The sequence below is a fragment of the Equus caballus genome, chromosome 31, assembly GCF_041296265.1.
Source record: "Equus caballus isolate H_3958 breed thoroughbred chromosome 31, TB-T2T, whole genome shotgun sequence".
NCBI lineage: Eukaryota > Metazoa > Chordata > Mammalia > Perissodactyla > Equidae > Equus > Equus caballus.
In genome coordinates, this window is record NC_091714.1 from 15,779,038 (window position 1) to 15,923,216 (window position 144,179).

The 144,179-nt window shown below is 43.7% G+C and overlaps 1 protein-coding gene across 5 annotated transcripts; it reads right to left on the reverse strand.

Moving 5' to 3' along the window:
- Positions 1–1,637: 1,637 nt before the first annotated feature.
- AKAP12 (A-kinase anchoring protein 12) lies at positions 1,638–88,966 on the reverse strand. Of its 5 annotated transcripts, none has more exons than XM_070256492.1 (5): positions 88,869–88,966; positions 88,165–88,492; positions 37,284–37,401; positions 3,395–8,351; positions 1,638–2,686 (listed from the first exon to the last, which is right to left on the reverse strand). In XM_070256492.1, the coding sequence occupies exons 2-4, from the start codon at positions 88,324–88,326 to the stop codon at positions 3,403–3,405; spliced, it is 5,229 nt and encodes a 1,742-aa protein (XP_070112593.1). In that variant the 5' UTR covers positions 88,327–88,492; positions 88,869–88,966; the 3' UTR covers positions 1,638–2,686; positions 3,395–3,402. The 5 variants fall into 5 exon arrangements, with proteins under 5 accessions (XP_070112593.1, XP_023488877.2, XP_005608237.3 ...); XM_023633109.2 differs by having other exon boundaries at positions 88,809–88,923; XM_005608180.4 differs by lacking the exons at positions 37,284–37,401; positions 88,165–88,492; positions 88,869–88,966 and adding an exon at positions 21,859–22,286.
- Between the last annotated feature and the right edge of the window lie 55,213 nt (positions 88,967–144,179).

Here is a 144,179-nt window from a genome sequence, read left to right on the forward strand (position 1 = left end):
GTCTTGCATTGTGTTCTATTGTACATGGCTCCATAGAAATGCTGAAAACAGCAAAATTGAGGCACTTGCTCCAACTTCGGCAGTATACATTGGATTATTACATACTTCATAAATTAACAGCAGCTTTAGAACTATAACACAGAATTGTCTTTCAGCTACTGTTAATAGCATTGCTCTTGCTAATAAAACAGTGTTGCTTAACGGACATAGGAATAGAGTTTGCACAGCAGGACTCCAGGGCAGATCCGGATATTGGTACCGAAAAGCACAGTCGTGAAGCAACTACCACCAGAAAACCAGCCGTGATGGCCAGAATGACCTGGCCACACATGGTATGAGAAGGCCAAATATGGATGGGGTGAAGTGGCAGGATGGAATTGAAACCAAAAAAAACCCAAAACACAAAACTACCCAAATCTTCAATCTGTTCAAAATAGCACAGTTTCTTCCTACCATAGAGAGGAAGTCAGTCAACATTTGAAACTACCATAAACTCCTTAACAAATTGCTGTCATCTCCAACACCTTTTAGTCAATCTTCAAAAACTGACACCAGCACGTGGATCTTTTTTTAAGTTCAAAGTTGGCTAAAGAAAGATATTTAGATCAAAGAGGTTTTTTAATTTGGAGTTTAAAAAATTTTAATCATTAAGCACAGGTGGCTAGTTTATATATATGAATAACTCCTAAAATGATATTACATGTTTTCCAACCACAAGGCCATACACTGTGATCAAGAGATGTTTGTTTTGTTTTGAGGAAGATTAGCCCTGAGCTCACATCTGCTACCAATCCTCCTTTTTGCTGAGGAAGACTGGCCCGGAGCTAACATCTGTGCCCATCTTCCTCCACTTTTTATGTGGGACGCCTGCCACAGCACGGCTTGCCAAGCAGTGCCATGTCCGCACCTAGGATCTGAACTGGCAAACACCGGCCCACCGAAGCGGAACGTGCGCACTTAACCACTGTGCCACCAGGCCAGCCTCACGAGATGTCTTTCTAATATGGCCAATTTTTTTTTATTGTAGTTGCGTTTGTTGGTGTAAGAGAAATTATTTTCCAGTTTTAACAGCAAATCTTCTTTCTGTTAAAAGACTATTCTAGTCTTTCTAGAATGTTATGCTTTAAAATCGTTAATGGGCCATCAAAATTTGAGTAAAATTAAAGCAGCATATATGCCAGGCTAGTTCCACATGCAAAAAAGTGGAACTTCAGGTGACTGCTCTTTGTGTGGCAATTGTCTGACAGAATCCTTTCTATATTAGCATGAATCATAAATCATTTGGACATTTAAAAAATTTGCCAAGATCATCTGTAAGGCAAGGCATTTTTACTATGAAGCCTTCTTAAAATTTCTTTCTAGAGACATTTGTCATTAACAAATATTAACACAGAAAATTGACCTTTTCAGAAAAGATGCCACCAGATGGTAGCATTGCATCAGTGCTGTCACTCTGAGAAGCTCTGGTTAATTTCAGCAGCTGCCTCTGCCATGACTTCCTCTGAACATCAGCTCAATGTGGTGTGAAGTGGTGACATCATCTAGCGACTACATTGGAAAGTTCTAGCTTATCTGCTTTTAGATTGCAGTAAACATACATCCCCAGGCTTCCTCATATCTAATAAAACCAGCAAATCTAAATGAAGCAAATATTTTATTTAAATCAGTTGTCAAATCACAATTTATCCAAATGAACAGACTGCAACATTGTTCTTAGAAGAGTGGGCACAAATATGGCACAGACAATCCAGCATCTAGCAAAATACCATCTGTGAAGAGCCTGACTTCTTTTATGCTGTGCGTGAACGGGGTCCAGCATGTGAGAGTAGAATCAAAAACTTAAAACAGTCAATTCTTTTGATAACATGAGAAACATTTCACCGCTCGGCCTCAGGACTAAGCACACTCACCTGTCCCAACAACCATGACAGTAGGAGAAAAGACTTAAAGTTAATCCATTACTGGAAAAAGCTTCCTTCCAACCTCCACTGGGCTAGAAAGGAAAATTTCACAGTAACAATGGAACATTCTGTGTGTTTCAAAAAAAAAAAAAAGCTTTTTATTTTTAGCACACTGTGCATAATAGAAAGTGACCAATTTCAGAGTAATACTAAACATGGACCTAGTCCTTAGTGAATTTTTAAAATAAGAATTGTAGCTTCTGGTCAGGAATGTTGTTTCTAGGAAGCTCTGTTTTCACAGGGTATAACTGAGGCTTAAGGCTTCCCCATGGCGGCACGCCCCATCATATAGTGTGTGATACAAAGGAAATGTATACTACACTGCACACTGCCTGAAACATTCAGAAAAAATATACAATAGATACAGAAGGAGGAGTACTTAAAACATACATATAAATACATAAAGAATGATGCTCCAGTTTGCGAAGTAGGACCAGGTGTTGCCACGTCCAGTTCCAGGTTAAGAATTTAGGATGTTAAATCAGAAACATTATATTGTATCAAGGGACATTAACAGGGTGGTCTTGAAAAGAGGAAATGCTAAATGGCTCTCGCTCCTGATGCAGCCTCAGGATTGTCGGGGGTTCGAGACACGAGATCAGCTGACGTGCCTGCTCTTCGGGTCTCCGAGTTCTGAAATCTCACGGTCTTCAGTCTTCTCAGCAGCATTCCTTTTTCTTCTACTACTTGTCTTCACATTCTGGTCTTGCAAATACACCATGTACCTATAAAAAGAAGCAAGAATCAAAAGTAAATAAAATCTCCCTTCCCTCCCTCATTTAGTTAACAGAATAGTTGAGAAAGTGAGCTGCAGTAACTGGAAACCGTTAAGAGCATAATTTAATTCCGTAAGAAAGCAAGCTGGTGGGGGTCCGGAAAACATCATGCTGCGTGGCCACAGAGCTGAGGGCTGTGGTTGCCCCACACCCACAGTTAGGCTGGTCCCAGGCACTGGAAAATTTTTTAAATGCTTGTTACTACTGCTGGAAAAAATCCATTTTTTCTAGAGAGCTATAAACTAAATTTCAAGCAGTATGACTGAAACTTCCTTTGGACTTTTAGTTATAAAAAATTCAATAAACTTGGTATGGTGCTCCGCGAGCACGACATACTGCTTATGTCTTTGAGCCAAACACACACACAAACGCACACTTGTGCACACACATTTCCCTTTATTTTCTTTGAAAGCAGTCACATTGGCGGTAAAATGAAGTTGTTATTTTCATGACACCAAGAAGACTGAATGGCATTTCAATGAGGAAAAAAAGGGAAACTAACCTAGACTCCTAGTCTAGTTGATGGCTATTTCCCCCAGTTGAAGGTTTTGCATAAATTCATAATTATTGGAACTCCTGCTTCCCTTGTAACAAATTGGCCATCAAATGGCATAAAAGAGGGAAAAATACTTTTAGAAGACCTGGAAGCTTACTTACATGATGTTTTAGGATTCTGTAAGTTCTGATTTTGCTGGTTCTCTCTCTTGTTTCTGTGTTTCCTCCTGTGTTTGTGTTTTGCTCTCTTTTTCTGAATCGCTGTGCACTTTTCCTTCCTGAAGTTCTCCTTCCCGGCCAGCTTCCTTCTCTTTTAGTTTTGGTCCATTTGCATCCGAGGACTCTCTGGTTAAGCCTCCTGAGGCCTCAGCATCTTCCAGGGCCGCGTTCTGGTCCTCAGGGTAATCAACAGCGCCACCCTTTCCATCTTCCTGGGATTCAAGCAGTGACTTCTCTGTTCTTTCTCCTAACCCGACACCATCATCTTCTTCCGGCACAGACTTTGTTCCAGTTGCTTCTCTGTCTCCCTCTGATGGGTCAGTTACCTCTTCAAGCTGCTGGTCATTTACCCTGGAGCTTTCTACTTCAAAGGTCGTGGTCTCTTCCGAAGCGTCCTTCCCATCTGTGGAAACATCTGAATGTGTGTGCTCCACAGTGGTGAGCACAGACTCCTCTTCGGCTGCCATGGTAGGTGTTTCCTCCTGCACAGAGGCCTGAAGTTCCCTCTCTCCTTCCTCAATTTTCTGCCCAGCTTCCTGGCTGTCAGCTATTACGGGTTGAGCCTGTGTCTGGAAGTCAGAGGCGGCTGCTTCTGCACTGGCTAACTGGTCAACGACCGTCTGAATTACATTTTGCACCAGTTTACCGCTCTCAGTCTCAAGTTTCGAAATCTCATTTTCAGCCTTTAAATCTGCCTCTCTTGTTTCCACCTTTCTGACTTCCAGACAGACAACCTGCTCACCATCTTCATCGAGCTTCTGTTTCTGCGACGTGGTTTTATCTTCTTCCAGGTCAGCATGGATGCCTCTCTCGGGGGTGGCAGATATTACTTCCGGTGTAGATTCTGCCTGAGTCTCAGTTCCTGTGGGTGCTGCCTCGTCCCCCGGCTGAGCACTCAAGTCTTCATCTTTCTCAGAGGATTTTTCTTCTGGTACTAAATGTGCGTCTGCAGATTCCAAAGTTTCAGCCTGTGCTAAAATCTTGACGGTTTCTCCTAAGACCTTCTCCTCCACTGCTGCCACTGTTAGAGCTAACGGTGCCTCAGAGCTCTGAACTTGAATTTCTGTGCATGCCACCTCCTCTTGAACTAGCAAAGACGAACTTTCTTCAAAACTGACAACTTCCTTTTCCCCATCTATGACGGTCACCTGAACTGTCTGAACTAGTTGCTCACTGAGCATTTCAGACATGGGAACAGCTGGTTTTTGCTCAAGTTTCTCTTCACTCATTTGGGTTGGCTTTGCTTCCATTTTCTCCTTTTCTTCTTGAACGACCATCTCACTCTCTACTGGGGTTGGAAGAGACTCAGCTTGACTCTGGATTTCAATATCATCCTTCTTTTGCAACTCAGCTTCTTCAGGAACTTCGTCTTTAAGGGTAACGTCAGTTATCTTTTTCTGACTGGTTGTTATTTCCGTGTCTGTAGACACCTCAAGTCCTTCGACAAATGGGACGTCTTTGGTTTCCTCATCAGCACCTCGGGCAGCCTCTTGAATCACCTCAGTCTTTGAAAGAACGGGTACAGTTTCTGCTGATAGCTCTTCATCCGTGTGTTCTAGAACGTCTTCCATTTTTGAATGTTCTTTATTTTCTTCCTGGGGCTGAAAAGTAGAAGGTACTGGAGATATCTCTTTCGGTTCAGGAACTGCCTCATCTTCTCCGACCTGTGATTGTGTACCAGATGCCACCTCCTTATCTTCATGGATTTCCATGACCTTGTCTTGCTGTGTTACACTTAGAGCTTCAAAATCTGCCACTGGGGTGCTTCCATTGGTCTCACTGTCTGTAAGGGTTTCAGCTGAGTCTGGAGCAACAGCCTGTTCTGGTATAATCTCTGATTTTACCCCAACCAAGGTTTCAGCTTGACACGTGGTTACGAGCTCACTGGACTCGACACTCCCCGTGACTTGAGGAACTTTTTCCAAGCTTTCTTGGATGGGCTGTGCAATCTCCTTATCTTGCATCAAAGTCTCAGTTTTAGTTTCTTGTAGGTGTTCTTTCAACACTACGTCCATCTCTTTCTTCACTTCTACTGCCTGAGAATCTTGTGCTTCTTCCACCTTCTCTGGTGTTTTTGACTCTTCCCTCTGCGTCGTCTCCATGGTGTCTTCTGGCCTTCGGGCGTCAGGCAGCTGAGATTCTTCTCTCACTTTTTCTGCGACGGCTTGCAGGACCTCCTGAGTTCGCCTCTCTTGGTCTTCTGCGTCTGGCATGCCGCCTTCCACCTCCTGAACTGGTGTCGCTTCCTCTGTGGTGTCTGGAGACTCAGTTAACTGGGAAACAGCCGAGACCATGTCCGTGGTCTCTTCGGCACCAGAAGCTTCTGTTGTTTCTTCAGCACAAAATGCCTCGGTAGCTGTCACAGCTTCAGAAGTGAACTCCACCTCACTGGCATCTTGGCCCTCAGGCAGAGTTTTGGGAACAATGGGTGCTTCCTCGGCAATGACTTCTCTTTCAAATACCTCCCCAGTTTGCGCTTCAGCATCATCTTCGGCTTGTTCAAGAGGTTCTGTCACAGAGGCAGATATCCAAGAAGGCGACCTTTCCTCAATACTGGTGACGGCCCTTGTCCCGTCGACGACAGCCACGGTCACCGCTTGAACCAGACTCTTACTGAGCTCCTCAGACACATGAACAGCCGCCTTTGGCTCAGGTGCCTCCTCTTTTTGGGCTTGCTGAGCTTCGATTTTTTCCCTTTCGACTGCATCGTACTCAGACAGAGGTACCACAGCCGGGACATCAGAATCATCTTCGTTGACCTCGGCTGGCCCCATATCTTCAGTCGTGGCTTGTTCTTGCTTCCCATCTGCCCTTTTCTTCCTTCGTCCAGGAATAAACTTCTTAATGGAAACCCAAGACTCTTCTTTTCCGGGTTCAACATCCGAGGCGGAATGTTCTAGACCAGACCCAGTTCCAGAGTCTTCACTTCTCTCTTCCAGTTTCGCCTTCGGTTTTTTCCTGGCGGTGACTAATCTCTTAAATGACTCCCAGGTGGAAACGCCCTCCCCTTCGGAGGGGCTCCCAGGCTGCTCAGGCGAGGAGCTTCCTGGCCCTTGATCGTGCTCCTGGGAACCAGCAGGCACAGTGTCTGCTCCTGTTTCTTCTGGCTTTTGGCTGTCTCCTCCCACTGTTTTTGGTCCTCCTTCCTCGTCGGAAGAGGATGCTTTTCTTGCTCTTTTCTTGGAAGATCCCACACAAATTAGAGCTTCCCAGGACACCGACGTGTCCACCTTGCGCTTTGGTTCTTCAGGCTTCTGCTCCTCTCCGTTGCCTTTGCCTTCCTCCTGCATCTCCGAGGCGGCGCTCTCAGTGGACGACAAGGTGGCACTCTTCATCTTCTCCAGTTCCTCCTCTTTATCACTTTCAGAAAGCCTCCGCACACGTTTCTTGGGCGTCACCATCTTTTTGAAGGATGCCCAGGGAGTAACACCCTCTCTCTTTTTTTCTCCGTCCGAAGTCGTTCCTTCTTCGACGTCGGCATCCTGGTGGACATCGGCGACGCCCTTCTCCAGACACGTGATCTCCTCGGGCTCTTCAGGGGACGAGGCAGAGCTCTCGCCCTTCTGCTCGTCTGTACTATCTGGAGAGTCTGCTGAACCTGGGTGTTCCCCTGACTCTTCATCTTCTCTTTTCCCTTTCTGTTTCTTTCCAGAAAGCTTTTTTAAGCCAGTGCTGGTAAACAGTTTCTTTAGAGGACTTCCTTGCACCTTTATTCTCTCTTGTGACGACAGCATTTCCGCCTCGCTTACAACGCCTTCGGGCTGTGTAGACACTGGTTTTTCATGAAGACTTAGTTCGCTGGGCTTGGTCTGTTCCCCTCCGGGGGCACACGTGTCCTCGGCCTTCAGATCCTCAGCAGGTTCAGCTGCCTCAAGTTCCACATCTGCTTCCACCAATTTCTCAGGCAGCAAAGACTCTCCTCTTTCCTCGGCCTCAGCTGTCTGCTCCTCTGTTTTCTTCTCTGTAGTGCTCACATGGACTTCTGCAACAATCTCTACTTTCTCATCAAAGATTTCTGTGGCTAAAGGGGCAGTTTTCTCTTCAGGAGGTCCCTGCACTTGATCGCCAGATGGCACCGCCGCTTTTTCATAGTCAGTTAACAATCCGGCGTCTTTAGGGCCCTCTGTGGGCTCCTGCAGGTGGGGTTGTTCAGAAGTAGCCAGTTTCTCCGAAGCATCTTCTGTCTTCCCATTCTCTTCTGTGTCTACTTTTTCTGCCTCTTGTTCCTTCTTCTTCTCTGACGCTTCCAGCTCCTCCTCCTTAGGCTTCCTGAAACTCGTCTTTTTTCGCCAGCCAGCCCACCCTTGAGTGAAGAATTTCTTGAAGGGGGATGCTGTTTCACTGGCCACCGGGCTGGTCGGGGACTCTGGAGATTTGGTGGGTTCTGTTTCTCGTTTCTCTTCTCCTTCCTCTTTGCCCTCCCCAGCTGCTGGACCAGACTCAGCCGGAAGAGGAATTTCCGGGCTGCTCTGCTCGTGTTTGAGAGTCTCTTCAGGCTTCTCCGTGGACTGTCTCAGTTCGCTTTCCTTCGGTGTTGCTTCTCCGGTCTCCCGGCTGGGCTCCGGGTGGTCACCAGCCCCATCCGATCCTCCGGCAGCTTCGCCTTCATCTTTTTTGACGGTGAGTAGCTGGACACTGTCAGACTTCTCGGCCTTATCCTTTTTCACAGTGAACTTGAAGCCGACAAACTTGAACACCTTCTTAAATCCAACATCATTAGCCTGGGACTCAGCAGCTTGTGTCAGCTCCCCCAGAGTACTCTCTGAAGAAGGAATCTGTTCCATCATTTCAGGCATTTCCTCCTGCCCATCCTTTGTGATGTCCTGGACAACCGCCGCGTTAGCAGCCATCTCTTTATCTGAGTCCCTTTCACTCACATCTTCAGATTCTCTCTGTCCAACTATTGACAGAAAAAAAGAGAGGGGAGGGGGACAAGGGAGAAAATGATTACAATTCAAGAAAAGTAAACATTTTTAAAACATGACCAAGGAATACTTTTTTTTTTTTTTTTTGAGGAAGATTAGCCCTGAGCTAACATCTGCTGCCAATCCTCCTCTTTTTGCTGAGGAAGACGGGCCCTGAGCTAACATCCATGCCTGTCTTCCTCTACTTTATAAGTGGGATGCCTGCCACAGCATGGCTTGCCAAGCAGTGCATAGGTCCACACCCAGGATCCAAACTGGTGATCTGGGCTGCTGAAGCAGAACGTGTGAACTTAACCACTGCACCACCGGGCCAGCCCCTGAATACTCTCTTTAATGTCAGGCAATTCCAGGATAGGGTAAGGGTCTTATCAGTATTTGTAAATCTCAATAGATTAGGCAGCATCTCCTTCTTTCAAATGACATTTAAAAATTCAGGTTCATTGGGCCGGCCCCATGGATGAGTGGTTAAGTTCGCACACTCCACTTTGGCAGCCCAGGGTTCATGGCTTGGGTCCTGGGCACAGACCTACACACCAGTCATCAAGCCATGATGAGGTGGGGTCGCACAGAGCAGAACTAGAAGGACTTACACTAGAATATGCAAACTACATACTGGGGCTTTGGGGAAGAAAAACTAAAAGAGGAAGATTGGCAACAGATGTTAGCTCAGGGCCACACAGAGGCAAACTGGCACGGATGTCAAATTCAGGGCTAATCTTCCTCAACAAAAAAAGAGGAAGATTGGCAGTGGATGTTAGCTCACGGCTAATCTTCCTCGCCAAAAAAAAAGAGACAGAGAGAGACAAATCAATGTGATTTAATAAAAGGAGGAGCACCATGCTAAATTAAGAAATTTAAGTAATATTAACCACCAGAGATGGCAGGCATGGTTCTGGATTGGATATTCGTTTGGGCAAACCAGCTAAAGGACACTTTTGGGTCCTCTTGGGAAAATGTAAATATAATTTGGGATTAGATGAGATAAATTTTTACTGAAATGAACGAGTAGAAATTTTGACTGAAGAAAAAGCAGGTTACCAAACAGTATATATAGTATGACCTCATTTTGCTTTAAAGAATCTGTCTCTTTCACATGCACACATCGCCATCACATACGATCTCCAGGGGGTGGGAATGTGACATATTTTAGTTTTGATTGTCTGAATTTTCTAATTTCCTACATAGGATATGTATTACTTTCTGCGGTAAACTAAAAGGTCAATTAAAATTGACACAAAGAAAGGTCTTAATAAACATATTCTAACAACATACTTAATGTTGCAGCACAAAATGAAGCTTAACAACTATAACTAGTCTCTATACCAATAGGGAACCATTAGAACACAGCAATTAATATTTGAAATACAATATTTGGAAATATAGAACCACACGCTTCCCAAAATCCATAAATTCCTTCAGTCTATAAAATCCTATTTCCCCACAGATAATTTTATTTACTTATATATTGTAAATATGTAAAACATATTTACAAATCTATGTTTACAAATTTCCATCGTACTATTTATTGGGTTTTCTCTGGAAACTGAAGCGTAGAAATTAACTAAAGAACTGTTGAAGGTGCTACACCAAGTTAAGACTAGAGCCCTGTTTCAGTGTGCCTTGGATGGTGCTGTAAGTTAACCGAATGTCCTTTTTTTCCCACTTGCTTTTTCTTTTCAAACATCACCAGATGTATGGATATTCATACATGAAAACGGTAGATTATCTGGGCCTGTTATTCCGCAGAGATTAAGGAAGTGTACTGAGGACAAGTGCTAATTCTCCCCAGAGCGGCTGTGGGGGGCGGGCCTTTGCCCTGGTGACAGGGCCACAGTCGTTTCTGTCAAGAGTTTTGGGAATGAGCCAATCCTCACTTATTAGAACTGATATCACCATCTAAGGGAGCCTTAAAAAAATAAAAATTTGAAAATACTGAGAACTGAACATTTCAGATACCAAAGGAAGTTGGAAGGAAAACCAAAAATCTCATTATATGGACCTGAAGTACCCTTCCTAAGAGATTTTCTTTTTTAAAAAAAATCACTATGGGGGCCAGCCCCATGACTGAGTGGTTAAGTTCGTGAGCTCCACTTTGGCAGCCTCGGGTTCACCAGTTCAGATCCTGGGCACAGACCTAGCACCACGCATCAAGCCATGCTGAGTCAGTGTCCCACATAGCACAACCAGAAGGACCCACAGCTAGAATATACAACTATGTACTGGAAGGCTTTGGGAAGAAGAAGAAAAACAAAAAGATGAAGATGAAGATGTCAGCTTAGGTGCCAATCTTAAAAAAGAAAAATCGCTATGGAATACACACGTTAGTGACCAACTTTAGATTTCATAAACAAGAAAGAAACAAAGATCATCCACATTAAACACGGAGGCAAATATTCTAAGAGAGAGAAAGAGCCAGACATCTATGTCCCACCCCCAACAGTGTTGTTTTTAGGTCAGAGTCTTCCAGGGAACATTATCTTTCCATTATTTTTTTTTAAACCATGTATAATCTTCAGAAATGAGAAGACAATGCTGTCAGTTTCCATTTTTTCCCATTATAGACCTCCTTGTAGTTAAATCTCAAGATTTCTTTAAGTGCATTTCAATGAACTACTTCTTACAAATTTCCCCAATTATTAAAGCATACCCACCACAGAACTTTCTACAAACACTTCTAATGCAACACAAGAGACGTGACAGTCTTTTTTAAAAGGTGGATGATATCATTGGAAATACACTAGAGAAAAAAGTCAAACCCCAATAATAAACTGTGTTCCAGTACAGTATTATTAGTAATGAACACAAACATAAGTTTCCTGCCACACGTACGAGTTAAAAACACTCATTAACTAACTTCTAGAATTCATTGGAAAAGGCAGACGTTTTGCTAACATACTGGGAGAAAACAGGTATTAAACACACCATATTCCCCCCAATTTTCCCTCCATGTTCCTAAATCTGTGTTTCCATTTGTAACACTTTTTTTAAAATTCTGGGATTGATTGGAATGTTTACAGTCAAATCTAAGGAAACAAGGACGAACAGCTGCCAACTGGCAAAACAAAACAGCTATTGATAGCCCTGGAACAGCTTAGCAATATTCAGATCTTCTCTTTAGATAGAATGTTCTACGAGCTGAACACATAAAAAAAGAAAAGTATAGAAAACATCACAGGAAAGTTTTAAATCCTAACTGGTCAACTGGTCTGTAGTCCCTTTTGACCTAAGTAATCCTGGGAGCTACTGTGGTCAGAGGAACCTTGCAGCCGGAGCCCCTGCTGGCCCAGATGACGCCTTTGTGCCTTGTGCACAGCGTGGGCAACCCAGCTCAGCCCTGATTGCAGCTGCCACTTGCGTTCTGCACAAGGCCAGGCCCCCGTAGAGACCTTACAGGGCCCAAGGCCGTTTAAATTAGGTTTCAACAGAAAAATCGAACTCTGATCGCACACTTGCACATCAGAGGTATGTATCCTGCCCCAAAACACGTGCGATCACGAGGCCAACCACTCGGAGGCTTGCAACCCGCAATGAAACCCACATCTTATTTTTCCTGTTACTCGCTACACATTCCCCAGGTTGCAGCCCCAGCAGCGAGGCCTGTCCATCCTGCCTCGCATCCCACATTTCGCTCGTTTCCAGACTCTCTAATGAAAGCAATTTCTGGCCTTTGTGATTTTTTGAGACCTCATCAAATTATCATTTGAAAATGATAATTTTCTACCTCTTCTCCTGCCCAAAGCCCTTCCCAGCTGACTCCAGCCCGCACAGTCTCTATTCCAACCCCGACACCCCTTCCAAATCAGTGTCTTCCAGGCTGCGCGCTCTTCCGGCAAGAAGCACCGAGCGGCCCGGGGCATCGCCTGCACTGCGGTCCTGTCCTCAAATCTCCGGGTTGGATGAAGGCTCCAAGGACGGAGGGTTTGGGCAAACCCTGCCGAGGGCAGGACAAGATCCGGGGCAGCAGGGTCTTGTGTTCGAGCCGGGAGGGTCTCTCCACAGCCCCGGGCATCGCCTGGTCCCCTCCCAACACCTGCCTGCGTGCGTCCAAGGATGGAAGCCCACAGGCCTGTCTTTGGCCGGTGCTAACGGACACCAGGCGTCCCGCCCGCCACGTCCCCGGGGCGAACCGCCGCGGGGGGACGCGCCACTCACAGCAAAGGTGACTCCACCAGGGCATGGCGCGCGCCCTACAGAGGCCCGGGAGACCCAGCCTTCCTCTCCCGGCTGCCCCATCGCTGGATGGACACTGGCGGCGGAGGGCAGGCCGGGCCGCTGACGAGGGCGTCCCCTGCGGGCCAGCGCGCGCGTCACAGAGGGCGCAGCCGCCTCGCGCCTGCCGTCCCCAACGCTTCAGGCCTCCCAACCTGCAAGGAAAAGCCCCCGGAGACCCCGTGCTTCCCCCCATTGGGGACTCTCATCAAATCCCAGCACACTCGAGGCCGAAAACCAGTCCTAAATGGTTAAATGACTGCCAACATGCCGCTCAACCTCACTGCTGTTGCCTTCCACTGCCGCTCTGTCATCCGCACTGCAATCCATCAAGTGGCACATTCCAAAAGCAGCACAGCACGGCAATGGCCGAGGGCACGCAGGGACCGGGGCATGGGGGTGCCTGGTTGCCACGGCTTTAATGTCTGGGGACCTCGCACATGTTCACATGACAAAGCATCATCTGGTGTCATAGAGAGCCCTAGAATTTGAAGCTAGAGGTCACCTGGTCCCTCCAAACCGGTTTACCGGGAAGGAAACTGACTTCAAAAAGGGTTATATGTGGGAAATGCAAAATAGAGCAGTCACTTCGGAAGACAGTCTGGCAGTTTCTTACAAAACCAAACACACTCAACATTGGATCCAGCCATCATGCTCCTTGGTATTTACCCAAGTGAGTTGAAAACAGGTCCATACAAAAAGCTGCGCATGGATGTTCACAGCAGCTTTATTCTTAATTGCAAAAACTCAGAAGCAAGCAAGATGTTCTTCATTAGGTGAATGGATAAATAAACTATGGTACGTCCAAACAATGGAATATTAGCGCTAAAAAGAAATGAGCTATCAAGTCATGAAGAGATATGGGGGAACCTTAAATGCATATTATTAAGTGAAAGAAGCTGATCCTAAAAGGCTACATACTGAAGGATTCCAACTATATGACATTCTGGAAAAGGCTAACGATGGAGACAGTGAAAAGATCAGTGTTGCCAGGGGTAGGGCGGGGGAGAGAGGGACCCACAGGCAGAGCAGAGGAAGTCAAGGGCCGTGAAACTACTCTGTATGATACTATAATGGTAAACGGATGTCATTATACACTTGGTCAAACCCATGCAATGACACCACCAAGAGTGAACCCTAATGTAAACTATGAGGTTGGGGTGATAATGATGTGTCACTGTAGGCTCATCAAATGTAACAAACGGACCGCTCTGGTGGGGATGTTGATAGAGACACTATGCATGTGTAGGGGCAGGGGGCATATAGGAATTCTCCATATTTTCCACTCATTTTTGCTGTGAACCTAAAACTGCTCTGAAAGATAAACTCTATTTGTTTAAACTGGTCATATGACTTGGCCAGTGTCATATAGTAGGTGTGTGGCATCTCTGGTGGGCCAAAGGCTGGCACCAGGGCACGTCGAGTCAATGCATTAAATAGGAGCAAAACACAAAGTTTGTCTTTTTAAAAGAACAATTAATTCTATATACTTTCAAAGCATTAAAATTCTTGTTTTCCGTAAATCGTTAAAACTTTTTAAAATTTGTAACTGTCACGTATGACAAGAAAAGGTATTTAGGCATGTCAACTCCCACATTTAGATGGAAAAATTGCTATATGTCTGGTGTGAACAGCAATTTAAATTCTATTTCAGCGTAAAAAGTGTTTTTTTCATGGTTACAGTCATGCTTTAAAAACAAGAAAGAATGGATATGCCCTACCCACCCACTCACGGACAGTGATTCAAATGATGACCTGACCATCCTTTTGCAGCCATCAAGGTAAAGACTGGATAAAGCCAAGAATCAGTGGGTTCTTAATTGGGGGAGTGGGCAGGATATTTACATGCTTGATAGTCAAAAGAGTGAGGAAACCCCACTTATGCAGTGGAGAAGTCCGGCAACAGCTTAACATCGACCCATGAGGGACAGCTGGACACTGTGTGCAATACCCTGAGAAGGACACAGTAGCATCTGTGGCTAAGAATGCACAACCCAAATTGAATTAGGAGAAAACAAACAAAAAATAAAGAATTCGGTGGAAATGGAGAGAGGAGAACTATATGCTTCGAACATGTCAGCGTCTACAAAGGCTACAGAAATGTTCCAGATTGAAAGAAAGTAAAGAATATGGCATGTAGGGGCCAGCCCTGGTGGCACAGTGGTTGAGTCTGGCGTGCTCTGCTTCGGCGTCCCAGGTTCAGTACGAAGGCACAGACATACACCACTCATCTATCAGTGGCCATGCTGCGATGGCAGCTCACATACAAAACAGAGGAAGACTGGCAACAGATGTTAGTTCAGGGTGAATCTTCCTCAGCAAAAAAATAAAATAAAATAAAATAAAATAAAGCCTCTTACCACCCCCCAAAAGCATATGGCATGTAATACCCAATCCAAAGATGGATCCTATAATGCAAGGGGAAAATGCTAAAGGAAATTATTAGATTAACTGATAAAACTGGAATAAGGATGGTGGATTAGTATAATAATAATGTAAACATATGGCATTGATAAGGGTACTAAGGTTATAAAGGGAATGCCTCTATTCTTAGGAAATACACAAGTATTTAGGAGTAAAGGAACATGCTGTATGTAACTTACCCTCAAATGGTTCAGAAACTTTTCTATCTCATGCCTACATAAGACACGACACAAACCTCCAAGCTGGTTTTTGTTTTCGTTTTGTTTTCCAACAGAAGAGATCAAATGAGGTAAAACGCTAACAGTGGGTAAATCTAGGTAAAGGGTGTATATATAAGGATGTTCTCTATACTATTTTTATTTTTGCAACTTTCTGTAAGCTTGAAGTTATTGTTTTAAAAAAATCACTCAGATGAATAAACAAGTGCGGATAACTAACAAAAATAGAGAAAACAGCAAAAATAGAAGAGAGTGAAGAGTCACCCTACCTGATTTTAGAGGAGGACACTGGATCTTTGCCTCACATCATATACCATAATAGAAATTTTATGCATGTATTAAATCATTGAAAAACTGCCTTCCTTCTCCCTCCAAAAAGAGAGAGAATTCAGATAGAGGGGAACAAGAATGAAGAGCATAAATTCTGGAGACAATCTGTTGTTCAAATTTCCGCGGCACCACTTAAGCACTGGGCCCTTGGGCAAATTTCCTGAAGCTTCTTAGTGACGTCACCTGTAACAGGTCACCTCCAGAACTTCCTGCAAAGGCTGGTTAGGCGGAGGAAGTCCCAGTTGGCCATCTTTAATGATAATAAAACAAAAACTCTAATGGTTCCTTTGTTTGCTTCTTGTTTTCTTCAGAACAGAACTACTTATTTTTTTTTTTTTTTTTTAAAGATTTTATTTTTTCCTTTTTCTCCCCAAAGCCCCCTGGTACATAGTTGTGTATTCTTCGTTGTGGGTTCTTCTAGTTGTGGCATGTGGGACGCTGCCTCAGCGTGGTCTGATGAGCAGTGCCATGTCCGCGCCCAGGATTCGAACCAACGAAACACTGGGCCGCCTGCAGCGGAGCGCACGAACTTAACCACTCGGCCACGGGGCCAGCCCCCAGAACTACTTATTTTTAATTACTTTTTACCGATTCCAAAAGTAATCAATATTAATTGTAGTAGACTTAAAAATATGGAAAATTGGGAATAACATCCATAAAGATAATGTCCAGAGATAATCACTATTAATATCTCTGAGTGTTTTCTTCTGGATTCAATAGTCTTCAAAACTACAACATAATGGCTGCATAATTAATTTTCACGTCTCCCTCATGTTAGACAATTTATGTTGGTCCAAGTCTTCACTATCGCACTACGTCACAAACATTCACGTGCACAAAATCACTGTCCAAACCCCAGAATGTGTCTCTGAACAGCAGAGGGCAGCATTGAGCAGCTTTCAGATCTTCCACGCTGGACCTCTTGAGACTTTCCCGGACCTTCAGGACCAGAAGATGCTGCAGAAATCCACCAATACATCAAGTGTAGGTGCCCTTTCAGATTCTGTAAAGTCAAACATCATATTGCACCTATTCTTACCTCTTTGACTTCCAACATAAACACTTCATAGGGAAAAAACAGGGCACAGACATCTTGAGTTAGCTCCCTGTCCTCTCTCTTTATTTGTGAAGATCTAGACCCTTTCCTCATTTTGGGCCAAGAGCAAGTCCAATGTGGCCACAGCCGTTCTTTCTGTGAACTCCCTTCCTCACTTTTCCTTCTCTCCCAAACCAAACCGTATACAGTTCATCAAAATCACCCCACATTTCCCAGGGTCTGGCTGAAGGAGGAGATCCCCAGGCAAGATCATCGTCATTCCCACTCGTGTTCTAGTTTGTGGTTAGTTTTTTAAAGGTATTTCTATGTGCTGTCTGCATATGGTTCTGAATGAGTGAAAGATCACAGGTTGGTGAGCAAAAGGGAGGCTGCTAAATGCATACAAGAACAGCCTAAAGGATGTGGTAGCACGGACGAGAGGACCAAGCCAGCAGGTTTGGCTGTTGGGAATGAAGGGAGTACGTGAGTGACAGGAGGCTGACATTAATATCTTCCAGGTATCTTAAAGATAGCCCAATGTTCACCTGTTCAGACTCAGCATAACAGAATCCATTCACAACCATACTCACAAACATTCATTAATAAATTTGCTCTTAAGCAAGAATCTCAAACGCCCATAAAGTCAAAATACGACGCTCACTTATTCACTGATGCCACCATTCAGCTAGAAACTCCACATTCTCCCCAGGCATCAAAAATGGCCCAAAGGTTTGGAAAGAGAGTCAATCCATGAGTCAACCAGAAATGCTGTAGGAGGCAGGATTGGCTGACACTTCCAGCTTCATACTGTCCTGCTAGTCCCTGGTCCTCTCTCCCCACCCTACAGACACTGAAAAGGGCAGAAAAGACTACAGACCTTGCAAAGGTCCACACATTCTTTGGCACCACCCAGCACAGTCTTGCCTGGTATACAGCTTGTGTCGACATGTTTTTCCACATCCACCATTAGTGGAAGCAGCATCATCCAAGTCTTGTTTCTTACATGAACCCTACCACAGAAACCATGTCTTTCTGGTCTCTTCTTCTGGGAGGAGATTCTAATCATATGCCTGTCTGAGTGTCCGTATCTTGAAAACATTACTTGGAAAAGAAAAGAATGACTTCAAAAGTGACCTAATTTTCTGAACATGCCCTCGCAGGAGGTTCCTTAGGATGAAGGTATGGCACAGAGATGCAGGAAGGGTACAGGCTGGACACGCACAAAGTCGCTAGTGCAGCTTCTCAGCAAGGCTTTGGTATGCTTTTTGTTTGTCTTCTGCTTTTCTAAGGGAGATGAAAGATATCCTCAAATAAACAGTGAAAGGGAGAAGAAAAACGACAACCAGCAGTGCACACTTTCTGGAGTGAACATCTGTCACTATATTTTCATCATTAGAAGTATGAACTACTGTCAATTACATTACAGGAAAACTTAGAACACAGCGTTAATAATGATCTCTTATGCATTTTTTAATATTTTGAACAGGTTTGTCATCGCAAGTCCCTTCCAGGCTTAAAAAAAACAACTCTGGACTGAGGAATATTCATGAAGTCGAATGAACGTGGTATTACATGAAAAGTTGTATCTTTAATGGTGTCTCAAGACATCAATGCTTGAAATCATTTCACGTACACAAACCCCACTTTGGCAGAACTGTTAAAGCTTTTCCCATTTAGGTGTTATCTTCTACTAAACTAAACTATGGTTATCTGTAGACAAATGTCCAGTGAATCTCAATGTATAAAATCAATCACAATGAATACAGGAAAATATACATTCTCCTTGTGAAAATATCATAATTCTCCTGCCTCCCCAGTCTCAAAGGGTCCATGATCCCAAAAAAGCAAAAGCTGCTTTCAGCATGGACACCCTGCCCTCAAGTTCTACAAAATGCAATAATCAGTTGTTCCAAAAGCTGCAAGATTGCCTTTCTTTTCCAAAAACTCAGAGATTAAGAGATGAAAGTATAACTTGTTTTCTTTTATTTTACAGGTATAAAAGAAAAAACAACACTTTGAAGGAAAATTTCCTATTCTGTATTACAAAATTTTAACTTTTTTTAATCCAAACTTAGCTATCATATTTCGATGAAACAACTATCATTTTTGTTAGAGAAAAAGTGCAATACCGCAAAAAGCTACAAGGCTGATTGTTTAAGTTTGGCGTAACCGAGTGTTCCCCACTCCCCACGCACATCGGGGCCGCTTGCTTCCACATCTGGAACTGGTTAGCTTTCCCCCACGATTTGCAGGGTTGTCCTGGAATTTTTCCAGGAATTCTCTGCATTCTAAATTCATCCCTTATATCCTACACACCCAGCGTTCCTTGTTCCAACCTTCATTAACCACAAAACCTCCAAGGGGAGATGTTTCACTGAGATTAAAACTCAGAGAAGCGAAACCCCATACAGGAGCTCACAGGAGATGGTCATCATCGGCCCTGGTCTTGACAGTGGTGTTCAGTGATCCCTTAGACATCTGGGCAGGCTTGTAAAAACGTGGGTACCACTAGCCAATATCAGCATCCTTCACACCACGAGAAAGATTCTCACCAAGGCGCTCTGCAGGGGTGCTTCTTGTAGCTGCGGAGGGAGCACCAAGAGAAACTTCGTTTTCATGATGAAAAGGGGGGTCTGCAACCACTTTTTGCAGGATTATCGTGGGGAACAATAATGACCACACAGAATGAGCACTCAGTAAGCAGGAGTCATTACTCAATACTCAGACAGTCTATTTGCATAGAAAAGTGAGTTATAAATAAACTAGAATGTTAGGGAAATCAAGAAAGATATTTTCCCAATTCAAAAAGCTTTTTTTTTTTTTTGCTGGCATGCCATGGATATATGGGTGGTGGAGGGGACGTGTCCATCATCATCGGGTCAAATTGCTTATTTCCTAGTCTGTAAACTAAGTTATTGCTACCATGATGTGAGGGAAAGGCTTCAGGGAAGGCAATACTATGGAATGTGAAAAATCAATCATTTCATAATTCATGTTCTGCTGCATCCCTGTCAGCGGTTTGTGTGTATGGGGTCCAGGGCGGGTGGGGGGGGAGTGGGGGGGGTGGGGAACGGTCAGTCTTAAGTGTCAGCTTTCCCCTCCTTTCGGAAATGAAAACTCGTTCCTAAGAAGCTCTACAAAAATATCATTAGTCTTGTTTCTTTCCCATTAATTACAAACTTTAAGCACACTCCTCAAAGAAGGTAACACTACAACAAGGACAAGAATAACTTTCTTCCACATTTTAAATCAGTAATCCCAAAAGTTAAAGAAATCCTTGATTTTTAATTAATCTTTAACGCCAATTTTAAAACCTTCACTGCTTTTCAAGATTCTAACCAACGATTTCAAGACTACTGACTATAAATCTTCTTTATCTGGTAACTTGTCAGAGGGGAAAAAAAAGCAGTTGAAAACTCTTTGATTTTTTACTTCTTCCACTAAGAAACGTTTGCTCTTAAATTTTTGGAGTTAAGATTTGCTGTGCGTTTTCTTATCACCAGGAAAAAGTACCAAAATTTTGCTACATCCCTCCATACCCACACTGTAATGAAAGTAAACCTCAGACAGCAACAGATCCAATTACATGAAATTGCCTTAAAAATTAGACAGTCTTTCCTACTGTTTCTGTTCATTAATCATTCCATTGGGATTATCTGAACCAATTTTTTAAAGCCCCAAGTACCCCAAGTTTAACTCTTACTTACTGTTAAAATGGACCACATTAGGGGCCAGCCGGGCGCAGCGGTTAAGTGCACATGTTCTGCTTCGGGGGCCCCGGGTTCCCTGGTTCGGATCCCGGGTGTGGACAAGGCACCGCTTGGCAAGCCGTGCTGTGCTAGGTGTCCCACATATAAAGTAGAGGAAGATGGGCACAGATGTTAGCTCAGGGCCAGTCTTCCTCAGTGAAAAGAGGAGGATTGAGCAGCTAGTTCAGGGCTAATCCTCCTCAAAAAAAAAAAAAAAAAAAAGGACCACCTTCCTTTCCCACAGGAAACTCACCCAGGAAAGAGCTGGGGTGGTAGAAGCCCCACCCCCTGTGACACCCCACAAACCACACTCCCAGGCAAACTTTCTCTGCATTGGGTGTTTCTATGTTTCATTCACAGAAAAATAGATAATCTGGAAAAATGGAGAATTTGGGTTTTTTATTTTATTTTGTAGAGTCTATTTAATAATAATTTCTAGGGATCATATGAACTTTCATACTGAGTAAATTGTAGAAAGGCTGGTGAAATTAACTTGGGAAAGGAATTTTAAGGAAATCTCAAAATAAACAAGCTAATCTATAGGAAGTGTGAGATATTTTTAGTTTTGCTAAACTTTCACATCATTTAAAATTCCAAAGAAGGACAAGGCTTTGCTGAAGCACTTATAGTGAGAAAAATTTTCAGTCCTAGAAATTCTATACTGTGCTTTTAAGAAAACGTAGATTTGGTGCATAATGATCTCAAATATTTAGAGAAGAACAGGTTTTATAAATCTAAACCAGCAAACGGAGGTTAATTTTTCTTGATGGGGGAAAGGCAGAGAGAGGAAGAGGAAACAGGCAGATTCTTAAAGAGTCAGGCCACGGCACGAAGTGCACAAAACAATCAAAGTTTTGTTTTGTTAACAGAACGGCAAGGGAATTCTGCAAGTTTGATATATGTAACTTATTTGCTAGAAGGAAGTATTAAACATTATACTTCATACAGCCACACTTGTAGAAAGCAAGCTTATGAGGAAACACACATTTTTGTTTATTCATTGCCTAAATGCTATTGCCTGCCAGCCACCAATTTTGCGGTAACTATGGCCTTCTTAAAACCATCATTTAGACCTGAGTTGAAAGTTGAGTCTCGTAAATCGCCAAGTGGCCCTTTACTGAAAGTTCCTAACAGGCAGGTCACAATGCCAAATATTGCAATTTCTCAAAAACAGGAACGTACTTTCTTTAGGACTACAGCAAATAGGCTGGCTTTCACAATCTATTTTCAAATTCATCCCAATTTAACATGGATCTCTTGGAAAAGTCATTCGAGGTTCCCCCAGGCACAGTGGAGAAGATTCCTTCACGGGTCGAAGGAAAACGTTAGGTTTCTCTGGTTCTTGCTAAGCCAGAGAGAAGGCTCTTCTGATGAGCACAGTGAGAGGAGCAAATGCCAACCGCGCGTCCAGCCCCTGGCCTGGAGGCCCCCATCCAAACGCAGGTCGGAGGGAGGGAAGCACTTCCTCCACCTGCCGCCGCCCAGGGAGAACCCAGCAGACTGCCTTCCGCCTTACCTGTGATAGCAATGATCCCCAGCATATTTACTAGCACGCCTGCAGATGAGCGGAACGGCCCTGCCCTCCTTCGGCAGGTGGCTGAAGCGGCACGGGGTCTCCCCAACCCCGCGCAATCTTGCTGTGATCAGAAAGAACGCCGCGCCAAGCCCCCTTCAAGGATTCCGGAGAACTGGAGGTGCCTTCGGAGCTGCAGCAAAAGGCGGACTGAGGATGCATTTCCCTGGCTAATTATAGGAGGACCCAGCCCCCCGGGGCCGGGCGGGGGTCCGGCCCCGCCCCCGCCGCGCTCCAGGACTTGGCAGAGCGCTCCGCAGTCATGTGTTTCATTTTAAAGGAGGGGAGCCCTCCTTGTAGCTGAGCTCTTCGTGGTCACTAGGGCTCGGCAGAGAGACCCAGGGAGGGTTTAAAAGTTGCTGGGATGAATAAGACCGGAGTCAGCAGCATTTTTATCTAAACCATTACTTCATTCCTGGCACCGATCTACTCCTGTATCTCAGCTTTTCATATTACTTAAAGGAAATAGCCGCACAGATATTAAATTCTACTGCCTTTTTTGCATACTGTCTTTTGTATCCTTATTTTGGTCTAAAGGCTGATGAGGCGCAAAACACAGTTTCCTTTTTAGCACCTATAGTATTTTATATTTTCACCATGTTTCACACACACGTTGCACTGATGTGAGGGGCTAGCAGCTAGCTCTCCGTTCCAGGACTCTTTGAGAAGGGCTGTCACGAGGGAACATTGTGTCTTTAACACTTGATCAAGGCAACTTGTAAAAGGTTCGAATATTTGAGCATTAAATCTCTTATTTTTGTTTTATGGCAGAAATTAGCTAAACTTTTAGACGAAACTATGCCATGTTCCAATACACAGACACGATCACACCTCTCATATCCAAGCACACGGCATGAAAACCCGTCAGAACCTAGTTTTTAAAATTCTGAAAATTTCAGGCAGCCCTAAATTCTTAAGTTCTTTTCACGGAAACTTCAGATTTGCTCTCTATGTTGATACACAGTGTGATAAACAAGTTGGTGTATTCCTACAATTTTGGCACACTCTTTGGTATGTCAATTTCCTGTTTCTTCCTTTTCCTATTTATCACTTCACTCTTTGCCTGTCTGACCCCATTAGCGCCAGCCCTTCCCCTACGCAAACAAAAGAACGGTTTTATTATTGCTCTTTCCTCCAGACGATGAGGATCTTACTCATTAATTCTTAGGGCCAGGGAGGAGGTGGGGGCCTGGGATGGCCCAGAGTGGGCACAGGAAAGAGAACGGTGGAGGAGAAGGGAGTTATCAAGAAAAAGCTGATAAGCGTGTAAATTTCAGGTGTACATCATTATATTTCAGCTTCTGTAGAGATCGCATCGTGTTCACCACCAACAGTCTAGTTTTTATCCGTCACCATATATATGTGCCCCTTTATCCATTTCTCACTCCCCCCGTCTTTTGTCATAAGCCACTATGACTTCAATAAAATAAGAAAAAAGGAAAGGAAAAAGCTGGGAACCGCGAGCGGGCGGGCTGGGGGCATGGCACGTAGTTGCTCCTTCCGGCCACTGGGGGGCGCGGCGCACCACATTCGGGCCCAGACAGAGCAGAGCTAAGGCGGTGTTGCCGGCAATCAGACCGTGTTATAAAAATCAGCTTCAGCCTCTGCACAGACCGGGCTTCCCCCTTATATTCCGGCAAACACCCAACCTGATCCAAAGTATACGTGGGAACAGGGACTGATGCGCCTTATCCTGATGCCTGGGACTGATTCCCAGAGCGAGCCAGTTAGCAGCTTCCTAACCTTTTATCTTCCTAGAGGAGTCTTGATTTTGGTTCACAAAGTGCTTCAATTATAATGAGATTCTGGAGTGTGTGAAATGCTGCTGGTGCTAATGGTGTCTCTGCAGTCAGTCCACACAGCTAAAGGGTCAGAGCAGCTCCACATTCCTCTCCTCCCCAACCCACGTCCCCAGGCCCGGCCCTGGGGCATCCTGGCTGTGCAGAGCCCCCTCTGGCTGCTGCGCTGGTGGTCTGCATTAAATGAGCAGTCTACAGTCTTTCCAAGCCTGATGATCAGCCCAGACACTATGCCCTCAGGTGAAGCCCAAGCCCCTTCTCTAGAGGTGTCCCCACACCTGGGGCTACCTTGGGGATCTGAGGTCTCAGTTCTGCATCATGTCTCAGCACCAGAAGCTGGGGACAGCACATGGCCATCCGCTGGTGCCACCTCTGAAATACACGTCCTCATCTTCTCTGAAATACACGTCCTCATCTTCTGGGTGCATCTGTTCATTCTGACCTTGCTTAGCTGTGGCACCACTCCTTTCCTTCCTATAAGTCGAAATTCTAAAAATAGGACAAGCAACAGCTGTTGCCCTGAGCTGGACAGGAAGAAACTTCACTAGTTATGAATTTAAGGCCCCAAACAACATTTTAAAAGGTATATATATTGCTGTTTGGTTTTGTCACAAACTTTTTATTTCCTTTTATGGTGTCGGTAAAGATGCTAACACAGCTTTGATATTCTCAAAGAAGTAGTTAAAGCCACGAGGCAGAGAGCAGATCATGTGGCAAGTTGCTGACCCTCAGCAGCCAGTTCTGCTTTGATCTCACCTCTAGGAGTGATCAAGGACAGGCGTGTAGCACAGCGGCCCCGTCAGCCTCTGCGTGTCTGGATTTACAAAGAAAAGTCATCAATCAGGAGAAAAGCAGGAGGAAAGATCAGTGTACAACGCAGGCATCTTTCTTTTGTTGTCACTTCTATTCCAACTTCGCTTGTTTTTGTTAAATCCGAATGTTTAGATGAAGGCCTCATCACCCAAAGCATAAATTATGGGGAAATGTTTACCATATCATAAATGAGTGCATGGCAAAAAAAAAAGTATTTTCCCAAATCTTCATAGTTCATTCACATTTACTGAGTTCTGGCTCCATGTTAATTGCACTAAGCACTCAGAGAGACAAGTGGATATGGTCCTTGGCCTCAGGGAGCTCAGTCTTGGGTTGCAGACCACCTGAGGGAGAAGTGGGCACACTCCACTGCAGCTTGCTTCAGTAAGGATGGGGGGCAGGTGGGGGACAACCCTACCTGGGCACAGAGGAAGGCAGAGGGACCAGCATGGGCAAAGGCATGAAGAACATGACATTTAGGGAATCATGAGTGAGTTTCTTACAGCCACAAGCTCAGAGTCTACAGGGGAGGGGAAGGGAGGCACACCAGGGATAACTAGAAATGAGATTAGAAATATTACGTGAGACCAGATTATAAAGGGTTTTGAAGGACATCTAACAAATAACCCAATTAAAAAAAGGGCCAAGGATCTGAGTAGACGTTTCATTAAAGCAGATACACAATGGCCAATGAGCACATGAAAAGATGCTCAACATCATAAGCCATTAGGAAAATGCAAATCAAAACCACAATGAGTTGCCAATTCACATTCACTAGGATGACTATAATCAAAAAGATGGACAATAGCAAGGAATGGAGACAGTGGAACCCTCATACGTTGCTGGTGGGAATGGAAAATGGTGCGCCTGCTTTGGGAAACAGTCTGGAAGCTCCTCGAAATCTTAAACATAGCTTTACAAGATGACTCAGCAACTCTACTCCTCGACATAGACCCAAGAGAAATGAAGACGACGTCCACACAAAAACTTGTACAGGAATATTGACAGCAGCATTATTCACAGTGGCCAAAAGGCAGAAGTGTATCTATACACTGGGATATTATTCAATAATAAAATGAAGCATTTATACATATATATAATATGGATAAATATTGAAAAATTTTGCTAAGGGAAGCAGCTAGTCACGAAAGAGCACATATTGACATACTGCTTAATCCTGTTTATATGAGATGCCCAGAATAGGCAAATCTATAAGACATAAAATAGATTACTGGTTACCTCCACCTGGGGAGTTGGGGGAAGAGAGGGAGTGACTGCTAACAGGTATGGGGGGGCGTTCTTTATGGGGGACGAAAATGTTCTAAAATTGATCGTGGTGATGGTGTATAACTCTGTGAATATACTAAAACCCAGTGAAATGCATACTTTCAATGGGCCAATTGCATGGTATGTGAATTACATCTCATTAAAGCTTTCGTTAAAGCTAATCTGATATTAGTTCTGAAGGCTGCATGGAACCACTGGAGGCTTTGGAGCAGAGTTAGTGGCACGTAACTCGAACTTGATTTAGAAAAAGATAGCTGGGCCATAATGACCAGGAGGAAGGTACTCCCGAAATAAAAGGGATAGAAACTGTGGTGATCAAGGTGAGGACGGAGTCAAAAGTGCCATCACCCACTAACTGAGAGATGCCTGTAGGGCCAGGGAAAGGCAGCTGAACGCACGCAAATCGATGAGATCACCTAAATGGAGTGATGCGTGTGAAATAACAAATACGACGCACACCTGAAATTTATGTTATCAGCTGACGTTAGCTCAAAAAAAGAGAGAGAAAAAGGGCTAGGACCCTGAGGAAGAGGAAGCTGAAAAAGGACTCTGACAACGGACAGAGATTAGAGGCGAGCAGGGAGGAGGTGGCATCGGAAGGCAAAGGCACAGAGGACTGCAAGATGGAAATGGTGGTCAACAGCCTGGTGACACAGGCAGAGAGCTGAAGAGGCCTCACGGTCTGAGGAGGCGGGACCAGGACACAAATAGCTGCCATAAAGACAGATCCTTTACTCTCTTTCCTGAAAGGGAGGGGACAAGAGCCAATACACCAGAATTAGCACCCACACTAGGTTCATTCATTTCCTCCAAGCTTGAGTGTTTGACCCAAATATGGGAACTGGCGAAACTAGAGAAATGGATTCACCCACCAAATCCAGCCCTCCCGTCACCTCTCCTTTCATTCTCTTTTCAACCTGGCATTATTATATACTTGGAGGGAAATAAACCAGAACCCAGTGAGGTCTCTTTTCCTCTGGCCACTGTTACTTCTTTAAAATGCTTCAAAGATAACCTAAGGTTGAGTCAAGAGCTGTGGCAGACTGGGTAACCGACAGAGGAGATGAATATAGACACTGAATCTACAGGACACTGGCAAGTTATACACAAGATGAGCAGATTCTCCTGGACTCGTGTGTTTTCACACAGGTCTCCGCCTCCTCTGATATGAACACAAGGACCGGCTGATTGAATGTTACGGTCCAGCTGAATTGGACATGTTTATATAGTCATGGTCAGTGCCATTCAAAATCCAACGCAAATAATCCGAAGGCTAGTTCCTCAAAGGGACTGTTCAAAAATAACAGCTAATGGAAAAGCTCAGGGGGATTTAAAAATCACTTAACAGGACAATTTACAAAGCAAAGGGAAATTAAAAAACCCAATCCAAATAATAAAAGTGATGTAAAAAGTATTATTTCTCCTCTTATTAAGTTCATGTATTTTTATATTCTTTGATTTGGCAATTCTACCGAATGAGAGGTATAGATTTATGTATGAAAATGTTTACTGCTTGAGATGTATAATATTTAGAAAGGAAAAAAATCCTGACATGTAAGATTCTACTTAGAGGAGGCACCTAGAGTTGTCAAATTCAGAGACAGAAAGTAGACGGGTGGCTGCAGTGGCTGGGGGAGGGGAAGGGAATTGCTATTTAATGAGTTTCAGTTTTGCAAGATGAAAGCGTTCTGGAGATGGATGGGGGTGACGATTGCACAATGTGACTGTACTTAATGGCACTGATCTGTGCGCTTAAAAATGGTTAAGATGGTAAGTTTTATGTTATGTGTATTTTGCCATAATTTTAAAAATTTTACTTTTTTAGGGGCTGGCCCCGTGGCCGAGTGGTTAAGTTCGCGCGCTCCGCTGCAGGCGGCCCAGTGTTTCGTTGGTTCGAATCCTGGGCGCGGACATGGCACTGCTCATCAGACCACACTGAGGCAGCGTCCCACATGCCACAACTAGAAGAACCCACAACGAAGAATATACAACTATGTACCGGGGGGCTTTGGGGAGAAAAAGGAAAAAAAAAAAATCTTTAAAAAAAAAATTTTTTTACTTTTTTAAGTCATCCCTCCCACATTGTATAGCCATGCGCTCTTCAGTCACCTGTCCCAGGATGTGATGGGAGGTTTATATTCTAAACAGGGTTAAACTGAGTCTCCAGGCGCGGGGAGTCGGGGGGGGGGGGGCAGGCACACCCAAGGACACCATCATGAAACGCCCCTTGAGTTTATGCATCCTACTCCCACGCTCCCCCCCACACTAGGCTCCAGAATGTCAGCAGTCAGGCATATGCATTCCAAGAAGAAAGAGTCTTCTTGGGGGAATTGGAGTAGCCAGAGAAGAGTTGTTGAAAACAATCAGATCAGCCTCCAGAATGTCTACCACTGCCCCAGTACACACGGCTTCCAGTCAACTTTTGAGTATGACAAATTAGCCCCAAATCAGACATGGAACGAAAACCCCAACTATGAAAGACAAAAAACGAAAAAAAAAAAAGCAATTTGGAAAAGACAGAGGCTATGCAGAGAAATAAACTTTTAAAGAAATCCTCAGAGAGATCAAAGATATTGCAGCCAAGAACAAACAGGATACTTCAAAACGGAGTCTTTAGACCAATAAGATCAGTTCTTAGAAATTAAAAATATAGTAATATGAAAGCTAGCCTTGAAAATGTTTTCCCAGAATCTAGAGCCAAATACTAAGAGATAGAAAACAAAGGAAAAAAGAAGAGTTTTAATTAGGACCATTCTAGAAGTTCTAAAATCTGAATAATAGTAATTCCAAAAAGAACAAAGAAAAAGAGGAAAACGGAAGAAATAATTTCCCAGAAATGAAGTGCGTGAGATTCTAGGCTGAACGAGGTCATGAGAACCCAGCCTGTTGAAGAAATGGATCCGCGTGGAGATGCACCATCATCAGATCTTCAGAAGACTGAGGACAAAAAGGACTCTGAGCTATACAAGCGATTAAGAATCAGATTCCAACAGAAATGCGTCTATCATGATGACACTGATGGAATCCGAATGTGTGTGAACGCTGAATGGAAATTAACCCAACTGGAGGACCGTTCAGGGCCAAGATTGACAAGCCTGAGGAAAACGTCGTACTTTTGTAAAAAGGTCATCACTGAGCTTACAAGGTTGAGGCCACAGACCTTGAGGTTAACCAGAGAGACTCTGCAGAGGATGCTGAGCCCCAAACCTGGCTCTGCCGAGGCCATTCCGCTGGAGAATGGATCTTCCACTTTATTTACAACTAACGATTATTTGGAAATTGGGAATTCTCTTAGTCTTATCTCTAGCTACTGTATCATGTAAGGCTGTATGTTTATGATCGTACTGAGTGAAGTACCAAGAGGGTGACATGATCCAGGGTAAGAAATACAAATCAACGTACATTACGTTTTTCTTTCTATCTCGCTTTAGAGCATTCAGCAACATCTTTCATTAAGGGACTCCTTTATATCCTTCTGTATCAATTTACTTATCTCCTCTAATCAGTTCTTTAGTACATAATACTTGGTTTAAAGCAAACTAAGTTATGTTTCAAAGAGTTTGAGAAATAAACTATTTTTTAAACGCGGGACTATCGAAATGGAAACCCAGTTGTGCTTGGCAAGCTTCCATCAAACACATTCATATCTGAAATATATATAGAAGCCCTGGCATTTTTCTTTTAATGTGAGACAGCTTGTTTTCCCTGGAGATGTTTTGCCTAGAGAAGAAGATGAAAGGAAAGACATGATAAATGTTTTCAAATACCTAGAGGGCTACAGTGTGGAAAAAGGAGGTGAGTCTGTCCTAGGTGATTCCAGAAGGCAGCGCTGGGAACAGAGGCGAGCAGTGGTATGGAGGCATACTTTTGCTCCAGTGGAATAACAGGCTTCCTTTTATGGAGAAACTCCCCAGACCTCCCAGAGCTTAAGCAGAAGAGCCTCCTGCATGGGGGCGGGACCCTGGTTTAGCCAGCCTCGAAGTTCCCTTCCACTGGGGCTTCTTGGTCTCAAACCTGACTTTCCATCTGGTCAATCATGAAGGTGGCAGGTGTGGTGGGCGGAACTGTGTGCTCCCCAAATCCAAATATTGAAGCCCCAAGCCCTGCACATCAGAATGTAACTGTATTTGCAGTGAGAGGTTTTGAAGAGGTGATGAAGCTAAAATGAGACCTTTAGGGTGGCCCGAATCCCATCTGACTGATGCCCTTATAAAAGGAGATGGGGACCCAAAGAGACACCAGGGATGTGTGCGTGGGGACACGGCAAGAAGGAAATCATCTGCGAGCCAAGGAGAGGCGTCGGAGAAACTAAACCTGATGACACCTTGATCTTGGACTTGCCAGCCTCCAGAACTGGTAAATTTCTGTTGTTTAAACCACCCTGTCTGTGATATTTTATTATGGCAGACCGAGCAGACTGATAGAGCAGGACAATGGCCTGGTGCTTGGTGGCAGTCGAAACATTGCATGTCCTGTTAAGACACATTAAAGCAACAGTCCGTTCAATTGATTAACTCTAGCATATGTCGCTTCTCACCAAAATAACTAATGAGTGTGCCATTAACACTGAGGGGTCTGGCGGACTACTTGATATCCAACTGTCCAGACACATCACTACAAAAGCAGTGTGTGAAAATTTGAAGTATGGCACTCAGGAACAGACTCAACTGAGAGGCTAAAAAGTGGCAGAATTGAAGCCCAGAGAATGTATCTTCCGGAAGTTATCAGAGCATCCTTTATCTCACATAGGGACATGTGCTCTAGAACACCCCATTGCCAGAACCATTTGGGGGATGCTATATTGGGTGAAACTGGATGTCTTTGAGAAAACACCTAAAGGATTTTCATAAATAAATAAAATGGCTGAAATAATTTAATGTTTCTGTTAGCAGCTTAGTCACAATTAGAGAACCGTTAGTGGTGGACCAGCCCAGTCCTGCAAGGGAAAGGGGATGGATCTTGGCATGTTACTCGGACAAGCCTATAGGCCATGTGATCTATGCTCCTCCTCCAGTGGGCCAGAACAGCAACCCTAGTCACAAACGGACTGCAGCACCCTCAGAACTACAGCCATTTATAGATAAGTCTTTGCAGTAATTTAAGATTGACTGACGGTCTTCAGTGCAAGTAGATAAGGCATTATTCAACATCTATGCGCCATCTTGTACCACAACCAATCCCTATGACAGAATTCAATCTTCTCCATCTAGGGAGAGAGAGGGTACCTTGTGGCACATTTATGAGGCAATTTCTCTTTCTTTCATACTTAAATGACTCTATATCGAGACATTCTTGAATAAATTTTCCCCTCTTGAACTTTTTGTTCATTAAACTAAAACTTCAAATCTAGAAGATGGCTTTTCAGATCAGACTAAAAGAAAAAGCATAAAAATGTTTTTATAAAAAGGCATAAGGAAATTGCCAAGTAGATGCCCGCCTGCCCAAGGTCACTTGGAGGTCCTCAATGGCCAATCCATCATTGGGTTTTTAATGCCTCTATTACTAGCAATACTGATATCACTCAGTCATAGAATTTCAGAGATGGAAGAGAAGGCTCATTTTACCGATGAAAACACGCTCGGTGAGATAAAGGAATGTATCCAAGGTCACACAGAAAAATAGCAATTAAAGCAGCCTTACACGTGTTTTAGTTCCCTGGAATGAACTGATTATAAAAGGGAGGGAAAAGGGATAGAAGTCTTGCTCCCCTCCCCCCCATTTTTCAAGTTCAAAGGAAAAAGAAAGGTTCGTTGCACAGTCAGACTTGAATACAGTTCAGAGGAAAAAGGTCTTCTCTATACAGCTTGGCTGTTAATTACTAAAAAATAAATCTGTGTTTCTTTAAAGACGAAAGCAGCGGAGTGTGTGGACCGGCCATTTGTCAATGATAAGTAATTTCAGAGAGGCACGCTAAAAATACTGCTGCGGAGCAGAGGAGGGAATTAAAAGCAATTCCCAGAAACTGGATACTATAGTCCTTTCGCCTAAGTTCAAGGCCTATTTTGTGAGTGTTCTCCCTAGTTTTCAAAACATTGCAAAACAGGATACAGCTTGAGAAAACGTCATGCAATAATATTGCATTCGAAATGCCAAACCGTTGCGGGGGTTGGGGACCCCTCTCTTTGTTGAGCACTCATGTTTAATAGCATTGCTAGGAGTCCTCACTTAATCACGAGCCGGCCAGGATCTGATTTCACATTTGCAGGCAACACTCAGATAACCAAGAGTGAGCACCCGTGAGAATCCAGCACAGTGGACTGAGAAGTACCTAGCTTTGTTGGTGCTGGTGCAACCAAGGAAAGGGAGCTGTGGATGAATCTGTAAAGCTGCGGTATTTAACTGTGCAGGAAATGAACTGATGTAACGTGAAAAGCCAACAGACCATCCTCTCCCGTATGAGTAAAAATGTAGTGTTGCTAACAAACTTAAAACTGGGACTTCATTTATTCGACTATTTGTTGAGTACTTCTTCTGTGTCAGACGCTGTTCTAGGCTTGGGGAATTCAGCACTGAACCAGTTAGACCCCGTCCGTCGTCCCAAGAAATCTCTGCCTTCACGGTTCTTCTATTTTGGCAGAGGTGGGGGTAAGAGAGGGGCATATTGAACGCCATATGTTGACAGCTGATGTGGAGAAAAATTAACCAGGAATAGAGGGTAGTAATTGGGGTGTCAGGCATGTCTTCACGAGAATACTAACAAGATACCTGTTACATCACAAATTGAAACAGAAAGGGGACTGAATCATGAAAATGTTTCTTCCCAATGGAGAAGGCAGCCTCTCACAGAAAAACAAGTATTTTGCAGGGGTCATCTTTTAAGAGAGACCTGGAACAGCTCAAGAAACTCGCCATCCAGATGAAGTTATTAAATGATCAAAAAGCAACGAAGAACTACTGGTAAGTCCAGAATGGATTTTCTCTAAGTTCCCAAGGCCCGCGAGGAATGGGGCTGTGATCGCGTGGCGGTAACCTCCAGGCCCATCCACATCCCAAAGGGTACACCAGGAGTGGCGGATTCAAACAGCAAATTTAATAAAAGCAAAGACAGTGACAGTAAGCACCATTAGAAAAATGAAATTCTCCAGTGTCGCAAATTAAGCTTCTAGATAAGTGATGCAGTTTTGTTACTGTATCTGGGGGGAAATATCCAGATGTAGAAAAAGTGGAATCCTGTGAGGTGTAAGAAACACTCTCTAAAAGACTTCTGCTTTAAGCAATAAGATTTTGGGGCTTTTTTGGGTTTTACTCTTCTTATGGGGATGAGGGGTTGTTTTCTGGGACTGCCTCCCCGATCAGAGGATACGAGCAGATATAACAGCAGTGGTCCACAAGCACGTAACCCTAAGTAGCTTCCTCCTCATTCTGACCACATGACGAAGCCTGTTTATCTGCTTAGCTGGCTAATACTTTTAATGCAGTTGGCCTCAAAGTGCCAAGGCCAAGCGCAGAGAACCAACTGATGCTCCATTGCTGCCGGTGTTATGTGTGAGTATGCAGAGAGGATAAAGCATAGGCGAACAAAAATTTAAAAACCAACAAGAGGACCGCCATTGTTTGTTTCCTCACACAAACAAGTGTGACCTGTAGAGGATGCAGAAAACATGGCATATTCATACGCTTTACGATGTTTGCTGGGACTACCCTGCAGAAAGGCAAATCTCCAAAAGAAAACAGAAATCACTGCCTTGTAAATGATAAATTCAAATGTATTAAGATCTGAGACATCCCTCGATTACCTGCATAAGGCAATGAGTTTTAGGAGGCACTTTATTTAACAAACAAATATGTTATTATCAAAATAAAGACGCTTTTGTTTTATAATATTGAATTTTTCCATCTGTTGGGAATGGTCTGCCTAACCAATACTAAGATTGAATTTAAAAAAAAAATCTAAGAGTTCTAATTTGCAAAAGTTTTAAATCTGAAATTGGACCTGGACCAAAATGTTTCTAAAATCATTCTTGTTCAGGCATTAACTCATGGAAACCCAAATAAGGCAAAGACTACAGAACAAATGACAATTTGGTTTGGGAGGGGTCTTTTAATTTTTTTTAAATCTTTTCAGCAGAACCAGACTTTGCACAAAATTAATGGCACTTGTGCAGCCCTTGTGAATGCTGCGTGGCATGGCATGACAGAATTTTCTAGAAGGAAAAGGGCTGCACTTCTATAAGCAGTTTTGATAAATGAGAAATCATCTAAAAAGAATTCAGAAGAAAGGGACTAAATGTCCAAAGCTAATTTTTTGTGAATTCTTTTTCTTTTTTTCATTTTAATAGCTATTTGTTTTCATGCCTGATTGTGTACCTGCTAAAAGCTGACTCCCAAAACTACATAATCTTCAAGTCCCCCCCAAAAAACATATATGTATGCTGCACAGCTTAGAAAATATTTAGTAGGCAGTTCCCTTTATCCATCATTTAAAGAAAGTTTTACAAGGAAACAGGATTCCATTTTCCTTATAGTGAAAGGATTGGTTCTGAATTACCAGTATTTCTGGTTTCAGAAAGCGAGCAAGCAAGTCAGGATGGGAAAATATTTTCACTTTTGACTTTGTCTACATATTGTCTATCATTTTAAATTAAAAACCCTCTGGCAGGACCACCTCCTGTTCATAGTTTTCGTCCATCCATTGATCAACGTGGCAGGACCAAATTCCACTGCTGGTTAATCCTCCCAGGGACCAAGATGGGTCAGATCGTCTTACTGAGGGGACAGTAGTAGAAACCAAGGTCCCAAGAATCCTACAATGGTTCCATACCAAAGTATGCCATAACCATAAAACCTAACCATCGATTTTAGGCTATCACTGATGTCAAAAGAAAAGCATGAAAAAATATTGTTTAATAACTTAGAATACAGACGCTGTATTTACATTGCCAGGCAGACAAAAATGGGGCAAGAAAAAACAGAACAAGTATTCCAGGCTGCCTCAGAGACCATGATAAGCCAAATGAATAAAAGTTCTGCCTAAAACAGTCTAAGTTCATCCCAAAGCCAGGGCCTCCGGAAATGCCTCTGGTGGTGGCCTCTGCGGCCCTGGCCCCAGGGGGTCCTTTCCTAGGCAAGAGGGCCTTTGTGGACCTTTTGCAGGACGAGCTATATTAATTACTGGTCTTCCTGCAGCAGACATTTGGTATTTGCTCAGCCCCCCAAGGCCATGTTCAGAAGCCTGAGTCGGCTCAGGGAGACAATGGAATAATCAGAGGGTGGGGACAGAATCACTTTCTATAAAAATCTGTGTTTTCCCACATGGTTGAAATGTGAAAGAAATCACATCTGGACGAAAGCAAGATAGCCAGCCAACCTCCAGTAAACACGCCACAGGTTAAAAAGGATTTCCACGAGGCCTGCCCAGTGGTGGAGCGGTTACGTTGAAGCGCTCCACTTCGGGGACCCAGGGTTCACAGGTTTGGATCCCAGGCACGAACCTACACACCACTTGTCAAGCCATGCTGTGGCGCCATCCCACATACAGAATAGAGGAAGACTGGTACAGATGGTGGCTAAGCAACAATCTTCCTCACCAAAAGAAATAAGTAAAAAAAAAAAAAAAAAAAATCAATCAATAAAAAGGATTTCCATGTTATCTGGTATTATATGGAAATTTGGGCATCTGCTAATGCCTGTCCTCACCTGTTCTCTCAGTCCTCTTATCAATCCTACACATCAGATAAGATGCTGGCCTCACCCTGGCACACCCTTGTGGCATATTTCAGTGACCCCACCTTGCCTACTACTTACTTTCTGAGCTCCATCCACTCTGCTTTCAGATCCCTATTACTCAGCCTGTTTTCCTTCCTGGGTTTTCATTGAACTCTCTGCTCAGACGACGCTGTTCCAATAGACAAGCCTGAGCATGCGCCCTGCACAGTAGCAGCGCAGCGGTGAAGAGCTCGTGCTTGGGAATCTGCTGGTCTGGGTTCGAATCTTGAGAACAACAGGGTAGCCAGCTGTAGCCAGTACAGGCCATGTGAACTAAAGGCACAATGCCGGGACCCATAATAATTAAAGATGGAGAAGTGTGGGCTGTTACTCTCCTCACTATGGCTGGTGTCCCTTGTCTCACGTCTCAACAAATCTAAATGCCATCTCCCCTCAGTCCTCAGATCTTACTCTGCCTCTCAGAGTTCAAAGGATTGCTACACCTGAACACTGAGCAGCTCTCATCTCTTGCAAAATTCATTAGATGACCACCACGTTGCCTTGTCTTAACCTTATTTCTATCTTCTGTATCCTTCCATAGACTAGCTTCTCGCCTCGTAAGTGATGGACCATTTCTTAGCTCTCTTTATCTTCTCTGCCCCCAGAGGCTTAACCACGGAAGGCTCAAAACTGCTGTGGTTTGATTGGATTCAAAAGTCACCACGGGAAGAACAAAGCGTGGGACTTGAGATTTTAGTTGGGGCCATTCCAATTATTTTGGTAGAAATTATTTGGAACTCTCACACTAGGTCATGAAAATCCTCTTCTGTGAAAACGTGTGTATTTCTGACTTTACATCGTGCCTGCGGTGCTATATAAAGATCAGTGTTCCCACCAACTTCAAAAGCAGCTCTCCGCTCGAAGCAGCTCCACGGGGGCCAGTGGACAAGAAGAGAAACAGGTTCCACATGTTGGAGGAATCTCATCTAACCGAGGCCACGGCCAGCCTCCTTTCGCAGGACTTTCCCCCTCATTTGTCTTATTCACGTTACCGAAGAGTCAGTTTGCCGTATGCCAGATCATCTTATATATCTTTCACAGTGCTTGTTAAATTATCCCTTTATGATCAAATGGAACGATGAGACAAGAACTCAAGAACAGAGGAAGGTTATTCTCCAACATGGGGCCCTTCACATGGAGCTTGATTCTGCCTCCACGGTGTGATTCCCCCGCCCCACGTGGGTTGAAATCAAAGCAGTGATAGTGTGCTGAAAGATTCGCTTGCCAATGCCCACGCCTCTAGGATCTCCAGGCTCAAGAGCTACAAAACATGCAGCATATCGTAGTTTCGGCAGAGAGAGGTGTGCATTTTGAAATGTGCACTACCAGAAAAATCCAGGCACCGTAGCAGGCTGCTCTCTAGAGTGAGAGAAAATGACTCTCAGAGCAAGCACAATTCCAGTGTTTCCAAAAAGAAGTCACATTCGACACCAGACAAGTAGTTGGGGCAAGACAATCATAATGAATAATAGTAATAAAGTTCCGAGTAAGGCTGTCTAAGAAAGAGAAAGCACGACTTTACTTTCTGTACCCAAGTATAGGTATAACTTCCTATACCTGAGTATAAGGGTTACTCCAATGATCAGATAAATACTTCCTTTTGTAACCAATGGATTGCTTTTGTTGTTAACATCATCCACCCCCAGCAGGGTGACAATACATATCCTGCCCAGGCCTGTGTTTACTGTTCTCCGAGGATTTGTTTCAAGTGCTACCCGCCCTCCGGCCCCTGATTCTGCACTGGAGCCTGGAACAGTGGCTTACCATCATCGGTGACAATGACTTCCTCCTCCTGGCCATTCAGGGCTCCCTCCTGGAGGCTGAGCTCTTCTTGCTCGGCTAAGCCGTTGACAGGGGACAGCTGACCATTCTTCTGGAGGAGCTGTGGGGAAGACAAAACCATGTCAACTTAATTTCAATCTTCACCGCCAAGTGAGAAGCAATACCATTTAAAGGAGAAATCCCAAGAAATGGAGGTTCGAGGACAATGAAGATTTGTCTTTTATTGTCCGAAGGCTCCCACCACCTTACCACATGTACCGGGAGCAATTACCAGGCAGACAGGGCTTTCCTTCTGGATAAATGTGCGCACCATTCGTTCATTTCAACACCATGCACGCTATCCACACCCACCATTCCAGGCCTACTTGAGATCTAACAATGAGTCAGTCAGGTGTGGTCCCCATCACATTGAGCTCACAAACTACTATGGAAGGCAAACTTTTAAAAAATATTTTTGAGGGGCCAGCTCCGTGGCCGAGTGGTTGAGTTTGCGCGCTCCGCTGCCGTGGCCCAGGGTTTGGATCCTGGGTGCGGACATGGCACCGCACGTCAGGCCACGTTGAGGCGGTGCCCCACATCCCAGAACTAGAAGGACGTGCAACTACGATATGCAACTGTTGTACACAGGGGGCGGTTTGGGGAGATAACGCAGAAAAAAAAAAAAAAAAAAGATTGGTAACAGTTGTTAGCCCAGGTGCCGATCTTTAAAATAAATAAATAAATAAATAAATAAAAATATTTTTGACTTAAAAGTTAAAAGAAACATTTCCTTGTGATTAGACGCAGGCCATGCCTATTTGACTCAAACATACAGAAATGACCATGTGTCCTTCTCAGGGTAGAGGGCAGACATTTAAACAAATAATTAAAATTGCAGCTATGGAAACAGTCCTGGGAGGAATGCACAGAGCAAACGACAATTAGCAGAGGGCCCTGACCCAGGCGGGGATGTCCAGAGGGCTTCTCCGAGGAAGTCAAGGTCGAACTGAGACCTAAGCTCCCAGGCAACGGGCATGTGAGAAAGGGGTGCAGGGGTGCAGAGAAGGGAGGCACATTAGAAGGCACCGTGGTTCCAAGGCCAGTGCATCCAGTGTGAACAAAGACGAGACACGTAACACACGTTTTCATGAGTCATTGTTTTTTTCCTTAAAAATATTACTAAAATGGTCATTTGCAATATTCCCCATAGAATGGCCTGTGCAATTGATGTCGTCAGTTCCAAAAACAGTAGACATATAGAGATGTCCCTATGTCATTTTTTTTTTAATCCTGAGACTATAGGTAAAAAATTTTAAGCCACATAAAAATAGCACAATGACCATTATGAGTCTAAAGATTTCAACAATGCTTTATAGGTCATAACATTGCTCATTTGTCTTAAAACCAACTTGGGCAGGTGCTACGGTTTCCATTTTATAGATGAGGACACTGAGACCCACAGTGATCACAGAGGGTAGGGTTGCTAGGCCACAGGTCCCACAGCTCAGCAATGGAGGCACCAGGGCTCAAAGGCCAGGACTCATCAACTACTTCCAGGGTTTTTCCACAACACGACGAACTGCTGAAGGACCTGTTACTACACACAATAATAAAATGCCTTCAAGAATATTCCACAGTGCCTCCCTACTCCCAGGTCTCAAAGCTCAACCCTCCATTTGGCATCATTCCATCCTGCTCATAGGCCAACGGAGCACGCTGGCCAAACCACTGACTTCCATCAGGGCCTTGAAAGGATGGCGGGTTCAAGACCATCAATCCCGAAGGCTGGAACAGTGCTAAATTGATTTCACCTGGCCGCTCCCTGCTCCCAGCAAAGCCGTCCTTCCACCGCACGAGCTGCCTCCTGAAATAATACCACAGTACTTGAATACTTACACTACAGATGGAATAGCTGGCTTCAAAATGCCCATGCTGAGTCCATTTATTAGAATACTCGGATCAGGTTTCCATTTACAGTCTTCTCTTACCAAAACATGAAAGATAGGAATTTTAAATGAAACCTAAAGACAAAAGCAGGGGGAGAGAGGGAAGGTCCTCACAGTGACCATCAGCAAAAATGCTGGCATTTAAGGGAATTTTAACTAAATATCACTAGTTACGTACGTAAGCTAGACTTAGAATTGATTGGTAACATGAAAAAGAGCCAGAGGAGGAAAGCAGGAAACATTATTGTGGGCTACACGGTAACCCAATGAATCTTACACCTAAAAAATGTGGACATACACACCACGATATGGCAAACTAGATGGGCAACACGACACGGCCGTTCTAATACCTGTTTCAATGCAGTAAACTTTTGGTCAAGTGTGTCCTTGCTTAGGAACAAGAACTCTGAAGTTCTATAGAGGTTAGAGTTCCACAGAGTTTCTACAATTCTTGAAAGAGTACTCCTAATTCTTTGTGAATTGTGAAATCCAAGAAATCGCTAACCGTAGCCAAACTGAGTATCTTTAAATGTGAAGGGTCCATAGGACACAGGCACAGACTTTTGTCTACTCTTGTAGAAACGTTACCCGTTTATAAAGAAGTACATTAGATGATAGAAAATGGGTCTGGAGAACTGCCGTCACCTGCCAAGCCTCCGTCTATCTTAAGTGTGACAGGTAAATTACGGATTAGTCATTCCCAGTGACCACAGGGCAACTGTCTCTACTTCAGAGAGGCACTTGATAAATTATTAACTTTGGTGACAATTTGGGACAGTGACATTATGGAAACTGAGTTTTGAGTCTATTTTATTATATTCACAGCTCAAGTCCAGCAAGGGTACCCAAGCTTTGACACCACGGGAGATGTCTCGAGTGAGTATTCAGAACCCATGACACACCAACACTCCACACAAAAACAGGACTTCCTTCCTCGCCATATTCAGACATTTCCACATTCTGTGTGTCACTCAGAGATGCTTTTTACAAAATCTCATGGGTTTTTGTAGATGGATAATTCACTTTTTTCCATGCCAAAAAAAAGTTTGTTTTCCTTTTCTCCCATCCTGAACCATCAAAATAATTCAAACTATTAAGGGTTCAGGTGCTTCTGAGAGTTATCAATACGTTAAAGTCACCTGAAAGCATAAGAAACCTAACCCACAGTTCTTTAACGTTTGTTTAAGGGCTTCCTGTCTTTTCCACGTGTGACATATGCACATAAGCATTCTTTTTTTAAAAAAAAAGAAAAAGAGAATACATGCTGTTTTATAACCTGGTTGCTTCATACACTGTGGATGCTTTCTTATCAATAAACACATTATCTGGCTCATCCTCGTTCTTTTTTTCTCTGTAACTCAAATGCCCCCCAAAAGACAACGATTTATCCGTTATGCCCAGATAGACCTTGAAAGACCCAAGGACACAACCTAGTGACAAAGGGGCTAGGAAGTGTTGGAGCCAGATGAGATGCAAGGGCCATGTAATTCAGAGAGAAAGTAGTATCAGGACTGAAGCTTTCAAACAAGAAGAAAAAGGAAATTTCTATTCCACTTTTTCCCTCCAAAGTTTCCTCGCATAGCTTTATCCATACATCTTGTACTTGCTTTTATGAAAACAGTTATGTCTTTTGAGATGAGAACTAGACACGCTCCTTGCACTTAAACATAGTAAGCACCAGAAAACCTCTTTTCCCACTAGATTTGTGCTTCAAAAAGCGTAAATGCCTCCTTTGAGCAAATCAAAACCCTGAGTGTTTTCAAGCTTATATCCTTTGAGTGGGTCAGCCAGAGTTTATTCCCGTAAAGTATTACCACATTACAACTAAACAAGCTTTAAAAAAAAAATCTCAAATGCTTCCAGCAACAGTGTTTTCCTCTCATTCCTGTAAGAATAACTGAGAATATCCAAAATGGTGGCCAAGGCATTGTGGAAAAACTACCAGCCGTCTCCGTTCCCCTTTCTTCTCCACAGGACTGCCCACAACTTGCTCTGAACCCCTCTGTAGGGTACGCAGCAGGAATGTCAAGATCTTTAATGAATGTGTTAAACAATGAACAAAACAGATGAGCTCTTGACATTGTCGGGATGTTGGGGTAGAGGAGACGAGCCTGCTACAGTGACTACTCTCGCCACACAAACGATGCTCCTGGCTCTGCATCCTCACTGGATGACCAGCACAGGTGGCCCCTTGGCCCAGAGTCCTGGCCCCAGCTGGTAGATGAGGCCCCGGCCAGGGCATTTCACCCCAACTATTGCAGCAAACCCAAAGAGCAGAACTGTTAAGTGGCTGTAACCAGGAAGGAACCAGAAGTGGATCAATCTGACACAGATACATGCACAAATGATCAGAATAAAAAGATAATCTGGAAGGAATTGTAAATCCATGACAAAACTTGTCAAGAAAACTCTTCAATGTGTTTTTTCCTTCATTCTAATAGAAAGTGTTTTGAAAGGAAACCTTTAAAAATGTCAACCAGAAGAAAATAGAAATCAGAATATAATTAGTAAACAATATCTCTGGAGAAAAGTTTTAAAACAGCTATAAATATTTTAAACGTACATACCCACTGGCTCCACCATCCCATTCTGATAGACATGGCTTTGCCTACTTATGCAGGTATAGGTACAATGATGTGCAATGCACAATAATTTATAAAAGCAAAACCCTCAAGTATCTATCAGTAGAGGGGGAGAATTAAATAAATTATGAGACATCCAAATAATAGATGGCATCAAAATGAATGAGGTATTCCAGACACACGGATGTGGGTGGATGTCTCCGATTTGAGTGGAAAAAGGCAAGTTTGCTGAGAATATTTGCTCAAAATAAAACAAAAATAACTCACTAATAGGGGTGGGGAGGGCTGGCTCCAATGTTTGCGTAAGCATTTAAAAATAAGCCTGGAGGGCCAGCCCCGTAGCTGAGTGGTTAAGTTCACGTGCTCTGCTTCGGTGGCCCAGTGTTTCACTGGTTCGGATCCTGGGGACGACAGACATGGCACCGCTCATCAGGCCATGCTGAGGCGGCGTCCCACATGCCACAACCAGAGGCACTCACAACTACAACATACAACTATGTACTGGGGGGCTTTGGGGAGAAGAATTAAAAAAAAAAAAAGAAGATTGGCAACAGTTATTAGCTCAGGTGCCAGTCTTTTAAAAAAAAAAAAAAGTCTGGAATAATATATACCAAATCTTGAACACGACAACCTCTGTGGATTTCTGTTTTTTTGTTTTATCCTTTGCAGAGGGGTTGGGGGAAGACAGTGGTTTTCTTTTTATTCACTTTATCATTATAAAGGTGAAACTACATTGAACCCTAAAGTCCATCAATTCTTAGGCACTTAGCATGCTACTAACCCGGCTTTCCAGGGTTCATAAACCTTTCGGACCATCTGAACCAAGGGACCAGGCTGCCCGGATGCAGCTTTAACTCCTCTGTTCACATTATCTCCAAACGAGATTAGCATATTAATGTCCTCAGCCAAACCATTACTCAAAAACAATGACCAAGACACAGACAAGAATATCACGGTTCAGAGGCTCCTGATGCAGTGATGTATGTGTGATGTACCTACGGCACAAACATGTTTTACACACATTTGCTCATTTAATCCTCCACCTTAAGGAAGTTATTGATCAAGCCTGCTTGACAGCTGAGGAAGCAGAAGCACCAAAGGACAGAGCGGGTGTGGGGAAGCCAGGACCCAACCCAGGGCTAAGCTGCGTGCACAGCCTCCGTGTGAAGGACGTTCTGTCTCAGGACTGAGTCTGCTAGTCCCTAAGTCAGGAAACAACGGCCAACCCACTTCACAAAAACGGTACAGGACCTAAGAATGTAAGTCTGAGTCATCGTCCTGACGATACTGACCAGCCTAGGTTGTTTCATGCTGAAAGTCTCCCCTCTAATTTAGGTGTCATTTACAGCACACTAACAGAATTACAGGTGTCAAAGGTTTGCTTTTGTTTTGAAAAGTAACCATTTTTATTTCGAACTGATCCAAAGAGAAAGCTTTGTAAAATCCAAGTCTAAACACAGTTGGAAACCTTTAGGACAGAGTTTGAGGCACAGGAGAGAAGATGCTTGAATCACTTCAACAAAATTGATCCAACTCCCACAGTGAAGGTCACTGTGAAAAACAAAAACCACAAAACCACACAGAGCTCCGAGGGGGGCCGGCCCAGTGGCGCAGCGGTTAAGTGCGCACGTCCCGCTTCCGCGGCCTGGGGTTTGCTGGTTCGGATCCCGGGTGCGTACATGGCACCGCTCACCAAGCCATGCTGAGGCAGGCGTCCCACATATAAAGTAGAGGAAGACGGGCACGGATGTGAGCTCAGGGCCAGTTTTCCTCAGCAAAAAGAGGAGGACTGGCGCAGATGTTAGCTCAGGGCTAACCTTTCTCAAAGAAAAAAAGCTCCGAAGAAGGAAAGCAAAAGATAAACAAAAAATTAAAATAGGAAACAATTCTAAATACCCCAAATTTGAAGCATGCTTATGGCATACCTTCTAGGTATTAAAAGTGAGACCTACAAGGCATATCTAATAGTGTGGAGATTTTATGTTCTAGTATTAAATTTAAAAAGCAAACTAAACAGTTATAGATACAACATGATTACAAATATATATAAGAACACACTGCAAAATAGCGACAATATTGCCAAATTGTTAACATCACAATATACCAAGTTATCATTGGGGAGGGAACGAGGCATATTTGATATTCTTTGTTTTTCTACTTTTCTGTGTTCTGTTCTTTATCTAATTAACATTATTCTTTTTACACTTGTGTGGTGGACGAGCTTTTCCTTCAAAAGTTGTTTTGTCTTGGTTTATTTATTTTTAGTATGGGCAGGAGACAGTCAAGAAAATGCTACTTGCCAGGGGTTGGCCAGTGGCCAAGTGGTTAAGTTCACGTGCTCCACTTCGGCAGCCTGGGTTTGTGGGTTCAGATCCCAGGTGTGGACCTACACACCGCTCATCAAGCTATGCTGTGGTGGCATCCCACATACAAAATAGAGGAAGACTGGCACAGATGTTAGCTCAGGGACAATCTTCCTCACCAAAAAAAACCCGAAAATGTTGCTTTCCAGTAAAGCATTTTAATTCTAACTTCTGCCAGCCACATGAATTTTCATGGGAAAATAGAATTGGTTTAAGATAGAACCTTAACAGTGAAATCATATGTCAAGAGCTTTTTCGTGCAAACTAACCCACGTGCACTCCTCAACCTTGAGGACACAGTGGGCTCAGAAGCAGAGCACACGGCCAGGTACTCTGGGACAACATTATATACGTCAAATCTGGTATTTATAATTGTCCCATCATTGTCACAGGCTGAAACTTGGGAACTCCAGGCTAGCAAACAGTCAAGAAAACTTCAACACAATCAACGGAATTTCAAAATGTATGTTTTAAATAGCAAAATGTTTCATTCCTTGGTAATGATCTAATTTCTAACTAGCTCAAGATACACAGTAAGGAGTGCTAAGGCAAGCCTTATATAGTAAGGACGATACGGTAATATTCCACAAATTTAACAAAGATTTAAGGCGATCCACAAAAGAAAACCATGAGGCAATCTCTTAACTTGCAAGGCTTTTCAAAGAGAGAGAATATGACCGGCTTATCAAGTTTCAGGGGTATTGTCAAAACGTTGAGCCAAAAGCTCTCTCAAACCACACGAAATTGAGAAGAGCATCCACCCAAGGTCAAGGGCGACTCTAGTGACCTCTGAAAATGTGTTTATCTTTGAGAAACTGACCTTCGAGATCTCTTTCTGATCCCAATTCCCCCCTAAAACATATGAAGGACACCCCTGTAAGTGTGGTCACAGTCCCACCTCTTAAAACACTGGTGCCCTGAAGCCTCATTACCTTTAAATAAAACCTCTGCTTGTTTTTAATTTCATGCTCCTTCTTTCTACCCTTACATTCAGCAAAACAAAACCAACAAACTAAAATAGCCCTTACTGACGGGTGACATTACTTTAAACATGACCAAGTTAATTCAAAGGACCCAGAAAAGGGGGTGGGTAACTCACCACCATCATCCAGAGCCAATGAGGCTCCCTTGCCTCCAGCCCCACATGATGAAAAAGCACGGTCCAGCTCTCTGGACCCTATACATACTATCATTTTATCTAGCAAGTCTTTTACTTCTGAGATCTGACTTAGAGCCCACAGTGCTGTTCAACCAGACCACATCCTTCAACAAACTGCCAAAAGTAAAAAATACTCACCAAAAAGCACCTTTTTTTTTTTTTTTTTTTTGCTGAGGAAGATTTGCCCTGAGCTAACATCCACTGCCAATCTTCCCCTCTTTTTGTATGTGAGCCACCACCACTGCATGGCCACTGACAGATGAATGATGTAGGTCCACATCCAGGAACTGAACCCAGGCTGCTGCCAAAGTGGAGAGTGCCAAACCTAACCAATAGGCCACTGGGGCAGGCCCAAAAAGCAACATTTAACCAAGCTCAAACTTGACTGGCTTTGAACGGTTTTGTTGTGCTCCATTAATTTAATTAAATCCTACTGGAAAAAATTCTAATGTTCAGAATACAAGGATTGATCTTATTTTGCTTTTGAAATCCCAATGCTCACTATTTAAGGGATGTTTCTAGAATACTATCTGTACAGCACATGAGCTTGTGGGTCCTTAAACGCCCCTGGTGAAGGCTGGATACACGAGACAGAGCGTCTCTGGTCACTGTCTACAAATCCGCCGTCTCCTGTTTCTCATCATTTTCAGTAAAATTCATGAAAATTACTTAACATAGTATCAGGAGGAATAACTCTGGACGTGAGAAAGAATGAAAGCTAAGAGAGAGCCACGCAAATCACTAGTTGGCTCTCAACATGTAAAATTAATTTTTAATTCAATCGAATGTTAATATTCAAGCTGTTGAATGTATTAGAAAATATCTCGTTTACTTAAATCCCAAAGGACTTGACCACTACAGCGAACTCATTTTATTAAGAATGTTGTCTACAAATTGGGCCTCTAAATCTCAAAGATCAGCTTTTTTCAAACTGGTATCCAAGAACGTCAGTATACCGGGTGTATCAATGCCATTATAGAGACGCTACTGTGCATTCCGAACCCCTACAGAGGAAATCATTGCAGCACCACAGAACCCTTCTCGAGCCATCTATTCGCATCCCCCATCACCAAAGACACCACAGTAAGTGTAGTATGTCTTAACACACAACATTTCAGTCAAATATTCCCCTCCTTTAAAAAGTTATAGTTGTTTTAAAAAGTACTAAAACTCCCGGGTTCTCTGGGAAAGAATGTAAAAGAAAACAAAACTCTAAATCTGGTGAGGTGAGAGATCAACCACGCTGATTTCAGGCAAAGGGAATTTACAAGAACTCTGCTTGAGAGAAGGAAATAAAATGCAGTGCCGCCAAAGACAGCATGGAGATGGTCCACCATGCAGAAGTCCGTGACATGGCACGCCTACCTTGCAAGGTTTGGAGCGCCCACCATATTTAGGTCTTAGCACAGAGAGATGGCTCCATAAATACAACTGAATAAATCTGACTCTAGGCCAAGCCTCTGGCACCACCAGCATACTCGTCTGTGTGTGAAAACGATGCACAGGAATTGCAGGGCACGAGGCATCGTGGTGGTCTCCACCCTAAAATGTGCCACCTCTCCTGGGGCGGTGGTCCCAACGTTCCTGGTTAAGAACCACTCCTGAGCCTCACAGAATCAGAAAACAATTCTAAGAGCTGAACCTGAACTGTATTCTTTTTTTGCCCAATTTGCCTTAAACCTAGAAAATGCATTCCAACTTACATTGTCTTGGATCAATGATACAATCCATCTAATGCAGATCTTATTCAAATGAACCATGGTGGAACTGGGGTGCCCACTCGGGGGGAAAAACTAAGCAACCCAACAATTTGAATGGTCCTTGTGTCAGGGACAGGGAGCAAGCCCCAGTCTTAGGTCACTTAGTGTCTTCTTAAACTTCAAGGCAACGCCGAAGTTCCATGTTTAACAGACAACAAAGCACGTAATGTCCTTGGTTAGTGATTTGACTTTGGGCCCCAGTGGGATGGCTCCTCTTACAGATCTTGTCAAGTCAGACACTCAGGATCCAGACCCCGAAAGCCTGTATTCTAGCATTATGACATAGATGATGAATATCCAAGACAAGCTATTTTTCCCCTTCGGAGCTGTACCTACAAGATGGACAAGACAAATCAATTTGCCATCTTGACTTCACAGGCCTCCACAGATCCCAACGCAAAATACGCGAGATATTACTGTGAAGAGAACGTGAAAATGAGTAGCTTAAAAGCACCAGATGGATGCTCCAAAACATTTCGGACAATTCTCATGCCTAGTTTCTTTTGAGTCCCTGCGCCTGCAAGTTCACGCTAGTTTCATTCATGGTAGATATAGAAGTCAAGATTCTGATTCCCACGTCATCCCTATACCCGGCATGGCATCGCATTCAAGAAATTACTCTCTTGTTAGGCAGCTGCTTTTGTCAGAGGCACCTGTATTTGGTAGCAAAATAATTACATTACATCTTTGCTTAGGAATTTGATAATATAAAATGTTTTGAAATCCACTGCAGGCCAGACAAAGGCTACACAGTTTCTTAGTCTGACAGATAAACAACTTGACAAAGGAGGAAACCAACACCATCTCAAGAAAAGTTTAGATTTTAAGGTTCAAAAAATTTTAGATGCTAATTACTTCTTCTAATCAAACACACACCCCTAAGACACAATATCAGAAACTTAATCACGGAGGGAGTCAGTAACGAAAAATATACAGTGCAAGACTCTGCGCAATAAAACTCCAATATCCAAAACAAGATACAGATCTGGGATTGAATGAGAGTCCAGGGGTAGAGGCCCGAAATCACCTGCTTACAGGAGAGAAGCAAGGGGTGGGAAGGGGACACAGCAGAGTCTCTAAGTGAAGGCAACTGCTTTATACTTTTTTTTTTTGGTGAGGAAGGTTGGCCCTGAGCTAATATCTGTTGCCAATCTTCTTCCTTTTGCTTGAGGAAGATTGTCCCTGAGCTAACATCTGTGCCAGTCTTCCCCTACTTTGTATGTGAGAAGCTGCCATAGCATGGCTTAATGACCGGTGTGTGGGTCCATGCATGGGTTCCGAACACACGAAGCCCAGGCTGCTGAAGTGGAGGGCACAAACTTAGCTACTGGGCTGGCCCAAGAGAGTCTCTCATAAGAAGTTTTACTTCCTACTTTATTTGTTTTAAGCAGCCCAAAGAAGCATGCATCACCACCTCTTGCCAGTTCTAAACCATCTTGATGACTGCAATACAGGGAGATGCCAACAGAAGTTTACTCCAAACTGCCCAACAAAGGCAACATACTAATATTTAATTAGGAGGACAACTGAGATCACTCTCAAAGTTCAATAACATAATTATCAGTCTGCAAGTTTAATGGCTGTCCTGCCTTTGAACCACATTGCTTAACTGATTGCTGATTTTTTAAAAATCCAGTTAGACAGAATTTATCGATCACTCTGTTTCTACTTCAGTTCGAAGTCTGTGCTCCACTTGATTGAACCAGAAAATGAACAAGCGGATTTGCTTGTCATTCAACAGAATGAACTGGATTTGCAAAGATGGCCCATCTAAGCTAATGTGATTTAACCAAGAATCAACAATTGCCATCCTGTAATGTTCTGCTCCAAATATTTCTAGCACAATCACTGAGAAAGGAAGACACAGAGCAGAAAAGCAGCAAACTGCTCACCCACAAAGAGCCAACTCGTGGTTGCTGAAGAGCATCATTGCCTCCGAGGCTGAATTCTAAACTGCCTCTCCGTTGATTGTCAGCCTCACAGCTGCTTCTTTGTGAAGACAGCTGAGACTCTCTCCCGCCCGGAATGTTCAGGACTGAGGGCGCTCAGCAAGGAAGGAACCGGAGGGGGCCAGCCAATGGGCAGCAGGCACTACGTGAAGGATCCCGAGGGACTCTGAGAAACGCCTCTTTCTATGTGAAAATCTCAAGAAAGTTTCCTATGCACTGCGGCCCGGATTACTCAATAAAGTTCTTGAACATTTAGCTCTGAGAGTGGGCTCATAGATGCCGTTTTGCAGAATCCATTTAGGGTCTGGGGATGAATCAAAACGATGAACTAAAGTGGGTTTCTCTGACGTGTGCGCTTGGCCCTTCCACCCCGGAATTCAAATGGCATGCTGCATGGCAAAACAAAGGTGACGTGAAGCCAGTCACTTGAGCACAGCCCGTGTTTAGCAGGAAGTCTGGTGGGAGTGACACAAGGACTCTGTCTAGGCCCACTGTCTCACAAACGGCAGGTGGCGGCAGGACCCTTCCCCTGACCAGTAAAAATGCTACAAAGCGTCTCTGGATGCAGCACAGCACAGCACAGGGCAGTAGATGCAGAGAGAGCCCGTTACAACGAGACACATGGGAGGGAACCCCAGCCGAGCCGCTCAGCAGCCGCGAGACATCTGATCTGAGCACGTTTCTCGTCCCGAGCCCACATTTCTTCACCTAGAAAATGGGGATAATACTTTGCCGAGCTGTTCTTGTGGCCACATCCCATGGAGTCAGGACCTCTGGAAATGGGACCCAGGAGTTAGCGGTTTCTCGAGCTCCCCACGTGAGTCCAATGGTCAGCCATGTCCCAGAGGAGAGGCATGATACTGCCCAGAGGAACCTGACAACTGGTAAATGGGGGCACGGGATTTGGTCCTTTGCAGACACTGGAAACCAACTCTCAAAAGGAAAATCAACTGGAATGCAGGTAAGGTTATAAGAGGTAGGTTTACACGCACAGGGAAGGAGCTTTTATGCAAGTAAATTGATGGGCAGGACCTGGTGGGAGTAACTTCTAAGGAAGGGGAGGGGCAGTTACGTGCTGGGGCGGGAGGAGAGGCAAAAACGAGGATCTGGTGAAGGTTGGGAGTCACCACTGAGGAGAAGAGGAGAGGAAGGTGCATCTGATAAGAAGATGGTGGGGAGTCCTGACTGAACTCTGAGGCCTGGGGCCAGGGATCACCTGGGCTTGAGGTGTTCCTCGGGGAGCACTCAACAGTGTGGATGTAGAAATGAAGGGATTTGAGAATTGGAAAAGGGATGCAGTGGAAGAAATGAGATGGGGGCTGGCCCAGTGGCACAGTGGTTAAGCTCGTGCTCCGCTTCAGTAGTCTGGGGTTGGCGGGTTCTGACCCCGGATCCCAGGTGCAGACCTACACACTGCTCATCAAGCCATGCTGTGGTGGCATCCCACATACAACACAGAGGAAGACTGGCATGGATGTTAGCTCAGCAACAATCTTCCTCACCAAAAAAAAAGAAATGAGATGGCAGTGAGTGCTGCTTCTCCCTTATGCGCAGCCAGTCCAGCCCGAGACTCGGCTCATGGCGGCGTCCAGCTGACACAGCTATGGCCTGTTGGATGGACCTCCCACCCAGCCCTCCTTGGGGGTGTTTAGCAAAGATGGCATTCTGACCTCTGCCCCGTGTTCCTGTCACCTAAATAGCCCATCAGGCTGCCTGAACTCAGTGGAGAAGGAACACCTAATACTAGTTCCTATAAACAGTAATGGGCGCTAAATAATTTTTCCAGAATGAAATAGCAACTATTCTAAGAACAGGTTTGTGGTGGTCAATCCATTGCTTCAGCCTCAGCAGTAAGCTTCTAAAACGTCTTGATCAGATGCCTTTCCCAAGTCACGCCTTCTGGACCAGTGACAAGACACTAACTAAAACAAGGCAAAGCGAACTGACGCGAGCCCTAAACATGCTAGGGATCGTGTTACCTAAAGAGCAGAGAATCACAATCCAGGTTACACACAGAAGCGTCTGCCATGCAGCATCTCTCAGCCTCTGCGTCGAAAGATCTAGAGTCAGGCCAACTGCTAAAACCGCTGGAGGGAGAGTGACACCTGGGCGGCCCCACCGCCCTCTCCTTACAAGATCAGCGCAGCCACGGCATCTGTACTCAACAGTCCTGTGCTTCCGTCCTCTTCCAGGCCAGCCAGATTAGATTAAGTCATTCTAAGGGAGACAACACCTGGATAGAAAAACGGCGGCTCTGCTTTCCTTTTACTTTCTTACTTTCTTGGTTTTAAAAAATTACTCAATAAATTTGCAAGTTATTTAATAAGTTATACTGCACATATACCACACATATCTTCTAATTAGGATCTAACCCTACTCAAGGGAATGGGGGGCTGGCCCAGTGGCGCAGCGGTTAAGTTCGCACATTCCCCTTCCATGGCCCGGGGTTCACTGGTTCGGATCCCGGGTGTGGACCTACGCACTGCTCATCAAGCCATGCTGTGGCAGGCGTCCCGCACATAAAGTAGAGGAAGATGGGCACGGACGTGAGCTCAGGGCCAGTCTTCCTCAGCAGAAAGAGGATTGGTGGCAGATGTTAGCTCAGGGCTAATCTTCCTCCAAAAAAAAAACAAAAGGAAAGGGGAGGGTGTTTCTAAAGAAGAAGAAGTTGGACAAAGCCTTTTCAATGGCAAAGCCCTACGAAAACCACAGCAACTTCAAGGTTTTAGGGCAGACATTTTTGTTTGGTTTTTGCTACCAAATCTAGACCCTCATACTTTGGCTTCCAACACATAAAGGGGGGTCAGGATATTCACTAAAATAGAAGCAGATGCTCTAAGAAGCCCAATTAAAAATACATTCAGTCTAGCCAGGCCTCACGGTGAGTTTGCAGAGAACTGCAAAGCCGGTAACCATCCCTCTCAGCCTTCACAGTGGAGAATCTTCGCTTCAAGCTTAGTCTGCACGCAAAGAAAAGAAAAAATACGTATGTCCCATTTGTCAGTTTTTCAAAATCCTCCAGAAAAATACAAGCGTAAGAGAGGAAAGCACTTCCAGTAGGAATTTAATTATTACTTGAATGTAAATGATCTCATACCAGTGAAGTTTCAATTTAAAAAAAGAATCCATTAACCTACCTTATAAATCACGTTATACCTGTCCAAATAGCTTTTAGCGTTGCCAGCTCCTTTAGAGACCGTGTAGGAATGCCATCAATACCGTAATTTTTAGCTTCCTCAGGAATACAGGGCAACGCAGAGGAGGGCTCGTTCTCCACCTCAACACGCTCCAAGGAGGCCTGTCCATTTAGGAGGCAGAAAGCATCGATCCGGGAGAAACCCACTCCGTCCTCCAAATGCAGAAGGTTTTACTTCTGAATAAGGGTGGGAGCAGTGAGGGGCAACTCAGACATATCCCAAACACCCCGAAATATGAATGCTACCTTCCAGGAGGTCTCTGTCATCCTGAGTTAGAGCTTCCAACTTCAGAACAGCACCTACTGTTTGAAAAGTCAGCCTGAATCGTGTGCCCCAACTCTTTAACCTAATGAACTGTATCTGCCTCCAGCTCAGCTGGCCCTGCCACCCCAGCGACTGTGGGATCTTGAGCAAGTCAACAGTGGCAGCTCTGGTTCCTGTTCGTCTTGTTCTATAAAATGTAAGCCCTGAGCTCTGAGCTCTGACCTTCTTTGAATGAGATCACATTCAGGACTCTCAGTCAAGAGGAACATGTCACTGTGCTCTGACAGCTGCAGAGACAAAGACCCGAAAATGGCTTGTTTAGTCCACAACGGTTTCAATAAATAATAATGGACATCTAAATGGAGGTGCTCTATTCCTGAGCCACTTGGCAAAGTAAATGATTTCCAGAAGTGGAGCCTTTAACTGCGAGCGAGATAGTCTCCCATTCTCCCATCTGAGTGACTACCAAGAGGAAGCTTCTTTTGTTTCTGTTTTTTAAGAATGCAAGCCAACGCCCGGTCTAGCTAGAGGTGGTGGTCCCTCAAGAAGCAGTGTGGGCTTCTGGAAAATGCCTCCCCCATGCTGCCCTTGACCTCGAACCTTGAGAGCAACCAGGGAGAAACTACGTGGATATCAGAACTCAGAGCTGGGCAGGCAAGTGCCAGCCTCGCTTGCTGACTTCACTGGAAATACGAACAGAATCCTTTCAACTTGAGGCTATTCCTAGAGCAAGCCTGTTTCTCCAGGTAAAAAGGCTGTGCCCTAAGAAGTGTCCTATCAATGAGCCACTCTCAAAATGGCTATTGCCTTCATCTCTTTTTATTTTAATTTATTTTTTCTTGTGAGGAAGGTTGGCCCTAAGCTAACATCTGTTGCCAATCTTCCTCCTTGCTTACGGAAGATTGTCACTGAGCTAACATCTGTGCCAATCTTTCTCTATTTTATGTGGGATGCCACCACAGCACAGCTTGAGGAATGATGCCAGGTCCGTGCCCAGGATCCGAACCTATGGAGCTCATGAACTCAACCACTCCACCACCAGGCGGCCCCCATCTCTTTTTAAATTACAACCTCCAAAAGATGATTATTTTATAGATGGGAATGGCGACAAAGCCTTTGCCTTTTTTTTTTTGAGGAAGATTAGCCCCGAGCTAAGCTAACATCCGCTGCCAATCCTCCTCTTTTTTTGCTGAGGAAGACTGGCCCTGAGCTAACATCTGTGCCCATCTTCCCCTACTTTATATGTGGGACGCCTGCCACGGCATGGCTTGACAAGTATTGCGTAGGTCCGCACCTGGGATCTGAACCAGCGAACCCTGGGCTGCCAAAGCTGAGCGTGCAAACTTAACCACTGTGCCACCTGGCGGGTCCCAGCCTTTGCTCTTTTTGGACCAAATGCTGACTTACAAGAAACGATTTGCTTTAAACTCACAGCATAGAAAAATTATCTTAGAAACCAGGAAATAGACTTGGGATTCATGACATAGACTGTACAAAGGATTTCCCCTCCCCCCACAACCCACCCAAATGGTAAACTGTAATACATTTAATATCTTTTGTTTTCCTTACATAATCTACTCCCCCCATTTTTTGCATGAAACTGATTTTTTTCTAAACAATAGTAGATTATGACTAGAGAAGTTACTGCAAAAAGCCTTTAATTGTTTTAAGACTCATTTTTTCTCAATTTTGTGTATTATTCTTCCAAAAAACATGTTCTTTCTATCTTTCCCTAAACTCTCCATTGAGGACGGTAAGCTCTCTGGCAATCAGTAGTTTTGAAAGTCACACAGAAAATGAACTGCGGTCTCTCTGATGTGTACGGTCACCTCTGGCAGGAAAAAACAGTTCAATGGCAAACTCAACAACGTGAATCCTTACCGGAACAGAAAGATATCATTTGTATCCATTCATATAATAAAGAGGAAAATGGTTTTGAGATTGAAAAATTTTTACATGAATTAGGGTAGCAAATGCTCTATAAAACTGTTTCCAGTCACTGCCTCTGGGGGGAAGGGGACAACATTTTCCTTTAATATGTAAGTTTTTATGATGGAATTGGTCTCACACAATCCCAATATACTCCCCACTCTCTTGCTTCGTAAATTATCTTCTTCGCACTAACTATTCTTAAAATAAAGTCACAGAATCTTGCAACCTAGACCCATACACACTCATACTGCATCTTGCATTTCACTCTCTTTATTGACCTCGGTTCTAGCTTCACTCTCCAAAGCCACTCTATTGGTCTGCTCCAGCTGCTGTAACAAAATGCCAGACCGGGTGGTTTAAACAACAGAAGTTTGTCTCACGGCTCTGGAGGCTGGGAAGTCAAGATCAAGGTGTCAGTCGATTTGATTTTGGTGAGTGCCTGCTTCTTAGCGTAAGATGGCGACCTCCCTACTGCGCGCTCATACGGCGAACGGAAAGATGAGAGAGTGGGGCCCTCTCTGGCGTGTCTTCTTAGAAGGACGCACTCTGACCTCGTTTAAACTTAACTACCTCCTCTTTATGGGCCCTATCTGCAAATACAGTCACTGGGGGTTAGGTCTCCAACATGTGAATTTTGGGGGACACGATTCACCCATAACAGGCGGTGATCACTGCAAGGGGCCACAAAGGAGGCTTCTGGGCGCTGGAAATGCCCTACAAAGTGACCCAGGAGGTCCTTACACACACGTATGCATTTTGTAGGAATCCACCAAGCTATACAACTTAAGATCTGTGTGCTTTACCGGATGCAAGGTGACCATAAGCAAACAAACTTAAAAACCCCAAACCATCCATCTGGCTGCAAAGTTCTTTTCTAAACTCAGACAATGGAATGAAGGAGGCCAAGGGCGGAGGCAGAGAGGCGGCTCCTCACCCAGTTCCGAGCCCGAACCAGGGAGGAGATGCTGCTGGGGACGGGAAGGGACAGGAAGGAGCGACCTCAGAGACGTTTTGGAGATGAAGCCAACACAACCTGCCAATGGAAAAAAGGACTCCCAGGTTTGAGGCCTGCTTATGTCAGTAACAGTTTCTGAGTTTAGAAAAAACACATCCCGTTCATTGCTTTTAATCCTGAGCTTTCTGTTTTAATATTGAATTCTCTCTCTCCCCCTCTCTCTCCTTTCTCTCTCTCTCTTGCATTCTCTGAGCAGAATGCCGGGTCCCGACAAGAGGCCCTGGTCGCATGGTTCCTTAGTCTCTAGGGACCTGTTTCCTCATTGGTAGAAAGAGGATTTACAGGTTTATTCGTACAAAGTGCTTAGGACAGCGCCTGACGCTTAGTAAGCACTCAATTCATGTTAGCTGTTAGGAAAGAACACATCCTTGCTTCAGGTACCCTTCACCTCCGTTGTGCCAGCCAACACTTGAGCTACGTCTTTTCTTGATACTACGTCTTTCTAGCAAAGGAATGATGTCCTAGGGGCAAGAGCCTAGAACCTGGGGATCACCTTGGGCTTTTCTGCTCCTCGTTCATCCCCATGTTGATGTTCCCTCGGATCCTGTCGTTTCTTAGGTTTTCAGTGCTGTCTCTATCCATTCCTTGACTTCTGCCTTAGCTCAGGCTTCAACATTTCACGTTTGATTAATGCAATTAAGAGCTCATGCCTCTGCCTGTTTTGTTCTCTAACTGTCCGTCTGTCACGCTAGTCTCCTTTATTCCTAAAGTGGGACTCCCCACCGTCTACTACACGAGGCCCAGGCTCCTTATAAAAGAGCCTCCCTTTTCCATCATCTCCCCCTACCCTCCTTCCCACAGGTCAATCCTGGGCTGATCAGGAAGAAATCCCCCACGTTCTTCATCAGTCGCCTCCGCATTTTTACACAAGTGCAGGCTGGGCTGCAGCGAAGCCAGGATGAAAGCTCTAAATTCCATGAAGCTGGGGGCAGCATCTCTCTTACACATCCAGCACCTCACACATAATATACTTTAAGTGAAGAATCACTGAACTCAAGTTGGACTAGCCTGGCCTCTAGAGTAACGACATAAACTAGGGGCAGACAGCAGGGAATGGATCAAGTCAACAGACAAGAGGCATCAGAGGAAAAGCAATTGCTTCCAGGAATCTCTAAGAGCAACAGCACCATTAGACCCAGGCCAAAGAGCCCCCACTTCAGAGAGTGCCATCCTGGCCTCCTCTGACCCTTCCCCACAGGAACCAAGGGGACAAACCCATCCGCAATTAACATCCCACCTGCCCCGGGACCCAAGACTGCGGAGTTCTCAGGGACCCCTAGACCAGAGGGCCAGCCAAAGGGTGTTTGCTATGGTGGAGGATGGGGTGGGGACAGAGCCTGGACAGTGGGCTGGACAATGATGTCCATGTGCTGGAGACCCCTGAAGGCGCAGGGCAGCCAGGAGCGGGAAGTGGACGGGCTGGGGGCTGGTGGCCCCAGCATCACCACGTTCGGGCGTGGAAGGTCTAGGGTCCAAGAATTCTAAACTCAGATCTGGCCTCCTAGGTCATTATGCGGATTTAATCATCAGGATGAGAGGGTACAACATTTCATTTAACAGTTGATTAGCTTGATTAATAGTTTTTAACTATTCCAATATGTGGTGTGTGGGTCTTCGTTTGTATTCCCGCCCCGGGCCCTGCAAATGTTAGGAGTGAGTCTACACAAGAGCCAAATCCGGGCTTGGATCAGTCCAAGGACTGAAGGGAGAGACTCAGCATGCTCCACAGAGGAAGCCCAGGGGTGCAGAGTCCAGTCTCGGGGCCGGACCTCTAGGATTCCAACCCAGGCTCCACTTACCGGAGCTCCGTGACCTCAGGCAAGCTTCTTCACCAGTCAGGCTGTGCCTCAGTTTCCTCGTCTGTAAAGTGGGATTAATAGGATCTATACCTCATAAGGCAGTTGAGAGGATTACACAAGTTAATATTTGTAAAGTGCCTGAAACAACCCCTCAAACACAGTAAGCACCTGCAACAAAGAAAGGAGAAAGACAAGAGTCACAGGAAATTGGGTCCCAACTCCACACAGAACACTTTACCCACCAAACGCCAAATCTTAAAGTTCTGTGGTACCGTCAGGATACGACGGGTTAAGTCAGGACTCCAGCTTTGCCTGGAAACCCAATCCCTGTGGGTAGGAAACTTCGAAGGAAAGACATTTCCAGCAACAACTCGCCAAAAAAAATTTGGAAAAAACTGTTAGCTGAGTGACTGCCTGCAGATGTGAAAATATAAGCCTTGAGCTTTGAAGCATATAATAAGACCCCAATAGGTAAAGTGGGCAATAAATACTGTTTATAACATGAAGTTAAATTACTGATTCAACACACGGAAATATATTTATCTGCTCCAAGAAACTAAAGGAACACAAAACTCAGAGGAGGCTTAAGATGCCATCCTCCACCTGTCAAGGTCAACGCTGCCAGTATCAGTAATACGGCAGTGAAATCCACACACGTCCCAGTGGCATCAAAATTGTCTCCAGAGGCATCAAAGTTAGCCAAACTTATGCAAGCATACCCTTTAGTAAGCTTCTCCCCAATTTGTAGAGGGAAGCTCAGAAGTTAAGCCACTGATCTTAGGTAAGTGGCCGACTGAGGATTCAAATCCACGTCTTGACTACAAACCACCCACTCTTTCTACTTTGTCATGAAGCCTGGAAGTTGACCCTACAGAAATACCAGGAGGAGAGCACAGAAACAAAGCCACTCCCTACAGAATGTAAACAGGTGCACGGGCAAAGAACAAGAATGGCTTAGTTAACTATCTTTTAAATGACATGGAAACATAAGGGAAGACTATTCTTTTTTTTTTCCTTCTCCTTCCTGAAGCCCTCCAGCACACAGTTGTATATTCTAATTGTGGGTCCTTCTGGTTGTGCTAAGTGGGACACCGCCTCAGCATGGCCTGATGAGTGGTGCCATGTCAGTGCCCAGGATCTGAACCAATGAAACCCTGGGCTGCTGAAGCAGAGCGCGCGAACTTAACCACTCGGCCACCAGGCCGGCCCCAGCGAAGACTATTCTATAAATGAGAGCTAAATGGGAGTGTTTCAGGCCAGCCCCAGTGGCCTAGTGGTTAAGTTCAGACCACTCTGCTTTGATGGCCCAGGTTCGGTTCCCGGTCACAGACCTACACCACTTGTCTCACGTCAGTGGCTCACATACAAAAAAAAAGAAGAAGATTGGCAGCGGATGTTAGTAAATCTTCCTCAGCAAAAAAAGAGAGTGTTTCAAGCTAAGTGCAACTCAATAAAAATTCACATGCTTATGAATTCATAAATTATGAGTTAAGTATATTGAATTAAATATAAATTAAAAATTCATGTCAAAATGAGGGGGTTGTTCAGAGTGTTTTGTAAAGTATCTAATATTATAATATTTTAAAAAAGGAAAGAGACATAGAGTAAAATTATGAAACATGAGAGTTTTGGGGACAGCCTGGTGGCTCACCCGTTAAGTTTGCACATTCTACTTTGGTGGCCTGGGGTTCGCTGGTTCAGATCCCGGGTGCAGACATGGCACCGCTTGTCAAGGCATGCTGTGGCAAGTGTCCCACATATTAAGTAGCCGAAGATGGGCACGGATGTTAGCTCAGGGCCAGTCTTCCTCAGCCAAAAAAAAAAAAAAAGATTGGCAGTAGATGTTAGCCAGAGCTAATCTCCCTCAAAAAAAAAAAGTAGCGCTTTAAGGGTTCCATGTCAAGATCATCTAGAACAGTCCTCCATTATGCTGCTGAGAACAAAGCCCTGAAAGAATGTCCTGTGTCCAAGGTCACAGTCCTTGTTAGGAATAGAAATCACACTAAAGAATTCTCAGCTTCCAGGCCACTGTTCCCATCTCCTTCTCTCTCTATCTCTATTTTTTCTTAAAAAAAAAGAAAAAAGATAACATTGTAATAAGATAATACCAGTGAATACAATCTTATAGAACACTAGAACCATAACCAGGTGTCTTCTGAAGAGTTAACGTGACGTTCTAAGTGTGGACACCAAATGCTACAGGTAGTAATGACTCTCAATGTTTGTTGTTCTCAATTGGAAATCCACTATAACTTTGTTTAAAAATTTGTTCAAGGAATTGTAGACAATAAGAATGAGGTAAGTTCTGATGAAGAACGCTTCTAAACTCATTGTCCTAGCTAAGTCATGAACTACACACCATCTTTTAATAACTACCGCACCAAAACATCATGGCAGACAGAAAGTGACCTCCAACACAACTGTGTTTAAGGAATGGACCTTTCCAAAACCCACAGTCCAACCGGATTTACAAGGCTTCTCTCCCAACAATCAACTACTTGGATTCTCCTTCATTGGGCATTTATCCACATTCATATATTATAGACCCAAAGATTATCTTCAACATAGAAATTAATTCACGGGGCTGGCTCCGTGGCCGAGGGGTTAAGTTCATGGGCTCCACTGCGGCGGCCCAGGGTTTCACCGGTTCGGATCCTGGCCGCGGACATGGCACCGCTTGTCAGGCCACGTTGAGGCGGCGTCCCACATCCCACAACTAGAAGGACCTGCAACTAAGATACACAACTATGCACAGGGCGGGTTTGGGGAGATAAAGCAGGAAAAAAAAAAAGAAGAAGATTGGCAACAGTTGTTAGCTCAGGTGGCAATCTTTAAAAAAAAAAAGAAATTAATTTACGAACTTTTCAAATACTATCTAAAGTAATAAAGTTTCATCACTGTAGATTTTAACTAAAATGTGAAAGATGGGCAAATTCTACTATCCCCCTGCCACAGCGTAAGAGAAAAGAAACGTTTCCTCTCTGCCAGAAACACACACACAGGCGCACACACGCGCATGCGCATACACGCGCAGAAACCTATTAGCTATTCCCTAAGGATCTGGAAAGGGAAGGCTTAACATGTCTCATATATTTCAGTGATTAATGCTTTATTTAATCTTAGGAAAAACACCAGTGCTCGGGGAACCCAGACAGTTGAAGAGTAAACTCTTACAAAATCCACACATCACTCCTAAAATCTCTTCCTACGTATATTCTTATTAGCATTTAAAAATGCCTTTTATATTTGTTCACAAAGAACCAAGGTGAAAAGCTAGAAAAGAAGGATTTATAGGTTGTTAAAATAGAGTACACCAAAAAAATGGTTAAATAAGAAGAAATAGACTACTCGCATGTTTAAGTCTTATTGTTAAGGAAACTGGTTACTTTTAAGACCTAAGAGTTAACCCAATCAATAAATATCTATCGAGCGTCTATTATTTACTAAGCATCAAATTTTGAGTTAAAAGAATTTAAAAGGTATTGTTTCCAAGTATTTCAGTTCTACAGAGTTCTCCGGTTGTAAACATCTAGATGTTTAGAAACAATACGCCAGGTGTCCTCTTTCCATCCATTTTGCATTTTAAACTCTTTAAAGAGGAGTAGATCCAGAAAGTGAGTTTTATCTGTATGGATGTGGCTATTATGTGTTTCCCACACCCAAAAAGATAAAAATCCAGGCTTTCTTTTAAATTAGGAGCACACATATTGCTTAGTGAAGCATTCTAGTCTATGTAACATTTATAACTGACAAACATTTCTTGCAGCCCCATCAATTAATAATAACCATGCTCAGACAGCTCCACATCTTCTCCTGCTTTGATGAAATCTAGAGCCCCAGTGCCCAGCCCCACCTGTAAACAGCTGCAGAAGTAATTACCCCTAGGAAAGGACAGACTCATTTTCTTCTGTATCTTCAAGGTTTCATAAGCCGCTGTATTTGTTTTCAGGTTTGTTTTCCTGTTAACTAAATGACCATGAGCAAGATTTGTTTAAGTTGCCTAAATTGCGTATGTGCCTATGGAAACACACATACAAGGAATTCCACCTCGAAAGTGCCAAGAAAAAGTCAATCCTTCCATATCAATCCATCAAGGACAGTCTTTGTATTCTTATTAAATAGATAAATCAATAAAAAGGGACAAACTGCAGAAAGTGATGCGTAATACACCTGAAATTACACAATGTTGTAAACCAGTATGACCTCAATAAAATAAAAAGTAAATAAAAAATAAAAAGGCACAAACATATCAATGGGTTATCTAAATCTTCCATGAAAACATACGACTGTGATAAAGCACAATCGGCGACTTTCTTGGGGGAAAAGGTGAAATAAATGATAAATAAAGTTCCCCCAATCTCCCGGTGTATTGTGCTCCTGGAGCCACTCCCAGCCCTGCTGGCTTCCCTTTGTGCGAGGCTCCGGGAGGCTGTGTCCACAGGGAGATGCGCTGCAGTGCCTGCAGAGCACATTCAGAGCTGGGAGCAAACCGCATCCCTTCCATGCCTGATAGGATGAGAAGCTAACTGGGTTTCATCAGCCATCCTTGCTCTTTTCCACTAAAGCAAAACAGCAAAAACAGAAACATGCACTCAAATGTTTTCGCACCTATGAAAATGTCTTAATCGCTTTCAAGGGTGAAACAGACACCTGGAGGGGAAAACCTACATTCTCAACTCCTTCCTGGCTCTTTACTAACAAATCTTCTGCAACAATGACTCCAACTACCAGAACACAGGCCCCAAAAAATTAACGTTTACAGTTTTAGCTTTGCTACATTTCAATTTTGTTCAAGATTTAAAAAGATGTCCAAGAACATGGAAGGATAAAAAACACACAAGATTTACCGTTCTACACTGAAAATTGTACTGCAAGGTCTCTTTAGGCTCAACACTACCATAGTTTGTGTTTACACACAAAATTTCAGTCACTGGTGTCATCAATTAATTATTATGTTCAATCTAATTTTTATTGTTTACTAGCTATTTCCTTCCTGCAAAGATGAATGCTAAACAATTAAAACCAGTCTGTCTAGAGAATTGGAACAAGTCAGTGAGGCATTCTATTGGTTTAATCTGCATAAAGTCATTTAACAAAATAAGAATAAAAACAGTCGTGCAGTACCACACTGGAGTGGAAAATACAGATGCATAACTTGATGGTTATAACATGACATGCAGGTGGTCCTGCTGAGACAGATGGCAGGAATACAATCCCATAAAACCCTACGCCTTCCAGGGATGGTGGCATAGTCTAAGATTTCTTGTTTTTAACATTCACACTACTAAATTAATACAGGGTGTATTAAGCATTCTGATAAACAGGACGATGATTCATTCACATGTCTTCCACAGCAGCATATGAACTTTAGAAATGTGAGGTCTCCTGTAATCGGGTTTCTCAGGGAACATCTTAGTCAAGGTCTTTGGTATTTTGGAGGGTAGATTCGTTTTTCAAAAATTCATTCTCCAACAGGTTTTTTCCCTTTTCTGGATGTGCAATGTACATGCCTTCATAAAGGGTTTACTCTGACAGCTCAATACCCTGAATGCGAGGATCACAGGAAACCTCCAACTTTCAACTACCCAGCGATAGGTTCTCTCACACGCAAAGCCTCCGGCCGCAAGCTAAGAGCCGGCAAAAGGAGATGGAGGCATCGTTGCTGCGAAGGTAAGATGGTGGTTAGCATAACGCGATCAGCATCGTCGCTGGACCGCATGTGGGCCAAACCGGTTTGTTAGAAGTTGCTTGGAATTCTTATCTCCATTTTCATACCATTGTTTCTGTGAGTCTGAGTTTGTTTTTTTTAATGCTTTCGAACTTAGCAACTATCTACGAAATTGTGAAACGGCACCAAGTCACAAGCATTCCTTTTTTCTAGGAATATACAAATGAGATGGTGGTTGTGTTAAACTGAAACATCTATTTTTTTTTTCCTGCGACTTTTTAATCTTTCTACAGTTTCTAATTTCCGTCTTTGTAACACTTAAAGACCTCTACCTGGTCAGGGGCAGCACTTTTTTTGTCTTGCTTTATCATATAATTCACAACTTCCTTCAGGAACAAAAAAAAGGGCATTTCTTTCTTTCTTTTTTTTGTTTTTTGAGGAAGATTAGCCCTGAGCTAACATCTGCTGCCAATCGTCCTCTTTTTGCTGAGGAAGACTGGCCCTAAGCTAACATCTGTACCCATCTTCCTCTACTTTATATGTAGGACGCCTACCACAGCATGGCTTGTCAAGCGGTGCCATGTCCACAACCGGGATCCGAACCAGTGAAGCCCGGGCTGCTGAAGCAGAGTGTGCACACTTAACCGCTGTGCCATCGGGCAGGCCCTGAGCATTTCTGACAAAACGTTTCTGATACACTTTAATGAAATTAAGATCTAATTATTCCAGTGAACTTCTTCCCTGTCACTCTACCCTTCCTCCTCCAACATCACCACTCATACCACGTGATCCTCAGGAACTGAGGGTAACCATCTTGGTCCCATCCTTTTAACCAGTCTAACAATAATTATTTAACCATTCTCTTGTTCTGTTCAATGTCCCAAAGATCTTCTATACAACGAAAGCCAGGCGTAGAAATGTACAAAGACTGATGCATGAGAATGTCACCATTTTGCAACCCCCAGTGTGATTCGGGCGAGGATCATCGTGGATGCAACACATTGGCAACAGAATAGTTGGCATCGAACGATCATATACCCCACAGAGGAAAGTACAGCTCTAACGAAGGGATGTGGTGGGTGCCCTTAATCAAATCAGCAAACTCAGCATCCCCTATAACGGGGCAACCAGGACTTTCTAGGACTCCTGGTGTGATGTGACAGTAAGTACTCAGTATCAGGTAGGCATAGTCTTGCTAAAAATGTTCAGCCTGATCTAATCATAGAAAAACAAATCTGACAAATCCACTATGCAAGAAACTGGCCTGGGCTCTCCATAAAAATAAATCCTGTGAAAAACAAAAAGGCAGGAGAAGTATTCTAGTTTGAGACTAAAAGAAACCTAACTGAATGCAATTCGGGGACCTTGATTAGATATTTTTTTAATGCAAGTGTAAAAGACACTTAAGGAATGAAAAGGGAAGTTTGAATACGGACTATATATTAGATATCATTAAATTAATGTTAAATTTCTCAAGTGTGATAATGGCGCTGTGGTTAAGCGGAATAGGAATTTATTCTTAGGAGACAGTACTAAACTCCGCAGAAGTGAAGTATTTTGACGTCTCAGAGTTCAGTTAAGAACAAAAGGTTACAAGAAAGAAGGAACGCACATCTGGGGAAGCGTCTGTGACTGGTGCATCTTATAGAAGAAACCGCTTCTGTGTATTTGGTGAGAAACATATTTAACAGAACTTGTCGCCACCATCATTCGCGCCCGCCATGGGAACATTTTATTATTCGAGCAACTCCCCCATCTAGAAACAGTACTTCTTATCTACTAAGTCAGGGCTGTAAGAACCATTTTTTCAGAAGCCAGAAAATCATGTGCTTTAATTGCACACGACATGACGCAGAATGTTCACTTGGACTCATCATGGTGTCTGTCATACACACGTTCATTTCAGAAGACGTCTTTAGTTTTTAGCTTTACTTGGGCGTATAAGAAGAATACCAGAAATTTAGTTCACTAGAGACAAGCTGGATCAATACCATTAGCCATCAGAGAAATGCAAATCAAAACCACGATGAAATACCTCTTCACCCCTACTAGGATGATGATATAGTCATGTGCCGCATAAGGACATTTTGGTCAACGATGGACCACATCTATGATGATAGTCTCATAGCATTAGTACCACATAGCCTAGGTGTGTAGTAGGACCCTGCAGCGTTGTATAAATACACTCTATGATGTTCACACAACGACGAAATTGCCTAACGATGCTTTCTCAAAACATCCCATTGTCAAGCGATGCATGGCTTTAACCAAAAAGGCAGATTAACAAGTACTGGGGAGGATGTGGCAAAACCAAAACTCTTACACTGATGATGGGAAAGTAAAATGGTACAGCTGCTTTGGAAAACCACCTGCTAGTTCCTCAAAAGGTTAAACAGAGTTAACACGTAACCCAGCAATCCTGCTGGTTGGTAAATACCCAAGAGAAATGAAAACCTATGTCCACATAAAAACTTGTACACTAATGTTCATAGCAGCATTATTCATAATAGCCAAAAAGTGGAAACAACCCAAACATCCACCAGCTGATGCAAGAATAAATAAAACGTGGGGTATATCCATATAATACATTATTATTTGGCAATAAAAGAAATGAAGTACTGATATGTGCTACGACATGGACGAACCTCGTAAACATCGCATTAAGTGAAAAAAGTCAGACACAAAAGGCTGCATGTCATGCAATTCCATTTATATGAAATGTCCAGAATAGGCAGATCTTTAGAGACAGAAAGTAGATTAGTGGTTAGCAGGGACTAGGGGGAGGGGGAAAATGGGAGGTGACTCTTAATGGATATAGGGTTGCTTTGGGGGGATTCAAAATGTATAATAGATTATCATGATGATTAAACAACTCTGTGAATGTACTAAAATCCACTGAATTGTACACTTTAAATGGTATGTTAATTATATCTTAATAAAGCTGTTATTTAAAAGACCTAGAACAATTAATACTCTTCCAGCTATTGAGACTAGGAAATAGCTCAAGGGAAAGTCACCCATCAATAACTTCCTGGTGGAAATACATCTGGCTCCAGTGTTCATTTCCGATTAATTACAAACAAGATCTACAGTGCTTCTTGAGCAACAATAAAATGTCGTGACAAATCAGATTTAAATGGTATTGACTCCTGAAGTAAACAAAATACACCCTTTGATTATGAAAACCCTCCCCAGATGCCTTGGCAAATTCTTGATAGAAATAATCTCCTTTTCTACTAAATTTGGAGGGGAAGACTGAATAGCATGACAGGTCTAAAAAGTTATCGAGAGAAATTCTTCACTAAATTAAAAAAATTTAGGAAGGATTTAGGACATGAAACTTAAAAAATCTTAAAACTCAGATGACATTTTGGGATTATCGTCCACTCTAGAATGGGCAGGGCACGGTTACTGATAAGCCACAACTCCTTTTAGAAAGACAGCTAAATCTAAGGAGAGCCATTCATATGTCTGCAGAAATCTTTTATGAAAAAGATTTCACCTAAGATTCAACATCTTTCATCTTGACCATGAGATTGAGTCATTAGACATTAAATGTTTCCCATACCTGGTACTAGGGAGCTTCCTTCCAACATTCTTAACACAGAATTCATATTACACTAAACTTTGATATGCCTCAAATTTTAATTCTTTCCATAATACTAAAACAAAGTTTTAGGGGCCAGCCCCATGGCACAGCAGTTAAGTGCACACGTTCCACTTCGGTGGCCCAGGGTTCGCTGGTTCAGATCCCGGGTGCAGACATGGCACTGCTTGGCAAGCTATGCTGTGGCAGGCATCCCACATATAAAGTAGAGGAAGATGGGCATGGATGTTAGCTCAGGGCCAGTCTTCCTCAGCAAAGAGAGGAGGATTGGCAGATGTTAGCTCAGGGCTAATCTTCCTCAAGAAAAAAAAAAGTTTTGCAAGTTGATCAAATACACTGAAAATTATAAACCCAAGTCTGTGTCAATATTGACAGATTCAACCTAAACTTAGATATAGATAGCTGCCAAAATTGTATTTTTGTTTTAAATACATATATTTCAGAACATGTTCCATTGTTTTAACAATGGTGACTTGCTTGGTCCCATGAGGGTTCCTGGGTGAAAGCTTAGTAGGAAATCAAAGGATAAAATGGGGTCTTTCAGGGCTGGCATCTGTCAGGCAGGAAGGTGATGCCCAACAAGTGTGTGTGGGAATCAGAACTGGGGCAGGCTACAAAATCACTTGGCTCTCTCCATCAGCAACGCCTAAAGAGAAAGGTTCGGAGGGCCCGAAGCACGGATGTCTCCCTGTTGGACACGGAAAAAACTGGGAGCCTGGAGACCCTGCTTTGAACCATCTCAGCTACCACTAAAAGGAAACTGCACCCTACGCTTTCCATAGAGCCTTTCTTTTCCACTGTAATTTCCCATCATTATCCCTGTTACTTTAAGCCTATGAAAAACCTCATTAATAGCGATAGCTTGCCAACCTGTGAGAACAGCTACAGTGTCTTTTTACGGTTGCATTCTAGAAATTTAATAAAACTTGACAACAGATCAAAAATGGTATACAGGGGCTGGCCCAGTGGTGTAGTGGTTAAGTTCATGCACTCTGCTTTGGCGGCGTGGAGTTCCCGGAACTACACACCACTCATCAAGCCACACTGTGGTGGCGTCCCATATACCAAATAGAGGAAGACTGGCATAGATGTTAGCTCAGCGACAATCTTCCTCAAGTAAAAAAAGGGAGATTGGCAACAGATATTAGCTCAGGGCCAATCTTCCTCATACACACACACACACACACACACACACACACACACACACACAAAATGGTATGTGATGACTACAGACACAAAATCTGGTCCTTTGTTCTATAAATCTATAACTCACCTTGCAAAATTTGTGATAGGAAATGGGGTTGGCACTATGAAGACCACCCTATTCCAAATAACTCTACTCCAAACCCCACATTCTCTGTCCTCCAGGATTTGGCATTTTGTGGACTCTGTTATGACAATTAAAATACCCAGCTTTTTGGGGCCAGCCTGGTGGTGCAGCAGTTAAGTGCACACGTTCCGATTGAGTGGCCCAGGGTTCACCGGTTTGGATCCCACGTGTGGACATGGCACCACTTGGCAAGCCATGCTATGGCAGGCATCCCATGTATATAAAGTAGAGGAAGATGGGCACGGATGTTAGCTCAGGGCCAGTCTTCCTCAAAAAAAAAAAAATACCCAGCTTTTTACTTCCCTCCTGCTTTTAACCCAGATCCTCTTTTAGCCTCAATTCTGTCCCATATTGATCTATCTGCTGCTTCTTCCATAATCCTAAAAATGGAAAATGTTACAAGAAAGTTTTGAAAAGTTGAAATGATCTAAGACACTGTCATTCTAACACCTCTTCATTTTCATGTACTCCTTTTAAATTTAGCCACATACATACAATTTTTATAGAATGGCTGTTGTGGAGTACAGTTCTGCATATTTCCCCCATTTTGAAATCATAAACATATCCCCAAGTTGTTACAAATTCTTCTCATGCGTCCTTTAAATGACAAGGACCAGGTGTATGTACCACACGTAATTCACTTAAGTGAGCTTTTTTTTAACGATTGGCACCTGAGCTAACATCTGTTGCCAATCTTCTGGTTTTGTTTTTTCTTCTCCCCAAAGCCCCCCAGCACATAGTTGTCTATTCTAGTTCTCCGTCTATCTGGTTGTGGCACGCGGGACGCCACCTCAGCGTGGCTTGACGAGCAGTGCTAGGTCCACGCCCAGGATCCAAACCGGTGAAGCCCTGGGCCCCCGAAGCAGAGCCCAAGAACTTAACCACTCGGCCATGGGGCCGGCCCCTTAGCTAATCTTTCACTATCTTAAGACAATGATAAACACTTGTAATAAACATTTTATGGAATATAGTTTTCCTTCCCTTGTATTATTTATCTGTTGAATTTCCAGAACTAGGAGCAACAGAACAAAGAATGAGAACATGCATATGGTTCAATGCATTGCCAAATTGCTTTATATTTGATTTTTGTTAAGCACAGGAATTTATGCATTTCAACGGGATGTTTATCTTCCGTCTCCTTAGATGCAGTCTTCTCTCCTTCTCCTCCAGAGATCCAGGGCCTCCCTCTGTCGTCTACTGCGTGCCTCCAGTCTGTCTGCTCTGGTGCACTGAGAGCTAAACCCCTCTTTATCCCAAAACACTGTCACCATCCCTAAGTTTGGAAAAAAAGACCAATCCATCATTCACTTTCTATTCTAACTTTTCAATCATTTGTCACTTTCAATGTCTGCCTTCACTTCTTATGCAAGTTCATAAAATATTAACTCAGTCAAGGCCAAGAAGTGTTTTATACCAGGCAAATTTTCCTAGGATTATCAGTCAATTACGTTTATTCAACCATACATTTGACCAGCCTAGATTTAAGGAGAGTTGCTGAATTGCTCAATTTTGTCAAATCTCTGGTGAAATCCCGAATCATCATTAGTATATTCTAAAAAATCTTATAGTACGGGAAACTGAATAACAAAAAAGACTAGGAAAAGAAGAAAAAACAAAAAGGAAAATTAAATAAATTTGATTATTGGGTTTATTTTTAGTGACCAAGCTGACTCTTAGTGATCACCAATTTTTCCTCACCTATCTGCTGAGCAATCCATTCTAGGCCAGGAAAGATGTTATAATCACCATTAACTGTGGTTCCTTCTGATGCAAAAGACTGTTGGAGGATGGATAAGGAGAAAGAACAGCTTTTACATATGTATGTATGTTAGATTTTTTAATAAGCCTTATTATTCTTGAACCCGTTAAAACTTTTTTGTTGCTGAGGAAGATCAGCCCTGAGCCAACGTCTGTTGCCAATCTTTTTCCACTTTATATGTGGGTCACTGCCACAGCGTGGCTGACAAGTGGTGTAGGTCCACGCCTGGGATCTGAACCCCAAACCTTGGCTGCCAAAGTGGAGTGCACCAAACTTTACCACTAAGCCACGGGGCCAGGCTCTATTCTTGAATTTTAAAAACCTGAATTTAAACGAAGTGTTCCTTTCTTCCAGAAGGTTAATATATTCAGGTTCATTTTCTTCTGCTATATTTTTTCAAGTTCATTTTCTTCTGCTATATTTTAAATCTACTGGATTGAAGTTGGTTGAGCGAACTGATTTAATGGGTCATGAAATCCCTGCAGTGACTATTTAAAGTTCAAATAGCAACAGGAGCCCTTTTCTATACTTCTGATTTTCAAAACTTTTTAGAAAGAGCCAGCTGGATTCCTATGAAGGAAAAGTTTTAAGCAGCCATAAGAACCTAAGTCAGATCAGTTAACAAATATCACCTGCCCTCAGTTATTCAATGGTGACATTTTTCAGCTAAGAATATTTTGGGAGTTGGCCCCATGGCCTAGTGGTTTAAGTTCAGCGCACTCCACTTCAGCGGCCTAGATTCCATTCCTGGGCGCGGACCTACACCACTCATTTCTGGCCATGCTGTGGTGGCAACCTACATGCAGAGTGGAGGAGGACTGGCACAGATGTTAGCTCAGGGTGAATCTTTCTCAGCAAAAAAAAAAAAAAAATTTTTGATTACTAAAAACCAGTGAACCATACACTTTAAATAGGTGAACTGTATGTTACGTGAATTTTATCTCAATAAAACTGTTGCAACAAAGAAAAGAATGCTTTAATTTACATGTATAAATTTAACTTTGTCCTTAAAACATAAGCTTTTAGACAAATTCTATTTCCCCAGATTTAAGCTTCAGTCTATATCACCCTCTGCAAATGAGATTTTTGAAGCTAAAGTCATTATTTAACCAGAAATATTACATATATGTTTATATTATCTAAAAATGTATCTTTAACATGCATTTGGGTATCATGCTACTTTGATGCAGAATTTACTAGCAAAGGAACCATTTATGACTTTTCATTAAATATTGATCTTATTCTTTTCTGATGTTAACAAGGAAAACTAATCAATTACTTTAAATATATAACATTTTAGAGCTAATAGGCTTTTGTCTGTTGTCCTCAAGGCGTGTCAGCAATTCATTCAAGGCCCCTTTCAGGGCCACACCCTGCTCCAGCTGACATCTTGGCACACACAGACTGCCGGGCCATCCTCCAAGCTCCTGGTCTCCATTCCCTGCCTTTCTTTCCTTCAATCCCTTCCGTACACCACTCGCTTTTCTCACAGAACAGTCCTTCTCCCGATCCCAAACTGGAGTCTGCACTGACAGGGGAAGAAAACAAAAGGCAGAGATTTGAAGTGGGTGGGCTCAGCTTCAAGAAGCAAGAGACAGGGACCGGCCCCATGGCTGAGTGGTTAAGTTCGTGCGCTCCACTTTGGCGGCCCAGGATTTCACTGGTTCGGATCCTGGGCACAGACATGGCACCGCTCATCAGGCCATGCTGAGGCGGTGTCCCACATGCCACAACTAGAAGGATCTACAACTAGAATACACAACTATGAACTGGGGGGCTTTGGGGAGAAGAAAAAAAAGGAAGCTTTGGGGCCGGCCCGGTGGCACAGTAGTTAAGTGCGCACGTTCTGCCTCTCGGCGGCCTGGGGTTCCCCAGTTTGGATCCCGGAGACGGACATGGCACTGCTTGGCACGCCATGCTGTAGTAGGCGTCCCACATATAAAGCAGAGGAAGATGGGCATGGATGTGAGCTCAGGGCCAGTCTTCCTCAGCAAAAAGAGGAGGATTGGCAGCAGTTAGCTCAGGGCTAATCTTCCTCAAAAAAAGGAAGCTTGGCAATAGATGTTAGCTCAGGTGCCAATCTTTAAAAAAAAAAAAAAAAAACCACAATGAAATAAACATGTCCCAGGGAAAGAGATGGACAGTTTTCGGACTCAACATCCGTAGATGTAATGGTAGCCAGGGCAGTGGACCAAGACGTCTTCAGAGAGCTCGTGGAGTAAAATGAAGAAACAGCAACAGGAGGAATTGACTGTTTGTTGAATGGATGCCTCAATGACCAGTTTTGCAGGAATATAACTAAGAGAGTTGTGAGTTAGAGAAAGCCCAAAGCTACTAGCTCAGGAAGTAGGTAGTAATTCTAGTTCAAGAAGTAGTAATTCGCCGGCCATTAAGTATTAATTCGCCTGCCAGATTCTCAGAGAATCACTCCGTGAGTCAAAAAGAAAATTTAAGTTTAAGAGAAGAAAGGACTCTGAAAAAGTCACATGAACACATTTTTTCACATATAAGTCTAAAAGGCTGACAATTTCAGCTAATAAACCATCTTTTATATACAAGCAAAGAAAATGGGCTTAAACTCTGAAGTATACTTAAACTCTGCCCAAGGTGGTGGAAAATTGACTTCAGTTATGTAAACGCTTCTTGGAGGCCACGCTACCCTACACTACATGGAAAAGCATTTAAAAGCAAACAAAGGCCATGAAAAGAGCTTCACTTTGTCACCACACTCACTCACTGAATGGAAGAATATATAGAAGATGAAAAGAAAACACCCAACAAACCATTGGTTTTTGTCTTCTCTCCTAACCCTCAAGAGACACTTGGGGAATGAAGGATAAGGAGGCAAAAGAGGGAAGTCGAGTGGGATATATACACCGGCAGGCAGAGGGCCTCTCAGACCACAGGCTTCCTTCCACTTTCTGTCTCTATCTATAAAGCCATCATGTGCAGAGAAAAATGGCCAGAAGCAGGAAGACCAATTTGAAGATGGATGCTGCATATATTGCACTGGATAATTAAAACTGGAGAATGAGGAGAAGATCTGAGGAAGCAGAAGTAGGACCAACAGAACTTCACGATGGGCTGGATGTTGGTGAGTGAAAAGAAGAGCAAGAGAAAGATGGTGATACCATTCTGCAAGATGGGGAAGATACCAGAAGAGAGTTCTCTTTACTGGGGGAGGAGGTCAGCAAAGGGGACAGAAGAAACGCTGTTCTTGAGGTAAACTTGTCCAACACATAGATACGTGGGACTGAAACTTGGTGGCTATAACCGATTGTTAAAACCCTGAGAGAGGGCCAGCCCCAGCAGCCTGGCGGTTAAGTTTGGCATGCTCTACTTTGGCTGCCAGGGTTCAGTTCCTGGGCTTGGACCTACACCACTCATCTGTCAGTGGCCATGCTGTGGTGGTGGCTCACATACCAAAAGAGGGAGATTGGCAGCAGATGTTAGCTCAGGGCCAATTTTCCTCAGCAAATAAATAAATAAAATACAACCCCAGGAAGAGGACAAAATCCTCCAAGGACAGTGCCTCCATCTGGGCTGGCCAATCAGCTGGGGGATGATCCAAAGGGAGGAAATGTGTTTAAATGGAATGGGGGGACCAGCCCCAAGGCCCAAGTGGTTCAAGTTCCACACACTCTACTTCGGTGGCCCCAGGTTCACGGGTTCAGATCCTGGGAGCGGATGTACTCCACTCACCAGCCAGGCTGTGGCCACATCTCACACACAAAATAAGAGGAAGACTGGCACAGATGTTAGCTCAGGGCTAATCTTCGTCAAGCAAAATTTAAAAAGAGGAAGACCGTCAATGGATGTTAGCTCAGGGTGAATCTTCCTCATGAGAAACAAAATAAAATGCAATGGAATGGGGTTCAACAGGGTAAAGCAGGATGGATGAACTAGGTCATCAGGAGGACAGAGCAGGGAGGGAGAAGACGGTCACCGTATGGGCCTGGCAGTCAGTGACGCCCAAATTAAAGAGAAAAATGAGCGATATTGATTGTTATTTAGGTCTCCGACGGCCTCCAAACCCAGAGAACTCTGATCATGGCCTGGCATCAGCTGTCTCCAGGCCATGATGGGGTGGAAGAGTGGGGACACGATCTGAATAACTACCTGGCCAATAAAGACGAATTGTTTGCCGTTTACTTGATATCTTGCCATTCCTTGCTACCTTAGCAGATATTGTAATACATCCTAAAATCCTAGAAAGGCAGAGAGCATCAGGATCTTAGGAGCTGTCTAGTATTCCAGATCTTGACAGTATAAGAGACATCTTCTCGGCATCATAGCCAAGCCCCATGTCACATTGCAGTGGTACCCACCAGACCCAAACAAACAGGGAAAACCTCAAATATTGAACTCAAGAGCTAGTGAATCAAAAGCTCCACTTCCTAGTTAAATTTTTACTTTGTTGACTCTTTTCTTTTTTTTTTTTGAGGAAGACTAGCCCTGAGCAAACATCTGCGACCAATCGTCCTCTGTTTTGCTGAGAAAGACTGGCCCTGAGCTAACATCCGTGCCCATCTTCCTCCACTTTACATGTGGGACGCCTACCACAGCACAGCTTGCCAAGCGGTGCCATGTCTGTACCCAGGATCTGAACTGGCGAACCCTGGGCCGCCGAAGTGGAGCGTGCAAACTTTAACCGCTGCACCACCAGGCCGGCCCCGACTCCTTTTTTAAAATGACCCCAGACCTCAGAGAAGCTATCAGCTCTTGGTCAGATAGGAAAAGGCAAGTCCAAGTGCCCAAAAAACGGCCTGGTGCCGAACAGGTCCACAAATGCAACAAACTTTAGTGAACGGACAGTCACTGGGAGAAGGGATTCTGTTTTTTGTATTTCTCCATGCACCTGATCATTAAGGTTTATGCATTTATTAGTTTCCTCTCTCCAGATTCCAGCCTTGTAACCAACACAGAAGTGCTCAGTAAAACAAGTGTGTTAGGAGCCCTCAGACGTGGGCAGAGCACACAAACTGGCACACCCCATCTCTCATTCACATCAAGTTACAGCTTTGTGTGAGAATAAACACACGAAGTGACACTGAGCAAAGGGCCAGTAAGTGGGTATATTAAACTTATTTATATATATAAGCTAATTTTTAAAATAAACAGTTTTAGTAAGTATTTATTATGGAGGAGTCAGTATTTTATGCCTAAATTGACTTGTTCCTGCTTATATGGCCTAAAGCAATCTTACAAGAATAGCCCTACATTAATTTTTAGGTTTCACAAACCAGTAACTTTCTTAAAAATTTAGCTTAGTTACAATCCCAGAATACAGTTATTTGCTTTGATTTGCTTTGATCAGACTCAAGGAAAAAATATATCAGTGTCTTTCTCAACTTATCCGAGGCCGAAAGAAGCCAGCTGGTCAGCTCATACCAAAGGAATCATAAGCTTTGGGGATTTTTCCTTCTTCATGACCATAAAAAGCAACAAACGGGTGACATTTCCTTTACTCCTCTTTGCCAGAGGAAGAATTTGCAACTCCATTCAAGAAGGCTCTGTTTTGACCTCCCGTGATCTTTGTTCAAGTTCACAAACGGTTACAATACCTCCAGTATTCACGGCAGGAGCTGGAAAGGGTTTGAAGAACACAATAATTTACAGCATTTAACTCCACAGTAGTCCAATTGTCTCTGGCACCAGAAAATACAGTTAAGAGAAAGTTTAAAGGAATAATGTGGCTTGCACTGGGATGTTTAGCTCTAAGCACAATTAATTAAGTGCCACAGAAATTGAGTCTATAGGATTATTAGATTCAATGCAGACTGAAAATAAAAATCAAATCTGATGCGATTATCTGGATTATCTGAACAGAGAAATTAATCCAAAGTGTACTCAATCCCAAAATTTTAATTTTCTACTCCTTTCTCAACTTTCTACTTCTTTCTCTCTCAACTCCCAAAAATGTATCAGCAAATCTTGGGGCCCGCCCTGTGGCACAGCGGTAAGCTCAGCACACTATGCTTTGGCGGCCTAGGTTCGCGGGTTCAGATCCCAGGCGTGGACCTACACTACTGTCAGCCATGCTGTGGCAGTGACCCACATAGCAGGTGGAAGAAGACTGGCACAGAAGTTAGCTCAGGGCTAATCTTCCTTAAGAAAAGAAAAACTGTAACCCAAATTTCCTAGACTATTTTCCACTCAGTTGTTTTCCCAACATGAGGTTCTGTCTTGCCTCATCATTTTATTATTTTTATATTTTTATTATTTTATTATTTTCTTGCCTCCTTCTCTGAAGCATCTCCATTCTTCAACACTTGACCATAAATTCCATTTTCTCTGTCCTAGCTCAGGCCGCTATGACAAATTACCACAGACCGTGTGGCTTAGACAACAAACACTTATTTCTCGCAGTTTTGGAGGCTGGACGTCCAAGATCACGGTGCGGGACGATCTGGCTCCCGGTCTGGAGAGTCTCTTCCTGCTTTGCAGAGGGCTGTCTCTCCTTGCACCCTCACTCGGCCGAAAGCGAGAAAGGAAGCGGGCTGTCTCATGTCTCTTCTTCTAAGGGCACTGATCCCATAGTGAGGGCTCCCTCTCCACGACCTAATCACCTCCCAAAGGCTCTATCTCCTAACACCATCACATTAGGGTTTAGAGTTCCAACATATGAATGTGGGGGGGACACAACCATTCAGTCTGCAGCATCCTCCACACCCCTCTCCTGGTACCCCAGTGTGTATATGCTCTCTCCTGTCTTTGGGACTTGCCAGGTTTGTGCCTCTTGCCCAGCACTCAGCTACAATTCAAGGCAAATATGGTTTCCCGGATCTTGCGAAGTCCACTACAGACGGTGGGCACTGCGGTCAGACATAGTTATGGGGACTCAGCTGGCCCACTGTGGCGCTTCACGCTGGCAGCAAAGAAAGACCCCCAGCTGATTTAACAAGAACTCCCCGATTTTCCTTTTCTTCCTAAATATACTTACACATCGTCTATTTTCATTTGCCATTTAGTCTTTATATAATTTTTTTCCAAGATCATGCAATTAAGAAAAAACACATCAATCACCTCCATGATTTTTTAGTCACGAATCTATAGGCCTAGCTTTTTATTTTTGGTGTTGGGAGTGCAGGCACACGTGGCCAAGCTGCTACTTTTAGCCCAGGCTTCCTAGAAAGGGAGAAGTTAATTTAGCCATCTAATTTGCCTAAGACTAAAGCACCTTGGGTAAGAAATAAGCAGGAATCCAAGGACCCTCGAGACTGCTTGAGAAACTTTCCCTGACAAATGTAGTCTCTAAACCATGACCTACTTCCCTGAATACTCCAGCATTCTTCGAATTCCTCCCTGTCATGGAAGACTGTTTATCGGGCACAGTTCCAGGCGGGACTTGAACTCTCCCGTCACTGGTGCAATTCCAGATAACAGTGTAGGTCCCTCTTTGGTCACCACAGAATCTCCACATAGGACAAAAACATTTGGGGCATTCAAAAGACCTTAGTGTGTCTTTCATTAGTATCAAACGAATAACCAATCTTCATTTTAATCAAAGCAGAACAAATTTTCCATACTGTAAACAAAAGACAGATCTAAAACTTCCATCAAATTGAGTTTTAAGTAAACTTAAACTCTTGAAGGTGGGCCAGCCCGGCAGTATAGTGGTTAAGTTTATGCACTCTGCTTCAGCAGCCCAGGGTTCAGATCCTGGGCACAGACTGACATACCATCAGCCATGCTGTGACGGCATCCCACACACAAAACAGAGGAAGACGGGCACAGATGTTAGCTCAGGGACAATCTTCCTCAGGCAAAAAGAGGAAGATTGGCAACAGATGTCAGCTCAGGGCCAATCTTCCTCACAAAAGAAAACCACAAAAACCTCTTGAAGGTTTTACAAAGAAAAACTCAGATATGAAATGAAATCAACTGGGGTTTTGCCCCCATTACCGTCACCTATTTTTTGTTTAAATTTTATATACTAGCTTTTGTCCCAATTAAAGAAAAGATCTCAATCAGGACTGATTTAGTAAATTTTAGCCGTGACGTGTTCCACTGCTTTTCAATAACTTACTTCATATAAAATGAAGCAGAACAAGCATAAAAATTTCCATTCAAATATTTGGATTAACACAAAGGAGTCAAGAACTCATGTCTAAATATTGGTTTTCTGAAATAATTGAGAAAAATTCATCATAGAGAGACTGGCTAATTCTAAGCATTTGCCTCTGGATTCTAATCCTATCCCCACCCCTAACCCCACCCCCAGCCCCAGTTGGTACTGCAGTGTATAGCAATCATAAATTCAAAGCAGATCGACCACATTTAAGGTTGAACTTTGCATGGCATTCAATGTGACTGGTGTGGAATAAGCCTTTTTACATATAGAGCCAAGTGGAGGATAATTTCAAACAAAAGTTTCTTAAGAGGCATGCGACAAGAGTTTGGTAATTTAGTGAAAAATTACCCCCCAGAACTGAAAATGTATAAAAAGGTTAAGACCTCCAAAATACATGAACAATCTTGTTTTCTGCATCACAACAATATGTATTTACAAGGAAAACTATCAAGGATGCATTGAAGCATGACGAATAAGGATGGTCAATACAGAAAATTGATCATCGCGCCAGACAAAACCCAGAGCCTGGAACGGCTCAATTCAGTAAGAAATCATACGCTCAGACAGGAAGAAAAATAGCAAACCATAAATCGTCCTCTGAACAACAAACCAAAGGGCAGACGCTGGAGATGGAAAAAATGACAAAGAAGAAATATCTTCTTTAAAAGTAAGGATAAACATTCCTCAGGCTACCTAGTGTCTTTGCCTACAAATGGAGGGAATACAAGTCAACCACCAGGCTCTTTGATTTGTAGGTGGCCCCAGATGCTCAGGGGTGGAACAGTCTCGGTGGCAAGATGAAGCGGTGATCCAACAGCTGTTCACGTCAGCGGCATCTATTTCATCCAGTCTTCTCTTCTAATAATACTCACTTTTAGTTCCACCTTTCCCATAGCGGCCACCACCAGTTCCTTCCACGTTATCATCTCTCATCCTGGGCCATCAGCTGTTCCTCCCAGGGCCACCCCTCGGCAAGCCTGGATTGCCCAAATGCCCCTGGTCTCCGCTCTGAAACAGACCACTCTTAGAGAAGTGGTACTGATCACGTGGATGCCCTCTGTCATTCCCTACAGAGTCTGCCGCAAACCCCTTCTTTACTTTCGATGTCCCAAGTTGTTCCCATCATGTGATGTTCTCCCTTCTAAAGACACTTTCCATTTAAATCCTTGTTTGGCATGGTGGGTCACACAGCAATAGGCAACTGAAACAGACGTCATGGGAAGATGTTTTTGTCTGACTACTGAAGAAAGTGAGTTATTTAGAATTCCAAGTCTTGAAATCTCAGTCATATATATACATATTTTTAAAGATTTTATTTTTCCTTTTTCTCCCCCAAAGACCCGCAGTACACAGTTGTATATTTTTAGTTGTGGGTCCTAACAGTTGTGGCATGTGGGACGCTGCCTCAGCATGGCCCAATGAGTGGTGCCATGTCCGCACCCAGGATTCGAACTGGTGAAACCCTGGGCAGCTGAAGCGGAGCCCACGAACTTCACCACTCAGACGGGGCCAGCTCAAAATCTCGGTCATTTTTGACTGCCCCTATGCCCATACCCTGCGCCCAGTCCCAGTGCCCCCTGCTAACATCTGATACATCATCACAGAGTGGAAACGTCTGTCAACACAGCCTCCCCAAGTCACCCCTTCCAGTCTCACTTCGCCCCACTCTCCTATAGATGTCATCTCTGCCGTGTAGGAGACGGTCTCCCAGGAGTCCATCATCCACTCGTGGGGCGTTTCTGCATCTTTGTTCTTCATCAGAAGCCTTCACTGGCTCTCTGTTGCCTGTACTGCTCCTAAAATGACTGGCCATGACTCTATTCACCAGCCTCTTTCCATATTCCCTTCCGAACCTTCAGCTCCCCAATATGCCCTGGACTTTCTGGTCTCCCAGCCAACAGCCTTTTATCTGCCTGCAACACTTTCTTTCTACAGGACTTATCTGGACAATTCAGTGAGCAGATATATACCAACTAATGACAATTCTTTTTTTTTTTTTTTGAGGAAGATTAGCCCGGAGCTAATATCTGCTGCCAATCCTCCTCTTTTTTTGCTGAGGAAGATTGGCCCTGAGCTCACATCCATGCCCATCTTCCTCTACTTTATGTGTGGGACGCCTACCACAGCATGGCTTGCCACACGATGCCATGTCGGCAGCCGGGATTCGAACCGGCAAACCCCAGACCACTGAAAGCAGAACATGCGCACTTAACCACTGTGCCACTGGCCCGGCCCTTGCAATTCTTCTACTGTCCATCCAACTTATTTGAATGATTGTTACTGAATACTTCCTCTAGGGGAACCCCAGCCCCACACCTAGATGATGAGGTGCTCAAGAATAACACTGTGTGTTCTTATTTCTTAATCTCCCAAAGCATCTACACCAGTGTCTTCCACACGGTAAGTGGTTAGGAAATACCTGACTATCTTTAATGCATAATGTTATTACACACCGGGAAAACAAGCTAAGTTTAGAAGATAACATCTGCTCCCCATTTGTTAACATTTCGGTAAACTCACCACAACCACGAGACCAGGGCAACACCTGAGATGTAGGATAGAGAAGTATTTTAAACCATGGGCTTGCTCTCATAATGGACGCTCCCTTAATGCTTTTAATTTACTATACAAAACACAGCAGGAATTTTTTTAAAGTAAAGAGAAATCAATCTAGGGCTGGCTGGTGGTGCAGCAGTTAAGTGCGCACATTCTGCTTCAGCAGCCTGGGGTTCGCCGGTTCGAATCCCAGGTGCGGACATGGCACCACTTGGCATGCCATGCTGTGGTTGGCGTCCCACATATAAAGCAGAGGAAGATGCGCATGCATGTTAGCTCAGGGCCAGTCTTCCTCAGGAGAAAAAAAAAAAAAGAGGAGGAAGATTGACAGATGTTAGCTCAGGGCTAGTCTTCCTCCAAAAAAAAAAAGAGAAAGAGATGTTCATGGAGTCAAGATGGAACAGTAAAGATGTGGTGGGGAAAGCCAGACCCCTATTCTGATTTTCAACGACTTGGCTGGGTTTTAAGCTTTCTTCACAGATTTCTGGACGAGCCAATTGCCATAAATTGAGCCCTCAGCCACTGTCTTACCTTCCTAAAACAAGGGAAGTTTTAAATTGATAAATGAGGAAAGAGGTTTAAGAGGCAATCCGTTGGAAACAGAAAACATAACATAAATAACGCCTCCTTCCTCAGAAAGGATAAGGGCACTGGATTCAACACCTATTGACCCCGAATAGCACGTTCTATTTCGAAAGGCCTCTACTGGCAGCACACTTGTTTTCGATACAGTAGAACAAAGGAATGAAATTATGTAGGAGAAATATTTCCCTTTATTTTCCCCTCAAGACGTGTGGAGGGGAATACTTACTGTTCCAGCATCATCTGAAACCCTATCTCCCACCCACACAAGCTCCAACCCCAGTCAGCCTGGGCTCTCCTCGGCCCTCCATCGGCTCCTACACCCCACAGCCCTTCCTCAAGCCGATGGTGGCTACACCGGCAAATCAGAATACCTGACGAGCACGAGACTGCGGACTCTCAGACCCTTCCATGCCCAGGATGCTGAGTCAGTGCATCTAGGATGGGACCCGGGGGGCCTTTAAAAAGCTCCCACAGTGATTGAATTGTACAGCCACGTTCCAGAGCCCGGGGGAAATTTAATCTCTCAATACTCCGCAATTTGCAATGTCTGCATATAATAAGCAGACCAGCCAATGAGTCGTCGTAATCTCCCTTTCTTAAATTTTGGCTTATCTCATTTTCAAATCAAACATAACATTGACATTTTACTCAAACTGGGATTAAGGTGAGGCAGAACGAAACTCCTGGGTCCTCCCCTCACCCCACCTTTTTTAAACATCAGAGAAACGGTGGGGAGGACGACCACCTTTGACCTTGAAGGAACTCTTGTATGAAGAGAAGCCTACCGGCATCTGGAAGACCCTGTCGTTGCCCGTGCTTTGAGTTTTTCTGGGAAAACACACTGATTCCAGTTAACAGAGCCAGACTGTCGTTTGCTGTGAGAATGAGAAGGAGCCCAGGAGAGGGCCTGCAGCCGACTGCTCCCCCAGGAAAGGATTCCTGCTGCCCCCAATCCCTGAGTCCAACATTTCAGGGATCAGAGGAATGAAGAAATTTCTGGCAACCAGATGATTCTAGATTGTCCCCAGAGGAGAAATTTTAAAATTGATAGCTCAAGAAGTAGGTCATTGTCCAAGCAAATAAAATGAAAGACAGTTTACTAATTTGGGAAGGAAAAGGAGTAAACAAGAGCAGTCCTTCAGCCACCATTTTACTCTTAAACTTGCCTTTTCCCTATTTTAAGTAATTCCTGGGTAAAAAAAGAAAAAAAGTCTTCACAAATTAATTCATAGTAAAATAAACCAGAGCGTTTAATGCTCTGAGAGTCAGTGCAGTTCACGATCAGGCGGAGCACAGAAGAAAAGCATATGGCCACTATACATGACAAGGCGCTCAACTTCGCAATTAAAAATGTGTCAAGGAATTTGAGGTGCCAACTGAGGTGCAGATTGGCAAATATCAGAAAATCTGATAGCCAGTGAGGCAAAGGCATCGGGAAGCCAGTGCTGACCTCCACAGAGCAGGGAGGCAAAGTGGCAGAATCTCTCTGGAAGGTCATTTTGGCAAGAACTATCAAAATTCTAAATGCATATAAATCCTGTGATCCAACAATTCCACTTGCAGAAATCTATCCTAGAGATGCACTTGCACACATACAAAGAGATCTGTGCTAGAGTATTCCCTGCATCAATTTATTACAGCAAAACTCTAGGACTTTTAAAACATCAATGCACAGGACTGGTAACATCATTATGGTACTTCAACCCGTAAAGGAGAAGTTTACATAGCCACTAATTATAAGCCATTCTTACTAATAATAATGGGGGTAGATCTTCATGTCCTGATATGAAAAGACATCCAACATCTAAAGTAACAGAATGTAAGGGATATGATCTTATTTGTTCAAAGGAAAACCTGGGGCTATTCTCATCTATGTCCTTGCACACACAAAAAGTTTGTGAAAGAACATTCGAGAAACCAACACTGATTTTAAACTATTAACAGTGAATACTTGGAGGGTGAGAGGAATGAAAGACTTTCACTTTCACCATACTCCACAAATGAAGGTTCTCAAAGTTGACCGTCTTAGAAAAACAAACACGAAATGCATCCTGTTATGCAATCACTTTAAATAAAAATCCTTTAATAAGAGTAAACAAGTGCTTTTGATCATCTTACAAGGCCTGTATGATTCGAGAATGATGATGTCAGATCTACAGTCAGTTTTAAATAAGTAAACTCAAGTACTCACAAGAAACACAAAGACTGAAATTATTACAGGTTATTAATATCTTCACCCCAATCTTTTTTTTTAATTAACATTTTTTTCCATTTATCTGTTTATTTTCAGATGGCCATCATAATATATTTCGAGGGGCTGTCTCCGTGGCCGAGTGGTTAAGTTCGTGCACTCCACTGCGCCACCCAGGGTTCGGATCCTGGGCTCAGACATGGCGCCACTCGTCAGGCCACCTTGAGGTGGCATCCCACATCCCACAACTAGAAGGACCTGCAACTAAGATATACAACTGTGTACAGTGGGGTTTGGGGAGATAAAGCAGAGAAAAAAAAAGACTGACAACAACTGTTAGCCCAGGTGCCAATCTTCCAAAAAAAAAAAAAAATCTCAAATTCTGTGTAGATTGCATCATGTGACAACATGGATGGACCTCGAGGGTATTACGCTCAGTGAAATAAGTCAGAGGGAGAAAGTCAAATACCATATGATCTCACTCATAAGTAGAAGATAAAAACAACGACAAACACATAGCAATGAAGAGTGGATTGGTGGTCACCCCAATCCTTTTCTTAGATGTACTAACGAGTAGAGAACAAAAGGATGGTCATAGGTACAAAACCTTACCCTTATATTCTCTAATAAGGTGCTGATTTGCCGGAAAATGATCCCAAATCGAAATAGACAAGTCAAATAATTATAATTATAGATTTGACAGAATTTTTTAAAAGAATTTATTGAAAATAAGCTTACACATTTATAAAATATAGTGCTACTTCCAAGCCCAGCTTTTTTCCTATTTTCCCACTGTATTATTTTAAAATGAAACCCTCTAAACTGTAATTTTTTGAGGTTACAAGAGAACTAAGAATTGGGTTCAAGGATATTTAGTTTTGTTTTCTTCATAAGCTAAAAGTCCTGATAGATTTTTCTCAGCACGCAGACTGCTGTAAATTCTAATTTCTCCCTTTATGAATGACTACGGCATGCAGAATGACAGGGGCCAAGGATGAGCGCCATTTAGCGTGATTTTCCTTTCACTGGTATTCTATCACACTGAGTATGTGCTAAAACTGATGAAGAAAAAGAAAAAAAATTCCTAGGACCTTGTAAAACAAAACATTTTATTTCCATTTTATTAATTATCCTATAAGATACCAAACGAGAATAATCTTTATAACATCACTTTACAGCCATCAAGGCAGAGATCTGTCGATGCAAAATGAATTCAAAGAGGATGACATTTGGGGCCTGTTCTTCACAGAGGGAAGTATTTCAACTGGAAATTTCCACTCATCTCATACATCTAAGAGCCTAAAAGGCTATTAATGGATTAAAAGGGAGGCCCTGCCATCCTCACAGGCTATCATTATCCTAAATGACCATCCTCACACCCACTTCTCCAATTTCTGGACTGTATTCTCATCAGAAAACAGCGTCTCTTCTAATCTGGGGGAAATGCATAGGAATACAGGTAGCCACGCACAAAAACACTATTCTATTAACAAACACAGAATTCTCTACTAATCTTCTTAAACTTTGGTCCTTTTAGTGTAAAACTGGTGACATAATCACATTACAGGCATCTTCATTCTCCATTCCCGTTGTGGAAACAGAGGGCAAGTGGGAGAAAGCATCCTACTTTAGGGTGGGAGAGGAATTATGAAATGCAGCTGGCCAACTCAGTTGTCTGTTTTCATGCACGAAAGGTAAAAACATCCTTAACTCTACTAACAAGACAATGCATTCTTCTAGTTGAGTACATCTTGATGTTTGGCTGATTCTCAGCTCTTGTAACCAAATGGAACCAGAGCTGAAGGACTGTCAAGAGTCCCCATCTCCCCAGCTACCAGGTGCATTGTCTCTCAAATCATCGACTGAGCAGGAAAGACAGAAAGGCTAATTCAGAGCGTTACGATTGTCCAGATGGTCTAGAGCTTGGCTCCAGAAATCAAGATTTGCCAAAAACACATTAGTAAATGTGTCATTGGTCACCCCACCCTTGACTGCTACCTGAATGAAAATACTCTTTTGGAGATAAATTTCTGAAACACAGTTGATGGATAATGAGGCTTCATTCACCATCTGTGTTCAGGCAAGCTAATCTTCCTACCCCTGCAGTAAGCAAAATGGCCAAGTCTCAAAAAGTACACCTGGAAAATTCCTGATCGAGCCATTCCCCGCCCCAGAAGCAACACATAGAGACTTACTGGAAGATAAGACTCCTTCCATTTTATTGAACTACATCACAGATAAAACCGGGACTTTTGCCTCAGTGCATCTAAATGTTAAGCTTGAGTACTCAAATCTGTATAACTTTCCATTTGACCTGATAGGGCTGATAATTCAATTAGTGTAATGTCTTTTGAGGTGCAAGCACTTACTCATTGAGTAACTGGTAACTAAAATTAGCAGAAAAAAGGAAAAGTAAACTGAGTTGCTAAGAGGCAGCACGCATATGATGTAAATATCATTTAGATGGAAAAAAATCTGCTAATAGCCTTGAATTAATAATCAGCATTCTGGGGGTGGGGGAGATGTATTAGTCTAAACCTCCCCAAATGTTCCACAGACGCAATCAAGAAAGCTTAAGATGTAATTCATAACTAATTCAATGTATAAAGTGGTCTCACTTGAGCCATTCGTATTTGTCTGAGACTAAAGGCAATTCAGAATTGCAATGCTAACAAGCCATTCTATTTCTAAAGAAATAGAAACCAAAGTCCCCAAATCTGAGGGTTTTTCTGCCAAAATATTCCCTTGGTCTTTGGTGAAAAGCGGATGTGGTCATAATGAAAATATTCACTTTGGTTAATAACCCAACTGAATGACTTGACTTAGTCACTATCTGATACATGAGACAGACCGTGATGATGAGAAGATCAAAGGATAAACTGTAGAAAAAGCAAATGAGCCAAGGTGTTCCCCAACTTGACATCCTCCTATCACAATCCAGGAGTCAGCAGCACCCTCCATGCCAGGTAGCATGTCACATGGAGAGGCCTCACATGGGGGAACATCTGTTATGAGCAAAACCAGATATGGTCCTTGGCCTTGTGCTGCGCTTAGAACAGCCAAGATAACACTTATTAGTCAACTCACTAAACCCACAAATGTGGGAACTGCTGAGAAGGGCCCGTGGTACCATGGGAGCCTAGAACGGCAGATGTGATTATTCAGGGGTTAGGAACCGGGGCTTAACAGGGAGAGGAGGGGAGGCAAGAGCTGTGTGCTGAGTCATTCTTCATTAAGGAGTCCTTTGGAGAAGACTTCGGTCTTCAAAACCTGAGTAATAAATTTTGCTAGTGGAAATGAAAAACTACACATTTTCCAAGGATACACGTAAGTGTATTGATTTATCTCCAAATTGATAACTGGGCAGTATGCCAAAAAGTTCAGTGATATTCTGGATGTCATTTAAGTAATTTTTTAAAGGAGGTCGTCTGGCTATTTCAAGATGGTGGTGACCAGGAAAGAGGGAGAAAGATAAGGTTATGGAAGAAGGATGAAGAGAAGACAATGGAAGGAATATTTTTTAAATGAACAAACTCAAGTTTCTTGGGAAGGGAATAAGTACCATATTTCAGTGTGAACTGTTAAGAAAACTTGAAGGACTAGTAAAAGCCAAGGGAAAAAATGTCCCCCGATTGCAAGCTTTAGCAATTACACCTTAAAATTTCTTCCATTACTGGGCTCTAAATGCTGGTTATGCAGCCATTTTGACGGTAGTGGGCATCAATCAGTGATGTACAGTTAAATATTAAAATGTGACTTAGACCTCAAAAGGATGGTACATTCCTCAGGCCCAAGGTTTGGGCATCTCTTAGAAAATCTGGGTATTCCAAGCACGGTTAGTACTTGTTAGTATCTACAGCTCTAGGGACCATGGGTATTACAACTAGTTGTAAGTCAAAGACTGGAGGTGATCTAGTTACTAAGAGCAGTCTCTCGGCCCAAACTAGACTAGGACAGCTAACGAGGTCAAGGCAATGAGACTAGTTCTGTGAAATTTACCTGGACTTCAGCCTTTTTTTTTTTTCACACTGTAAACACCTACGCCTCCTGAGACAACTCTTAAAGGTCCTCAACTATTCTGTATCCTCAAATTCGACACATGGGTTTTTTCTTAAATATTAAGCGTGGTTGTCCACATCCTCCTATAAGGATATCACAAAACGGGTTAGGGGAAGCCTTGCTAATGAACACACGCGTTGGAAAATAGATCTAAAATACAGCGATGGGAACAAGTCCCAATCTTGGCGCCTGTAGTGGCCAAGAACAAATATTTCAGCCTTGAAGACTAAGACCATAAAATGCAAAATTTCTAAGAGGTTCAGACTGCCTCCATAGACCGGCGTACTGCAGGGAACGCTCGCTTACGCCTCTGACCGCATCCTCGGAGAACTTCTAACTACTGCTCCAGTATTTGTTTATCCAACTGAGTCCACAGGCAATGCACGGAGCCAAAAAGAGGACGCTGCCTTTTTGCTAAACCTGTCATTCCCTTTGGAAGTGCAGCGTCTGCCCAGGTTTTCTTTGGCTCCGAGCGAGCTACACCCCAGGTTTTCTCTGCATCAAGAAAGCAGTGTCTGCTGGAGCCGCTGCCGCAGGAGGACAGGGTACCAAACCCGGGTTGCTCCAGCCACAGCTAGTACCAAAGGCGGTACGCGGCGGGAACCCATGGGTGGCCCGTTCGCCAGGCTGCAACACGGGTCATGGCCCAACAGCTGACTTTCCGCATCCGGGAGAGAGGGGGGGCCGGGGGCTCGACACGCTCCGCCCGTGGTCAATTCTCCACGGACTCCCCCAGGCAGCCCATCCGTCTCGGGCTGGGTGGTTCCCACCGGAAGAGTGTGGAAAAAAGGCTCCGTGAGCGGCGGGCAGGACGCGGATTTTATTACTGCGGATGGCGCAGTCGCCTCCCCTGGAGACCCACGACAAAGATGCGAGCCCCCGCCGCGCGCGCTGTGCCTGCTCTAGTCCCGCCCCGGCGCAAAAGACCCCGAAAAGCCCAGAAAGAGGAGTTGGTGCTCCCGAGTTGGCAGATGGGCTGGATGGGTGGGAAGTTGTCGCGGGTGGGAAGTTGTCGCAGGCAGGAATCGGAGAGACCACCACCCTCCCCACCCCCGCCTCCCCGGGGCAGGTGGCCCGGCGCGCCCGTACCTTGCTGGCGGGGTCCGGGGCGGCGAGGGCCGGGTCCCCCGAGGCGCCGGGCGCCGCCTCCGCCGCGGGGCCGCCGCTGCTGGGCTCGGGCTCGGCCGGCGTCGCGCTCCCCGCCTCCGGCTGCTCCGGGCTCCGCTGCTCGGTGGAGCTCCCGGCGCCCATGGCTTCTCCGCGGTTCTCCCGCGCCCGGCAACCCGGTTACGCCTTCCCCAGCCGCAGGGACGCGGGCAAGAGCAGAAGCCGCGAGGTCCCAAGAGCGCCCTCCTCTCGCGTCCTCCTCCGAACGCGCCCAGGCTGCGAATGAAGGAGACGCGCTCGCGGCAAACTCCTTAAAAGAAAAAAAAAAAAAAGCCACCTCTCTGCCGCCTCCTCCTCCTCCCCCTTGTTTTTCCCTTGCTTCATCACATGAGCACAGCCCCAGACACGCCTTGCAGCAGCATCTCCCCCCAGGCTGCTGGGACCCGAGGCGCAGTCAAAGCCTCGAGCCAGGGTCCCGGCCAGCAGCCCACCCCAACCCCAAGGCACCACCCGACAATAAACGGCCACTAGGGCTGGGGGGCGACCCGGGGCCGCCGAAGGTGAGGGTAGGGCCGAAAGCCCCCCGGGAGATTGGCTTAGCTGGGGTTTATTAAATGAGTGCTAACCCAAGGCAGGGCTTCTGCCGCAGCTGACTTGCAACTTGCCCAGAAGCGAACCCAAATCACCATTTGCTTTCCTTTACATTGTGTTTGCCTCCGAAGAACCTTCGTTCCTGCCTCCTCCTCGTTTGCAGGAGACAGCGCTCCTTGGCTGGTCCGGAGTCTGACCATATTAGGACACCTCACGTGGCAGGAGCAGGGAACCGAGAGGTTAATGCAGTCAGGCCACAGATGAGGTGGGCCAGGCGGCCCCGCGCTCTCCTATCATCCGAACCAGTGATGTCAGGCGATGCCATCAGCGACAGTGGCCGCCCTCCTTCCCTGGGGAATTCAGGGAAATGAGACTGTTACTGGAAGTGTGCCTGTCCTTTGAGGGCCTGATGCTGGCGGTCCAGGCCACGTCTCCCTACGCCATGCTGAAACCTGACGACGTAGATCTGTTCATTTGCCATCAGTATTTCTCCATGATAATGGCTTTAAATAACGTCAGCCAAGTGGCTTGCATTCTTTCCCTTCATCCTCTTGAGTATAATACACGGTATAGGACTATAGCAGGCAGGCAATAAATATTTGAACCAAATTAAATTTGTTGCTGGATTATTTTGCACACAAGCCTAAAGGTGATGCGGCTGGAAGAAAAAATACCCCAGTTCTAACTGGCAACTAAGTGCCTTACCTTTTGCAAACAGTTGGAATCGTCATTAAAAATGAAGAAACTTTCGGAAGAGCGGAGCTAGATACCAGATAAATATCCCATACTCAGATTTGGTGCAATTAGTATAATTTAGTACAATTGATGTGAGCAGTAGTTGAGCACTAGGATATTTGGGGCCTAATTAATTCCATGTAGTATAACAGCACCTGAGAACCATAGGTTAGTTTCCGGCAGAAAATTTTTCTGAATTTACCATTTTTATTTGAAGAAGTCAGAAAGGGCAGTCTTTCTGGACTTTATCCCATAAGAAGCAGTATACTTGCAAAATGGTTGGTTTTCAGGGTTTTAAGCATCGCACCCATTTGGACTTAAATTTGGACTACCTGGGAAACAGAGTATTTATCTGTACCAGGCACTGTTCAAATCACTTTGCATATAGAATCACACTTAAGCAGTACAAGGACCCGATGACGTCATAGATCTTACTATTCTCATTTTACCAGTGGATGGGAGAAAGTAGGCCAAAAAATTAAATCAGGCGCTCAAGGCTTCACAGCTGGTAGATGGAAGAGCAAGAAGGCCCCCCACACTGAACGGCAGCCCAAGCTTCCAATGTGTTCTCTGTTCTTGGGATCGTTAGTGAAAAAGGGCGTGTAGACCTGGTGGAGGACGCTAAGAGCCAGAAATGCTGGGAAAGCCCATTTGAGAATGATGAACGTCAGCACACAGGAAAATGTATCAGTAAGTAGTACAAATGCTATCAAAATTTCCCATTCTGTGAGATTATATTTATTCAGTCCGTGGGAAATTCTTAACAAAGCTTTTCACATCTACTGGCCTTTAAATTTTCAGAAAAGATCGCAAGGTCAAACATTTCAACAGTGCACAACCCACATGCTTTGGAAGACATTGCTCGTGTCTGCTTAGATTAGCAGCTACTTGCTTTCTGGTTCTTTTTCAGGCTATGAAAATGTTCATAGTCTTTTTTTTTTTTTTTTTTTTGAGGAAGACTAGCCCTGAGCTAACATCTGTTGCCAATCCCCCTCTTTTTTGCTGAGGAATACGCCCTCAGCTAACATCCGTGCCCATCTTCCTCTACTTTATATGTGGGACACCTACCACAGCATGGCTTGCCAAGCGGTGCTATGTCCGCACCGGGAATCCAAACCGGGCAACCCTGGGCTGCCAAAGCGGAACGTGTGCACTTAACCACTGTGCCACCTGGCCGGCCCTTGTTGAGTTATTTTTGTTAAGAAGAGTAGCTATGTTATTTATTATCCCTAGCAGTGACATGGCCCAACCTTCTGGATATGCTACTTAGTGCTCAGAACATTACAAGCCTCATTCATTCTTTCATTCATTCACTCAACACATATTTATTGAGTGCCTGTTGTGTGCCAAGCACAGAGTTCCTCTGTCTCCCACTCAAGGCTCTAAATCAAGTCGCCAAGGGTTTTGGAGACCCCTTCAGAATTGCTTGCGTTCGTGGCGGTGATGAAGAGGAAAGCAGCTGTCCTCTGTTTTCCACTTCTCAGCCCAAGGCTGTCAGTTACCCTGAATTCTGTCCAGCAGCCTTTTCGCCTCCAAACAGCAGGACGCAGGTGTCCCCTCACATCCTCTCCCATGGGGCAGTCGGTGGCAGAGTTGTTTCCCCGAGAGAGTTAATGCTCATATAAAGACAGTTTGAGAATTCTCAACAACAAATACCCGTTGTCCACACTGCCAGCTGAACTTGTCTGTTTACTTGTATGTTATGTTTACTTCTGCAGAAAGACAGGTCACACGAGATTTTCCAATACAATTGAAAGTCATAGCTGGGCATCTGGTACACCAAAACATTTCCAAATATGTTTTAAATGAATTCACAAATGTGAAACATTTTACAAGTGAGTTACTACAACCCCTGAAAGCACAGTAATAATTAGAATGATTAAAACAGAATTTAAAACCAACACTTGACTCGACCCCACAGATTCATTCTCTAGCTACAAACCCTTCAGGCAATTCCACTTGGAACTGGCAACTCCTCAGCCGTGAAGACTTCCCGCTTCTTTGCTTTCCCTAAATAAAAAGCCGACTTTTTTCTGAACCAATTACTTACATCCAGATATCTAAGAATCTAACTCCGACTCTTCTCTCTTTCTAATTAGAAACTAGAAAACTAAAAGAATGATTCATTTTATTCCATTCATGAGAAACTAAAAATCCAACATTCATATAGAAACTATAGAAAAAGTTCAATCTACAGACGAAGTTCAAAGGTCAACCACCTGCAGATACACGTCACAAAAATAGGCGAATGTTATTTTTCTAACTTTTCAGGAATGTCTTGCTTTGGGGTAAAGTATAATGCCAGCTATTTGTATATCAGTTTCATTTAGTAAGATTTAAGATTGGGCTCCTGACTCAAATCTAAGATTACTCTAAAATAACAAAGGTGGGCAGGTAATCCTTTCATTTATATTATTTATATATATGTGTGTGCATATATATATATATATAATTTTTTTCCGGTCACTGTGGAAGACTTTATGGAAGGAATTATTGTGGGCTGGTCCCATGGCCAAGTGGTTAAGTTTGTGCACTCCACTTCAGTGGCCCAGGGTTCACCAGTTTGGATCCTGGGTGTGGAACTACACACCACTCATCAAGCCATGCTGGGGCAGCATCCCACATAAAAGAACTATAACGACTTACGACTAGGATATACAACTATGTACTGGGGCTTTGGGGAGAAAAAAGGAAATCTACTAGAAGCACTGATTTACAGAGAATTAATTTGACATACCTGCCACCACTTTGTTAAAGATGTGGCTAAATATAAACAAACAAATGAATGTAATTGCAATGCAGTCACCAATAAGCCAGTATAGCTTTGGCTCCTCATTTTTCTAGAGTCGGGCTGCTCTCCACCCCCTTATGACTGGAACCAAAATATAGTGAATAATTTGTCCAATATGGAGAGAGAATTTCTTAGGACACGTTTTTGGAGGGTATCTGAAGGTGTCCAGGGCTTCATGACCAGAATCCTCATGACTTCAAAATCCTTCACAAATTCTACAAAGGATGCTGTAAGTATCCAGCATTTTAAAAAAATATATTTTATCACACTAATTCCACAAACTTTTATTGAGTTAAGTGCCAGGCAAAATGCTTGGGACCTTTCAAAGTTTGTTTTCATAAGTCAACATTGCTTACTCAGAAAAGACATTATAAAGACATACATTGTAAACTATCGAGAGATTTTTATGTTCCTCTATTAACTTCAATCCCTTTGTGAATTTTTAGTCTCAGATCTGCTATGTGTTGTCTTTGACATCAGAAAATAGTTCAGTTATGGGGCTGGCCTGGTGGTGTAGAGGTTAAGTTTGCACGCTTTGCTTGGGTGGCCCGGGGTTCGAGATTTGGATCCTGGATGTGGACCTACACACTGCTCATCAAGCCATGCCGTGGCAGCAGCCCACATACAAAAGAGAGGAAGGCTGGCAACAGATGTTAGCTCAGGGGCAATCTTCCTCTCCAAAAAAAAAAAAGCTTCAATTATTTTTTGCATGTGATTAAGAACCCAATGAAAAGACCAATACCTGACCTAAAGAAGAATTACTGGGCCGTCCTGGTGGCACAGCCGTTAAGTTCTGCTTCAGCGGCCTGGGGTTCACGGGTTCAGATCCTGGGTGCTGACATGGCACCACTTGTCAAGCCATCCTGTGGCAGGCATCCCACATATACAGTAGAGGAAGATGAGCATGGATGTTAGCTCAGGGCCAATCTTCCTCAAAAAATAAAAAAACCACAATTACTAAAATAGTATATAAGAGAGGTTGACTATTTCTTTCCATTTTATAGTGTTCCCATCCAAATCTCAGCCCATGTCCTGATGAGATTCTGTATTCCTAGGGATCGATCTCAATTCTATCAGCTGCTTTTTTTTTTCTTTTTTAATGACTTCTTATCACTCCTACAAATGCATTATCTATAGGAGGGGTAGCTGTGACAAATCAGAAGAAAAGATAGATAGACAATCAGTAGTGAAACTAGATACACTCCTCCTTCCTTCCCGCCCCCTGCATGTTACTTCATTACAACTTCACCAGGAGTATAATCAATTACATGAAAAAGATTCCAAAATCTGCAGCTGCTTATGCTGCTAAATCAATGAAAACTCTGAAAAGTGAAACAATCATTTGAATATGTTGTTTTGAATATTATCGTGCTCTTGAGAATTCTATGGAAGAGGTTATGAGTAAAATATTTGAATTTTACTTTCTATGAAAGAATTTGAAACACTGATTACTTCACAATGTGAAATTATGGAGTGTTTTCCTGAGTAAAAACAATGGATTATTGAAAATAATATCCAGTAAGTGATTGCAATATCCACTGTTTCAAGTAAAGCTTTACAGAAGAAATTCCACGATTGGAAGTTGCCAACAGTCCCCTTAGAATATTTTTTGACAGCTTTATTGAGGTATAATTGGCATAGAAGGAGCTGCATACTTTTAAAGTGTACAATTTGGGGCTGGCCCAGCGGCGCAGTGGTTAAGTTCGAGTGCTCTGCTTTAGTGGCCTGGGGTTCACCGGTTCGGATCCTGGGCACAGACCTACACACCGCTTATCAAGCCACGCTGTGGCAGGCATCATCCCACATATAAAGTAGAGGAAGATGGGCACGTATGTTAGCTCAGGGCCAGTCTTCTTCAGCAAAAAGATGAGGATTGGTGGTGGATGTTAGTTCAGGGCTACTCTTCCTCAAAAAAAAAAAAGGGGGCTGGCCCCATGGCTGAGTAGTTAATTTCGTGCACTTGCTTCGGCGGCCCAGGGTTTCGCTGGTTTGGATCCTGGGCGCGGACATGGCACTGCTTGTCAGCCCATGCTGAGGCGGCGTCCCACACAGCGCAACCAGAGACACTCACAACTAGAATATACAGCTATGTACTGGGGGGCTTTGGGGAGAAGAAAAAGGAAAAGAAAAAAAGGTTGGCAACAGTTGTTAGCTCAGGTGCCAATCTTCAAAAAAAAAATAAAAAGATAACGGGCATAACTATTTACCCAAAAATCTTGACATGTGCCCTTGTAATCCCTTTATCCAGCCCTGCCCAGTCCACCCAGCTGCCTCAGGCAGTCACTAATCTGCTTTCTGTCACTGTAGGCTAATTTGCATTTTCTGGAACTTTATAGAAATTCATAAAAGTGGAATCACTTACTATATACTTCTCTTCATCTGACTTCTTTTACTCAGCACAATTATATTGAGATGCATCCATGATTGTATTGAGTTGCTGCATTTAACAATAGTAATAGGTGATTTTTATTTAAAAAAAAATAATTGGGGGGCTGGCCCAGTGGTACAGCAGTTAAGTGTGCACGTTCCACTTCAGCAGCCCAGGGTTTGCCAGTTCGGATCCCGGGTGCAGACATGGCACCACGTGGCAAGCCATGCTGTGGTAGGCGTCCCACATATAAAGTAGAGGAAGATGGGCATGGATGTTAGTTTAGGGCCAGGCTTCCTCAGCAAAAAGAGGAGGATTGGGGGCTGGCTCCGTGGCTGAGTCGTTAAGTTCGCGCGCTCCGCTGCAGGCGGCCCAGTGTTTCGTAGGTTCGAATCCTGGGTGCGGACATGGCACTGCTCATCAAACCACACTGAGGCAGCATCCCACATGCCACAACCAGAAGGACCCACAATGAAGAATATACAACTATGTACTGGGGGGCTTTGGGGAGAAAAAGGAAAAAAATAAAATCTTTGAAAAAAGAAAAAGGAGGAGGATTGGCAGCAGTTAGCTCAGGGCTAATCTTCCTCAAAACAAAACACACACACACAAATAAAAATAATTTTTTTAATTTTTTGCTTATGTGACTTTTGTAAATATTCTATAGTGAATATGTATTGGGTTTTTTCTCTATAATGAAAAGATTTAAGCATATATGCATAATAAATGCATACATAGCACAGAGATATCCTCCTACCGAAATCCAGAAAATGAGAAGTCAGTTGGTGCATGAGTCTGAATCAGAGAGAAATGCAGCTCCATTCGGGGTGTTTAGTAAATCTGTATTCACTTTATGTGTTTTTCCTGGATCATATCCTCATTATAGTCTGAGTAGTCGAAGGATTTAGAAAAAAAATGATAATTTTATTATCTTTACATAATAGCTATTAGTTTGGCTGGGAATGATGCATTTTTGGCCATAATTCCAAATGTGTATATATGTTAGCAAAGGTATCAGGAGTAATTTGTCAATTTAGGGGGAAAATATTTTGGCAAGTATAGTCATGTGTCTTAAATGTTGTTTTACAGCAATGTAAAATGACTTTTTAAAAACTATGTCTTAACTGCTTATACCTACAACCCAGATCAAAGTATGTGAAACTGTAAAAATTATGACAATTGCAAACCAATATTAATTCCACGCTTTCTGCTATTGATACTAATTTTTGCATTTATTTATCGTATATCTAAAATAACTTAAAACTATATTTAAAATATTACTTCAACTTCTAAAGGATAAAAGCTGAAAACATATACGCATATATACATTTTTTTGCATATATGTGTGTATGCCTAGAAAAAAGACCAGAATGTTACAATAATTCTTTCTTTCTGTTTTTTTTTTTAGAAGACTGGCCCTGAGCTAAGATTTGTTGCCAATCTTCCTCTTTCTTTTCCTTCTTCTCCCCAAAGCCCCAGCACATAGTTGTATATCCTAGATGTCGATCCCTCTGGTTGTACTATGTGGGACACCACCTCAGAATGGCTTGATGAGCAGTGCTAGGCCTGCGCCCAGGACCTGAACGTGTGAAATCCTTAACCACTCAGCCATGGGGCCAGCCCCACAATAGTTCTTTCTTAATGATAGAATTTAAAATGATTTTTTTCCCTTCATTATGCTTGCCTGTATTTCCCCAAACCTTCTACACTGAACATGGGTTACTCTTGCCAACAAAATGAAAAGAATGTTAGAAATTTTTTAATTATCCAAGGAAGACGACAACCCGAAAGATATAAGTTCATACAGTATATTATGACAACCCAGGACACTGTGTTCACAGTACTGAGTGATAAATTATAGCAACGTTAAGTTCCATAGAGAAATAAACAGAAGAGGAGAGAGACCTCAACCATTGAGCAGTAGTTCTCAAACTTGGCTGCATCCTGGAATAACTGGGGAGTTTCAACAATTCTAATAATGCCTGTGGCCCAGCCCCAGAGATTCTGATCTAATTGGTCCAGGGTGCAGTTGGGTACTGGGATTGTAAAAAGCTCCCTAGGTGATGCTAATGCACAGCCCAGGATGAGAACCACTGCGCTGGGACCGAGAGATTGAACTGACTTCCTTGATGCTGCCTGGCTTCCTGAGGGGAATGAAAAGTCAACTGAGTAAGGATATAGGAACAAGGAAATTTCCTTTTAGCATAGTTTCTTAATGATATTAGAGGAGGGGCAAGTCTATGCTCTGGAATCATCATAATTACATATATTCAATCTGGTCCTTCCAAGGAGATTTATCAACCTACTTGGAAAGGGCCCAGCGTAGGGCCTTATGGCGTAATGAATTTTACAGTGGGAATATCTTATAGTAAGACTGTATTTTTTTAAATCATGCCAAAGAAGATGGTTATTGCAGTATATAGTTACAGATAAGTATAAAGTTACCCATATGCGATTATACACTACTTATCATATTCTTAGGCAGAAAACCTTCAAATTTATGAAATAATGAATACTTGCCCCTAAATATAGAATTTAATCACTATAGAAAATATTGGGTCAGCCAAAACCCACATACCTTCAGTCATGAAAATAATCAGTGTGAACTGATAAACATCTTAAGCAGGAATAAATTGAAAGCAGATAAGTTGATCTAACATTTCTTTTGCATTGCTCTGAATTGACTTGCTAAATGCTTTTAAAATAAACGTAAAATAATTTTATAACACTTTCAATAAGCCCATACAAATAGGCACAATTGATTTTTCACAAAGGTACAAAAGCAATTCAATGGAGGGATGACAGCCTTACTCAACAAATGTGCTGGAACTGTTGGACGTCCACAGGCAAAAAAAGTAACATTGACCTAAATCTCACATCTTATAAAAAAATTAACTCAAAATGGATCATGGACTTAAATGTAAAACATAAAGCTATACAACTTTTAGAGAAGAACATAGGAGACAATCTTAGGGTTCTAGACCTGGGCAGAGTTCTTAGACTTGACACAAACAGCACCATCCATAAGGGGAAAACCTGATAAATTAGACTTTCTCCAAATTAAAAACTTTTGCTGTACCTAAGACCCAGTTCAGAGAATGAAAAGACAAACTACAGACTAGGAGAAAATATTTGCAAACCATCTATCCTATAAAGGACTCGCATCTGATATATAAGGAATTCTCGAAACTCAACAGTAAAAAAACAAGGAATCCGAATAGAAAATGGGCAGAAGTCCCGAAGAGACATTTCACTCAACAATAAAAGGAAACAAACTGCTGAGACAGGCAATAACCTGGACGAATTTCCAGAGAATTATGCTGAAAGAACATCACCAATCTCCAAAAGTTAGGTACTGTATGATTCCATTTATGTAACATTTTTGAGATGGCAACATTATAGAGTAGAGAAGGGATTAGTGGTAGGCAAGAGTTAAGGACTTTGGGGGAGGAGGGGGTGGGTATGGCTATAAAACAGCAACAAGAGGAATCCTTGTGGGATGAGAACGTTCTGTACCTTGACTGTATCACTGCATGGATGTCAGTATCCTGGTTGTGATATGTGCTATAGTTTTACAAGATGTTGCCATAGGGAAAACTGGCTAAAAGGCATGTGGGATCTTTCTGTATTATTTCTTACAACAGCATGTGAATCTACAATTAACTAAAAAAAAGTTTAATTAAAAAAATATATATTCTCAGATGGACTGAAATGAAGATCCAAGATACCTATTTTTATTCAGTTTACAGTTTCAACTTTCCATCATCCTTGAAACACCCTTTAAAATGAAAACTAAGCCAAATTAGTTGTCAACACAGTGTTAATAGGTTGGTATTTTGTTTTGCTTCTAAGCTCGTTAACTCTGAAACAATCAGACTTGATAAAATACGGGAACAATAGATTTCCTGGCCCTGCCCGGCTGGGTGAAGACACTCTTTTAACTCCGTGGTGTCATCTCGCCAATGAAGTAGGGGACCCTCCAGTAATCATCCTGGCCAAAATCATTTCCCAGTTCCCCTGCTTTTGAAGGGCTTCAGAGTAACCAGCTCAAACAAGAAATGAAGCAAGAGGAGCCGTCAGGGCGAGATCAGCTAAGAGGAATATCTCCCACTCAAGGACAGTTTCTACAAAGCTCCCTCCTTTCTCTGCTTATCTCGTCACCAATGTTTAGCATGGCTTTAGTTTGCAAAAACCATATTGGAATCCAGCAGTGTCACATTCAGATATTAGATAAAGAAAGATCAAAAAAATCAGATAAAGAAAGAATGAGAGGGGGGACTTTGGTGTTTAAAAATGTTCATTTCCTAGGGTAAATTTAAATTGAACAAAATTGAGCATGGTTTATATTTTCTGGAGTTAAAAAACACATATCTGGGGCTGGCCCCGTGGCCGAGTGGTTAAGTTCACGTGCTCCGCTGCAGGCGGCCCAGTGTTTCGTTGGTTCGAATCCTGGGCGCGGACATGGCACTGCTCATCAAACCACGCTGCGGCAGCGTCCCACATGCCACAAGTAGAAGGACCCACAAGGAAGAATATACAACTATGTACCAGGGGGCTTTGGGGAGAAAAAGGAAAAAAATAAAATCTTAAAAAAAAAAATCCTTCTTTGGCCTATATTTAATAATAACTATTATATATTTGCTTGTCTATAGATCTTTGCAATATTCAAGGCAATGCAGCAAGGCATTCTTGAAGAGCAACACATTAATAACCTTTTATGGGGCCCCCAGGCTTCCTCAGCAAAAAGAGGAGGACTGGCAGTAGTTACGTGAGGGCTAATCTTCCTCAAAAAAAAAAAATAATAATAACCTTTTATAATTGTATTTTTAAAAAGCTCTGAAAATGACAAAGCTCTCAGCCAGCGAGCACATAGCAGCCACCAATATTAGAAGCTGATTTTTGACCAGAGTAAGACTCAGGCCCTGGCGGTCACCCCAAAAATGTCCACATGAGAGGAGTTATTTCCCACATTTCACTGTATTCAGGTAAAATGGTTTCTAGACACTTTGGAGATATGCAGAGAAAAGTTCTATCTTAGCGTCTCTTCAGAATAATGGTGTGCCTAAGTTTGCGGGGAGAGGAAGGGGTAAGAGGACTTTTAGAGATTTGAATGGTTTACATAGCTCATTTGCCAACCAGAGACGAAGACAGTGAACTTCCTCCATTCCTGAAAAGAAATGGCTCAAGATGCTAATTCCCCATTTGTCTCTGGCCCCAACGTTTCTTTGGTATCCATGAGATGGGCTTGGTATGAACACAGTAGCAACCGAGTTGAAGGATGCTTTTATTTCTTATATTTATTTATTTGTTTATTTATTGTTTTGGTGAGGAATGTTGTCCCTGAGCTAACATCTGTGCCAATCTTCCTCTATTTTGTATGTGGGACCCCACCACAGCATGGCTTGACAAGTAGTGTGTAGGTCTGCACCTGGGACTTGAACCCAGGAACCCCGGGTGGCCAAATTGGAGCGCACAAGCTTGACCACTACACCATTGGGCTGGCCCCATGATTGCTTTTCTTGTGGAATAGTTTCCCCCTTGCTGATGAGATTTTTCTCAGCACAAGTTGTTTTGCAACTGCAAACTTCCTTTAAATGCATTATCATGCAGAAACTCAAAACCACTTAGATCATTTAATGGGAGTCTCTTCTCTCCCACCCAAGCCACACTTGGGATTCAGGAATGTGTTTGGAGCTGGTAAAAAGGTTTGGCCTTGGCCTTCATTTGAGTTTTTCTGTCCGAAAGCTGCAAAGTTTCACTTTGCTTCCCGTCACTGCATCTTTTTTTATTTATGTTGTTCTGGTTCATACATTCATTGTGGAAAGTGCTGTCCTGATCTGAAGTCCTTTATCTGCCCCCATCCTACCCCACCCACTCACTTCCGACTCCCTCTCTCTTGTATTCTCTTCCGGCATCCACATCCCTGTACCAGCCAGGGGAATCCCGGGGATGAGGGAGGGAGTTTGCTGTGGGGGAAGCTCACCTGGGGCTTCCTTGCTGTTCCTGGAGCCTCTAGCAGCCTGAGCCAAGGGTCCTGGAACCCCTAGACTGTTGGAGAAACAGCACAATTATGGGTGTCTTGGGGGCATAGGGGCGGGAGAGGTGATAGAGAGGAGAGGCTGGCCTGGGGCAGGGCCAAGGACAGCGAAATTACTCTCTTGATAAGCCGGATACATTTTTAACTGGCACATTTGTATGTTTTCTTTTTTTATTTTGGACTATGAAGTAGGAAAATTTAAAATGTAATTTATTTCACCAGCCATTATGTGGTCAAAAAATTATGTCTAGACCACTTGTGGATGAGAATGTTATCTGGGGAGCAATCGCTGACAAGCAAGAGATGAAATCAGTGAATATTACAGGCTTAGCCACTGGGGGAATTTATTTTCTAGAGGAAGCATTGGTGAAAACAATAGGAATTACAACCCGTTCAATCTGTCCATAAGACCGAGAAAATGAGGAGAACTGCTTATCCTGAAAATAATCATTTAGCTATGATAATTAAAGCAGCTTTATTTCAGATTATTTCTTCCGGTTGCACTCTAGGCCTATCATAATTTCCCACTAACACAAGGATTCTGAGACTAAGATTCTCTCAGAATTTTCCATGAGCGGGCCCAAAGGTGCGTCTTGGAAGGCTGCCCCCAGCCAGCAGGTTCTGAGATGCAGGAAGAAAACAGGAAAACACCTATTTATGAGGATTTAATCTCATCCTATCCAAATGACTAAGTTGAGTATATTACACAATATTACCTAATACATTAGTGCTATAGGAATACAAGTGCAGCATTTTAAAAAATATATATATATGTAAGTATATTGGATCTGAATGTTCAATTTTTTAAAAAATCAGTGGAGTATGCAATCAAAAAGGCTGGAGACCACTTTGCTCAGGGCAAAGAAAATCAGTCTTCTTCAATCAAGTCCATAGAAAATGACCTGTGCTCTATAACCAGAAGCTCGTAAGTGGTATTAGTGACTGACTATTAATTTCTTCATACATCACGCAATGCCTCAAGGATGGGAGCACGTTCGGTAAAGGTTTGTTTCCCTATGGCCTAGCATAGTCTTTGATCGTGTAAGAGAATTGCTAATGGAGGGAAACTGGATTGTGAAAGGGAGTTGAGAGGAAGGGAGAAGGGCTCGTCTTAAGGTAGTTTACCTGGATTTGAGCCGTGGCCGGCCACTTGGCTGTGTGACTTTGGACAAACCTCTCTGTGCTTTGTTTTGCTCACTGTACAGTAAGAATAATATTAATACCCTCCTCATAAGGTTTTGAGGAGTGAATGTGAGGATGTACTTAAAGGACTGAGAACAAGTGCCCAGTGCCCAGGAAATATTTCAACAACCGTGAGAGTGAGCTGGGAAGTGGAGTCCTCGCTCCCTGCGAGCCTTGAGGTGACGACAACCCTGACTGACAGCTTGAATGCAACCTCGCGAGAGACCCTGAGCCAGAATCACGCAGCTAAGCCATTTCCCAGTTCCTGCTCCTCAGAAACCATGTGAAATAATAAATGGTCGTTGTTTCAAGGTGTTTGAAAATGCTCCGTGTCTGTGTTTAAAGGACAAATAAACTACATTTGAATTTGCAAGCCCAAGGCTTTTCAGATGTCTATAAAAGAAGAAGGTGGTCGATTCTTACGAGTTTTAGGAAATGCCTATTCCTCGGGGTCACTAGACCTCTGTCAGCTGAGGCCTCCGTGTTTCTCGTGTCGTAGTTTGGCGACAGCGGTGCTCTGCAAGGCTGCGGCACTGTTTAGTTTCTAGACAGGATCTGGATCGAATTCTTCGAGCTCAGGAAATGGCAGGCAGAGCCACAGAACAATTTCACAACACAGACATTGCTGTAAAGAGGACCAGGGTAGTGACCACAGAGGCAGCATCAGCTGTGATAATTTCATGTGCAGATAAAAACCCAGGAGGGGCTCCATTCAAAGCAATTGAAATACGACTGGAGGTATAATGGCCTTTTTATCATACTTGGGGCTGTCTGAGAGGCTTCAGAATTTTATAAGATGACCCTAAAACAATACCTATTTTCAGATCTAATCGTGGAGTGCAAATATATCTAAAGTTGAATACTGAATTTTCATGTGGAAGAGTCTTAGGGATCTGGAAGTTTCAGGCGGGTGCAGAAGGCATTTGGACAAGCAACCAGGAAATGTAAACAGCTCATGTGGAAGGAGTGATGTCTCGAGGGAGGCCAAGCAGAAGTCAACAGTTTCTGCCACGCAAATAGAACTGCAAAGCACTCTAAAGTGTAGTAACTAAAATCAATATTTGTAAAAGACACAATAGCTTGGCTTAAAGACGGTAAAAATAGATATTAGATCTCCCTGGAAATTTGCAACACGCTAAGAATTTGAGGAGCCAAATTTTTAGAACCTGAGACCCTGTCTTTTCATTCAAAGGAGTGCTTTAGGGGCCGGCCCAGTGGTGTAGCAGTTAAGTGGGCGTGTTCTGATTCTCCGTGGCCCGGGGTTCGCTGGTTTGGATCCTGGGTGTGGATGTGGCACCACTTGGCAGGGCATGCTGTGGCTTCCTCTACTATAAAGTAGAGGAAGATGGGCATGGATGCTAGCTCAGGGCCAGTCTTCCTCAGCAAAAAGCGGAGGATTGGCAGTAGTTAGCTCAGGGCTAATCTTCCTTTAAAAAAAAAAAAAGGGGTGCTTTAAAACACCTCCAGGGGTTGGCCCTGTGGCCCAGTGGTTGGGTTCACATGTGCTCTGCTTTGGTGGGCCAGGGTTTTTCACTGGTTCCGATCCTGGGCGTGGACCCAGCACCACTCATCAAGCCATGCTGAGGTGGCGTCCCACACAGTATAACCAGAAGAACCTACAACTAGAATATACAAGTATGTACTGGGGAGCTTTGGGGAGAAGAAGAAAAATTTAAAAATAAACAAGAAATTAAATAGAACGTCTCTAGCTTTTTTTTTTTTGCTATCTTTTATTTTTTTATTTTTTTGAGGAAGATTAGCCCTGAGCTAACATCTACTGCCAATCCTCCTCTTTTTGCTGAGGAAGACTGGCCCTGAGCTAACATCCGTGCCCATCTTCTTCTACTTTATATGTGAGACACCTGCCACTGCGTGGCTTGCTGAGCAGCGCCATGTCCGCACTTGGGATCTGAACCGGCAAACCCAGGGCCACTGAAGCGCAACGTGCAGTTAACTGCTGCGCCACAGGCCAGTCCCCATCTCTAGCTTTTGAATGTGAGATTTCAATCATCTTCAGCTCTAATTTAATAAAGACGATGACTTGAGGATATGACTTTTTTTGGCACTGTGCTCTTTAAGAATGGGAGGCCCCCTTTTTCGTTCCCATAGCAAAATTAAATGGTAGATCTTTCACATTAAACTGTCCATTTGTAAATGCTGGGCCTTGCATTTTTGTCTCAAGTTTCATTATTGTGTCCTCCACAGTAGAGAAGCACAATGAAGAGGCCATTGTCCCCGTTGTCCTCTGTTCACTGCATTTGGGCCACCCTGGTCATCCATCCGCCACAGGAGGCTTGTGCCTCTGTGTGTGTGTCCGGGTGGCATCTCCCCAGGTGGGGACTGTTAATACACTGGAAAATAATCACTTTGGGTTTTCCAAAATTTTTTGGCCCAAAACAGAGCATCTCCTGCTCTTCCTTGCCACCGAGCTCTCATTAATTCTCCAACTCATCAGTTCCGGCAACTTCTTCATCTTTACTCCAGCATCCTAGCAGATGGCAATGACAGAGGCTACAGTCTGAACACTGGGCAATTGCCACTCCGCGGGGCCACTTCCCCTGCCCCAGGCATATCTTAATTCCCTTCCTCTGTTGACTTTTTCTTTTATACAAACATTGAAATCTATTTTAGATTTTAAAATAAACAACCACTAAACTTTGCTCAATGTCCTTAGAGACTGCCCTCCTTTCACAATCAAGTTTCTTAGAAGAACAGTCTACAGAGCATTGGTCTTCACCTTACCCTCCGTCCTTGCTCAACTCTCTGCCATCTGGCATGTGTCCCCACCCCTCCAGCGGGCTGCTTTTGTCCTGGTCACCACCAGCAGAGAACACGCCTTAGCCTCCATCTTTGTTCTCATCCAGCAATTCGACACCGTGGACCACTCGCCTTTGAAAATCTTTCTGTGGCTTCCCAGCTTGGACTTTTTCTCAGGCCCCTGCCCTTTGGTCTCCTGCAAGCGTGTTTTGGCTCTCCTTCAATGTGGCAGCCCCTCAAGGCCTGTCCCAGGCCCTCCCCTGGCCTCTTCTCATCTCATCTCTTACTCTATCTCCTTCCTGAGTGAGCTCGGCCCGATCACAGCTCCAGTAGCCACTAACTTGCACAGGATGCCCACATGTGCCCCTTAGCTCTGTCTCTTTCTGTGATCCAGAGCAGACTACTCAACTGCCCTTTTTGTACATCAACAAGTACTTCAAAACGAACTCGACCCCCTTTCCTAAAAACGTCTCCTTCTCTTGGATTTTCTATCTTACTAGTTCATCCAGCCGGGAAGCTGCCAGTCACGCAGAATTCCACCATCTCCCCCCTCAGCCAGTAGCCAAACTTGATTAATTTTGTCTCCTGAGGGTTTTTGTACTTGTTCCCCTCCTTTCATTTTTACTGCTGCAGAGCCTTATGATTTAAGGCTTATTATTTTCCCTAGCTATTCTGTCCTGATTTACCTCTGCAGCACAGACACACGCAGGTTGACGTGTGTATGTTTGTGCACGTTAACTTTAATCTACGTGCTGGGAGGGGTTCCTTGACTTTTAAAAGACCCCGATCATCATATTATTCAGGCTTAAAAAGGAATAAAATTCAGATACATGCTACATCATGGAGGAAGCTCGAAAACATTATCCTAAGTGAAATAAGCCAGACACAAAAGGACAAATACTGTAAGGAATCCACTTATATAAAGTACCTAGAGTCATCAAATTCATAGAGACAGAAATTAGAATGGTGGCTGCCAGGGGCCGGCATTCTGGAAATGGATAGTAGTGGTGGCTGCACAATGTCTGAATGGTTTAAAATGGTTTAAAAATGGTTAAAATGGTTCATTATATTTGTAGATTTTACCATAATTTTAAAAAGTGAAAAAAAGACCCTAATCAGAAGTCCACTCCCAGAAGGCACTTTAAATATCTCACTTAATCTGCACTAGAGCATTTGTTGATTAAAATAAGGGATGTTAAAGATAATTTTGGGAAATGAGGTGATCAAGACAAGCGGCTGCTATAAAGACTCACACAGGCATTTCCTCCTCCTGTATGAGCGAGTGCAAGAATCAGTGAGCCTTTGGGGCCGGCCTGGTGGTGAAGTACTTGTGTTCGCGTGCTCCATTCCAGTGGCCCGGGGTTCATAGGTTCCAATTCCGGGCGTGAACCTAGCACCGCTCATCAAGCCATGCTGTGGCAGCATCCCACATACAATGGACCAAGATTGCCAGGGATGTTGGCTCAGTGACAGTCTTTCTCAGGCGAAGGGAAAAGGATTAGCAACAGATGTTAGCTCAGGGACAATCTTCCTCACCAAAAAAAAAAAAAAACAAACAGAATCAGTGAGCCCTGAAGGCTAACACCTTCAGAGTGGCTCCTTAAGTCTAGGGATTCTAGAAATCTATTGGTGTGGCTCCCTAGCTCCCCTCCACTAATGGAGGATTCCTCCTTTAAGGAGGGCCTGATGCCCTCCCGCCCTCAGAACATTGCTGCATTTGCCATGGATTGGCTCCCTCCTGCGAGGTGTCTTGGCCCCAAAAGGGCAGAGAACTAGGATTGCATCGTGCTCATGCAACAGGTTGTGTGACTGCTTTCCTATCTGCTCGCTCCTAGCTATTTGCTAGGAGCAAGGCTGCTTTTATTGTAATCTAGAGCTGGAAGTGAGCTCGTATGGGAGACGATAGCTCTGGCTGCCCGATTTCTCCAGTCATCGTCCTAAAATGCAAATCGGGCCATGTCAGTGTCTCACTCCACGTTCTTCAGTGGACCCCTCCCCTCCCCCTGACCCCCTGGTTGCAGAGTGAAATCGCAGTGCCTAGCCGGGCACACAGGCCTTTCCAGACCTGCCCCTGCCTTCTTTTCCCTTCTCTTCCCCCCTTTCGCTCTCAGACACCATCATGCAAACTCCGACCCCAGCACACCAGCCCTTGACCCTGCCCCTGTCCCTCCCACCTTCATACTGCTACACGTACCTTTGATTCTGCCCAAAAGGCTCCTCCTTCTGCTGCGCTCTGGCTCATGTTTCAGGGAACACAGCCGGATCAGGGACACCAAGTCCTGGCCCAGGATGACAGCATCTGTGCCTGGCATTTACATTTTCATGATACTTTCAGCAGCAATGAAATCACCCAATTTGCATAGAGAGAAGGATGAGGTAGACACAACAGAGAGAAACAGAGATGACTGCAGCCTTGAAGAGAGAGAGAGAGAGAGAGAGAGACCCAGGGAGCAGTTTCTTTCTTCTCCGACAGGACCAGCTCCCTTTCCTCCTGAGAAGCAAGGAAGCAGCCTGTCCTTGATCTGGGAGTTCATTTTAAAGCTCTTCTGTAGTCAGTTGAGTCTTTTTTTTTTTTTTTTTTTTGAGGAAGATTAGCCCTGAGCTAACATCTGCCACCAAACCTCCTCTTTTTTGCTGAGGAAGACTGGCTCTGAGCTAACATCCATGCCCATCTTCCTCTATTTTATATGTGGGATGCCTACCACAGCATGGCTTGATGAACAGTGCGTAAGTCCGCACTCGGGATCCGAACCAGTGAACCCCAGGCCACAAACATTCATACAAGACTTGTGTTTGTAGCTGATTTCCAATGAGAAACCAAGGGACTTTTTGCTCTAAACCTGCACCTGAGGACAAGAGGTGCCTTATCTGATGAACATCTCCCAGCCGTGCTGAGTGGAGGCATCCGCACTTGGTCCTCCAGAGACAAGACCTGTGGCCTGCAAGCTGATTTGCTGATGACACAGAGAGTGCCGAGCAGAAAGGAGGGTGGAGTGGGCCCCAGGTGGGGGAAAAACTCATCGACGACAAGGACAGGATACAGGGAACGAGCAAAAAATAAACCTGAACTCAGTCTCAGTTACAGTTAAGTGTCAGCCACCAGAAAGCAACAGAAAACAGAAGGCCAGCACCTCCTCTGCCAGTGCCTGCGGCTCTCATGAGCAAGCCCGCTGTGCAGCCATTCTTACCCGCGGTTTCTCCCAGCCCAATCTGGAGTAGAATTTAGAAGAATCTTCTACCTATAATAAAGAGCCATCCTTTCCCCTTCACTTCTTTATTTTTCATCTTTGCGCTGCAGTCTCTGTTAGTGCATGTTCTGGACATAATAAATGTGTCTAATTCATGCAGCAAAAGCCTGTGGGGAGGTGGCCAAGCATCGGGATTATACTAGCAGAGGGTAAACGGAGGTCACAACTGGCTTTCTTTGTTTTAGAAAGTCTAACTCCTTCTTTTCCTATCAATTATACTAGCTCACAATGAGTTTGCTCTATTTTTTTTTTTTTTTTTGGAGGAAGATTAGCCCTGAGCAAACATCTGCCGCCAATCCTCCTCATTTTGCTGAGGAAGACTGGCCCCGAGCTAACATCCGTGCCCATCTTCCTCTACTTTACGTGTGGGACGCCTGCCACAGCATGGCTTGTCAAGCGGTGCCATGTCTGCACCCAGGATCCAAACTGGTGAACCCCGGGCCACCCGAAGTGGAACGTGCGAATTTAACCGCTGCGCCACCGGGCCGGCCCCTGCTCTTTTTTTAAAAGCCTGTTCAATTCAAACTGGGTAAAGCTTTATTTCTTTCAAATGTGTTCCATACGTGGGACACACGTCTATCAACATGCACAAGGCCTCCCTGTATGGTTTCAGTGCCTATGGATGCTGCCCTTCAATGAGTGTAATTTCTAAACGAAAATGTTCTCAAACCAGCAGGAATGTTCATCCCAAGGTGAATTAACTCTGGCCCCATCAACCTTATTTGTGCCTTCATTTGTGGAAGAGATTCTTTCTTGCTCAGCAACGTTGGCTGGGTTGTGTTGTTATAAAAGCCGCAATGTGAATCTGAGAGATTTTCCGAGACCCTCCTCATCGGGTTGGGTGTGTCTCCCTAAGGCTAGTTGGAGGGCAGAGAGAGGAGTCCCTGTGTGAGGGCAGAGCACCTGAGTCTCGGGGTTTGGCGTGGGTGATGGGTGTACAATGAGCGTAGATTTTGTGGGAGACAGATAAGGAGGAAACACACTGGGGCCAAGAACACAGCCTTTGCTGTCAGACACACTCAGCTCTACCACTCTGTGACTCTGGAGGAATTGCTTAAAGTGTTCATTTTCTGTTTTCTCATGTGTGAAGTAGGCGTATAAAACTCAATTTACACACGATCGTTAGAAGGATTTCATAAGATGAAGGATGCAAGGGATTAAACCCGGGAGACAGAAACACTAGCTATGGTTATTGTTCCAACACTAGCTCCAGCACTTGCTGACTCTGGAAGGTTGGGCAAAGCCTCGTGAAACCTGGCTCCTCATTTGTAAAATGGGGCTGTTAACCTCTGCTTCGCGGGGTTACCTTGACCATGAACGGACGGGATGGTGCATGCGCAGGGAGCCTGACACGTACACACTGTCAATCAATCTCAGCGCCTCCTTTCCCCTTCTAACCCCTTCCTGGGCTCAGAATTCGATGGAAGTCTGCCTACTAATTACTTAGATTTATCTTAGATAGGTAGCCATTGTATTTGGAGCCAGAGAAGGACTAGCATGGAATAATTTAAAACACCATTTTCGCCTTCCCTTATAATGGGTTTTGGTCACATCCATGAAGTTAGAACCTCATTTACTTAGCCATTCCTCAAACTGTGACAGTCTGCTGGACCTGTTGAGATAAGCAACAGCGTCTGCCCCCTGGGAGTTTGCAATCTGTGGGGAGACTGCAACATGAGCAGGGGATTACAATACAGAGAGCTGGAGGCGGGGCTGAGATCCAAGGGGTTTCTGAGGAAGAGCCTTTCACAGAGGCCAGGGACAGTGGGTCAGGGGAGGTGGACCTGGGCAGGTTACAGACTGAAAGCAGAGTGGTGGCGGGGTGAAGGGTGAGGCATGGATGAGCCACGTGGGCATCAGGGAGAATAGGATGCGAAAGGCGTCCTCACAGGGCAGAGCATGTCCAGAGGCCCCAGGGAACGAGGGAGAGCTCCGTGCGTCCGGGCAGCTTTGCGCAGTTCGGCAGGACTGGAGCACACAGTGTGTGTTCTGGGGGTGTTTGGGGCGAGGACTAAATATAGTTTATAGGGGCGGCCCCCAGAGGCAAGCTAGGGTCGGATCATAACAGATCTTATCAGGCACCAGGATATTTTCAGTTGGCCTTTAGGGAGTCATTGAAGAGGTTTTTTTTTTTTTTTTTTTTTTGCATCTGTAAGATTTATTAATGTGTATATTCTATTCATCAAATTTAGAAACAATTAGGATTTTCATTTTGTTTGTTTAATTCTATTTTTAAAAATTATCATATCTAAAATTGACCTTTTTGGGGGCATATAGTGCCATGAATTCCAACACATGTAGAGTTTTGTGTAACTATCACCACAATCACTATACAGAGCAGTTCTGTCACACCCCCCACAAGTCCCTAATGCTACCCGTTTGTGGTCACACCTATCCCCTACACCAACTACCAGCAACTACTGATCTGTTCTCCTTCACTACGGTTTTGTCCTTTTTTTTTCTTTTTTGGTGAAGAAGATTGGCCCTGAGCTAACATCTGTTGCCCATCTTCCTCTTTTTGCTTGAGGAAGATTGTCCCTGAGCTAACATCTGTGCTAATCTTCCTCTATTTCGTAGGCAGGATGCTGCCACAGCATGGCTTGATAAGCAGTATGTATGTCCATGCCAGGAATCCAGACCTGCAAACCCCAGGCTGCTGAAGCGGAGCGCACAAACTTAACCACTATGCCACTGAGCCAGGTCCAATTTTGTCTTTTTGAGAAAGTCATATAAATGGAATCATATAGTACATAGACTTTTGAGACTGGCTTCCTTTCTTCAGCCCAATGCCTTTGAGATTCCTCCAAGGTGTTGTATGTATCCATACTTTTTCCTGTTTATTACTGGGCAGTATTCCATTGTATGGACATACCACAGTCTGTTTATCCATCCCCCATGGAAGGATGTTTTATTGAAGAGTTTTTCAGATGTCAGAAGAAGAGATGGGAAGAAAGCTGGTTGGAGGAGAGGGGGCGAGTTGGACATCTATTTCAGGAAACTGAGACAGTGACTGTGAGGCCAGGACAAAAGGGGACAGATAGAGAGAGTTCCAGGAGGAAGAATGGACAGGACGTGGACTCATTGGACAAGAGCTGGAGGGAGAAAGAAGAGTGTAGGATGAAGCCCACGTTTCTGGTTTGGAAGGAAGGGGGATTACAATATAGGGAATTCAGAAAGAGGAGCATGATGCAAAGCGTGTCAGAGGCCCAGATTTGCCCTTGCTGTGAAAGCCCCTCACGGAAGGATGGAAACATGTAAAGCATCCGGCACACAGCAGTGACTCAGTAAAGGTCAGATAATTGGGAACCTGGTGTGTCCCAGGCACGGGGCTAGTGCTTCAGGCACAAAGATGAAAAAGACGCAGTCACTGGCCCTGAAGACTCAGCTCTGGAAGCAGCTGTTCTAAGATAACTGTGAGAAGCGCTGAACTGGAGGGGTGTGCTGGGTGTTTCCAAGTACCTAGGAAGGGCCCTTAGCTGAGCCTGGGCTATCAGAGATGGCTTCCTGGAGGAGGAAGTGGCTTGATGCAAAATCTTTCCTTTGAGGAAAACACTGTCCTCCAGATGGGACCACTCACAATACAAATATTAACTGGGAGGGACAACAGTTTAACTCTTTGGCATCAGTAGCGTGCTGGTCTGTATTACATAACCAGTTCATCTAAGCTAAGAACGAGAGGCCAGCCCAGTGGCGTAGTGGCTAGGTTCATGCACACCACTTTGGCAGCCCCGGGTACGCGGGTTCAGATCCTGGGTGCAGACCTACACACTGCTCACCAAGCCATGCTGTGGCAGCATCTCACATAGAATAGAGGAAGACTGGCACAGATGTTAGCTCAGCAAAAATCTTCCTCAAGCCTAAAGAGGAAGATTGGCGGCAGGTATTAGCTCAGGGCCAATCTTCCTCACCAAAAAATGAAATAAAAAAAATAAAGCTAAGAATGGGAATGGAAAAGTTTAATTGGAGGATGTGATGAAAACCTGCCACCTGGGAGTAGAAGATGCTGTTATCTAATTTGGGAAAACTGACTCAGCAACGAGAATCACCAAGGAGGCTTTTGAAAATTCAGATAATTAGCCTTACCACTGACCAAAATAAAAATTCTCTGGGTGTGAGATATTAAAAAAAAAACAACAACAACTCCCAAGACGATTCTACTGTGAAGTTAGCCGGACCCCAGACAGTGTGGACAGTTTGACAGCAGAGCCTGGGGACACTGAGCGCTACCTGCCCGGATTTTTGCCACAGACATAGTCCAGCTCCTCTTCCTCACTCATGCTGGCCAACGGTCATGAGGGAAATGGAGCCTGTGAATGATTCAGTCCAGCTCATCCGTAGTCTTGAAAAACCAACTCCAAGAACGGGCCCCACTGACTAGGAGTGAGTTGTCCTTATTTTATGGCCAAGTAACCCTACTGCATCCAGTAAAAAAACATAGACAAATTTAATGCATGAGTTTTTGTTTTTGGGTGGGGGGGGAAGATTAGCCCTGAGCTACTTGCTGCCAATCCTCCTCTTTTTTGCTGAGGAAGACTGGTCTCTTCCTCTACTTTATATGTGGGACGCCTACCACAGCTTGGCTTGCCAAGTGGTGCCATGTCCGCACCTGGGATCCGAACCAGCAAACCCCAGGCTGCCAAAGTGGAACATGGGCACTTAACCGCTGCACTACCGGGCCAGCCCCTAAATGCAGGAGTTTTGTAAAACAGCAGTAAAAGCTCTAATTTTTTGAGTTCTCACTATGTTCCAATTTTGCGTATGCATAAAAATTTCTCATCTTTTTAACAGCTCAGGGAGGTAATTGTGAAATAGGCCCGTTGTTACTCCTTCAAGGTTGTGCATCTCCCAGGGGCTGAGCCGTCAGCTTCCAAATTTCATTCTTTCTATTATATCAAATAAACGACCTTGAAAGCCCTGTAATGAGGACAAGCGTGACCCCTCAGTAAACTGCCAAGCGAACCAGTAAGAAAAAGGAATAGGACAATGAAGTGCGTAATAAATCGAGTAGAAGAGATAACGGAAAATAAATGAAGGAAGAGCGAATGAATAGAATTTAGGGCAAACATCTGTTAGCAAAAGAGATTGAAACGTCTGAGGGAAACTTTTGTGAAAAATAATGAAATAAGCGCAGCATTTCCTGATCCGTATTTTATGTGTGTGCAAGGCTGGTGTTTATAGTTATTTCTGAACATTCCCCACCCTGCCCCATCTCTTGAGTTTTTTGACCTCAAGAAAATAGGTCTAAAGAGATTGTGTCTGTCATCTCCAGTCGTCCTGGTTGTCCATCAGATCCAGGCTTTGTGTCTCTTGCAGCCTCTCTGCCTCTCAGAGCAGCTTCAGCCCCGTCTCGAATTGTCTTAGAAGCTGAGGGAAGCCTGACAGCTGAATCCGAGTCCCAGAGACACAGACCTTGACCTTAATAGCACAGTGACCTACAAAAGACATCAATTAATACACATAGGAAGGGAGAAGAAAGAGAAGGGCAAAAGAGGACAAGGGACCATCACAGGAGGAATAAAGGGACTGAGAGTCAAGCAGGCCAGTCAAAGTAATCTCGATTAATGATAACGGAGCCAGGAGACGGCTCTAAAACTGCTGTGAAGGGTCACGGTAACGTAAGTGAGTTCATAGCCACTTCTTTTCGTTTCCAACCAGGGCCAAAACAAAGGAGTTAAATATAGTCTGGAATTTAGGTTGGATGTAAGGAGAACTTTCAGGGAATAAGGTGGGTTTAATAAAGGAAAAAATTATAGATGAGGCTATAAGGATAACGTGGAGGCATAGTTATTGTTTTCAAGCACCAACCATATGCTCAGCATATAGTTATAATGCTCATGATCATTGTCAAGCACCAGCTTTGTGCATGGCAGTATACCGGGCACTTCAAACACATTTGTTTCTTAGTTTAATCTTTTTAAGACTCCCAAGGTGAATATCATTGCCCACGTCTTACAGAAAAGTAAACTGAGGCTCAGTACTGTTGAGGAACTTTCCGGGGACACCTGTAGTGAGTGGCATCACTGTGACCAAGTTATCTGTGACCCTGAAATCGATGTTCTTGCCACCATGTCAGCAGGACCCATGATTTTGAATTGCTTCAGACGTGGGGATGACCAAGTCAACTCAGGTGGGTCCCAACCCTGCCTTATCTTAGGGGCAGGGTGGAGGAAACGAGAAAGGAGGAGAGAGGAGCTAGAGTGAGCTCACAGCGGGCAAGTCTCCTGATACTGCCTCCAGCACAAAGCCAGGGGAAACCATCACCTACTTCCTTCGGAGTAAATCTGTTTAGATTTAATGGCCGATGTTAGCACTGCAATGTATGCTTTACGGCACTGTCCAGAGCTGCATCCATACTCTGAGAGAGAGAAGGGCGAGGGTCAGAGAAAGAGGCAGGGGCCTTGCCCCACGCCATGAAGACCACATTGAGTAGAGGGAACAAAGCTCGGCCCAGGTTCCAGATGCAATAACAAAGGATACCAGCGAGACGGCAGAGAAAGGACCTCTGAAAATTCTCTCCTCCCTAAGAGTGATGAGAAAATTGGCCTATGTTCTAGGGTACCATTTCAATTTCCTAGGATAATCCTAAAGGATATCTTTTAAAAAATTGTAAGGCAGGTTGAAATGAAAGGAACTAGACAGTAACTCGAATCCACATGGAGAAATAAAGGACATTGGTAAAAGGAACTACATAGGTAAATATAAAATACAGCATAACTTTATTTTTTGTTTGTGATGCTTTTTTTCTTCTGTCTGATTTAAAGAAGAACACCATGCAGCGACGCTTATAAATCTGTGTTGCTGGGCACACAATTTATAAAAATGTAACCTGTGTGACAATAACAGCACAAAGGAGAGAGAGGGAACAGATCTATACAGGAGCAATGTTTTCGTGTATGATTGAAATTAAGTTGGTGTGAATCTAAACGAGGTTGTTATAAATTAGGATGTTAATTTTAATCTCCAGGGAAACCACTAAGAAAATTGCTAAACAACACTGGTATAAGAAACAGCCAGGGAATAGAAATGGTAGACTACAAAATATCTAACAAACAAAATATTTATATTTAACAAACATAATATTTATATTTTATAATTAAGAAAATATCTACCAATACAAAATATTTAACACACAAGAAGATAGTATGGAGGAATAGAGGAACAAAAAGACATAAGACATAGAAAATAAATGGCAAAATTACAGAATAAATCCTACTTTATCAGTAATTACATTAAATATAAATGGATTAAATACTCAAATTAAAAGGTACATATTGGCAGAATGGATTAAAAAATAAACTCATGATTCAACTATTTGCTGTCTGCAGGAGACACAGTTCAGGTTCAAAAGACATAAGTAGCTTGAAAGTAAAACTCTGAAAAAAGATAAACTATGCAAACAGTGACCAAAAAAGAGCTGAAGTGGATATACTAATATCAGAGAAAAATAGGCTTTAAAACAAGAAATGTTGGGGCTGGCCCCTTGGCATAGTGGTTAAGTTTGGCATGCATTCTGCTTTGGTGACCTGGGTTCGTGGGATCAGGTCCTGGGTGTGGACTCACACCACTTGTCAACCAGGCTGTGTCAGCGACCCATGTGTAAAGGGGAGGAAGATTGGCATAGATGTTAGCTTAGCGCTAATCTTCCTCAGGGGGAAAAAAAGACAAAAAATGTTAATAGAGAGAAAGGAAGATGTCTATCAAGAAGATATAACAATTATAAACTGTTGTGGATTGAATTATGTCCCTGCCAAAAGTTATATTTTGAAGCTCTAACTCCCAGTATCTCAGAATATGACTATATTAAGAGATAGGGTCTTTAAAGAGGTAATTAAGTTAAAACAAGGCCTGTAGAGTAGGTCCTAATCCTATGGACCGGTGTCCTTATAAGAAAACGAGATTAGAATACATATACACAAGGGATGCACAGGAGGACAACCACATGAAGAGGCAGCAAGAGGTGGCCACCAGCAGGCCAAGAACAAAGGTCTCAGAAGAAACCAAGCCTGAGGGCACCTTGATCTTGGACTTCCAGCATCCAGAATTGTGAGAAAATAAATTTCTGTTGTTTGAGCCACCCCATCTGTGGTGTTGTGTTCTGGCCACTCTAGCTAACTACTACACAAACATGGATGCAGTAAACAACAGAGTCTCAAATCCGTGAAGCAGAAACTGACTGAAATGAAGGGAGAAAGAGACAACTCAACAATAATAGTCAGAGATTCGATACCCTGCTTTCAATAATAGAGCAACTACACAAGAGATCAACAAGGGACTAGAATAAACAATACTATAAACTGTTTAGAACTAATAGTCAGGGCTGGCCCAATGGGGCAGCAGTTAAGTTTACATGTTCCGCTTTGGCAGCTCGGGGTTCGCCAGTTTGGATCTCAGGTGTGGACCTATGCACTGCTTGTCAAGTCATATTGTGGCGGCATCCCACTGATAAAAGAGAGGAAGATTGGCATAGATGTTAGCTCAGGGCCAATCTTCCTCACACACACAAAAAATGATAAAAAAAAATACATAACATAAAACTTACCATCTTAACCATTTTAAAGCATATGGTTCAGCAGTGTTAAGTATATTCACAGTGTAGTGAAACAGATCTCCAGAAAGTTTTCATCTTGCAAATCTGGAACTTCATAGACATTACACAACAACTCTCTTTTCCCCTCCCCCCAGCCCCAGGCAACCACCATCCTACTTCCCGTTTCTGTGGATTTGACTACGTTAGATACCTCACATAAGTGGAATTCTACAGTATTTGCCTTTTTGTGACTGGCTTATTTCATTTGGCACAATGTCCTCAAGCTTCATCCATATTGTGATAGGATTTCCTACATTTTTTTTTTTTTTGAGGAAGATTAGCCCTGAGCTAACATTGGCTGCCAATCCTCCTCTTTTTGCTGAGGAACACTGGCCCTCAGCTAACATCCATGCCCATCTTCCTCTACTTTATATGTGGGATGCCTGCCACAGCATGGCGTGCCAAGCGGTGCCATGTCCGCACCCAGGATCCAAACGGGTGAACCCCAGGTCGCCGAGAAGCAGAATGTGCGCACTTAACCACTATGCCACCAGGTCGGCCCCTGGATTTCCTACATTTTTAAGGCTGAACAATACTCCATTGTATGGATATGCACATTTGTTTATCCGTTCATACGTCAAGGGACACTTGGGCTGCTTCTGCCTCTTGGCTGTTGTGAACAGTGCTGCAATGAACATGGGTGTGCAAATATCTCTGTGAGACCTGCCTTCAATCCTTCTGGATACATACCCACAAGTGGGGTTGCTGAATCCTATGGCACTGCTATTTTTAACTTTTTGAGAAACATTCATACTGTTTCTCATAGGGGCTACACATTTTATAATCCCACCAGCAGTGCCCAAGGGTTCTGATTTCTCCACATCCTCAACAACACTTATTTTCTTTGTTTTGACAGCAGCCATCCTAATGGGTGTGAGGTGATGTCTCATTGTGATTTTGACTTGCATTTCTCTGATAATTACTAATGTTGAGCATCTTTTCACATACTCGTTGGTCATTTATATATCATCTTTGGAAAAATTCCCATTCAAGTCCTTTGGCCATTTTAATTAATTAATTTTTTTTTTTTTTGGAAGATTAGCCCTGAGCTAACTACTGCCAATCCTCTTCTTTTTGCTGAGGAAGACTGGCCCTGAGCTAACATCCGTGCCCATCTTCCTTTACTTTATATGTGGGATGCCTGCCACAGCATGGCGTGCCAAGCGGTGCCATGTCCGCACCCAGGATCTGAACCGGTGAACCCCAGGCCACTGAAGTGGAACGTGGGAACTTAACCACTGCGCCACCAGGCTGGCCCCCCTTTGGCCATTTTTCAATCAAGTTATTTGATTTGTTGTTGTTGTTGAGTTGTAGAAATCCTTTATCTATTCTGGTTAACACCCTTTATCAGATATATGATTTGCAAATCTTTTCTCCCATTCCATAGGTTGCCTTTTCACTCAGTTGATTGTGTCCTTTGATGTGCAAAAGTTGGATGTACTCCCATTTTTCCAACCTTTCATTTAAAGTCTGATTTTCTTTTGTTTATTCCAATATTATTTTTAAAGCTGCTTTCCTGCCCCATGTACCCCCATATGCCATATAACTTTACTCAGTGACTCTCAAATTTGGATATGCATCAGAATCTCCTGGAGAGCTTGTTACACCATAGACTGCAGAGTCCCGCTAAGGAGGTGTGTTTTTTTTTTTTTTTGGTGAGGAGGATTGGGCCTGAACTAACATGTGTGCCAACCTTCCTCTACGTTGTATGTGGAACACCACCATAGCATGGCTTGATGAGCAGTGTCTAGGTCTGCACCCAGGATCTGAACCTGTGAACCACCACACCACTGGGCAGGCCCCTCACCATGGAGTTTTTGACTGAGTAGATCTGGGGTGGGGCTTGATGATTGACGTCTCTAACACTTGTTAGAAGGTTCTCAGGCGGTGCTGATGCTCATGGTCTGGGGACCACACCTTGAGAACTGCTGCTCTAGACAAACTCAGTCCCTCCTCGTTTTTCAGAGATAACTGTCATGCCCGCCTGCCTCTGCTCCTGCCGTTTTCTCCGCCGAGCATACCCTTTCTCCACACACCTCCTCTGTGAACTTTCACTGAACCCTCAAGCTGGAATGAATCTCTCTCCTTCCGAGCTTCTGTGTCGCTCTCTATTTACTTTGTCCCTTACTACCTTTCACTTTCCATTATCCTTACTAATGTACCAGTGATATCTTCTAGAGGGATAATAAGCTTTTTGATGCCGGTGCGCATGTTTAGTTTATCTTTCTACGGTCCCACAGAGCCTAGCACTTCACCTGTACTAAGCACGCAAGGGATATCTGTTAAATGAATGAAAAAAATTTTAAAATGCCCAGCGAATAAAAAGATAGCAGCATTCAGGAAAGAAAAAATAAATAAAAGATATAGGAAAAGGCAGGGGATAAACGTAGTGGAGTCAAGTGGAGTGGGCGGGGGGAAAATTCTTTCCAAAAGGGAATTTGGTTTTGCCAACTAAATGGAAGGCAAAAATAGACCGTCTTCCCAGCTGTTCTGTTTGTCTGTTTTCTGGCAGCTGTGCTAAAATTCTTTTTTTTTAAGGCTAAAATTGCTAATCACCATGCCTGTAGGGCCCTTGTGATTTAAAAAGAAAAAAAGAAAGAAAGAGATTAATGACTTTAATTCCCAGACACTTAGGGAATTGAAGTGTGGAGGGGTGCAATGTTCTGGTGTATTGACTGGAAATCTACGACGGCTGTGCTTTTCATCTCGCAAAAGACCAGGACACCTTTCCCCACGGGGAATCAGACAGGTGCCACTACAGTAAAAAACAAGTGTTGAGGAAACCATAATGAACTCTAGAATTAGTTCTCTGTGAATGAAATTTTAAAGCGATGTTTATAACGATGATCCCAATATATAATTCTTTGTCACATTTACGGTCCCACTTCTCCAGCACGTTGGACTGGGCATGATTCCTAACTTTTGCTTATTAGTTTGTTTATTAGGATGGCCTTCATTTAAAACGAGCAGAGTGCGATGGGGTGTTTTCTCTGCCGTACTTGCCCTGTGGCCTGGCAGAGAGCTTGGCCTGTGCGTTTCTGAAAAAAACCCTTGAGCCTGGGGATGCAGGCTCCTTGCAAACACCAGACACCAAGGAAAGAAACAAACCCTGGGGAGCCCAAGGGTTCCCGCTGGAACCTGTGCCCTGAGCATTCTAGAAGTTTCTGTGATTTCTGTCCTCATAGCAGTGGTGTACTTGGGGTCAGAGCTGCTACCCTGGGATTATTCTATTTGGCTGTTTGCTATTCCCACTTCTGTTTCCTTGCTGCTTTAACAGTTCAGGAAGCTCCTATTGTATCATAAGTCATTTCTGTCCCCTGGTGCACCATGAGCGCCTGCTAACCACTGGACAGGTATTGCTCCTTAAAATTTAGAGAATCTTGAGAGCTGGACTGAAAAACTTATTAGGCTCTCACTAAATCTTCATCTTTTAAAATCATTTCTCCATGGCATGGTTGTACCTACAAGAACTGGAAATCAGATTCTGAGCTTCAGATTCTGTGAAATTAAACACGTCCAGAAATCAATCATTTTTTCTCATCTCTTCTGTGAATATCTCGGCAGTCAAATTATCTCCTGGTACCAGGGGATATTCAAGAGTAAGAATTTGGAAGCTATTTCTAAAACTCTTTACACAAGACCTTGAAATAGATTCTTTGCATTTGTATGCAAATTTATCTTTAAAAAAATTTATCTACATATGTTGAGGGAAAAGATGAAGATGTCTAGCTGTGTCTGTGTGTCAAAGCAGAGGTCTGTTTTTTTCTGGTTGGTGCTTGGGGAGATTAAACATGGGTATAACAGTGAATCAAATTCAACCCAAATGCTCAAAATCTTGGAGGAAATTGGACACATCAAATATGATGTATAACACCAAACAAATGAACTATTTTGATGCTCAACCAAGAGAGAACCACAGGTGACACTAAGCTGGACATCAATCACCCCGTTTTCGTGAGGACTCCCAATGCATGGTGAACACGTTGAACCATAAATTGGACAGATAAGCTGCAGGTCATTCGAATTAAGACAGAGTAGAAATAAAATTGAGAAAGATGATTTTCACCACCCAAAACTTTTTCTTTTTTTTAAAGTGATCATATTTTAACATTTTGGAAAAGAAAAGCCATAACTACACATATAGTAGATATGTGGTTTTTTAAATTTTTTATTTATTTATTTATTTGTGGAAGATTAGCCCTGGGCTAACTGCTGCCAATCCTCCTCGTTTTGCTGGGGAAGCCTGGCCCTGAGCTAACATCCGTGCCCATCTTCCTCTACTTTGTATGTGGGACGCCTACCACTGCATGGCTTGCCAAGCTGTGCCATGTCCGCACCCGGGGTCCAAACCAGCGAACCCTGGACCGCTGACGTGGAATGTGTGCACTTAACCGCTGCACCATTGGGGTCACATCAGTTTATAACATTGTATAAATTTCAGGTGTACATCATTGTATTTCGACTTCTGTATACGTCACATCATGTTCACCAGCAAGAGTCTAGTTTCCATGCGTCACCACACATATGCCCCCTTTACCCCTTTCACCCTCCCCCCCTTCCCCTCTGGTAACCACCCATCTGTTCTCTGTATCTGGGTGTTTGTTTGTTCATCTTCCGCATATGAGTGAACTCATAAAGAGTTTGTCTTTCTCCATCTGACTTATTTCGCTTGGCATAACACCCTCAAGGTCCATCCATGTTGCAAAGGGCAAGATTTCATCTTTTTGTTTTTGTTGTTGAGGTCGTTTGGCTTATAACGTTGTGTAATTTCAGGTGTACATTATTATATATCAGTTTCTGCATAGACTGCATTGTGCTCACCACCAATAGTCTAGTTTTCATCCGTCACTGTACATATCTGTCCCTTAACCTCTTTCCCCCACCCTCCCACCCCCTTTTCCTCTGGTAACCACCAATCTGTTCTCTTTGTCCATGTGTTTGTTTATCTTCCATATATGAGTGAAATCATATGGAGTTTGTCTTTCTCTATCTGGCTTATTTCATTTAGCATAATACCCTTAGGGTCCATCCATGTTGTTGCAAATGGGATGATTTTATATTTTTTATGGCTAAGTACTATTCCATTGTATATGTATATACCACATCTTTATCCATTCATCTGTTGCTGGGCCCTTAGGTTGCTTGTAAGTCTTGGCTATTATGAATAATGCTGCAGTGAACATACAGGTGCATATTAGATATGCTGGGTTTTATTTTGAGGAAGATTAGCCCTGAGCTAACATCTGCCACCAATCCCCCTCTTTTTGCTGAGGAAGACTGGTCCGGAGCTAACATCCATGCCCATCTTCCTGTACTTTATGTATGGGATGCCTGTCACAGCATGGCTTGCCAAGCCGTGTGTAGGTCTGCACTCGGAATCCAAACCAGTGAACCCCAGGCCGCCAAAGCGGAATGTGTGAACTTAACTGCTGCGCCACCTGGGGGGCCCCAGATATGTATTTTTCTGATGTGTCCAGTACCAACCCTCGTTCTTGGGAACTGCTCCTTCCATCGCTTCAAGCCTACGATTCATGCGGGAGGGGGAATGCTCTTATGTGACCTGGCCCCTTGCCTATGGCTGATTGAACAAAAAGTAATGCCAATGGTTCCCTTCTCTGGGTTATTTGAACCTGATTCCAGGCTGATCGTCAGTATCCATTACCAGCACATGCGGACTGAACAGCAGCCTTGCTGCTCAGCGTGCAACGAGTCCCTCTCTGGGGGCAGAAGCTGTTAAGTGTGACTGGGGGAGGCCGTGTTTTCTGCATGGAGACAAAGCCAACTGCAGTCAGTAGGAATGAGGCCAACAGCAGGAACTAGAGAAGGAAAGAGACTCTCAAAGATGTTGAAACTCCTGGGCGCAGTTGTTCCAAGGGGCCAGCTGGATTCCTGCTCTTCCGTGGCTCCATTGCTCAACCCCGCCTTGGGATCTGGGAGCAAACAAATTCCAATTTTGGCCTTAGTTAGTTCAAGTTTAGTTTTCTTTCCCCCTGTAGTAAAGAGTCCTAACTGATTCCACATTAAACAACTATATTCTTACTTACATATTGCCTTTTAATCTTGTCAACAAGTATGGATAATTTTTTATGTAGTAACTAGCAGAGTTTTGTATAATTTTGGTTTTGCTTTCTCTTATTTAATAGTATATTCTTAATTTTTAATATAATATTTAAATTTTTCTTGTATTTGATACATTAAATATCTTAAATTATATATTAATAATAATCATTAAAAGTATCATATTTAATATGATATATAACAAGACATGCTGCTACATGGTCTTCAGAGTATTCATTTTAATGCTTGTATAATATTCCATCTCATTGCTATGAGAGTTAAGAGTGGGCTGGCCCAGTGGTGCAGCAGTTAAGTGCGCATGTTCCACTTCGGTGGCCTGGGGTTCACCGGTTCAGATCCCGGGTGCAGACATGGCACCACTTGGCAGGCCATGCTGTAGTAAGTGTCCCCACATATAAAGTAGAAGAAGATGGGCACGGATGTTAGCTCAGGGCCAGTCTTCCTCAGCAAAAAGAGGAAGATTGACAGGAGATGTTAGCTCAGGGCTAATCTTCCTCAAAAAAAGAAAAAAAGAGTTGCCTTTATTGAGTGCTACTTCTGGTTCTGGTGTTACATGTATATCGTACATATTCCTCATAACAGCCATAGAGGGATGACTGTCTCCCTTGTAGTGATGCGAGAACTGGCTTGGAGAGGCAGTTTTACTTGCTGAAAATCACACAGAAAGTAATGACTAAGTCTTGGTCTGTCCCACTGGAAACCATCGCTTCTTTAGCACTTGTGTGGCTCCTTACTACCATGGTGTAGTAGTCACTTGGGTGCCATAACAAAATGTCCCAGAATCTGGAAGTCCCAGATCAAGGTGCTGTCAGGGTGGGCCTCCTCTGAGGCCTCTCTCGTTGGCCAGCAGGGGACTATCCTCTTGCTGCCTCTTCACATGGCCGTGCCTCTGGTCACACACACTCCCGGTGTCTCTTCCTCTTCTTATAAGGACTCCAATCAGATTGGACTAGGGCCCATCCATATGACCTCGTGTTGACTTAATCACCTCTTTAAAGGGCCTGTCTCCAAATACTGTCATTGTCTGAGGTACTGGGGTTAGAGCTTCACCTTTAACACAAGTTTTAAGGGGACACAATTTAGCCCGTAATGTGTGATTTACTGTAGCAGTTCCACCCTTGGCTGGCGTTTACATTACTTCCTGGATTTGGGATACTTTGGCTCAGGTTAGGTGTTTAGCGTTTAACTCTTTGCTTCTGCTGACTTCAAAATTCCTGTTTTTGGGGGGCTGCCCCGTGGTCGAGTGGTTAAGTTCGCACGCTCTGCTTTGGTGGCCCAGGGTTTCGCCAGTTTGGATCCTGGCACGGACATGGTACCGCTCATCAAGCCATGCTGTGACGGTGTCCCACATACCACAACTAGAAGGACCTGCAACCAGAATATACAAGTATGTAGTGGAGGGCTTTGGGGAGAAGAAAAAGAAGAGAGAAAGAAGATTGGCAACAGATGTTAGCTCAGGTGCCAATCTTTAAAAAAAAAAAATTCCTGTTTTCATTTGCAAAGAGCATTTAATCGAAGATATGCACATTGTGTCAGATGGCTGGACTCTATTTTATTGTTATCCTGTTGGGTCCAGTTAGTCTCCCTTTATTAATTTACTAAACAAATATTTATTGAACAGCCAGCACGTATTAAATATTAATATCTAATGTAAATGTGAAGAAATATGAGACCCTTGGGAATATCAAGGTGGATCAGCCATGTCTGAAGCTTTTAGTCTAGTAGAGAAGAAAAGACAGAAAACACCAATAATTATAATAAAAAGAATAAAGTTTTAAAGCAAAGCATACTTTAAGAGCTGTACAGGCGCCAGCCCAGTGGCACAGTGGTTAAGTTCGCATGCTCCACTTCGGCAGCCTGGGGTTTGCCAGTTCGGATCCCAGGTCCGGACATGGCATGACTTGGCAAGCCATGCTGTGGTAGGCATCCCACATATAAAGTAGAGGAAGATAGGCACGGATGTTAGCTCAGGGCCAGTCTTCCTCGGCAAAAAAGAGAAGGATTGGCAGCAGTTAGCTCAGGGCCAATCATCATCAAAAAAAAAAAAAAGAGCTGTTCAGATAAATACTGTAGAAATTCAGAGGAGGGAAGCTAACTTGCAGCTAGGAAGACTGGAGAAGACTTTCAGGAGGAGACAGCACGTGAGCCAGGATTTGAGCCATGGGCAGCCTTTGAGTCCATGAAGGACAAGGGCATTTCAGGAGCAGAGATCAGCATCAGTTCTGCGCTTGTCAGACAGACCTGGAAGGCCAGCATCCTCCGAAGGAAGCGCTAAATGAGAGCCCAGACATCCCCAAACAGGAGGACGGGAAAATAGGTCAGTACTGTGGTTAATCAACCTGAAACGTGTTATTACGCCAGAAGATGGAGCTTATTTTCCTTGCAGATAATGTTACCCTACTCACTCACTTCCCATTCCTCGCATCCACTGCAATCTGACTTCTAAAGTCAACAAAAACCTGCTAATTACCACATCCAGGGGTCCCTGTGCAGTCTGCCTTCCTCTTCCCTTTCTGCGGCATCGCACTTTTCTCCTCTTGAAGTTTTTCTCCGCTGGCTCTCTGGCACCCTGTTCTCCTGGCAGTCCTCTGCGCTCCTCCCAGGCCCGCTCCCAAGTCATTTCCTAGCTCCTTACCCGCCATGTGAACACTGGCCTTTCCAAGTCGTCACTTCCATCTTTTAGCTACTGCCTGTTTGCTAGTGCCTTCCAAATCTGTGTTTTCAGGCAGATTGCTCTTCTAGTATTTTTAGTCTCCACCCGGATGTGTCCCAGGTCTCTCAAACTCAGGATTCAGATTCATGTTCCTTTTTTTTTTCTTCTTCTCCCCGAAGTCCCCCAGTACATAGTTGTATATTCTAGTTGTAGGTCCTTCTGATTGTTATGTGGGATGCGACTGCATGGCCTGATGAGCGGTACTAGGTCTGCACCCAGGATCTGAACCAGAAAAGCCCTGGGCTGCTGAAGTGCAGCGTGCAAACTTAACCACTCAATCAGGGGGCTGGCCTCTCGTTATCTTTTTTTTTTTTTTGAGGAAGATTCTGGCCTCCAGAATTGTAAGACAACAAATTTCCGCTTTTCTAAGCCATCCAGTTTGTGGTACTTGTTACAGCAGCCACAGGAAGCTAATACATCATTTGAAAAATACAAACCTTTATAGATATGTGATTAATTTTCTTGTTTAGGCTTTGTCTAACCTGAAGTTAGGCACTGAAGTATCTTTGGATAAACGAATTCATTAAGAAGAGTATTCTTCTCATTAGGTAGTCCATTTTTAAAATGGAAGGAAAGTTAACATCCACCATAGCTTCAAATCAATGCTTATTGATTTGAAATAAATTACTGAAAAGTAACCTGTGATTATGCAAAATTATAGGCATTTAAGGATATTTATTGCAGCATTATTTACAATAGCAAAAGACTGGCAACAACCTAAATGTCCATCAATAGGGGAATTAGTCAACTGTTTGATGATTGTATATCTGCTCAGCTATGAAAAATTATGACTTTGCTTCAGGTGTGAGAAAAGCAAGTACAGACCCATATGTATAGTTTGCTATCATTCATGCAAAAAAAAGAAAAAATTATATATATATGTATACACACACACACACAATGTGATAGAAAAGTCTCTGAAAGGAAATACAGGAAAATGGTAACAGTGCAATACTTGCTTCTGGGGAGAAGAAACTGATGCTCTTCAAATAAATAAATAAATACAATTGAAAAGTAGAGTGTGTGAAAGTGTAAACATTTAAATTCATTCAGTGTACTATGATGTTTGGTGGCATTTCACTGGATTTTTCTATTCTCCCGCCTAAGAGGAATATTCCGTGATGAAAAATCAGAGGATAGGCAAAAAGTAAATGAGAGAGAACAGATAACTATTATAAAATGGTCTTTAGTTTAAATTTTTAAAAAGTTTAATAATCCAAATAGATAGACCACTTTTTTTTTTTTTGGAAGACTGGCCCTGAGCTAACGTCTGTTGCCAATCTTCTTCTTATTCTTTTTTTTTTCTCCCCAAAGCCCGAGTGCATAGTTGTATATCCTAGTTGTAAGTCCTTCTAGTTCTTCTATGTGGGATGCTGCCACAGCATGGCTTGGTGAGTGGTGTGTAGGTCCACACCCAGGATCCGAACCAGTGAACCCTGGGCCACTGAAGGAGGGTGTGCGAACTTAACCACTAGGCCACAGGGCCGGCCTCCAGACCACTTCTTCTTATGTGGACTTTTTACTTGAAGTATAACATGCAGGCAGGAAAATACACCAGTCATCTGAGTAAACACATCCTTGTAAACACTGCTCAGATCAAGATACAGAATGTTTCCAGCACCCCCAAAACCCCTTTGTGCCTCTTCTCAGTCTTTCCTCCCACAAAGACAACCACCGTTCTGCCCTCCATCAGTGGAGCATGGTTCCGCCTGTTTGAACTTTACTGATATGGAACCACACAGTCTGTCCCCATCATGCTGTGAGACTCACACAGGGCTGCCACCACCCTCTGTTCTCCGTGCTCTCCTGCCCCATTGTATGCCCAGGCCAGTTCATCCGCCAATCCTGTTAGTGGCCACATGGGATATTGCCCACTCTGGGGCTCTTACAAATGACACTGCTATGAACATCACTGTACACATTGCTGTTGGGTATTGTATTAGTTTCCTATCACTGCTTTGACAAATTACTATGAAGTTCTCAGCTTAAAACAACACACATTAAGTATCTCACAGCTCTGTAGGTCAGAATCTGGCCTGGTTCTCACCAGGCTCAAATCAAGAGGTCAGCCGGATGGCTTCCTTTCTGGAGGATCTAGGGTAAGACCTGTTTCCTGGTTCATTTGGGTTGTTGGCTGAGTTCAGTTTCTTGCTGCTTTAGGATGGAGGTTCCCATTTTCTTGCTGGCTTCCAGCTGAGGGCATTCCCAGCTTCTAGAGGATTCTGCATTCCTTGGCTCATGACTCTTCTTCTCTATCTTCAAAGCAGGCAAGAGCAACTTCGACTCCATCTCCCACGACTTATCTCTGACTACTCCTGCATAGTACCATCTCTCGCTGACCACAGTGGGAATGGTTCCTGGCTTTTAAGAATTGATGTTATTAGATTGAGTCCACCCATTTAATTCAGGGTAATTCTCCCCATTTCAAGGTCTGTACGCTCAGTCAGTCTGCAATGTACCATTCGCCAGGTAAGGTAACATGGCCACAGGTTCCCAAGATTAGCACATGAACATCTTTGGGGGAGGGGCACAGTCTTTATTCTGTCTACCGCAGGTATATACCTGGGAGTGTTGGCTCCTAAGGTGCATAATTCAACTATAGTAGATACAGTCAATAGTTTGTCAAAATGCTCCAATTTATATTCCCATCAACAGTGTGTGAGAGTCCAGTTGCTCCATGTCCTTGCCAATTCTCAGTATTGGTAGCTTTTATTGATGTTAGCCAAACTGTTGGGCACATAGTGGTAAATAAATGTGGCTTTAATTTATATTTCCTTAGTGATTAATCATTGGTACTTTTCCATGTGTCAGTTGGCCATTGGTATGACATGTTTTGTGGAATGCCTGTTCAAATCTTTTGCCCATTAAAAAACATTGAATTGAAAGCAGACTACTTTTTGAATTGTGAAAATGTTCATCAAGGTGCGATTTTCCATCTGAACATGTTAAAATACCTAGAAGATAAAATGGATCATTCTAATGCATTTATAGTGCCAGCAAAGGAAGGAAACGAGCTAACTTACACAGATCTTTTCTTATCTTTTTTCTTCTAAGTACAGCTTAACAAATAGTGAATTCAATAACAATAAGTCACATCTGTGTAGTGCTTTAGGATTAACACAGAGCTTTGAGATCCATTTTCTCGTTCTGCTTTTGTTAGAAGGAACAAATGAAATGTTGCTTGCTAGTCCTATTTTCATACCATATTTTATTTTCACCAAATGCAAAAAGCAAGGCAAGTGCATATATTAAAAATAATTGTAGTTGGGCTAATCAGCGGCATGATGTGTGAATTTGATAATTTTTCTCCTTTGCTCACAATTATCTCTGATTTGGTGATAAATATGATGTATGCTTGCAGAATGTCTAAAAACCCTCCATCGTGTGATGCTGAAGGGCACTGCCTTCCGGGAGCTGCTGTTTAAATCAGGAAGCGGGCATAAATCCACAGAAGCCTGGTGAGGGAAAATGCGTCTGTTGCAGAGAGGGAAGCAAACCTCTATTGTCCAGAGCCGCAGAAAGATACAAATCAAGTAGACATTTTTTCAAGCAGCAGATCACAAATAACCTTTCTACACTATAGATGCTTTCTTTCATTCCTTCCAGACTACACACTAATTAAATTAGCCTTCTGGATTCCAATGCTTTAATAAAGAATTGTGCTTCTTACCTGATACCACACTTTTCCAGGACTAAATGTGTGTGTCTAGGAGACTACTAGCTATCTGTATGTATGAAGTGAGAGAAACTGTTGAAGAAAAGCAATGAACACATGTTAAAATTCTCTGGCTAAATGGTACCCTGATTTTTTTTTTTCTTCTTCTCTCCAAAGCCCCCCAGTACATAGTTGCATATTCCAGCCGCCAGTGCCTCTGGTTGTGGCACGTGGGACGCCGCCCCAACGTGACCCGATGAGCAGTGCCATGTCTGCACCCAGGGTCCGAACCGGCAAAACCCTGGGCTGCCTCAGTGGAGTGCACAAACTCAACCACTAGGCCATGGGGCCAGCACCCCCCTGAACGGACCCCAGGATTTTTTTGGTTCTTGAAATTTTAAATGCTACCATGCTATAAAAATATATGACCTCTTTTCCCATCAAGTTTACAACCTTAAAAGACAAGACAGGCAAACGAATAATAGAAATGAAAAATATAAATTTAATGACTTTTTAGACAGCCATCTGAAAATCAGAATCATAGCTCATAAGAAGTGAAGTTGTCTCCTTCTAATTGTAGTAAAACCCACCAAGGACAGAAGGTTTTATCTGCAAACGTGGTAGCTACAGCAACTATGTGTGGGGGTTCTATTCCCTCTTGTTCTTCTGTTTTTGCTGAGGAAGTTCAGCCCTGAGCTAACACCTGTGCCCATCTTCCTCTGCTTGTATGTGGGTCGCCACCACAGCATGGCTGATGAGTGGTAGGTCCATGCCCGGGATCGGAATCCGGAAATCTGGGCTGCCGAAGTGAAGCATGCTGAACTTAACGACTATGCTCAAGGGCCTGCCCCTATTCCAGCTTCTTAAACCACTACCTATCTAACACCGATTATTGTCTTGTGCCACCTCTTTATCTTTTGTATTTCTATTGCTGTTGTATCACTCATTGAACATCATGGTACCTCAACATGCACTCTCCTTTTCCTGTTAACTCCGCTGCTCGGGGTCCATTCAGATGTCCACACCTCCCCCATGCAGCTCACCTGCTCCCTAGAAGCTGAATGACCTCCTGAGTCTATGACGGACACGTGGGTCAGGCCCAAACTCATCAACATAATCCCACTCTTGGCCAGGGATGGGCACGTGCCCCAGTGTTGCAAAGAGGTTGACTGGGGCTTGGGAAGGAAGCTGCCCCAGTCTCTTGAAGAGACCTGGTTTCTCTCCCTGGGCTGGAATAAGGAAGCCTACGGGCCTGGGAGCGGATGGATGAAGCTGATACGGCAGAGTACAGGTGAGAGATTGGCAGACCCTGGGTCCTCGAGGACATCAGGGAGACTGAAATAAACCAACTCTGGGGGCTGCCTGGACTCTCAACTCACAACACCTCTCCTTCATGGCATAAGGTGGTTTGAACTGGGTTTTCTGTCACTTACAACTGAGCGTATCTTGACTGGTATATTGTTTTAAAAATATAGTGTATTCGTAGAAAATTTGAGGTATAGTAAGATCAAAATATCAGGAGACAATTGCCATTGACAATTGCCATAGCTTGTTACTCACAATTCCCAAGAGGAGAGGGAATGTCACACCAGGGGGTCCACGTGGAGAAGCCCCAGGGGCCATCAGGAGGATTGGGGGATGGAGCAACTGTGGGCAGGAACCCACTGTTATCGGGGTTTCTGTTGAAAGGAACAGGTGAGGCACAGTAACCACGGTTAGGATTGGCTAGTTGGGCTAACTTCAGCGGGCTCTGGGGCCTAGGGGCTGTCTTACTTGTCTAGTACCTGGCTCTGGAGTGAGTAGGGCAGATGGATAATGACCTGGAATGTGAAGGCCCAATGACAGAGGTGACTGGAGGGTAGAATCTGAATTGGTTGGTTTGGACTTAAAAAGCACACTCATAGATGAGTTGTTTACTGTCTCTAGGAACTGGCTCACCCTGGAGGGCCAGTCAGCAAGGCCCCAGATGTCAAAATATCAGAATACAGAATATATACGACATGGTAATATATATATATATATATATATACACTAAAAGCTTAGTCAAGGCACCTAAGAGATTATGTTCTTACTACTAAAATTGCAAAAGGAAGAGGGAAATAGCTAAAGCTGATTTTTCATCATGCCATCCTACATTTCCTGACCAAAAAATGTATTGATTATGTGTAATCTTCATGGAATGAAGAATTCTGGATTGTCAAGCTCTCCATAGAGCTATTAATTACTTGTGCATGGTTGCCTTTATTTTATTAAAGTCCCTGATATCCTTTGCTTTCTCCTTTATTCATTCCAGTGTTTTCTGAGCTCCTAGTACGTGCTAGGTACTGTCCTGGGTCCTGAAGACACAGCAAGGACCATGAAAAGGTCCCTCTGTCTTACAGCTTATATCTGATGGTGGTGTGGGTAGACTATAAACAAGCAATTGAAGAATTATATAAAACAATTTCATATAGTGATAAGTGCTAAGGAAAAAAGTGAATAGGGTGGGAAGATGATAGGTGACATAGGGTGAGGCCTGGGAGAGAGTGTCCCTATTCGGTTGGACGGTCAAGGAACATAATCCATTGCCTGCTGCTTCTCCCACCTGCTCTCCTCTCTAGATTCATTCTGGAGGTATCTTATCTCACGCTTAGGCCTTCAAGAGCTTCTGAATCAAAGCACAGGTGGCTTTTGCCCCTCCACTTCCATCCCACTGCCTTAGATGTTGAGGGGTTTTCTGCCCTATGCCTGTTGTCAGAACAAAGGCAATCCACCAACACCGTAGAGGCTCTCTCTTCCTCTTTCTGTTCTCTTTTTCATAAATTCAATCAAGCCATTGCATCCTGTGTGTCTTCTCTGGACAGGACACTGTATGAGTTGCTGTGTCTTCCATCCCATCCTGGCCCTTGGCATTGCCCAATAAAGCTTGGAGTGTCACAGTCCTTCCCCACAGGTAACCAACCAGTGGAGTATTTGTGCAAGTGCACCTTTGATTTGTAAGTCTCTTGGTTGGATTCTTTTGTTTGCTTGCTTGGTTTTGGCTCTACACTGGTTTAAAGCCTGTCTCAGTCTGTTCTAGCTGCTATAATGGAACACCATAGACTGAGTGGCTTGTAAACAACAGAAATTTATTTCTCACAGTTTTGGAGGCTGGAAGGCCAAGATCAAGGCACCAGCATATTTGGTGTCTGGTGAGAGCCCACTTCCTGGCTCACGAATGGCCATCTTCTTGCTGTGTCCTCACATGGCAGAAGGGACGAGAGTGTTCTCTGGAGCCTCTTTCATAAGGGCGATCATCCCACTCATGAGGACAAAATGAATCACCTCTCAAAGGCCCCATCTCTAAATACCATCACATTGAGGATTAGGTTTCAACATGTGAATGTTGAGGCGACACAAGCATTCAGCCTTTTGCAGAGTCATTCCAGAAACCTGGGGATTCTAGAAGCCTAGTTTCTAGAGAGGACAAGTTTATCTTTCAAGATAGTAGGTTTGATTGATTTAGGGGCATCTGGAAGATTTGTAAGAACTGGCCGCCCACACCATTCAGCTGCACTCATCGCATTTTCTATAAAAATATGAGAAATCCACAATCTATGGGTTTCATTAGTGTCCTTGTTGACAACAGTGAAAGTCCTGGACTGAATTGTATCCTCCCACCCTCAAATTCATATCCTGAAGCCCTAACCCCCAGTGCCTCAGAATGTGGCTGTATTTGTAGATATGGCCCTTAAAGAAAGGACTAAGTTAAAATGAGGTCGTACGGATGGGCCCTAGTCCAATTTGACTGGTGTCCTTACAAGAAGAGGAAGAGACACCAGGGGTGTGTGTGACCAGAGGGCCGGCCATGTGAAGAGGCAGCAAGACGACGGCTGCCCGCAAGCCAAGGAGGGAGGCCTCAGAGGAAGCCAACCCTGCCAGCACCTTGCCTTGGACTTCCAGCCTCCAGAACCATGAGATAAAGAAATTCCTGCTGGTGAAGCTACCTATTTTGTTATGGCACCCCTAACAAACTAATACAGCGAGCAAGAAGGGGGGCCCTGCCAGCACATTTCTTCCCTACACGAATTTTCTCTTCCCCTCAGCCCCTCCTGTTGCATTCATTCCAGACTTTGTACCTTTGCTTTTCTTCTTCTCTGCCCTAAAATTTGAACAATATTCTTCCCAGTATCCATTTCCCTTCTCCTGTCAATAGCACCTCACTTTGCCTTTAAACAACCGTCCTTCTTAAACTCTCAGTCCACGCGGTTTGGGTGGAATGATGCTACGTCAACTCTTTGCCCCACCCACTGCAGAGGTGGGAACATGCCCAGGTCTGCAGAGGCAGAGACACGGGAGTCAGGCAGGCTGAGGGCTTCCCTGAAGCCCTAAAGAAGGAGATAGCCTCCACCTGGACTGCTAAGCTGCCAGATGCCACCACATGCCTTATGATAACACAGTGAGCTCAGGAAAGCAGCGCTGAGACCACATCCTAATGACATCATCTGGTCTTGATCCAGCCTTCCCTGAGCTTGCCTCTTGCCTTTTTAATTACATGATCCAACCTCCAACCCCCTCCCGCCCACTTCTTTTTAAAGTGAGGTTAGAGTGAATTTCTGTAACTTGTCGCTGAAAGAGTCACGACTTACAAACTAAATTGGATTCATTCCTTCAGGCCCGGCTCATACCTCCTCTCCTTCTTCAAACCTTTAATCATTTACTCCAGTACGCTGATTTTTTTCTCCTTTGAATTCTCAAAGGACTTAAAGTTTGTGCTACACAATCTTAGATATTTCTCTACGCATGTTATTCTTTAAGCACAGGGACTTTGGGGTTGATTAGTTTTGTGTATATCGCTTTTTTCTCCCCGTCCCCTCCCCCTCTAAGCCGTACTGTGTTACACAGGCCAACTAAAACCCCCAAGTGCTTTCTCCTATTCTCTCATTGGTTTATCTCATGGGGTTCTCCCAGCCACCCTGGGAAAGGTTAAGTCACTTGCTGAAGGTCACAGAGTAGGAATTGAGGTGTGTGTGTAATAGAACGGTGCCCTTTTAGTAGTTAGGATTAAATTCACCTGCAATGACAAAAACCCCAAATAACAATGGCTTAAATTAGATAGACGTTTACTTTTCTTTCATAGGAGGGTAGTGGTCTAGTGGAGAGGCTGTGCTATATGGAGTCAGGTCTCTGGGCTTCTTCCATCTTGTATCTCTGCCATGAGTGACTTCCACTCCTAAAGCTGCCTCATGATCCCAGATGGCTGCCCAAGCACCAAAGTGCCGATAGGCAGGAAAGAGGAAGGGATGAAGAACGGCATTGCTCTTTTCCTTTAAGAATCTCCATCAGGTGTTGCATTTGTCATTTCTCCTTTCATCCCATTGGACAGAATTTAGCCACACTAAGCCACAAGACAGCCTGGGAAATGTAGTCTATATTCCAGAGGGCTGTAGTCCCAGCTAGCAGTGGGTGGGAGTTGTCTTATGAGGAAGGGGAAATGGACACTGGGAGGATAACTAGAGTCTCTGTCACTGTCCTCTGAGTCTTTTCTGCTCCCTGGTTGCTCAGCCCACCCCCACCCTTAGGTGGTTGTTTATTGTTTCATATTTGCGTTCTTTCTCCCCAGATAGTCTGTGAGCTTCTGGTGGGCAAAAGTTGCATTCAGTTCTTTGCATTTCCAGCTCCTTGGAACTTGCTTTTTACCTTATATCATGATGATCATAAATCTATATATGGTAAGGAGAGGAGGATTTGTAACAGGAAACCAAAAGCTAGGTGTAAGGCAGCTTAATTATTCCCCAAAGACACCACCCAGCATGAAGCCACGCCCACAGTCTTGTTCAGTCTATGAAATCAGACAGTTCAGTTCCAGAATCTTGGCTTCTCTTCCTATGAGCTGGATGGACATGAAAAAGGAATAAAGCTCTCTGAGCCTTATTTTGCTTATCTATTAGAATAGGGATCATGATACCATCCTTTCAGGCTTGTGAGAATTCCAGAGATGATTTGTGTAAAACACCCAGCACATTATGTAGATTCACTCATTCATTCTTTTCTTTAATTTGCACTGATAATAGATGAAGGGTTGGTTATAGCTGGTGTTGACGAAAATAATCCATAACCAATCTATAAATGAAAATTTGGGAGAGTTTATTCTGAGCTAAAATGTGAGGACCATGGCCTGGGGCCTTTCTTCCCGAAGGAAGAAAGGGCACCGAAGTAGTGGGGTGCACAGAGTGCTTATATACCCTCAAAGAGGATGTTTCACATATGATTGAAATGTCCATTTTACGATAGTCACGAGACTGCTCTGTGGGCACAGCGATTGATGGACACAGCAGGTAGGTCTGCTGTCTTGGTGGACACAGCAGGGTGGCGGGTCTCTTCTCTCCAGCTGGGTGGTCACAGGTGAGCTGGGTGGTCACAGGTGAGCACAGCAATCAGTTCCTAGTCTAAAGAAAGATGCTTCTCCTTAAGGAAATGCCAATGTGGGGAGAAGTTGCACCTTTATCTTAAGGCCATTTGTTTTTGCCATAGTAAATGTTTAAAGCAGATATGCAATGCGTGCTCAATGGACATGTCAGGCCTTTTTGGAAAAAACAAAGTCAGGCCGAATTAGGTTTACACCAAATGGCTTCCTCATATACTCCAATGTACACTATTGCTTGCCATTTCTATTTGTCACTGGACACTCTCCAGCTTTGTGTGTGTCTAAGTCAGCAGATTGGGATCACTCTAGGCCATGAGGAACGTGTCCACATTTAAGACTTAATCCTTGTCCTTCAGGAGGAAAACAAAGGACGATCCTGAATACAATTAACGTCAGAAGTATCTCGATTTGCACACATGACTGAATAGGTAGCACCTATTGGGAGATTTCCTCTGCAGTCACTTGCAAATAGAAACTGTCACTTAATTATTCAGAGACCTTCCAGGCACAATCCCTTCGCCTTTGCAGCCCCCTCTTCTGGGACATCAACAAAGCATTCCTTGCGCGACTTTGAGCAAGTTATTTAGAAGGATACTGCAGCTCCACTATAGGGTCCTTTTGGTCCTCAACCGTCAGAATTATAATAGAATTTACCCTTTATCAGAAAACTGCTTCTTCTAAACATGTTTCTTAATGAGCCAATAGACTAAGTTTTTGCTTAATTCATGTTAAGTCAGGTTTCTGATGTTTGCAGCTGGAAGAGTCTAATGCACAGGGATTATAAATGACCTTTTTTTTCCTTGTCAAAACATCTCTTCTGTATTTTAGCACAGGGCTGTATCCAGCAAACATGAGCTTGTTCTCACAAGCTTGGCTGAGTTCAGAAGGGAGCCAGAAATTTCTCTCATTTAGAAGAAGAAAGGAACTACTGAAAAGGAGAATTTTCCAATTTAGGCTCAGCCAGGGGCAAAATCGTTTACTGAGATAAATGCTACACTTTCTACGTATAATACTCTGTTTCGTTCCCTCCAGTAATGTGCTTCTCTTCTTTCCTTTAAACATCTTCTTAAGACTCACCTAATTTAGCACCAGGCACCTTCAAGGCTCCTTCCTATGCCATCTCTGTTAAATCCACCTGTGAATACTGCCCCTATTTCATGTGCAAAAACGTCAACACTTGTGACCAGAGAGCGACTGGGCTCCTTGACACCTTTCATCCTCTGTTCTCATTCTGTGACCACTGCTGCACTTTCCTTCTTCCTGCCTGCGTGTCCTCCTCAGCAAAGCAAGGGGGTCCCTTTTAGGAGGGACATTCTAGTGCAGGAGCTAGACACATCTATTTCTTTTGTGTGTGTGTGCGAGGAAGATTGACGCTGAGCTAAGATCTGTTGCCAATCCTCTTTTTGCTTGAGGAAGATGGTCCCTGAGCTAACATCCATGCCAGTCTTCCTTTGTTTTGGATACGGGACGCCATCACAGCATGGCTCAATGAGCAGTGCGCAGGTCTGCGAACCCCAGGCTGCTGAAGCCGAGCGTGCAAACTTGACCACTATGCCACTGGGCTGGCCCCTCTTTTGTTTTTTTAATCTGCTCCAGCACCCTTTGCTTTTATAATTGCCCTCCTCCCATCCCATGTGACTATAGCGTGTGTGTTGATTACAAAGTATAAGAGTATAAGACGTGACTCAAGCTGGTCCATGTTCCCTACTCCTTAAGACAGCTATGAGTTGAGATGCCAGCACGGCCAGGCCAGGCTAGTTCTGAGGGACTGAGATGGATGCAGGAGGGGAGACAATCTCTCTCTTCCCTTCTGGGATTGCAGTCTACAGGAATCACAGCCTGGACACCGCCAGTGGCCATCTCTCCCACTACGTGAAAAGAGCCTGTCTGAGAACGAAATAATAGAGAAGAAAGCGGACTGAGGGAGCAGAGAGAGAGAGAGAGAGCCCAGTGGCCAAAAGGAAGTGGCTCATCCAAGTCTGGAGTTTTCATAAACAGGAGCCAATAGACAAATTTTATACTTAATTCATATGAATTCATTATGCTCTGATGCTTAATTCATTACAGTTCTGATGCTTACAACTGGAAGAGCTCATACACAGGACGTACACATAATCATTTTTCCCCTCTTCTTGTCAAGCACATTTCTTCTGTATTTTAGCCCAAGGCTCTGTCCATTAAGCACGATCCTGTACAATTTGGGGCACTCATATATTAAGCAAATATTCTTAGGCAGTACCATATATTTCTTCACTTTAATACAGACTGGGACTATATATTTGTTTAAAGGCTTATTTGAAAGGTTTAAAGTTTTTCTTATGCATATATCTTGCTGTGTCAGCTTTGATGTTAGCTCCTGGAGGGGAGCATGGACACTGCCCAGTATAGCGCAGGTACAGAATTCCTTACCCAAAGCCCTGGGGGCCATTTGTGTTTCAAAATTCAGATTTTCTTTTTTTTTGGTGAAGAAGATTAGCCATGAGCTAACATCAGCTGCCAATCCTCCTCTTTTTGCTGAGGAAGACTGGCCCTGAGCTAACATCTGTGTCCAACTTCCTCTACTTTATATGTGGGATGCCTGCAACAGCATGTCTTGATGAGTGGTGTGTAGGTCCGTGCCCGGGATCCAAACCAGCAAACACTGGACCGCCAAAGCGGAGTGTGCGAACTTAACCACCGCACCACCGGGCCAGCCCCCTTCAGAACATTTTGACGCAGAGAATAAAACTCCTCAGTGGGACCTCAGGAAGTTTCCTATAGAAATGCAGTGATATATTTGCAGATGATTTGAATATTAACATTAATTGGGATAAATTAAGACTGAACAGCCTCAAGTCATTTTAGGTCAAGGTTTGCTACCACATAAGTTTTTAAATATCTTTGTGTTTTGGAGATTTTGGGGATTTAGAATTGTGGGTCAGGGTTTGCGTCCCTGTGCCCTGCCCCTCATCACCCTTCTCAGAGGGGGGACTAAATTCTGTTCAGGGTGATACTAAATTCTGTTCAGGGTGATCCCGAGGATCATGCTATATTTTACCTAAAATTCAATGGCCATATAAATATATAGAAGATGTTTGGAATAAATATATTAGACACACACAAGAACATATACACATATGCAAAAACATAATGGAAAATATAAACCAAATTGTCTTCCTTTTTTTTTTTTTTTTTTTGCTGTGGAAGATTTGTCCTGAACTAACATCTCTTGCCAGTCTTCCTCTATTTCATATGTGAGCTGCTGCCACAGCATGGCCACTGACAGATGAGCGGTGTGGGTCTGTGCCCGGGAACTGAACCCAGGCTGCTGAAGCAGAATGTGACGAACTTAACCCTAGGCCACCAGGGCTGGCCCTCCCCCCCCCCAAATTGTTCATCTTTAACAATAGTTTCCTGTTGTGAGAGGGATTAAGAGTGATTTTCAAATTTCTGCTTTAAACATGTCTTCTTTTCTTTTTCAAATAAAATGCTTCTCTTGGATTTTCTATGTAGTCAAACATGTCATCTTGACTCGCCATCTTCTTCATTCGTTCCTTCCTCATATTCTTGTCTTTGTTTCCCTGGTCTGACTTCATTTACTGGGATTACAAAGGTGTTGAATAGCAATGTCAGAAGGACCATTCTTGCCTTATTCTTGATTTCAAGAGGAAAAAACAGGGGCTATCCCCGTGGCCGAGTGGTTAAGTTCGCGCGCTCCACTGCAGGTGGCCCCGTGTTTCGTTGGTTCGAATCCTGGGTGCCGACATGGTGCTGCTCATCAAACCACGCTGAGGCAGCGTCCCACATGCCACAACTAGAACGACCCACAACAAAGAATATACAACTACGTACCAGGGGGGTCTTAGGGAGAAAAAGGAAAAAAATAAAATCTTAAAAAAAAAAAGGAAAAAACATATTTATAGAATAAAAATTAAATGAACATTATTTTTTAAAGCTTTCATAATTTTGATTTATACCATATAGGGAATCTATTTGGGATAGATAAAGGATCTTTCGAAGTAAATGGATCCAAACAAGGGTATAATATAAGCTATTTCACAGTTAAAATCTTCACCACTGATTTTCTAGAGGATAGACAAATGAAACTGGAAATACGAAGTCAATAATCATCCAAACACTGATTTATTTAACTATACTTTGAAGAATTCAGTTTTATAAAATAACTTCAAGAAAATATAACCTGAAAGTTAAAATGAAAATATTTATCCCAAAGGAATGGGAGAAAAAGTAAGTTGAAAAATATAGTTACAATAAAGTGTTCCAGGAAGACTGCCGGGAAATAAACAAACAAATCAGAAATGGAAAAAGGTCTAGACAGAGTCAAATAAGGGGAAACGAAGGAACAAACCAAACAGGAAAAACTCACAAAACTCCAGGAAAGTTATCTCTTGAGTTAATGACTAAGGAATAAAATGGCTTAAAACTGTGTTAGGAAAGTAAGATACATTGAAGATCAGTTTAAAGTTTATAAGAACAGATTGAAAGGAAAGACAGAGAAAGTAAGAAAGAGAAATGCACTTTACCACCCTCAGAAAAGAATGAATTGTGCATCCGTGTGCGCCACACTTAGTGCACGGCAGCGAGAAAGCTACGAATTGGGGATGTTGTGTCTCTGAGACTGGAGTCCCAGCTCCTGCCTTCCCCTGGCCCAGCACTGGGATCTATCCTGGGCACTTACTAGCTTGTTACAAGCCAGAGGGAGCCAGAAATACTAACAGAAACTTACAATTCTTTTCCTCGGGCCATGAAATTGCCTTTTATTCAGGAGGATTTGTGTAAACAGAACGAAGCTCTGTAGAATCAGGCAGATCATAACATTTTAAAAGGAAAGCAGAATTCTATTTTAAGTGAAATTTTGTTGACACAGTACTGGGACCAGCTATATCTGGATCACAAGATGCTTTTATACCTTAAGGGAGAGACTATCCTGTTTCCTGTATAGCATTTTACAGGAAATTTTAGCTATTAAAAAGTTGTTGGAATTCTATTGTTTTACGTGTTTTTTTATAAGTAACTTTCCTTGCCCCATCTATTGTCATGATCTCATAAAAACTTCTCTTCTCACATTCAAAGTGTTGAGTTTCAGCATATCAAAAATATTCAAATGACCATGGAATTGTGACTTGATCACACATGACTTTTATTGCCTGGAAAAGTCGGGTTTGAGGTCTTTCCAGAAGGAGCACAATTTTAGGAGCGAAAGCTCTCTTCCAACCCAAAAAGATCCCAAGAATGAGGTGGAAGTTCACTTACAAGCACATGCGCCAAGCGTTTACACCCAACCAACCCACAGCGGTAGGTCAGCCATCCGCTCTCGTGGCAGGGTGACCTGCCTCCCTCCCCTCCTCCCCTGTCCACCAGGACCTGTGTGTGGGTCCCCTTCTGCAAGAACGGGAGCTGCAAGACTGCAGGCTGAGGGCTGGAGGCCCACTTGGAAGCTGAGCCTGGCCGAGAGCAGGAGCAATGGGCCAGATCCAGTTTGGGGGATTGTCTTGGGGGCTGGGAGCGTACAAATCCCCACTGAGGGAACAAGGAAAGAAACCAGCCCCAGCCTGAAGAATATCTGTCTATGGGTTGCTGTGAGCTTTACCCCAAAAATGAATGGGACCACTTCTAGAACTGAAAGCAGGGACTCCAGCAGATGCTGGCACTACACCATGTTCACAGCAGCACTGTTCACAAGAGCCCCAAGGTGGAGACAGCCCAAATGTCCACCAGCAGATGAGTGGATTAACAAATTAGGGTATATCCACACAACGGAACATTATCCAGCCATAAAAAGGAATGGAATCTGATACAGGCTGCATCGTGGATGGACCTTGGGAACACGCTAAATGAAATAAGCCAAACACAAAAGGATGAATATTGTATGATTCCACTCATATGGCGTACTTAGAATAGGCAGATTCATAGTGGCAGAAAGCAGAGGTGACGAGGGCCCAGGAGGGGGGGGCAATGGGAGTGACTGTCTGATGGGCACAGAGTTTCTGTTTCTGATGAAGAAGTTCTGGAGATGGAGAGTGGTGATCGTTGCACGACATCGTGAAGTACTTAATGCCACTGAATTGTACACCTAAGAATAGTTAAAATGGTAAGTTTTATGATACGTGTATTTTACCACAATCAAAACAAAATAAAGGCAATACATACTCAAAATTTTTAAAAAATAGCACAAAGTTGCTATCTTCCCATCATGGCTAGTGCCCAGTAGATGCTAGTTTCTCTTCCTTCTCTCTTGCCTCTTCTGCCTCCCCTCCCAACCCTCCCATGTCCCCCATGCTTAGCTCTCAGTGTAACACTTAACACTCTGGGACACTCTATACACTTAATTTAATTTTATTTCAGAGAAAGCTGTTCTTTTTTTTTTTTTTAGGAAGATCAGCCCTGAGCTAACTTCTGCTGCCAAGCCTCCTCTTTTTGCTGAGGAAGGCTGGCCCTGAGCTAACATCCGTGCCCATCTTCCTCTACTTTGTATGTAGGGAGGCTGCCACAGCATGGCTTGATGAGCAGTGCCATGTCCACACCCAAGATCCGAACCAGCGGACCCTGGGCCACCAAAGTGGAATATGCGAACTTAACCACTGAGCCACCAGGCTGGTCCCATGAAAATTGTTCTTAGACATCCTCCAAAGAGGTTGCAAAGTAGTTGTGTAACTTCATCCCAGTATCTTCCCTTCTGCCTCCGGCATCAGAGACCCTCTCTACTAGGTCATTCCCATAGACCCATGAGTACCCCATTATTAAAAACAACCAACCAAGCAGCAAAAACCCTTGAGCCCATATTCCCCTCCAGCGACTGCTCCAATTCTTTGCCCTTCTTCACCGCAAAAGCTCTTCAGAACCACCCAGGCTGTTTCTACTGAAGCCTGTCCTCAGCACGACCATCTGGCCTCCATCTCCATCCCACAACCGAAATGGCTGGTGTCAAGATGACCAGTGAGCCCCACTGCCTACACCAAGCGTCAGTCCTCATCTTCCTTGGCCTCACTTGGCATGTGGTGGTGGACCACTGACTTGGCATGTGATGGTGGACCACTACCTTTCCTTGGCTCCCTCGGCACCACTCTCCCCTGGCTCACTCCTACTTTGTTGACTATTCTTTCTCGGTCTCCTTTGCTGGCTCCTTTTCCTACGTTCTAAACTTTGAAGTCCTTTTCTTCTCTATATTTTTGTCCTTGGCGATCTCCTTCTGTCTCACGGCTGTAAATGCCATTCATGTGCTAATGACTTCCACATTTATATCTCTAGTTCTGACCTTTCTCTTGAACACCAGACTCAAAAATTCGATAGCTTACTGGACTTCTCCAAGACTGTTTGAAAGGCATCTCAAACTTAAGAGGTCTAAAATAGAACTTTTTATCCCTCCTAACCTTCCCACTGACAAACACGCTCTTCCTTCGTCTTCCTCATCTGAATAAATGTTACCACCATCCTCTTAGGTGCCCAAATCTAAACCCTACAGATCTGATTCCTGCTTGAAACCTTTCAGTGGCTTCCTATGTAGTCAGAATGAACAACGGACTCTAGACAAAGTCTATCAGGCCTGATGTCATGTGGCCCCTGCCTGCCATGACATCATTTAACATGCTCTCACCTTCTCTCAAGGTCTTCTTTCTTTCGTGCCCATGGTGCATTGAGCTTGGTCCTGCATTTGTGCCAGCTGTTTCCTCTGCCTGGAGGGCCCTTTCCCTAGATGTTTATCCACCCGATTCTTTCTTATTTAAGTCATTGCTCAAATGACCCCTCCTCTGAGAAGACTTGCTTTACTTTCTAGTCTAAAACAGTGCTTCCCTGACCCTTTCCTATTCCTATCACCCTCTTTTATTTCCTCAGAATTCATCATTATCTGCAATTATCTTGTGTATTATTATTTTTTAAATTTTCTGTCTTCTCCAATTAGAATGTAAGTTCCATGAGACCAAGAATGTTATCTGTCTTGTTTACTGCTCTACCCCTGGTAACCAGAACATGCTTGGAACTTAATAGGTGCTTAATAGAAATATGTAAATGAATGAGTAAACGAGTAATTCTCTACTTTAAGAAATGCAGCACTCATTGTCCTGGGCTTTTAAGGACCTGGCCCTGTGCTGGCTCCAAGACTCTGATGGATTCAGCAGGCTGAGCAAACAGCGTGTCAGGACCTTGGAGGGACAGAATTGCAAAGATGGAATACGCACGAGTGTTTATGCAACAGGCTTTAAGTTTATGTGCACGTTTCCTTGGTGAGGGAGGGCAGGCTGGGCCGATGGCTTCTCGGAACCTGTGTCTATAACACTCCCTCTAATGAAACCCACAGGAAGCATCTTCTGTCAAATTCAGGCTTACAAGCTCCGTCTTCAGATGCTCTATCTGCTGCCTGGTGTCTCTGAATTTGTAATCATCTCATCTGGTTGCATCTCATCAGCCTGTTTAGGAAGCTGGTAAGGTAAAGCACCTCAGGACTGATCTGGAAATGTTTCTTTTTCAAGGGAAATTTAATACAATCTATTTTGTTTGATGAAATTGGGAGGGAGAGAGAGCAAAAATGAACAGTGAATACTGGAATCTGAAATAAGGCCCTGGAAAAGATTGATGATATCTGCCTGCATCCTGCCAAGGAGTCTAGGGGAGATAAATCCCCATTAGGCTAAATATGACAGGGTAATTTGCAGGAGTTTTTAAGTGTGGCAGCGTAATTAGGACTCCCACTTGGACAATGACGGTTTCCTTAGACTGCGATTCCATGAAGATATGCTAGTGGACTGTGGTGTCTCTTTTCCTGTAGCCCTAGAAATCCACAGCGGGTCATCGTGACGTTATTGCACAGTGACCAGGTACAGGTAGTGGACTAAGCATCTACGTACATCATGTCACCTAATCCTCACCACAGT

What these genes read in the sequence shown, in the direction of transcription:
- AKAP12 (XM_070256492.1), bottom strand. Translation starts at nt 88,326, where the DNA reads ATGGGCGCCGGGAGCTCCACCGAGCAGCGGAGCCCGGAGCAGCCGGAG. An exon ending in CCCCGGACCCCGCCAGCAAG is followed by an intron (nt 37,402 to 88,164) that starts GTACGGGCGCGC and finishes TCTTCCCCACAG; the next exon opens with CTCCTCCAGAAGAATGGTCA. An exon ending in AGTCATTGTCACCGATGATG is followed by an intron (nt 8,352 to 37,283) that starts GTAAGCCACTGT and finishes TTCTGTCAATAG; the next exon opens with TTGGACAGAGAGAATCTGAA.